The 104,447-nt window shown below is 32.7% G+C and overlaps 1 protein-coding gene across 3 annotated transcripts; it reads left to right on the forward strand.

The window, feature by feature from the left end:
• Positions 1-8,124: 8,124 nt before the first annotated feature.
• On the forward strand, positions 8,125-83,092 carry LOC108570023 (synaptogenesis protein syg-2; the record flags this gene model as incomplete). 3 transcript variants are annotated; one of them, XM_017931834.1, is given in 14 exon segments in its annotated part: positions 8,125-8,175; positions 46,118-46,250; positions 59,388-59,590; positions 66,885-66,995; positions 68,484-68,690; positions 73,294-73,457; positions 73,921-74,065; positions 74,353-74,483; positions 80,473-80,632; positions 80,695-81,291; positions 81,708-81,968; positions 82,128-82,291; positions 82,424-82,461; positions 82,598-82,677. In XM_017931834.1, coding segments are annotated over 13 exon segments (2,360 nt in total), but the record flags the coding sequence as incomplete, so codon positions are not given.
• Between the last annotated feature and the right edge of the window lie 21,355 nt (positions 83,093-104,447).

Genomic DNA, 104,447 nt, shown 5'->3' on the forward strand with positions numbered 1-104,447 from the left:
GAGGTTCAGCATATGAACCTTCTTCAGCCAAGTCGATGGTCAATGACAGTGTTAAGGATAGCAGCAGATTTAAAGTCAAGGGAAATACTGGAATCGCAGAGCATCAATATACTACTGAAGTTAACCTACAAGACAACAAATTTCCACCGGGAAAGATTATCCATTTAATGTCAACCGCGATCTTAAATTTTCTCAATGTTCACATTGATGAACAGATTGTGAATAAAATTCAAGAAAAAAGAAAATTAGTATAGATATAATATATTACTAGTATTTAATACATTATAATTAAATTTTCTGCAGAAAATTACAATTAAATACCATTTTTGAACTACTAATATGAGAACGCAAACCAAATACTAGCATGGATATATTATATATTTAATAACCGAAATTGCCGAATGCGGAGCTGAAATTGGGAAATAAATTGGACAACGTTATTCAAACCCTGGACACGCATATTTTTCGGTCTATTTTTTTAACAATTTTGTTTATATCCATTAATTTTTTTTGTTGAGAGGGTGGTTTGCTGCTTGCGTACAACTTATTATTTTTTAAATAATTGCATTTGTCGGTCATCGGGCGGTTTGTTCCATTACGTTGCAGATTATACAGAACCGGAAATGTTCGGTGTGCGCAAGAGATACAGAAGCATAAACGAAACAGCTCCACATTTGGTGGAGGCGTTTTTAAATATTTATTTTAATAATTTTCGGTCCTGTTAGGGCTGGAAGCTCACACACAAAAAAGTTAATTAAAAAAGTTACCGTTGCATCATATCAACTCCCCAGAGCGCCTGCGACGACCCGCATATACATATTTTTTTTTTGATGTATATAATAAATTTTACTTGACTACATTGTTTGATGGGAAAAGTGATTTAAGTTCGAAGTTATCGAACATAAATTTACCTTTTGCATCCATATAGGTTTTTGCATGGTTAGGCCTACCGATGTTTTACCAATATAACTTTATATTTATTGTCGGTAAATAAAAAAAACAGTGGGTTTTTGAGTGAATGTGTGTTATTTTTGGCATCCGTCGAGGAGGCAAAAAAAGTTTTTCCGGCAGTATTTTCTGATTGAATTAACTATTTGGGTTGCGGCCAAATTTTCCCGTCCCAACGCAGCTCTGCTTATTTATATTCTTTCGCGCTACAAACTTTTAACAATATTTATCAATCGTCTTCACGTATTGATTCTGTTGCGAAAAAGGTGGACTAGATGCCGGTCCTTTTAAAGGAGATGTATTACGATCAAGTGCTATGTTTAGAAACTATTGGATAAGTTTCATGGCTGAAATTTAGCTTAATGATATTTTTAATTAACGCTCTCTGACAGCTGCTGTGTATAAAAAGTATACTCCATATATCCTTTGATAAATGCATACATTAATTCTACGTCCTTTTTGTCACTGTTATTCATGTCCTAAATTATTTTTATTCGCTTATATTACTCATGTTTTCACGCATATATAATCTGCTGTATACACTTTTTTTTTTATTATTATGGAAGGAAATTAATATTGAATTAGATAATTATTTAATTCAATTATGTACTTTATTTTTAACAAATATTTCTAGCGTTAAGTATAATCAATTTCCGAACAGCAGATAAATAACGTCGATAACGCGCCAATTGTTAATTTCATTTGTACGATTTGCGTACAGATCTGAGCGTAATTTGCAAATCCTATCGACGGCCTGAAATCCATTGTATTTGCTTGAAATGGAATTACAACCAATGAACAAAAAACTAATCAATTTGCATGATTACGATATCCACTCAACTTTGGAGTGTATTGAAGAGTTAAAGAATTTAAATAATATTGGATAAATGATTGTTGTATATAACTGTTATATACTGCAAGCTCAATTACCAACCAAAATTGCTATAAAATTAAATCTAATTGTATGCAAAACATTATTTCTTTTTGTATGTTAATTCAATTATTGTAAACAATATGTTAAATCTTATGCAAATACCTTGTTATAGGTGTCGATGAAGCCGATGAAATGTTGATTAAAACAATTCAGTCGAAACGATTGCAACCTCAAAAAATTCTAATTACAAAGGCTGTCGTTAAATATAATAAAGCCATAAATCTTGAATGATTTAGAGTCTAATTAATGTTTAACGAACGTAAAAATCAAATGACCAATAAAGGGAATTACTTATTTATTGTTATAAAAAGTTCTATTAACATTCCGGCTTTTAACAAACCCGACCCGATGATCATAACACTTTACCGGTTGAGCAAGTTAACGATTGGGAGTCATTATCGTTACGTTGCGGATTGGATTATTCGGTTTAAATAAAATTCCATTAAACAAATACAAAAAAAAAGTATGCGTATATACGTGTATATAACATATAGTCCATTCTGGGCGGAGTCATGGTCGCATATAAATACAGGAAGACATTAAATAAATATCGTGCGAATTTTTCAAAGGCACAGAAGATTGCCGAGTTGCGTGTCAAAACATATTTGCGATATTTTCTAGAAAGCTGTTGAATAATACATGCCGAGTTTTTGCTCATGTCTCTCGTTCGCTTTGTTATATAAGTTTTTTTTACATTTTTGTATTCCACGAACTTTTAATTCAGTTGGAAAATTTGCTAGCAGCCAATTTAAGATATGCTTAAATATAAATTAATAAATAACGTATTGGTATAATGGGCAATGGTAAGCTCTAACTTTGCGACATGAGCTTTTATGTGAATGCATGTGATTATCTGAAAGCTGTCATCAAAGGTAACCTTAACAATTGTTAATAGTATCTTTTCATTTGTGTATATATGATCACAGTTTTCCACATTCCTTCAAGTATTCAGTATACAAATTTATTTCATTACCCTCGGAAAGTTAATGTAAAATGAATAACAAAAAAAACATATATTTAGTGGTCTATATCGTTATCTTTGATGAACCAATAAAATTCAAAATCAATCTAGAAACAGCCACCGGCCTATTGTTTTTTTTTAACTCTAACACGTTCCGACAACGGTTCGAATCCTATTCAAGCCAGGCCCTTTGTGAGCCCTCTCGGTGCTTGCAGCAATATTAACGTGTTCTGATTTGGAATTATTCTGTTCAATTCTAAAATATATTATTTTTTCGTGTTCTGTTCTCATGTATTCTTTTTTTCCATGAAACTGGCATGAATAGTACCGATAGTACCCATTGACACGGTTACGTTTGTTCGACTGAATCATTACCAACTATCCATTAGGAATGAATGCGAGTGATCTGACTGGCATGGTAGGTTGACGTTATATGCATGTATTCTTTGATGTTTGAATCTTCCTGAGTTCACTTTATATAACGTATTGTAAATTTAACCAATAGTATGCTTTGATGCTGCCGGAACATTCCATTCTGATGCATCTTCGTATATTGTCAACTTATAATCATCTTTAAGCTAAAGAAACTTTCTTGCTGTGCGTTAGTGCATATCTACATTGTGCAATATAATTAAATTCAAAGGTAAAACTTTCCTAGTTCAGTTGCATTGTTTTCACTAGAATGTATTTCGTTTTATTTACTTCAAACAACTTTCTTAATTATAACTTTGCACAGATATAATCTAATGTCGTATGTATTAAAATAGGCATTGCAGTCTCAATTTTTTTTTATGAATCACTAAGATCAAGTTTATATTATTTAATTCCATGTGGTATTCATAGAAACCACATCTCCAATTCCTGGAGTACTTAATTTCAACATTTCCCTCTCAAATTTAGTTTAATAGAACTTAATATATAAAAATCCAAGTTATATTTTATTATTTATTATTAACATATCTTGGCACATGCAAATGACTATGTAAAAGACTGGTCTACCAAATCACCGTTATATGTTCCTACTTATTCAAACAAATCTACATCACTTAAAAGTCAAATAATGTTTTCTGGTTTTATGTTTGTGTTTTTCATTTTTCTACCAGATACTAGTAGTTCAATTCAATTCACCTTAACGAAAAAATCTTCTGCACATCTGCACGATATAAAGACCCTAAACAATAATTAATTTGGGAGTGCATTAATTTGAAAAGTATGAAATCGTATTAACATTTTTTTTATATTATTATTTCCTTTTTTAACGAATGGGGTGCAAACACTTTGCCATATATAAATTGTGTTCTAAACTGCCATTTAACACTAAATTCAAAGCACGGTGCTTCTAAGATCCGCGAGTTTTTGCTGCGCCATTCATCTTGCAGGGGCAGCGACAAGCGGCAAGATGTTCTGGATCTCTACCGCCGTCTTAACCCCTGTAATACCCCAGCCCTTACAAGAAACCGCGAAATTCACGCACACACGACACATGCGGTTTATGCAATTACCTCCAACCCATAGCTGTGTTCTAACTAAATTGCTTTTGTTTTGTAGATTCCACAGCAAAAAGGCTTAGAATGTAAAAGGTTTAGCAGGGAAAACGGTCGATTAGGAAAAAAAGAGCATAATTTCAATTATGTTTGCGTAATGTTTATCAAGTAGAAGTTGAATGATAATGGGCAGTATTTTTTTTTATAATTTTTTACAAAAGAGTAAAATACTGATTATATAATATAAAAATATTGAATTTATCTGCATTGTTGTATTAGTATTGTTTCAGTATTAATTATTCTGAAATCAATAGATTCTGTAGTAGTTTGTATATAGTGTGTTGATAATCTATTTATTTGGTTATATATTATATACAGAAATATATATATATATATGTAACCGTTTTCATCAACCCTAGAACGATCTGGCACAACAATGCGGAGCACGTACTGCGAGCCAAGCTCGCGATTAATTTTTCCTTCGAGGATTTTCCAAGAGTTTCGTGTAATTGCGTTTGTTACACTCTTTGCGAACTTCGCAAGAAGTGTGCTTATTGCGTTTCACTTCGAATACATCTAATCTTCGATTTCTCCACCATCCTACCGAAACAGAAGTAGAAACACAAATATAGCTAAATAACAAAAACATACACATGAATTGTTCGAAAACTGCGATTCAGATAAATACATTTTGATTACTTCATCATCACATATATGTGGTGCTATACCTTTACCGTAAAAAACAGCAATACCTCGCATAGCCCGGCTTCGACAAGTCTGGATTCACTATAGTCCGATTGAAAATTACAAAACAAACAAAAATTTAATTGATCAAAATACACAATTAATTATTTTTTCCTGTACACATTTTTTGATATTTATTTAATTTCTAGATTTATGCGATTTCAAATCAATTATTTAGCAATATAATAATTGGTTCCACCAATAATGTTTTCAATTCTGACATAACGAATTGAGTAATAACGTTAAATTATAAAATTGTAAAAAATAACAACGTAATGCAGGAAATACTATTACACAACAATGTTTCGGTATAAATCACCCTTAAAAGATTATTTTAAATTTAATTAAGAATATACACGTATTTCAACACGCAAGTGTGTTTTATCATGAAAGCAATACGAATACTAATATATATTTCTTCTTACATTCAAAATAAAGTTGATATATTTAATGTTCATTCCAGCAAATAAAGTTACCTTTTAAAATGGCAAATTATTGTACACTCATTATTAATATGTATATACATGTCTAATAGTATTTCAACTATTTGCTATTGCTGTGTTTGTTAATGATGAGTTTATTAATAAATTCTAAATGTATTGTATTCCAGTAAAAAAATATGACAAACCACTATATCGATTTGCGCTATAAAAAAAGCTGTTCGACCCCATTACGCTGTACGCACGCAAAGTCTATTTCCCGTCGCAACACATTACGTAACATTAATTTCATCAAAATATTAATACGAATTAATAGGTATTGATTTTCACATAATAATGTAGCTATTATATTCTCATAGATGTAAAAGAAAACCTCGCTTAAGAGTTTAATCCGTTCCAAAATTTCCGGATTTTTACTCGTATAATGATGTAGCATGCGCGCAATCCGGGACTTCTCTTCTCATCGTCACTCGTTATGCGAAACCGTTGCTCGTTAAGGGAGGTTCCACTTTAGTTTATATTTGAAGAATTGATTATATAAATGTGATTCGCAAATATAACTTTATGATTCAAATGAAATGAAAGTTAATTTAAGTAAGTCGGATTGCAGAATATTATAGAATAGGGATGTCGTGTATTGAAAACAGTATTTGCTAATTGTTAAGTTTTCGTATATAAATTATTTAATTATATGCACTAAAATTTCAGTGTATTGGAATATTTATTGAATGAGAAAAAGTATGGTTGTTTGCTATCGTGATGAAATGCAAATATAAAGTTGTGCATTTTAAATCAATTATCGGAATTCCGTTGGAAAATGTTTGATAACGGATGTTGCGAGGGTTTAAAATAAAAGTAGCAAACGTCGCGCCGTTTCGCACGGCTGGAATTTATGTGAGTCTTATGCTGCTCGGGTTCGGGTATTGGAAAAGTTTTAAATACAGCATGGCGAGATTTAATAATTCTTTTGTACTTTCTCCGCCGTCGGCAAATTTAGATATTCTCTACACGTCGTAGTAATTCTGGATTAAATACTATATGCCTTCAGCCAATTATCGCAATCGATACTTTGGCCAAGTTTCAAGTTGGAAGTTCATTCCTTAATCATTTAAACTGTATAACAAATATTGATTCAATCTTAATTCTCTTCGATTTATAATTTTAATTTTACTTGATTTACTCGTTTGATATTGCGAGTGAATAGATATTAGAAAATAAATGTGATTGTATTAAGATATGTAATTATGTGAACGACCTTACTTACTACTTACTTTCCATGTGGACCGCTGAAAAACAACAAGTTTAGTTGATTTGGACGATGAAAATCTAACGAATCAAATATGTATCGATTTCGTTCGGACAAATCGTCCCGGAATATTTTTCCTGGTATGCATTTACAACGAGACCCACCCCTAGCTGTTCTGTACACGTTGTTTTACATTAAACAACAAGTGCCCTTATTTACACTCATTTATTATTTAAATCCACCCCCATAAATCATACGTATTTGTCCACCGTTCCTATATGTTTGTGTATGTGTGTATACAAAAGAGTGCTGTTTATGAGTGTGCTAGTCGTAATAGTTAGGGATATATCGCGTTCTCCACGAAAAATTTAACTTTACATATTCCACTGCAATTAAAGATACTTTGCACTTTGGCCCTACAACTATTTACATAATAATCCACTACGAATTACTTCCCTTTTGATGCTACGGCCACTGACAGAACTACAATTTAACCCTTTTAATATCACAAAGTCTTTAATTTACCAACATCGTTTGACCTCCAGCAATGCAACTATTGTACAATTTACTATCAATATTAATTTGTTTATTATTTAATAATTTGAAGTTTATAATAATGTAAATTACAAATTAATATAATTTTTAAAGAAATCATGCCAAATCAGTGTTTCTAGCAAAACTTGCATATATTTTGCATTTTAATATAAGTATTAAAGATATTATAAAATGACGAAAGTCGCAATTTTAAAATAATTTGGATACTATTATTGCATTGTATTATACTAAGAACAAAAGAGAACACAATGAATTCCTTTGCGGAAATCTTATAATCTCTGTTTTTCCTTCTTACAATTGGAGAAAAAGAATTAAGGCTCGCCATTTGAAGGTATTTAAGATCAGTGCCGTGCGGATACGGATATTCATTATACGTTTGTTCTGCGCTATTTCTTTTTAATACACATTTTCTTTTCAATTTTTCCTTCACGTGGATTCGCGGCACGCGATTTTGGAATCGCACGCGATTTCCATAAAACTTTAAGCTGTATACACTCAGCTAAGCGTATAAAGGTATTGCCATTAGTTGAAAATTAGTTGAAAATTAATATTAAGGTCTTCGGATGTGGTCTGTGTTCACTAAATGTGTGTTAAAAAAAATCGCCCAATTGATTTAGTAAAGTTTGCTTTTTCCTCGAACACAAGGTGAATTTGGACACAATCGATTACTTGATTCGAAACTCAACGTTTAATTGTGTCACTACAACGAATTTAAATTGCGAAAGTGCCAAATGTATTCATTATATTCTCTTCTATTTACCTTTTACTTTTTTCCATACTGTTTCTAAAAAAATATATTTGCTTTGTTATAGGACAATTCATCAATCACTACGACAGTCAAGTTGTGGAATATCACACAAACCGTAAGTTACCACTTTTCGATTGGATTTTTTTTTAATATAATATTTTTTTGAAAAGCAATCGAATTTGTTATTGTACGTTTATCCTCACGCGAATAACGTCGCCGTTATTAATTTATTCATTATAAAAGCCAGAAACGAATTCGATATTGTTGTACGTTTTTTTTATTTTTTTGTAAATATAATTTTCGATCTGAAATAAATTGGAATACGGCAAACGAATTCGTATCTAGCAGGTCAATCAGTATTGCATATAACAGGACCACCCTAACCCATATATTCAACAACATGATGTACGAAACGTGCGGTGTATTGATTTTGGTTACTACAATAAATCAAAGCTGTCAATGAGTTTATTATTTCGTCGACGGTTCTACGATTTTATTATCTACGGAATTACCTCAAAATAATGAAACCTACTGAAACGGATAATTGATATAAATCTTATGCAGTTTTTGTATTTTCACAATACAATTACAAACAACATACCATTCTACATATAAACAATCAAAGTTTGAATCAACTAAAATTTGAACTGTTTAAATAAAATACAAAAGTTTTAACAAAAGTACAAATGTCTTTCACGTTCAAATAAATTAATTATATGCTAAATATATAATTGATTCTAAATTAAGAATAAATATTACACATAGTGTTAATTTGATTAATTGATCATTTGCTTATAAAATGATTACAAGAACATTTTACTATTTTGTAGAATGTGCGTATACAGCATACAAATTTATCGTCGTTTCTTTTTTACTGGATTTTCCGCGATTTTATATTTGAATAGATTTAAATGAATTTCAATATAACATTCAGTTATGAAAGGAAGGATATGCCAGTCGACATAAATGCTAAGCAGTGGGTGCCCATCCTCCGAAAAAATCTAATCTAAACAGCTTGGCATCACGAAAAAATGGTCATATGAATATCTATTTTTTTTTTCATCTAAACAAATAAATAAGTATATAAAAGCATTCAATATTGTATTAGTTAACTTAAATTAAATGAGAGTCCAAAAAGGCTTATTAAGGTATTAAGATACTTACTTATTATACTAAAAATATAAATTAGATTTTTTGATTTTAATGCTAATTATTATTTATTAGTTCCCGGCGCATCCATTAATTGTATCCATTGTTTATTTTACATTTGAACGGTATAATTATAAAATAACATTCGAAAACAAATTTAGAATTAAAATTAATTGATTAACTTTGAACCGAGAATAATAAATCAATGCTGAATATTCATAAACAGTTTATATTTCATTTAAAATTACACAAGTATTAAAAAACATGGGCGACTAATAGCCGAATGATTAAGTCACCCTGCCCACGATTTTGTGGGCGCCCTTAAATATTTGGGTAGGATCACAAAACATGGATAAAGAAACAGTTGTATTTTCCACAAGATCAAAACTGATTTCCTTACCTCCCACGCAGTCCCTTTTTGAAATGGACACATTTTTGTATTATATAATTTAGTCTTAGATAGGGAGCCGAACTGAGAAGATAGTTTTAGTTAGGGGACCTGACCTTTGTTTGATAATTGAATATTTACTTACTGAAATGAAATTGCATATAAAATAATTAATTATTGACATAGACTATATTAAACCATTTAGAAAGTTATTAATTATGATTAATATAGTTTTGATAAAATTTTCTAACAAGAAGAATATAAAGAATCATTAAATGAACTTATTGTAACTAGTTAAAATTATATCTCATTATATATCATACAATATGCTATGATCATAATATCGAAATAATTATATATAAAAAACTGAATATTGAGATATAAATATTGTTTAGTTGAATGAAAAATATCAAAGATATATAATAACAAAAAGCGTATTGGTTTTGTAATTTAGGTAGGTGCAGGTTTCCGTTGATTATCGATATTTGGTTTAGGTACTCGAGGGGCACATTAATGCCGGAGTTCCGCATTCCCGTGTGGTTGGATGAATTAATTTTCATTTAAATTATGAAATTTATAATTGGTGGGCATTATTGGCAGGAAATTTCAATGGCTCGATTAAGTAATGGTGCGTGGACAATATAATTTGGTGAATGCGAGCCCGATGCTTCACTTCAATAACTAGATTAGCAAACATCTTTCTATACAAAATTATTTTCATTCTTACAAACCAATACTAAATATACTTTTTAATATTCGACATAATATACTTTTAAATTGAATGTAAATTAAACAAAATATATAATTTCGGAATTATCGTGATGAACTATTCCAAATTAATGCTTTGTGGATAATCAAACAGAGTTCTGCTTGCAATAGAATTTAAAATCACTTTCCAAATTGACCGTTAATCTAGACTTTACAGTGAAAACCATTGCGCAAATATTTGTTTTGTAACGTTGAATTGAATCTATTCACGTTCCGCATTTTATTTGGAAAATAAATATAGGGACAATTGAGAATTAGGAATCTAAATAAATGATTTTCATTTCCATAGATATATATTTTCTATAATAATTTATTTATTAGAATATGCATTGTTACTTTTATATTTAAAATATAGAACAAAAATCTGAACATGTATATATTAAAGAAATTTGCAACTTAAAAGTATTACTGCTTCTAATACAAAAGATAATACAGACAATATACAGTGGAGCCTCGCTTAACGAGCGACGTTTCGCATAACGAGTAACGATGAGAAGATAATTCCCGGATTGAGCGCCTGCTACATCATTTTTTAAATTTTAAAACTTTTGTACACATATTATGTATATTTTTGAATATGTTTCACTATACGAGTAAAAATCCGGAAATTTTGGAACGGATTAAACTCGTTAAGCGAGGTTCCACTGTATTATCTTTTGAAATATTAATAGCTCGTGAATAAATATAGTAACATAATATAATAAAATAAATAAAAGCCAATTTACAATTAATTTTGGAATACTTTGTTGGGACTTGGTCTTATTCATTAATGTTATTTGATATTCGAACATATTAAAACAATACTTTGGAGTGAGTTTTCAAAATTCTATGAATATAAACGAGTTTTCTAATTAGCGGTAACTACTGAAAAATAGCGATTTGGAAACAATAATTATATGTTGAATTGCTGAAAATAATTTTGTAAATTTCGGTGAATGCCCTTTATGTGCCGTTATACAATAAATTTAATATATTATTAATTCAATAAATACAAATTATGTGTTTATGTAGTATTTTTGTATCACAATGTATTGCAAACTATATATTACAAGTACAATTTAAACAGACAAATATAAATGGGGGTGACATGGAAACAAGCAGTTGTAGAGAAAATTGGTACAGAGTAAATGACAAAGGAAATGAAGTCACCGGATAGGATTTTTAATTACAATCACCAGGTGTTCGGTTCTAAAACTCTATGTATAGTGCTCTTGTTATCGACGTTATATAACGAATGGGTAGGTGATATAACTTCCAGCCCGACCCTCCAATTCAAATTTACTATACTTCCACTCAGATGCACACACACTCATATTGCTTCCAGAGGACTTTTATTCAGCAACACCAGACCTAAGTTATTTCTAAGTTTTTCATCTGAATTTGAAAATCCTTAATTATATATATATATATGAAAGTTTTCGAAGTGTCAATTACCAAAAATATCGGTATTTTGCACGTTTTGCAATTTTCCTATTTTAAAATCAATATTTACACCTAAAATTGTTTTGTTTCATTTTACAAGAATAAAGCTGCACGTTTATATAATCATATGTAAATCTATTAATAGTAGTAGCTTCCAACTTTTAAAATATTAAATCATAAATTTACAACTGTTGTTGCAATTATGTTTCTTTTAATACGTGTATACAAAATTACACAAAAATAAGAATGTAGTTCAGCATTAATCTCTTCAGCAATAATCATATATGATTATTTGAATTAAACTCTATCTGATGATTTATATATGTGTAATTTATGAATGTGTATGAAATTATGACTAATTTGAATTATTATAATAATCAAATTTTATTATAATAATTCAAATTAGAACGAAATGAAACGAAAATACTGGAATTATATATTATAAATAATACAAGTTTTTATTGGAAATAACAGTTTGTATTTATATTTAAATTATTAATTTTATTTATATCAATTCATTGAAATTTATATATTTGATTTAGTGGTTTTAATATTAAAATATTAGGTATGATGTGCATATGGATAATCACTTCAATGTTAAAAATGATGTTATACGAGAACAATTGCGTCGATTTACCAACTAGAGAGAATGTGTAGCAATTGAAGCCACTCGAATCCGGTTTTTGCAGGCATACCACTACATCGCTATTTTGAATATACGCTATGATAATGAACCGAATGCTATTCACATCAATATGGAATAAACAAATGGTACATATTGTTATTAAACAAGTGGTCAATTTCAGTAAGAGGACTAATGTAGCGAATGTGTAATCCGGTATGCGCAATATGTGGTCCCGTAAGCACGTTAATAATGCATTAGCAATGTATCCTAGTTAGTATGAAGCTGGCTCACATACGTTGACCCAAATTGTATGTGTTTATATACGAACATGTATATAGATTCTGATTAGATATGCGCTTTCTATTAAGCAACTCTTTATGGTGTTCTCGACACTAAGTTTGTCCAGGAAAAGTTTCTAATTGAAAACGAGAAGAAAAGCAGGGAGCCTCAATTGACTCGCCTGCAACTGACTGCATAGCACATACTGACCAATTAAAAATCATTTCGAAAGCATTGCATAAACCAGGATTTGGTCCCAGAACGTCGGTTCCTTTGGGACGAATAAAAACTTCTTTACTTAATTTCCAGCCTAGCCTGTTTTGCACTTCATTTTACTACCACGCCTTCAGCCCAGACTTTTCCCATTAACACTAAATTATTAAAATTTCAAAATAATCCTGCTTTATACTTCAGCTCCTCTCAACAATAACTAATTAATTAATCCCTTCATTCATACAACTTTTTTTCCTTATTATAAAAGTTATTTGTAGCTGCCTGAATTCCTAAATATTCGCATAGTTAACATATACATATATGTATGTGCAAAGTTTCGAATATGTAACGTATTTCCGTTTTATTTCGAATGGAAACGTGTCGCGCCGTTCGACGCTAATAAAGCGCGGCGCGCGCCATCGATTTACGACCACCGTCGGTTTCCATCATTTTATTTGTCGGTTTATAAATATATTTCGGTAATATTTTTACTTTTATTACGGCCCGAGTGCAATATTTTACATTATCCATGGCCGCAAATCATCGTCGGCGCCGTCGCACCTTTCCACACGGAAGAAGATATATACTTTCAGCAACGTAGCGAGAATAAGCAATGATGAAAGCACAATAAAAGAAACGCAAAGGTGGTGGTAGTCTATGAATTTATTCGGTTTCAGGGCATCAGATATTTTAATTTAATTTTATAAAACACCTGTAATCGTATGACATGTTGATACACACACTTTATTTGGTCTTAAAAAGACCATGTTCAGTTTGAAAAATAAATCTAACATTATTTATTATTTATTTCAGAAGACAATGGGTACTATAATACATCTAAATTTACTGAAAAGTATCAAATATAAATAAAAATAAACTAAAACTACGACAGAATGTAGTTTTCTTTTATTAAATAAAGAAGTGATATAATTAATTTATAATATTTTTGTAATAAGAGAAAATTAATGTATTTCCAAATAAATTAATGTCTGAAACATAATATAATCAATATAGTGAATTTGGGTATATAACAGTATTGTAGCTAAGAGATTAAGTAAATAAAGTTTGAGTACTATGTATCACTCTCTGTTTATTCCTGGGACTTGAACAGTGAGACTAATATTAATTACATCTTCTTATTGTGAAATACAAGCGATAATATTATGCAAATTCTGAAATAACTCGCGATTCCATGAGGTTTTTTTTGTAAGTTGAATTTTTTACTACGAAATTTACGTCGTTTTTGGTACTATTTCATCTTATTTGTTTATTAATTATTTATAATAAACAATACTTCGCATATATTTTAATATTTAATTAAAACAAATACAAAATAATGGTTAGTCGTGGGTCTCCTCTTTTCTTTTTTGGTAATTTACATTTGCGTCAATCTACGCTTTTCAGTTTATTTTAGTTGTTATTCCATTAGCATGTAAGCATGCGTGTTCTTAATAATTATGTATTCCTAGCGTATCGATTTGGTATATAACATTTAATTTGTTTGGCACACAATTCTATCTACATGGAGTTAACTTTAACTGATCTTTGAGGATGGGCACATGTTAAACATATAATCAATTGTTATTTTGTCGTAAATAACATTTATTGGTTTATGTTATTAGTAGTTTTAAATTTGATCAAAGTTTATTTTCTTGTATGAAATGTTGGTTGAAACTTATTATCAGCTTCGTATAATATAATGGATGTAATATAATCCATCGTCATTTAGACGCCTGTATTTTCGTTTTCCTTGCGGTTGGTATGGTTGGGGCCTAGTGGGATTGGTACGGTCGGGATGAGGAAATTCAATTCGGGCGGATGCGCCGGGTCCCCGGTATCATATCCGAAATTCGAGGCTCCCCGAAATTGGAAACCGGCAACAAGGAAGTGCACATCAAAATCGTCCACTACAGTAAATGGACGTAGATGCGTTTAATTAAAGCCTGTTGCTCCGTGAAATACCAATCTGAGCAAAATATTTATCACACAAAATACACGCACCGAATCATACATCGATATTTAGGCTAAATGCGTTCAAATCTATGTGATTGAGAAATAGATAAAGACAAAGTTTAACGAGAGAACTGTGGAAGTGACAGAGTGAGAGGCGCACAGGCAAAATGGCGGACCTCTTTAATCCCGAGCTTTCGAACCGGAATTGAATCCGATATTAAAATTTACGCTATCTATAATGAAATCTTGATTGGGTAAAGTATATCACGGCCGCAATAAAAATCTGACGCGGCAGAAACTCAAAAGAAGAAGAAAAAAAAAAGCAAATACGTGCCAGAGGGATAGAGGGATGAAAGAGGAGTAAGAAGGAAGTTTCGTAATAAAAGAGCAACTCGACGTGAATAAGAATTCTAAATGTTCCGCAGACTTCGCCAATATTCCATCCTAAAATCAACTGTTTCTTATTAAATTCAAATGTATGTTAATGACCGTCGCCTCTCGATCCTTATCAGTCAACTCATCTTTGCTCCTTCAATATGTATATCTATATATACATAGACGTTCACAATCCAATCAAGCGTAAAGGTTGAATGTCTTCATGGTCACTAGCTAAAACTTGTATCCAGGTACAAATTATCATATAGTAACTTCCATCAAACTTTAATGAAACACACCCTCCCAAAACCGAGGCTCCTATTAGATTGTGCAAAGTCGGCAACAGCTACATAATTAGTATTTATAAATTTATGGTTGTACAAGACAAAATCTTTTTTTTTACTTATTTTATAAAATATTATTATTATCTTCGTATATAACGTTTATAATAAAAATATCCGGAATAATATTTTATATTCCTCATTGCAATGCAAATTGTAAGAACACTTGCTAATTTTAATTATAGTTTTACATTTGTGTAAAAATACAAATAAAGATTTGTTTTTATTCACTATTTCAGTTTATTTTCAAGTGGATTATGTTTTTACACAGAATTTATCTATTCTCAATTATAAAAAATAGGATATTTCTTAGTACGTTGATTAGTTTGAATTATCCTGACACATCAATTTTTTATGTGAAAGTAAAATGTTCAGACAATGTAGTAATGTTAAAATTTTAATAGTGTTTAACGAATTTAATAATGTATGCGCACTAATCAACTTTTCAATTTGCATATTTGAAGAGATAGAAACGTTATTTTGTCCTTGGATCCTTTTTGCCTGTTCTGCCTACAATAATGATTCTTACCGTTGTATATAGAGAAAGTTAATAATGGACTAAATATCAATTATTAATAGAAATCGCCATTTCCATTCCAGATGAAGCCCCCCAGATCATCGAGCAGACGCAGTAATTGTACGAATGTTTGGGCAATCTGCGTTTAACTAGAATTAAGGTGAAATGAGCTAATAAAATTATTATTTATGGGACAGTGATGATGAAATAGAGGTCCATTAGTATCCAATTTTTACTTCCTCTCTGAACTTTGTGCAAGCACCAGCAACATTAGTACACCGACTGTAAAAGGGCTTTGCAGAAACCTTTGCGTATTTCAAAATTTTAAATTCCTGTATTCTACCGCATACAGTCTCCTACTTTCATTTCCAACATCCCTAATAAACTCATGTTCAACGCATTAAATATTTGCAGTTTTAATCAACCCAACGTACCTACCCTTTTCACTACTGCCTAAAACAGTACAACTTGGGGTCTTCCCTAAAAAGAGATATATATTTTTTGGGAGAGAGAGAGAAAACCACGTACGGACTCTAATTTAATTTTTCACAGTAAAATCATGCATTTAAGGCTTTGCGTTCTAAACGTCGAGGCATTTGCTGTTTCCATTCGCATTTCCGATTAGAGTGAACGTTTTATGTTGAAATTATGTTAAAAAAAAGTACGGAATATTACCTCTATATACTTTTGCTCAACTTAATTCATATAAATAATAAAATGCCAAGATCTATCAACACAACGCTGTAAAATTGTCCACTAATAGATTTTAATTATCACTTTTTTAATTGCATTTATAAATTGAATCTAAGTAAGTAGAATTTATATTTAATCATAAAATCAGTAAGTATTGCTTACCCTGCATGATATTAATACTTAACTAGCATCTTCAAATACTACCTGTGTTATTATGAGTATTTAATTGACTGATTCTCAAATTATTCTAAAATTGTACATGTATAAAAACAGACCCCAGAGAGAGAAAACGAGAAGCTTTAAATTACAGTATGATTTACCATTTAATACACGTTTTTGTTTATAGTGTCAAAATCCCGAGAGAAGGGTAATTAAAAATATCTACACAAAGCGATAAATGAAACGTGGAGCTTATGTCGAACCGAACTGCAACATATACAATTAAAGATCAATACATGGCTGCGTTTCTGTACACTTTTCACAGTAAAAAATGCGATTTAACTATGATCAAATACATATCTCTCGCAGTTACATAAACATTCTGGATATATATATGTGAATTAAAGTAGTTTCCATTACCTCAGTAAAATTTAGTTTTTACTTTAATTTTTTGTTTATTTATGTATTTCTGATATTCTAAATCTCTCATGAAAGCCGATTAGTCCTTTGAGCATGTGTGCGTTTGTGTGTGTGTGTGTATTTGTACGTGTGAAAGCCAACAAATGTAATTTCGTAGTAACAAATCTAAAATGTGGAGAGCCGTAAATTACGGTGTAATTAAAGCCGCCGCTCCGTCCCCAGCAATAATGAACTCCCAACTCCCAGCAAACGCGCTCTATGCCCATAATTACGTGCAAACAAGTCAGACGTACAACGACTACACGCACCACACCTTACGTGATGCAAACCATCCAACCATCATTCCCCGTTCTCCACTGCTCGGCCTCTTCAACCGCGGAGTGCAAAGTTACATGAAAAGTTCTCTTCTCTCAAAAGGAATATACACAACTTCTATTTCATCCTACATGACCTGCTAGTCATCCTCCTGCAACCTTTTTCTCTTAAACGTAATTCTACGTGGCGTGAAATCCAATGCTGACGAATTTTTCAATTAAAATCATAATTTGCAGGAAGCTCAACACAATGTAAAATTGCAAAATACAGATAATAACAAAAATATAATTTTGTAACATACGGATTGAAAGTACACATAATTGTTGTTAAAGCAGTTAAAAATTGATCAAGTATTTAATGTCAATCCTTTTGGGAATAGAACAGAACTAAGATAGATATAGGTCTCCTGATAGATTATCATTCCTAAAAAGAATAGTTTCAACTATTTTGTGGTCTTTTGCCTCATTCTTTATTTAAATTGATGTATATCATATATTTACACATAAAATCGACAATGTAAAGCAAAATGCATATATGAAATATTGATTAAAGGGAAATAAATTGCTATACAAAAATAAATGTAAGTAATTTTCTTTCCTCTGGATGATAGAAACAAAAGCTTATTTGTATCTTTGCATATGGTAAAGTAAATGTATATCAGTATATTTATTTAGCCTTTGGAAAGAGTCGACTTGAATTGCTGCACAATGTTGAAGATTCATGTGAAACGGAAATAAAACGAGCAGCTTTTTTCCTTTTGCTGTAAAAAAAAAAGATTGGGATACATGCAAAACATAGCACTCATAACCATACAGAAATTATGATGCGATATAATCTGTGTATTCTTCCAGTGAACCTTCATTTTATTATTTAGCACACACGTATTTTTAAATGTTAATGGAATAAAGATTACATGATGTTTAAAAACAAGTCTTCATTTACATATGAAATGTTCTTCTTTTAATTTCCAAATGTTTTTAAAATAAAGTTTTATGCAAATAGAAAATTATGAATTATTTGCTGATGTTACGTGATCATTTTATGTTAATCTTTGCTCATTTTCTATACGATTCCCATTAAAAAATTAAGTAACTTGTTTTTATAGTCCTATAATATCGTTTGCATGCGAACGTATTTTTTTAGCTGCACATTTTTTTTGATCCATATCTATTTGTTTAATACCTCATAGAAATTATAAAAGTAAAAATAAATGTACCGGTTTATACTTGATATAGAATTAGTCCTCGTTTATCATCTAATTTAGTTAGATGGGTACCCATTATTATTTACAAAAGAATATCACTTTATAATATTTTTATAATATTGCTTCTATATATTATGATACGATTATTTAGATAGAGAACATACTTTTAAGATAACATTGAAAATTCCTGAAGATTGTATCATACATAGGACATGTGAAATAGGTTTACAATTATAATTTGATTTGCAGTATAGTCACGTTTGACAAGCTTATGTGTTCCTCATATCTGTCTATATAATAGATGCATAATCAAATCATCCTTTGTAGATATATTTAGCTTCCTTATTATCCTCATCTTGTTCATCTTCTCTATTCACAATGCGTACAAGAGATCCGACTTGAATAAACAACATATATTATTCATTCCAATTTGCTGCACACTTTTAGTCGTTACAATTTATGCTCAGTCCCGAATCCGCCAATCGATTTTTGCTGCGATTATGAAGTCAACTGGCCCATCGCATTATCATTTTTGTGTTAAATGGATTTCTCAATTTTTGCGTCGTCCTTTTCAATTTAATTATATTGTAAATTTTTATACGTTATATAAACCGTTATGAAATCACTCAATTGTATATTATTATCCGTTTTAAAAATAAATAGAATGTATAGTATCACCAAACTTCTGGCAGGTTTGTCCGGGATTTAGTTGTTGAAACTGTGAGGCAATTTACGGGGCAGACAGCAATTTTTGCGAGCCGAGCAGTTTCTAAAATCTGTGGTTATGCCTGGAGTTGGAATAACGAGATGTAAATTGATTCCGGTGGCTTCTGGGACTTAAATTGCCGAACTTTACCTAAGATGATTCATCCAAATTGGAGCATGGTTAACCTTTCGCTCGAAGAAATATTTGAAGCCGAAGCCTAAATGTAAGTGTTCTTTATGCTTTCAACATTTGCTGTCTAAATAATATAGGTGTAAGTGAATGTACGGACATTTTGATATAACCTTGCATTTGCAATGATCAATATCATTCTCACTGAAATTCAATATAACATGCGGACTTAAACAGAAAGTTTCAGTTGAATTTCTATTTTATAAAATATTGCTCTAATTGCTTCTGTAACTATTTATTTTATGTATTATAGATTAGTTTTTACATTATAAGAACGCAACATTTATAAGTTAATGTTATTGAGGGGCGATCGATAGCCGATTAGTTAAGTTGTCACTCTCACAGCTTGTGAGTACTCGTTTGATTCCAGCCTTTTGTAAACTCCCTCGGTGCTGGCAGCAAATGGACCATCGTTCATCATGAATGGACAGTCATATGAATTAGGACGCCCAGCTAAGTCGATGAACAATGACAGTGCTAAGAATAGCAGACATATACACAGAGAAAGGGAATAGTGGTATCGCAGCGCATCAATATAATACAGACGTTAACCTACAAGATGATAGCCAACCAACAAATTTGTAAATAGAAGAAAATAATTTAATTAATGTTCACAGTAAAAATAAATACTATAGGACATAATAAATAAAATGTAATTGAATTTAGTCGTGGCTGCACACACACTTTGCGTTTGTTATAAACCGCTTTGAAACCTATGCTGATATTAAATTACTTTAATCCTATTATGGAGCACATTTAATAAATACGTTACTTGTCCAAATTACAGTTCAATTATGATTTTATATTATCTTGTGATTAGTGTTCTAAGAATGTTTAACATTCTAACTCGGACAGAACTTCTCTGAGAAGTTTGTAATGCGATTTTCAATACCCTCTAAACAGAAATTAATCCATTCTACTTGATCAATTTACTAGGATATTTGAAAATATTGTAATTTACGTAATATTTATCTTAAATTAAATACCATTAAAAATAATGTGATTAATCAACTGTTTTTGTAACTGCTAATGGAATTATCATAAAGGTTTATTAAAGACTTTCGAGCTTCTTTTAATATTTTTTTTTTAAATTTATTATCGTCAATTAATTCTTTTTGTTATGATATCATCGGGCTTACGCAGCATCAAATAAAATGAGACCGACGCATAATAGAAAATTTATGCAGGGATTGCGTTTTCAGATTTCATTATATAAGAATTAAATTAAGTAAGAAGGGGGCACAAAAAAAATATATGATCGTGTTCAAATAATGACACATTAAATGATATGCGTGCTCTTGCGTTTTTTGGTAAACTGACAAAATTTTATTTGTTGGTAATAAATCATATTTTCAAATTTATTTACAATACAATTGACATCAAGGTATAACTTACATAGATTGTACGATTATGATCTGAATAATTTAGTATGTTGTTCCGTTGAAAATGGCATTAGCAGTAGTTTGTCGGAATTTTTAGTTTACAATTAATGAGTTGGGAAAAACTATTTTATTATTTGATCTATCAACTTTCATACTTTACCTTATATTAAATATTCTATTATTATGGTTCGAAATGATTTGTTTGTAATGTCAGCAGTAATTCGTCAATAGCACTAATTATATTTGAAATATTCTAAATAAACATTGTTTCAAATGAAATCCTACATTTGTTAATTTGTTAAGACTATTGTCCGTTGCAATAATTATCGCAAGCAATTTGTTGTTGCAGAGTTAATTTGTGGCACTGAAGTTAATGATTCTGTTTTCCGGAAAAAATAGTTTGAATTTTTGTATTCTGAGTTTTCCTTTTTCTCCTTTTCAGTTTATTTTTTTTTGCGCTTTTCAGTTTGTAAGACCGCAAACGAATTCCTGGCAGTTCGCAAGTTGGGAAATGTTTGTAAATTTTCGGAACGACGAATTAGATGGACTTGTTAAAAGCACGATCGCATACGTTTCTCTGAGCTACTGTCCCACCAATTCCGTGAAACGTTGTTACACCAGCTCTACAACTGCTGTCAGCACTAATAGTTTACGTTTTATTTTATATATTACATTATATATTTTATTAACATCGATTTAGTAACAGCAATTAAATTATTTCGAAAATATTTATTTAATAAATTATATATGTATGTGGTATTAAATCTACAACTGCATTTTATTAATATTTACATTGACTTCAAAGCATTAATCATATCTAGAAAAATTTTCAAAGCTGACCCGACAAAATCATGCAGGACAAAAGCGCGTAGGCAAATACGCACAGTAACAAAAGCGCATAGCAAAATAACCACATGAAATGCACGCACCCATTCATTCTAATGCTTAAGTTCGACGAATTTAGAATTGGATGTATTTAAAATACATGCAAATATGTATTTCCACATATACTCTAGTCTGTTAAGTATTGAACAGTTGGGTGTGGTTTGTATTTTAAAAATAGATACAAATTCTCGTGCATTTGACGTAGTTGTTTTACTGTGCGCTTTTGTCTGTTTTATTACATAGTTTTATTATTAGAACTAAAATTATCAATAAAATGATTATTGACATTTTTATAAAAAATAGCACAACGAAGTTTTATTTCTTTTATCTTCTCCTACTTTAAACTTTAATCCAAATAAATTATGAACATATCTTGATTTATACGTTGCATAATTATTTCATATAATGTTGTATTTTTTGTGTAACGGTTTAGAATTGAAATAAATCAGTAATTGTATTGTATCATTTCTAATTAACTTAAATATATAATCACTTTTGGTAATTTTTTCTCAAGTCTCTATTTTCCAACTATATAGCTTCAATCGATTTCTTTGTAGAGACTATCGTTATTGTTGTATTGTAGTCATTGTTATCTCTAAGTCTAAGGTTTATACGACGTTTATCTCGAATATGATACTTTTAACAGGTTTTTATAAAAACTAACATATTAAATGCATCAGTTTATGGTTAATTGGCCTTGATTTTAATATTTATGAATGTGATCAGTTCAAATTCGAAAACGTCGCCGCCTATGATAATCCGTAAATTCCAATTAGGTTTACACGCTGTCGGGATATATTTATGAAATGCGTGAGCGGGAGATCGTAATAAATCCGGACGAGAAATGCAAACACGTTTTGTCGTTTAGGTTCGCTAAAAACAGTGGCTTAAATTCATTTGTATGTATTTTCGGTGTCGGGTGGAAGTTGCTAGATATGAATTTGATTTTATTATCGAAGAAAGGGGGCGCGCGTGACCCAGCGCCTCCACCACTCCCCGCGAACCGCACTTCTCGCGATGGCTGCTCGAAATTTCCATTAATGGTTTACTTTCGGTATATCTATATATACACACACACAGTATATACCGCCCTGCAGCCACTTATATTTAATTAAATATGTCTTATTAGTCTCTATCTTAATACTCTAAAACGACTTAGTTGTTATTTCAGCAGCGAGTTCCGTTTGCACACACACACTTCGCGGTCTCAACGCAAAGGAAGATTATTGCTTACAGTCGGAACTTTGCACACTATAATCGCTTATTGCCGTTTTCACTAACGATTATTAAACGGGAAGTGTATTCAACCAGCCTCTTCCCATTTGTTTTACCTGAATTAAAATATTTTGCAAAAAAAGTATTTGTATAAGATTCAAAAGTGTTATTTATTTTTATATATTACCATTCAGTAACATATCTCAAAATTGGCGCCGTAATAAAGGCGCGCAGCAAAACAATTTTTATGTATTTTTAAAATACAAACACTAACCAGCGCTTTTGTCGGATTTCCCTTAAGGTTACTCTATGAGCATAGATAGAAACTGGAGTTATATACACATTTAATTATTTAATCATAGAAAATACAATCTATACCAACCGTTGCTTCACATAGCAATACATCGTGTTATGTTATTTCAGCGAACCTCGCATAACGATCATTTCGCTTAACGAGCGACGTTTCGCATAACGAGTGACCTAATACCGAAAGAGCTAAGGCTTATAGGGGCATGCACGTTTAAATAATTAATTTTTTAACATGTCTCAATCTAAATAAATAATCTGAAATATATATAACGAGTGACGCTCCACCATGTCGAATTGATACAAGTAATATAAACAAATATAAACTCACTTCATCGTGTGTGAATTGGAAAACAGTTTCTAGTTTTAGTGGTCATTCCAGTTGCATCTTAATGTTGTTTGTGATCACAAAATTTCCAAACTTGTGTTCAGACATGTTATTTGTGTTTTTTTACATTGCATGTCTTCGAATAAAATGCCAAACAATAAAAATAACCATAGATATAAAAAGTTATACTTTTTGTCCGCCATGGAACGCATTATCGTAATTTAGATTAGTTTATATGGGAAAACGTATTTCACTATACGAGTAAGAATCCGGAAATTTTGGAATGGATTAAACTCGTTAAGCCAGGTTCCACTGTATTCAATAAAGCAATTAACAAAAAAAAACTTTTCTAGTAAAATTTGAAAAACACCAAATGGGAACAAAATATTGCTTCAGAGAATGCAACGTAGGTCATTCCACAATCGTTAATATTTTCGACGTGCGACATCACGGATTACAAGCGAAAATCTGCAAAGAGGATTATTCTTTTTTAATCCGCCGTGATGACTCTTTCGTTCCTTGCTTCCATTTTTTCGCATTCGCAATATCCCGGTCCATCCAAATTTAATCATCTCCTCGTCCCGTTGCAGATGAAGACGACTTCTTGCTAGTAATTCTAATCGACCGACCATAATGTATTTTAATGACGGTTGATTCTATGCTGCGCGCTACTAATTGCTGAGATTACGTAAAAATAGTCAACTGCGAGAACGGAGAAATAAATCCCAGTGTTGAAATGAAATCCGAGTTATGCATCAATCTCTTTTTAATTGCCGAAAATAGTAATTGCTCTGTTCAGTTTTTTGCAACACTTGAGAAGATTCTAATAATTTAAAATTCAAATTTAGGAGGATTTAATGTATTGTGTACTTAATTTTATAATAAAAGCTTAAAGAATATTCTGAGAAATACGAAAATTAATTATGTATTATTTAGAAAACATGAATTTCTTACAAAAATGCAGATGCATATATCAGAATTCCATATTAAAAAAAACGTCTCTGCAGATACAAAAGGTATTTCAGATTAGGTATATTTCTTTTTTTTTATAAAATGCTCTTATGAATTCAATTAAATGGAAACCCGTTTTCTTTACGTTTACCATGTTATTTCTTTCTCGAGCGAAAACACTCAATAAGCTCGCCACAAATTTCTTATATACCTCTGCAATTTTATTAGAATGCATGTGCATTCTCTGTCTTTTCAAAATTACTTCCACCAAGTAACATTGTTTTTCCAGAATACAAATAATGGCATGGAGTTCCATCCATTTATTCTTTATTAAAACGTAGATGCATGAATAAATTTCCAGCAGCCTCCTTAAAAGCATATTTTTTATTAAAAGTCTTGCGAGGACCACTTTAAAATTTTATTTTACTTTTTATCTTCCCATCTTCTTCTTTCTGCATAATCCATGTAGCTACAACTCATTCTGTTGTAAAATTTGTAAGGCATGTAAGTTTAATTCTTTTATAGATATAATTAGAAATACATTTAACAAATTATGAATACATTGCTTTTAACAAAGTCGAGTAAAGTTTTTTTTTTTTTTTCAATTTTACTAATAACATTTCAGTTGTCGTTTTTTATTTTTCATAATTAAAGCATTAAATATTAACCCCGATGGAGTCGCGCTCGCATCGCGTGTCACATACAGGTGCATAAAATATAATGGAATTCAATTAAATGGAAAGCCGGCATTAAATTATCGTGTGTGTGACCTTCTTGCATAATGAGCTTAATCTGCAGCAATAAAATAACAATCAGCGCATAATAAATCGCGTCGACGATAAATCAAGATCGGAGGTAGAAGCGCTGGGTCACCCTAGACCAGAGTACCCAATTTTACCATGTTTGTATTTGAAATGTTCGAAAAATCTTACTACCTTTCTTCATCTTTACGCTTATCGCTATTTCATTTTGTTACATTATTTCTTTGTTGCATAATTAAAATGTCTACTATTGGTGGTTACAATATTCAAAAGACAATACGTGTTTTTTTTTATCTACATACAGAAAGAGACAATTTACAATTAATATTTAATAAATAATTGAATTCAACTAATAACGTTGTGCAATATGTTTTTACTGTGAATTTGAAGAATGAAAATACAGTTAGCGTTGAGTGATTTATATGCACCCACGTATATTTGTTCAATCTCTTTGAGGAATCGAATTAATTATTGTAAGAGGTGCATTACTTACACATATACTGCAACCACACATTATTCACTACTGTCAAAGAGTTACGAATTTACAAACAATAAAATTACTTTTTTTCTTCATTCTCTATGAATAAAATATATTCCGAATCACCAGCAGGGCCACTGTAACCACAGGAGTAAATGGGTTACAGCTCCGGGGCGCTAGCGTTTTGGGGTGGCAATTTTGCTTCTCTTTCCGTATATTTTCTTATGAAGCATTATTCTTACTAGACTACGGGTGCCAAATAGAACAGCCCTGATCACAATACATTTTCAATAATAAGACTTACAATATATTGAATCTCCCAAATGAAATCTTATTATTGAAATATCAAATATGTTTACAATACGTTATCAGGAGTTGCGTTGAATTCGTCCATTCAAATTAGTTAATCCGGTTGTGGATTGATTGTCTAATTAACTTTTCAGATTTGTCAGATTTGTTAATGGAAGTATAGTGAGGAGGATGGAATTGTGGCATCAATTCCGACCTGAAATGCTGAATAATTCGATAGATGAGAATGGTAAAGACAGAGAGAGAGTATACAGGTAGAACACGATTACAAGTCAAATTAAAATAGATAAAGTGTGTTCATTAGTAGATTTCCACGATGTGAACCGCGATTCCTGTGCAAACAAATTGTCGTTTTCTCACGACTTCTATTGTTGTTTGCCTACATTTAGATATAAATGCATGCGTGTTTGTGTGTGTATATGTTGGTGTTATGTGCAGACAGATCTCGGAAACAACACCGTGTACATCCACATGAATGGCTATATGCTCTATGTGTGTGTGTGTGTATGTGAGAGAGCCTGGAGCGCGTCAGGAGACGGGGCAGGCTGGTTGTTCAGCAGCTTCCAAGCTCTGGAGTATGAATATTAATGTCGCAGGATTAGCTAGGCCAGATGAGTTAGCGCCCCTGGAGATGGCTCACCACCCGCGACACGAACTACCACCGCCCGACCAAAACATAAATACATTTTTAACAACCGTAGCAACGGCAAAACATACAAAAGTAAAATTTAATAAAAAAAAAAAACAAGAACAACGAAAGACGGAGGCAGTAAGAAGACTTGAGACCTGCGTAATTTGAAAGAATTAAAATGACAGCGAAAAAGTGTTTTCTTCTTCCTTGGGATTAACTCAATTAGTAAGAGCCTATGTACACTTCATTACAATTATAAATTTACTTTTTTTTATACTTGGCTATATCACCGGTTTAATTTCATCGAACAATTTGAATTTAATTGGTTTGTTTGTACTTGATATTGTTCTTATACGTAAGGAATTATTGTCGGACGCCTTATAAAGAATATGCGGCCCGCTGAGAGGAGACTTGATTTAACAAATTAACTCACTAGAACACTAAATCAATGAAAACCATGAGGGTTTGTGCAGCTCGGTACCATTTGATCCACGGACCGGACCGGGGGTTTGGGACCACTGGACTAAGGGACACATTAATGCAACATTGGAAATACATTGACTAAATCAATTTTAAAAAATATTTAAGTTGAACTATGCAAAAATATGAGCATATTATGAGGGAATGGTAAAAAAGATGAGATTATTTAAAACCGGCAATATGGACAAAGAAATGTATGCCGTCATTTCTCAATGGACGAGAGAAGGCGTTAAACTTATTAATATAAATGTCATCTCATAATTATTATTACATTATTTTTTAATTACGAACAAATTTAATAAATGTTCTAGTAATTTAAAAGAATAATGGAGGGTTATATTTAATAATCAATTGTTTGCGTGTGAATGTATTATATATATATATATGGTACTATAATAGTAAGCGAAGATTTAGTGAAAATCACGTGATTCCATTTACAAATTGCTGGAGCATTTGAACGGAAATGCTCCTCATAGCCTTCGCATTGTTCCCTTAAAAACGTTTCCCTTGGCTTCCCTCTTTCGAGTTGCTAATCCAAGCAAACAGAACCTTGCTTTCTCTTTCTCTAAGTGTCCGTAGAGTAGTAATTCTGTTCACACTGAATATACTTGAAAATCCTTTAACATAACTGCTCCCTAGAAAACGTAACGTTCCGCTTTCCGCCCTAAATATTTTTTCGTTTCCGGAAACGATTCCACGTTAAGCGGGGTTTGCGAAATAATAAAAAGGACGAAAAAATGGAATTTATTCATTTACGATAAAAATTCGTTTCACCCAGCATAGTATTTTTTTTTTCTGGTTTCGGGATACGATCCATATTTACGATTGCATTTTATTGGGGTATACTAATATTATTTTCCGTTTGTTTCAGGTAAGTGCCGCCCCGCCATAAATAGTACTAGACCTTTTGGGGCTTAGATTACAGTATAAGCAATTACGAAAGTATGTATAATGTATCTAAATTGGGCTCAGATTCTCTGCGCATAGAGAGGGTACGTGTATTTATATTGGCTCACATATGAAAAGGCCTTTGAAAGCTTTTAACGTCCTGGGGCTTGTGATAGGTTGACTTTTTACATATTTAAATTTAATGAAATTTCTAAATTACTAATTACTTAGCAAATAATAAATGAATCCCTTAATGATGCTTTTAATTTAAGGGTTGCAATAAATACAGCTTGGTTCTCTATCCCATTTCCTCGCCCCACATTCTTTCTCGCTCTCACGCATTTAAAACATATTTAAAGTAAACTTTCAGCGCCCCTGTGTTTTAGGATTCTTTATTTTCTCCTTTTTACTCTCCCCTTCTCTTTCCTTTCGTTCTATTCCGTGTTTGAACTCCACCCGCTCCTAAGCATTTCTTCGGATTTTTTTATTTACGTTTTTTCTAACGATCTTTCTTTTCTCAGAGTTTCATCCTTAAGAAGCTTATCTCGAACAAAGTAGTCATTATAACAAAATAAAAATGTTATATCGTCAATTCTATGCATGGATTTAAAATTCACAAGAATCAATATTATTTTTTATACAATGCTTCAAATATATTCTGTAAGATTCTGATAGAAAAAAAAACATTTTTTTTTGCAAAAACATATAATTTGGTGTATTATTTATAGTTTAATCAATTAAAAATTAGTTTGTTTTCACATTTTCAAACCGCACTACATGTTGGGTAATTTAAAGTCATAAACAAGACATTAATATTTAACATAATAATCACCCGTCTTATATCTCACGAGGAATTGAATTTCACTAATGTAAAACAGTTATTAATTTGATATAAAGACTAAATCCTTTTTTCACCATCGTGACACGATTTTTGCACATCCGACAATTTACACTATCCTAGAGTAATCATATTAGACCATGAGTTTAATTTCGTGTGTATCGTTCGTTCGTTAAATTAATTCCATCATTTTATTTTCGTATGCACGAAACTCGCCTTTTTCTAATTATTTAATGAAGAAATGTTTTTGGGACGGACGACCCACGGGAATTTGCGAGCTCTGGTAATGCCTGACGATATGTTTAAATTTTGGGAAAATTCTCGCAAAAGCAAAGTAAGATTTACGACTCTTATTTATATTAAAACAGGTTGCTTCATGTATAATATTTATACACATTTATTTCTACGTGATGTTTCATTTATATTTATTTTACTTGACTAATGTTTCCTTATTTTCGTAGTCATTTTATAAGGGAAGATCGAATGCATCTAAACCATATCATTTCTATTATTATTATAAATGTTTAAATGTATTAAACTTCTTTAAAAATACTTTAAAGGAACAAATATACTAATACTTTAAAGATACTAATAGACTCACAACATAATAATATAATGAATATTGTATACTGTTTTCATAAATCAATATATGCATAATTTTCTATATAAATCTTCATGTGATTTCATGGTTCTATATCTGTTTAATTTGAATTATAAACATTGAAAAATTGAAGAATAATGATGTTATATTAATTCAAAATTTGATCAAAGATCAAAATCAGCTTAAAATTATCGAATATGAAATATTTATGATCTACTGAGATGTCGTTTACTTATTTATTATGTATTCTTCATTACTTAAAAAGGTATACAATATTAAAGACTTGCGAACTCAAATAACCCCGTTACACGACGCTGCTCCACAATAATTCAATATATACTCGAAAGTTCCATATCATGAATTACGTTGATTTATTTGTTAGAAACGCGAATCGTATTACGTCCGTATTTGATATAAGCTTAATACTTATTATTAATAATAATATATTTTATTATTAAAAGGCCCGAAAATGAATAGTAAAGCAAGTTGGTTTATTCATTAATAAATTATTCCAATTGACATATAAATAACAACAAATTGTTATTACTAAGATTACTCCAAGTGTATTGATCTAGATATAGTAAATATATATTTATATTGGTTAACTTTTATTAGTGTTTCATATTGAAAAATGTTTGCAGAGTATTTGCGTGAAGAACATTTCACTGAAAACAAAATGGAAAAGTGTTCTTTGCCAACGTCTAAATTGCATTTCCCAGCGCTAAAAGGAAAACACATGAAATAGTGGTGGCGGAATTTGGGTAATGCAGGTCGGTTACGCGGTTTACAAAATTCCGCAATATTTTTGCCCAGAATTGCAACGTTTTCCATTACGTTCGACTAGCGGAACAGAAACAAAACGGAGGAACTTGTTGTAAATCATCCCACCGTTACGAAATATTTATGTAGACATTTTTCGCCGGCCGCTATAATCCAATTTGTACCAAATATGTTTTCCCTTTTGAATGCATTAAATCTAAGTGCATTATCCGGCCTTCTGTCCAGTAGATTAGATTTATCGGTTATGCAGCTAAGAATTTTAACTACGTCCATTACCTCACTTATTATTTAAATCGCCGTTTCCCATAAGCCATGCTCTTATGAATGTCTATTTTTTTTTATTCAAAATAGAAAATATTAGAAGTATATAATAATTTGCGGATCATTCATTTTTATCATAATTATTTATTCAATTTTAAACATTAAATTTTATTATGTCCTTGGTTCACCCCCAGGGATGAAGCCTATTCTCTTTCATCTCTCTCCTTCCAATGTTTTCGATTGAAAAAAAATGTATGTTAAATTTTCCCAATTGTTTGTTTGCCGCTTTGCGCAAAATTCCGACGAATGTATTTGTTTGCTAACGGGACAATTTGTTACCCGTACGTGAAGTAAATTTATTTTACATTTATTGCCCGGGCCGAAAATTTACAGCCGACGTTCGATGGATGCGGAGGATAAGATAAGCTTATCTCAATTTTATTGTCCAATTACTCGATACTTGGATAAGATATACACGTTCCAAGCGCAGACCCGGAACGGCCATGGTTAAATATGGATTCGCTGCCTCTGTGAGTGACGTTCCATTTGTTTTCTTCCAACAAAGAACTTACTGTAAATTTCTGCGTCTAACTACTTTATCTTAATATTATTTATAACTTACCATATGAAGTAACAATAAACATTCACATCCATATAATTCATGTTTTTGATTAGTATTATATTTTTATTATTATTTAAACTCCATTGAATTGTAATGGTTCATACACGTTTTATTTTAAATGTTTTGTTACTGATTAAAACATGAAACGGAATAGTCAATAGTGTATACACACATTATCGAAAAAGCTTTAAATTCTGTACAAAGAAAATGAATTTAGCACTCGCACATTTAATGTAACTACAAGCATGGTGGAACATTGATGTATGAATTTAAATTGATGACTACTCTTCTATAAAGAGGCATTTAGTCTGGAATCAACAATATTTATTTTATGTTTGTTGTAATTAATAATTCAACCTACTAAAATATTAAATTATTTATATTATTGTATTTAAATGTAACCTTTTTCGGGATTATAATTGAAATAAGAATTAATTATTAAAATATTTAATGCAACACATTTACATAAAAAAGACAGAAAATATGTACTGCAATAAGCAAATACATTAATAAACTATGTCACCTAAATGTATAAAAATAAATTTGAATCGATAAAAAGATTTTGATTTATGTTATCAAATTTATGGTAAAATGTAAAATAAATGTATTTTTTTTGGAGGAATAGTATTTGTGTACTAAATAAGTATTAGGAGTTGAAGAACCGAAAGAGTCTGTGCATAAAATGGAAAAAGAATGAAAGAAAAATGCGAGATTAAAAAGTCCTGAAAGACGTGTTGTGCAAGTGGCTGTAGTCGGTGGGATGGGAAAGAAGGAGGCGCGTTGAAATAAAGTTAATTTCGCATTTCGGTGTAAATTTTCCCCGAAAGTTCTCCAATATATCACTTAAAAGCATTCTTCCGTACCGGGACCTGACAAATAAAACAAATCCGGAGATTTAACGTGGCGCGCAAATTTAGGGTCCTCCCTACATCACCATATGTGTCGCATTCCGGCCGATACGTCGCGACTCCATGGGTAAGAAGGACTACGACTGCAAACACACTCTGCAGACCGAATCTGGGTCTCCGAAATTTTACGATCCGCATCCAAGGCAGACCCTGGCAGAGCGCGCATTCGGGTTTTGGGATGAGGAGAAACGTATATCCATCCCGACGACATGTCCTCTCGCCTACAGTGGAATTGGTGTCACGGATTTGCTAAGGATCGAAACACTATCTATGTGTGTATATATATATATATGTTTGCCTTTCCTAAACCTCCCTTTTTATTGTCTTCCGCCTGGACACATTTCTTGCCGACATCAAATCACATGCGGCTAAGGAATCCGCGATCGCATCACGCGGATGTGTTGGCTCAGCATCCAAGAATGAAAAAACGGATCATTTGTACCAGTTCAAACCTATGATCTCAGCCAATTGGAGTACCATAATTACAATTAAATGACTGCTCCGGAAAATTGTGAATGACACAGCTGAATTATGTAATTCATACATTTATCCATTGTCGAGAGGTGGCGATGCTAAACACGTTTGATCCATCAAATGTACCCCCACCCGTTTTGTTGTCTGCATCAAGCATCCTCCTCTCAGTTTCCGTTGCTTCTCCGGTAATGAAGTTTTAATGCGTAAAAGTTCCGCGCGTTGCTCGAGGCCGGCTCTTTGTGTCCACGTTTTATTAGAATAATTTAATGATGGTGCCTGCTTGCCATCATACCTGCACATCCTCACACATGCCCTGTCGGAAATTTTGCAATTAATAAGCTCACTTTTAGTTTAAATTATGTGGACATTTTTAATTGTTTCTTTACACCCCAAATTAGGTTTGCTTACGTCAATTAATATAAAAGTCTCGTTATCTAACATAAATAGTGGCCAATAATATGCTAACATGTTGAGGTATAACAATTGCAGAGAACATTTGTTTATATTTTTGATAATTCAAAATGGAGGAAATGATGAAAAGCATCAAATGACGCGCTAAATCTAGTGTTGCGCTACCGCCGATAGGTGCTTGCGTCTGGATTATAAGAAGAAAATGAATTAAAAATGGCTAATGACTTTTTTTATATCTTAAAGTAATATGCGATGTTGTTTGAATTAATCCAGTTCTAGATAATATAGATTAGAATTTGCTCTTAGGACTATTTAACTTCAATATATCTTCTGGTATATATATATATAGATTATAATTTCCGTTTTGTTTTACTGTGTATTACACCGATGTAAACTGTTTTTAGTATAAGAAATATTGGAGGGAACAAAATGTATCGCCTGTGTGGGTTTTCGACACATAGGACAAGAAGATAAATTCATCTCACATTTTCGACAGCAGCCGTGTCCGCACAGGAAAGCTACAGTCTTCCTATTTTCCACGCAGATATTGCATGAGTTCCTCTCCACTATATCGTCCGATAGTTTAATTTCAAGATCTTTGATGCGCTCATCGATAGGAACCTGCTTTTGATATGGAATGATAAGCATGCGACGCGTGAAGCGTTTTTCGATGTGCGCGCCACATTTCCAGCACTTCTTCATTATCGAAGAGCAAGTCTCACATACAATAACGTGTTTACATGGATAGAACTGCACATTTCCGTGTGAAATATCAGAGCATAACAGACATTCTCCTGCTCTCCTAAAGGAGGCCTTGATCGCAAGAACTTTTACTTCATTTAGTAAGTCTTGGAATAACTGGTTGTCTTCCAACTCCAGTGAGCACCTCCTGATGAAACGAATATAACTACGCTTGTAAGTTAAAACGTAATTGTAACAACTGTAGAGAATCGCGATATCACCGTCATTTGTTATATAGTGCACTTTGCCCGTTTTACCGTTAAACTGAAATGTAAGACACTGTTAGATGGTCAATATTCGAATACATTAAATTGTCTTACTTCTTCCATTCTTGTAGTACAAGGTGGTTTCGTTAATTTTTTAAATTGTTTGATAGGTGCACATAGTTGTACGATATCCCCAATGCGGAGAGGGAACAGGAGGCCTGACTTCGTCGCAATAAATTTGTATTTTTTGTGACCTGTACATGCATATAATATATAATTTAAATATTATACTTTGTATTTTTTTTACTTTACCTAATATGGGCAAATGTTCTGGGTAATAAGATTTTCCGAAGAAATCTCCATACAGTGTGAGTGATTCCGAAAAATATCTCGTCGGCAATCTATGTCTGAAATAATAGAAATGGATTAGATTTAATGAGAGAAATTATGTACAACAATAAAATTTCTTACGGATCTGATTTAGGAGTTGTATATCTAATAAAGGAGTGTTTCAAATCGTGTTTCTCGCTGTTGTAACATAAGTGACATAAGTTTACGCAATAGCATTCGTTGCATGTGAACCTCATACCAACTATTCGTTTTATTTTGCAATAATTACAATGAAAATCATGCTCGTGACCTTGAAATGAATTGTCGTAGACCCTCAGTTCGTACATATTTTGACAGCCGATTCGGTAACTTCTTGTTTTACCATTTGACCATCGCACAGCGATACAGTTCAGTGGTTCGTCTTCTCGATATATTGTCTCCCCTGTGTTTCCTTCTCCACTATCTAAAAATTTAAAAAACAATGCCATTGAAAACTAGTAATATTTGTTGTTATTTAAAGCAACTTCTATATCGCATGATACTTATCGTAAATTTGAATAAAAATCTTGTAAATAAGTAACACATTATATATCACGATTATTCCTTGATTTATTTGTAATAATAAATGTGATAAATTACCTTGTACATCCCAATTCCAGCTTGGACCTCTAACAACGATTAGCTTATCGTTTTCCATGAGTTTCGAAATATTTCACAAGCACATTTACTAGCACGTTTACTTCACGAAGGGTTCTAGGACAATGAGGAAACGAGGCAGATGGTTGCAGGTACTTTTCGGGTAGGTTTTTCTGGACTGCATAGGAACAGTTGGTACCACCGCAATTTCTAGGAAAGAAAGTTATCAACTTTTCATGAAAAACAAAAAGATTGATACATGCTATAACTTCTGCGCATAGAATTTTACGTAAAACAAAACAAAACTTAATTACACCTCGAATATTAATTGGAATTATAATATATGCAAAACAGGTAAAATTACTTAATTCCGTTGTAATCTCTGTACATTGCAGTATAGGTTACTGCCGGGTGTAATGGCTTTCGTTCGCCGATTCCCCATAACATGCAAGTTGCTTACAATATTATCATGCATTATCGTGATTGTCTCGTTGAGGTAAGATGAATTATGCTTGGGGGTTTCCGCAGCGAATATTTGGTATTCTAATTGAAGTTTAATAGTCTATTATACGCCGCCAGTAATTGGCTGCACTGCATTTGTATTGCGGTAAAACTGTTCAAAAGGGCATTTACGTGTTAAGCCATCTTGTCCAAAAAAAAAGAAATTCACTATAATATATGCAATTTATTATAAAATAAATTTAAAAAAAAACTGCAGAAATCAAATACAATATATCTTTTATTTTAACGTTGCAATCATCTTAGTATTGGTATATAAAGAGAAAATGAAAATTGACCATAGACATATTTCCGAGAATGGGATTACAGATTCATTGTTCGGCAGCTGACTTGTTACAATTCAGGTAGTTCGTACCCAGTAAATAGCCGAACCCGGCACAGCTGTTAAATAATAGAAATTGCAACGTTCATTGCAACGTTCATGTATGAAAAAGTAAAAAAATAATACATATTTATCAATGGTTACGGTTAGTACTTTTAATAACGGCAATCCGAATCCTTTCATCCGAGAAGAATTTTGTCGAATATAGAAAATCAAAAAATATAATGACATAAAAAAATATATATTTTACATTTATTTGTTAGTTTGTTTATTACTTACATATAAAAATCTTATTTTCTATTTTATTCTATAAGATTTATTATTTGATATATTTTTTTATATTTCGTGTATCTATTTGTAAACAATTTAAATTTTCAGTTAATGTTATTTATTTTGTAGCCGTAAACAAATAAGTGAATGAATAATTATAATTTACTATTTGCTATTTAATTTAAATTTTCTATCTACTTATAAAAAGTCAATGGAATTTCTTTTGCAGTCAACGGTAACTTATTTTTTTTATATTATTTGAAATCGGTAAAAGTACATTTTCTGATAATAATGAATATCGGTATAGGGCCTTTTGGTGTTATGATGCAAAAGGGCAGCTGCATCAGGCGAAAGGGGCGGCAGAAGTAATGTTCACACACAAACATTTTGGAAGTCGGTCGCCCCCGTTCACACATACAAATTTTGGAAATTGACAACGCATCACAAATAAAGGGGGATTTTATGGAATTTCTAAATAATTAAATAATGATTGTTACGCAAGTCAGACAAATTTGTGACTTATGTCGTATGGCAAAGTGTGGAAGCAGCACAAATTGCGACACATCTAAATATTCACCATTTTTGAGAAGTTGATCGGTATATAGAAAGGCCATTGTTATCGCGGTACGCAGTCCGCTCTATTTTTCTTCGATCCAAGCTCTTCCTGCGGCGTCCACCAGATTCTACGTTAATTAAAAGCGGCAGGATAATGAAACGGCTATACATATTAAACTACGTTCATATACATTTTCTCTTCGCACCGAACAATGTATTGTTGAACCCAAGGAAGTTGCTATTAAATTTGGAATGTGATTTTAGCCCGTGTCAGTTTGCTTTGCTTCCTATACAGAGAAGGTATTGTTACACCGGAGCCGCTCATTTACATACACATAGTCAACCAAACTCTACCCTGTCCTCACGCGAATAGATTCACGTTTCTCCCCCCTCCCACCACCATATTCATTCACACACACATACAGAGAAGCTTTGCGGAAAATGCAGATGGACGGTAATGATATCCAGTAATGAATTGAGATTTTGTTATTGTTGTATAACATAAACATACACACGGAGTACTTCGACGAGATTTGGGCTACATGGCGGCTTGTTAAATATTCAACACGAAAATGTTGGGACGTCCCGCATTACCACTTTATCAATTAAATTTTGCACTTTGCATATATTGCACTTCGTTTATGTAAACTAACCCATATCAAATTCATAATAAAAAACATACATTTGATTTAGAACTGCCATTAGCCTTATTTAGCCTTATAGTGCAGGTACATTTTTTTTATATTAATTAGAAGTAATATCATACATATTTTGGTCCTCTGTGGTTAGGATAAATGTTCGCGAGAGTACCATAAATATTGAATTGAATTCGTATCTTGGGGGTTTCCAGAATTTTTTATCGTCCGTAGGGACTACGAATTAAAGCCATTTTTGGCGTGAAAGATTAATCCGCAATCGATATAAAGCACCCTCCCAAAAGCACCGAAAAAAGAAGTTAAATTGACGCGAGAAGAAAGACAAAATAACACAATTCCATAAGTGTCTGGAGGGTGTATGAAAGATATATTATAAAAAGATTTCCGAAACTTAATGTATTAACTTGTTGAATAATTTATTAAATGATTGTAGGTCGTGCTTTCTCCATTGCGAGACCGTGGCTGGAAAATAAAATTTATTATTTCCATTCCATTTATTATAGCACTCTTTTTCTTCTCCTCGCAAGGAAATAGATTTTTTGTGGATTCGTGTTAATGAAATTGAGATGTAAATTAATTTACTATATCTGAATCGTTTATAATTTATACAGACTAAATTAATTCTACGTATTATGATATAATTAAGTCACACACAATCACAGTCAATTAAAGCAACGAGATCTTCAATTTAAATAAACAAAATTGCTCCTAAGACCGAAAACCCAATTATGTTAAATTCATATTCATATTCATTTTTTCAAATAAAAAAGCATTCAATCGATTCAATTTCAATTTAAAAAAATATAACTGGTTATCGATGTACATGAAAAATACTTATTAGAGATATCGAAATAACATGTTATGCAATGAAAGCCAATGTGTGGGTGAAAGGAGATCGGAAATAACAGTTACTGAAACAAATTTCAGCATACGACATTATTTGTTATTCTGCGGCGGACGTGAACTTGTATAACAATACAAGAAATTTGGCCGGATGCATTATGCGATGTACACACCAACTGAAGGATGCATTTCTATTGTGTATTGTATCATGCGGTCTCCTATTTACATATGAAGATTTTCTACGAAATATGAACATTCTGCATACGCTTTATACATATACAAATTCATACGCTTTTATTCGTATTTGAGGAACGTGAATTGAAACCAAATTCAGTTTTATTATTTTTAAATATTCCAATTACATTATGATAATGTTTTGAATGATATTATTTTAGTTATATAAATTTGATTTTATTGGCTGTCAAAATACTTTCAGTGAAATATAACGTATACTATGAATACACTATTTAATTGTAAGTCATATATAAAGTAAAACCACGCTTAATGAGTTTAATTCGTTCCAAAATTTCCAGATTTTTACTTGTATAGTGAAACATATTCAAAAATACACATAACATGTATACAAGTTTTAAGACTGATATAAAAGGCGCGCAATCCGGGACTTCTCTTCTCATCGTCAATCGTTATGCGAAACGTCGCTCGTATTTTTGTTACAATTCATTTTGCTCGTTAAGCGAAATGCTCGTTAAGCGAGTTTCTACTGTATATATTTCACTGAATGGGTGCATAGGAACAGTTCCAATATTTCAAAATGAAAAAAATCTATGAAACTATCTTTCAGTCGAGAATCCCGGATCTGCCGCCATGTTTGACAGGGCCAGGTAATAATATGAGAGGGTCGTGCCGAAAAATATTAGGTTTTAGGACGCGCCAGTGCAGATTGGTGCAGATTCCGACCGTATGTGCTTCCGTTCACAAGTAAAATGTAGGTTTATAAGGCACCACCATTTTTCTACCTCGATGCGTCTTAGTCCAACTGCGATGTAAAAATCCGTTTTATTGAAAATGAGCGAACCGTGTTCGAGTTTGCAATCCAATAATCTCATTTTCTTGTGTGAAAATTTGATGTAATAGTATATCTTCCTTTAATACAAAATACAATTCCATTTGGAATAAAGCAAAACAAATAGCAATTACAAATTGTGTAAAAGTATGAGTCAAATCTTAAAAATATATCATGTGATGACCTTAAAATTGTATAGACATCATATGATAACACATTAATTGGCATGCTGAACAATAGATCACATTGTGCAAAGTTTTCTAGCATTCCCGGATTTTCCAATAATGGCGATGGGAACAAAACGATTTGAATTTGTATCGCATTAAATCAATTACTTCGCGGCACAATCCCGGGCGAATTCAATTTTATGTTCGATAACCAATTGCATTTAAAATCAACAATTACTCCATGCTGCATAATGTACTTTTGATTCCAATTAACGTAACTTTGTTACGAAAACCGAACATCCATTTGTAAGCTTCCATTTGGAAGTTGCTTTTAGGCAACATTTTTTGGGTTCGAATCATAGAATCATAACAATTGCGCACTTTGCCACCTTCAATATTTAACGTTGGCTAATGCAACTCCTATTATTTATTTGTTAATACTGCACGGTTTACATAGTTTCGATATTACATGAAGGTTTTGTGATTAATCGATCAATCAGTAAGTGAACTAGCAGATCATGCGTGGGCGAACATCGCCGGTTCGTCTGATCAAACATCAATCAATTAACAAAATCAACATGGAGTTTCGCCTTTACAACTTTGGTCGTTCAATAATTGTCAATTATTGTGGTCTCGATAGGCTGAGTTTCTTTCTTCATTAGCGATTCATCTATTAAACACCCTCAGCGCAGTGACTTTGATCGAATCCTTCAACTACTGGTATATTCAAAATATGCACATTGCGTTTAATTGCTGCATCGACAGATCAGAGTTTAAATTTATTCTTTGTTTTAGATAAGCAGTATTTTACATTGTAATAAAAATTAATAATATTTTCGCGTCATGAATATCGCTCATTTTGTTTAAGAGCTTTATATAAGTTGACTTCTCAATATTTATTAAAAACATCGCAATTTTTAATGAAATTATATTGCTTGTAAAATTAAATTAGTTACTACAATTACAATGAATTATTGTTCTAAAATATATTTGTTATGTAATGATATATTTTGTTAGAATACTATTATTCGCATAATATATTTTTTTTATTTTAATTTCTATTACATTTATACATAACTAAATTTCTCTTAAAACAAATCATCTTACATTTAAGTTTAACATTGTCTTATGAAGAAAAATAAAAGATCGTAAAATAAATACTAAATCTGTGTTGATGAAACAGGTTTCACGATTTTTGCAAAGTTTCACACTGCAACTGTGTACAACTATAAACTGCTGAAATTCTCTATTGTTACTTCTGTAAATCTATAAAATACTTATTAGCGATCCAAGCAGGTTATAAAAGTGCTAAGGTGCATGTGGTGATAAACTGTCTCAAATTGTGAAATCGTAAGACGAGGAAATAAAAATGGAATGGAAGGAAAATGCTGTTTGTTATTTGATGTCACTGATATTGTTGAAATAGTATTAACTTACATATATATTAACAATAAATTTAATATATTAAGAAAAGCTTTATGTTGTTTTATAATTCATTCGATTCATTGCAATTTATTAATGAAATATTACTCAATTACAAATATTTATTATTCTATACCTAAAAAAAGGATCTGTAATAAAGAAGCAAGTCATTTTACTCTATTTCATTATTAATATCACTACATTAAATAAAAATTCTATAGAAATTAAATACATACATGAATATCGAAAATTGTTTTATATTGCTCAGTTTTTATTCGTAATAAATGAAGTTGAAAGTATGTTTATTATTTCTGTATATATATTGCCGATATTCTATATAATTCTTTAGTAATGTGCCAAATAATATAAAATCTACGTCGCATAGGTTTGTTGGTATTTATAAATTTAAAAAATATAACATCTTCCATTTTTATACTTAGAATGCTTACATTACAAATGTTAAATATAAAAACAATAAATATGTTTAAATACATAAAAAGAAACATAATTTATTGAGTATATACTCCTACATTCATATAAAGGAGATTGGCCAAACTTTTTCCGCTCTAAACTAATATTATTATAAATCGATAATAGTTTATTAAATGTAATTCCTTTTATGCTGGCCGTTCTATAGCATGATGTAAAAATTGCATCTCGGACTGTGAGAATTTTTGAAACTATTTGGTGCACAGCGTAATGGTCGAGCGTTATCATCATTATAAGAAGTTATCTTGAAACAGCGGTCCAAAATTGCTTTAAATTTTGTTGATGCAAGTTGCAGCACAGTAGTTTGCTGATGTTTGGTAGTTGGGTCCGACGATTTATCCATCCCGCAGCCGACCGCAATGACCCTATGTCCGCAGGATTTTGCCGCTGCGATTCATGGCAGCACACCATCCGCGTTACATATGCCTCCTCTCATCCCCTAGTGCTAATGACAATGACCTGATGTCCAACCAGCAGGACAACGACGCGAACCGCAGTCATTTCCTGATGGTCGTCGCAAAAGAGGAAGCATTTTTTCAAATTACTTTCATAGTCCATCATTTATATAGTTTGCCTTCACCGGTAATGGTGAAAATACTAACAACGCTGCTTATAAAATAAAAGAAACAACTTCGCATATACATTAAATTGTATTCAGCACCAGCACCTACGGTAATGAAAACTCAAATCTATGTGGGTCAGGTTGTCTGGCTTTTTCTCCGAATTATCAATAAACCTCACGTAATAGCATTTTTCCAAATTACATTCTCATCCAAGGTCATAAGACCATTTTCTAATTAAAAAAAAATTGTTTTTAATCTTCTCATTGTATCAAAATGTTAATAAATTCAAAATGTTGTATAAAAGACTTTTTTTATTTTTATCTATTTCCCAACCAGGCGCATGGATTATTTTTATACCTACAAAGGATGTAACGCATGGTGTGATGAACGTACCGGTAAATAAATAGTGGTTCGGTTAATTGCGGAAGGACAAACTAGATTGAGTACACATGCATGAGTATTTTTACTTTGTAATATGTTTTTTTTTTAAATTCATTTACATTTTATTTAAATGAAAGAAAATGTAAATGATAACTAAATGCTTAAGTCGCTCTTCTCACGACCAATGGAATTCGGTTCGATTCGAGTCATCGTTCAACATGAATGGACAATAAAATGAATGAGATTCAGCATATGAATCTCCGTCAGTCGATGGACAATGACAGTATTGGAATCTCAGAGCGTCAATATACTACTGAAATTAGCCTACCTACAAGACGATTGTCAACCAACAAATTAAAGAAGAAAATAATGGTAAAAACTGTTTGCTAAAACACAAATATCAACCGTCATAATATATAATATATTGCATAGTTATTAAAACAATATTTTCTATATTGAATAAAGTTTTTGATAGTGTTCTAAATATAAATATTTTTATATCATAATTAAAGTATAAAATAAAACAGCTTCATACTGAGAGAAGTGGTTGTTTATTTAATAATCTCTAAACTTCTGAAAATTCCTCTAATTGCCAAATTCAAATTGGAATTAATTTTTCATATAATAATTATTAATTGTATATTTGAAACGTTCAAAATATGATATGATTAATTTTAGTTGTCGATCGATTTATTCTGAAATATTGAAAAACTTTTAACAAAGAACAATGGAAGAATGAAAAAGTATAATATTTCATGAATGCATAAAAGGAAGAATTAGATTAGATTTGGGCGTGGAATTCTTGTTCGGAAACGAATTACTTATTTCGCAAATATTTGTGTCCCGGGTCCAAGCTCTCCGAATTAATTAAAACGTTTTATGAACTATCCCAGTCTACAGTGGCTTCCTCCGACGGTAGTTTCCGTCCCGCTTTACTTCTAATTAATGTTTTACGAAGGGACAAACGGTGATATTTTATGGCAACGTTCGGTGTCGTTTTATTTATGGCACCAGCGTTCCCGGATATTATAAAATGCAAATTTAATTATTAATTGCAGCGACGGAGCGCAGCCCACGAGAGCGTGAAATTATTGGCGGATGCGCCGGGCACCATTCATCTATCTCTTTGGGTCTTTTTGCTCCGTTCCTTATACCTTACCTTGGTTAACAAAATTTCAATCGCCTCATTTTGTCGCTTCATCGTATACAAATTCTGATGTTATTCTGCATTAAGAATCATTAAATATTGCTTTTAGTTTTCTAATATGATTCTATCAATATTTGATTGCAACTAAGATCAAAGAAATTGGTTCATCCGGACGTTATTTTTTTATTCGGTGGTTGCCCTGAGCGCAGGTCAAGTGGGTTAAAGGTTTGAGATCACGCAAGTGGCGAAGTTGAACTTTCACCTCGTACCCTACGCTATTCCCTTTTTCACTTCTCATACCTCATCCTAATCGTTTCAATAACTGATCCAAAAATGTGTAATTTCTGCAATTGATTATTTCGTTGACGTACATTTTTCTAAGTTGATCCCTGCCTAACGGCTCCTTGAGATCCAGTGAAACTTGCGGTAATCTAGATTAGGTGAAATCCGCCCAGCATCCACGATCCCTTCCATTATGTATACCCTTTATAAATTGAGCTCCTTCCCCTGCAACTAGTCTGCGTCGCATTTTAAAATAAGATATATTTCCGGGATCCTTTTTTGTGCGCCCTCGACTAACGGTGTGTACTTTTTCCTCATCCTTGAGAAAAAACCCGCAATTTTTTATCATTGCCAATTATGTATCTAACGTTGCTCCCATTTCACACCTCGCTGTCTCTGCTTCTGTCTATTTACGTTCACCGGCTTTACCGCACTTATCATTTCTGAGGAGACAAGTAACGAATTTGCTCCAAGGATATTATTGATTTAGAGAGAAACATCTCTGGTGCAGCCACCTGCAGCAGCTTGTATATCCCTCGACGAATGGCACCCTTCTCACTCTGTAATTTTATTCCCGTTACAGATAGAAATTAACAACCACCAACTCACATACTTCCCCTTCAGATATTATTTTGTGTTACTCTTCTATAAATAAAAAGAGTTTTATTAAAAATGTACATAACCCGTTTCGAGTCAATATAAATTTCCTTTTTAAAATAAATGTAATATGTAATATTTTATAACAAATAATGTATTCATTAACTAGTTTATTAAGTTTTTTATTTGCAAAGAGAGGAAATAATTCTGAAAAAGATGGAGTAGTTGTTGATTGAAAGACTTTTCGTTGAAAGAAACATCCTCCAAAGACAGCGCAGCAGATGATCGAACTCCTTAGGGAGTTTTAGTGGTGGAGAAATTTAAAAAAAGAATTAAGGGTAGATATCAAACTTTGCATCTGCCAAACTTTGCATCTGCAAACAACGAATGGCGAAGGTAGATTAAAATAAACTATCATTTATTGATTATTTTATCGTTCATACAGACATAAAGAAGAAATATTTATTTTTATAATTTTGATTATAAAAATATTTAATTGCAATTGATGAATTGATTTCAATAGCCTTTTGTGTTAAGTATAAAATAAATAAATCGTATTCTAATTATTTATAAACTGTCTTATAGAGAATATTTGCTTAAGTAATTAAATTTCTGGGCGTCCGCCCACCGCGCTTCTATGATAGAAGGGTTTAAGGGACGATCGAAGGACTTTCATTTTATGACCTAACAATAAGAACAATGGAAATAGGGCCACGCTATCCTCCCTTTATGCCCACCTGTATACAATAATCCTGCAAGATTCAGACTGCTTTTCTTCATAATTAAATGCTTTTGTCTTGTTTCGCCGCCCACATACACGCACAAATACAGACGCATGCAAGACGTTTATTCGTGGGAAGGCGAAACCCTTAGCTCGCTGCCTGTATTATCTTAATTAACTCCACTAAGCAAGGCCTAATTTATTTATGGTCTCGTATGCAGGAAACTCCGAGCAGGGAGTTGGTGTGAAAATTAAACGCTTTTCCGTATGCGCAATTTCATTTGTGTGCATATATATATATTTTTTTTCGGTACTTCTGGTTTTTGTTTGTTAAAGGGCTTTCAGTGAGTCCAACTGAATGGTCATGCTTTTTTTAATTGATTTAGCTCATGTCGTTGGGGCCGGTGCGAAAGAATAAAAAAAAAATACGTTTTCACAGCGAAATGCGAAGTGATAAAAATTTACCAACTCGGACAGACGGGCTGACGTACGAAACGGAAAACGAGAGAATATGTGCATTCATGCATACTATATATATCTTTTTTAAATTTGTTGTGATAATTGATGAAAGAAATAAGTAATATAAAAGCTCTTATTATGCTTCACATCATAGAATATCTTATTTATATTAAATAGTCTCTTTTTGTCGGAGAAGAACAGAATAGTGTTGGTATGTAGGATCCTTTAATGGAGAATATATTTCGCAAATAGAAACATCTGAGTTTTCTACAACTTTTTATGGTTACTTAGGTGCCCCTGTGTCGGCAGGTGGAATATTTATAGTGACTCAACCATTCGCTTGTCGCGTTTTCTTTACTGTTCCCTGTCTGGGGTCTTTATTAAATTATACATGCCCTTAGGCGTCCAACGTTTGGTTCCTTGTGCATCAGATGGACGCCTCAGGTGATTCGAATACACCAGTTTTCTTCGTTTCTTAAGCATCACATGTTGCATGTTTCAGATGGGATTGTTGCTCACGTCCAGGCCATCGTTAAAGGAACGGCCCTTCTGCCTTGCGACCTCACACCACCCACACCAAATGACAGCATTGTGCTCATAGTCTGGTACAAAGGAAAGCACACACCCATTTACAGGTAACTATCTTCCATTATCTACTTTATACTTAATTTAATACCATTGGAACTAAGTTAACATTTCGATTCCACAAAAATACAAAATACATGTTCTCTATTTTTAATTTACCGTAAACAATTCTACAAAACATAACTAATGAATATAACTTACATACAAATTAAGACACTAGTTTATTATTAAAAATATAATCTAACATATAATCTCGTCTAAACTGTAATATTATTATTTTGTTGTTGAAAGGGATATTAAGAAAGCAAAAGAAGAAGTTGTACCAAATGTGAGCATCAATTTGCACAAAAGATTACGTCTTTTCTATTATTTTTATATGATGTTTACAGAAACTTATAAAGAAGTAGAAGATTAAAGTCGAGAAGTGATTACAATAAGTGACGTGCGCTTTATCTATGATATCCAAATGACATATAAAGGAATAAACATTGCGAGCGCATCATAAACCTGGAAGATACAAATATAAAAGAGACAGAGATATTTGGTATTTAGATTAGTGCTCTTTGTTAGATGTCAGTAACACAAATCCTAAGCTACCTTTTCAGTATAGCCCATATTATAAACGTAATCCCCAACAAGAGACGGTCATATTTTAGCGAAGTACGCACGCAGCGTACATAAAGGAAAGGACTATTAACTATCCGCGTTATTTTTCATAGCAAATGCCTCCGTCAGCCCTTTCACCCACTGTTTTGGGGTCGGGGAAACCCTCCGTCTGGCGGCTGCATTACATTCCACGAAAATCTTTGATAAATGATTGCCCATCAATTTATGTTCATGCTAACGCCTCCAAACACCAGCTTTGTACATCATATTTTTGCAATTGACAAATGGCCAGTGCAGCTCGCCCGTTCCTTTGTGACGCATATTTTAGAAGAATGTGTATATAATATACTTATATTTACTCTAAGCAATTCATCTGAATCTAAAAATGTCATCTGCGCACAATATATCCAATTCCTCAACTCCATTAGGATAATACAATTTATAGTTTTGTTAAACTTTAGGATTTCAATTTCTGAAATTTAATTTATAATTTATATTGTTTACTAATCGTGTTTTAAATATTTTTTTTATTTATTATGTCATATTATCATATTAATTTTGTAATCTATTCCTGCGAACATTAATTAAATCTAGTGGCGGTAGACATTTGTTTTTTTTTGGTAAACTTCCCAATAAAAGTTTTTACCATTATATTCATCTGCGATTTACTGGTTGGATATAGTCTTGCAGGTTAATTTCAGTAGTATATTGATACTCTGTGATTACACTATTCCAGTATCTGCTGCTATCCTTAACAGTCAGTGGCCATTGACTTGGTTTGAGGTCCATATGCTGAATCTCATTCATTTTACTGTCAATTTTATGATGAACAATGGCCCTATTACTGCAAGCACCCAGAGGGCTCACAAAAGGCCTGGCTTGAACAGGATCCGAACCGGCGTCCACGAATCATATTTGTGTTTACTTAAGTTAATGAAAGTCGATTTTTTTTATGAAAATATATATATACGCCTTTGAATATTTCTTCAAATGCCGCAATAACGTTTCAATGTATAGTATTATGTAACAGCTTTAGCTGATTGTTAAACGGGCAGATATGTATACTTCTGCAAGTGATTTAAATGAAGGGATTCTTGGTTTCCATATTGCATAATTCGTTTTGCGGCGTTCTACGATGGATGCACGTATGCAGACCGAAAAAGACCTATCCCTATGCTCTATATACAGAAGCGTACACCCGTCGAGATTTTCCCGTAGGGAAATCTTGGTCCAGACACGTTGAAATCAGCAAGAGGTATTTGGGTGGTCGCAGGTTATAACCTGGGCTCCGCAAACCATTGGCGCAGAATGATCATCATCACGATCGTCGCAGTATTTGCTAATTTGTTCAAGTATATTTATTGGGTCATGGTCATAATGACATTTTACCCGGTGGAGTACGGCTTGGACACTTTGTACGAGAGCGTAATTGAGATTTATCGATCAAGAGTTTGCATAAATAAGAAAACTTTTGGAGGCCGTTTATGAAATATTGATGAAGGCATTCGTTCCGTTGCGAAGGGCGGCGCTACTCCCACACCCCATTTCCATCACCAATCCCCCCTTACTCCCTTTTCCACCGATGTACACAATGTTGAACAGGATGTATTGTGATTGATGGCCGCCGTCCCCCCTGACGTTCCGCGACGGATTAACCAAACAATGAGATTATAGCGTTTTAACGTACCGAGAGGAGGAAAGTTTAATTGCGCATCAAAATTCAATTTCGCTTCGGTGATATTCTGCTGAATAAAAGAGTATCCACATAATTGACATCCTGCAACTTGCCTATTATTACTAAAATTTTATTATTCATCGTCAAATTCGTTTTTCCATTTTATTTGAATACCAAAATAAGAATAAAAGGTGGGACAGGTCATTTGTCTGCACTGAAAACACGCATAACGCTTCATTAATTGCTGTGAACAATATATTTCGTTCGTGTACATTATGTAATGCTATCAACAACATGACTAGAGACATAAATGTGTCTGTCAGGCATACCAACTATTATTGATCATCAAATGACAGCAACACTTATCAAGCTTATATATATTAGTTAACATTGCTGATAGACATTTTATATATTATTAAAGTTGAGCCTCGGCTACACTAATAACCCCATCAAACGCTTAAATTTTGACTGGCATCAGGCGTCGACAGGACGCAGCTAAGTGTAGTGAGGCTCTTCATTGCGAAGGATTATTAAAGTTCATATAATGTCAGCATATTTGAATTTGGTTTTTATATATTATCTTTTATATTTTATGAAGCAAAATACAAGTATATTAAGCGTGAACACAAACATTTATTAGAAATACATATGATAGAGATTATATATTTGAATATAAAATTCAATAATAGTTTGATTTAAAACAAGTTATTAGATAAAACAAGATAGTAATTTTAACTTAAAACATGTATCTATTATCAATAGAATCAAGTTAATACTTTATATACTTAATATAGACTGAACAGAGAAATATATATGAAAATAATAATAATAAACAAAAATAGAGTAAATGAATCTAATAAAATTGATTTGCTTATGATTAATATACGATACTTTATACTAAATGATATGCTGTTATATATTGTAATCCATTTCCTCCGGTAAGCGGTGATTCTCGGTCACGTAAATATCCGTGACCTGGCTACAGCCCCAGCGTTTTCATTGAGCGACGTGAAACTTTGATTTAGAAGTACTACTTTAAGTTCAAACAACTTTTAATATACGTTTATCGTTTGAGATTAAAGTATTCAACTATTTAAGTGGTGTTGGGCATAGAGTTCAAATTTCAAGTGAATTTTCTTCATAGAATATTATTTTTTTTAATTAGACAACAAATATGATTTTCATAAATTGTATTTCGAACACGTTCACAATTTATTTAATAATTGGTAAATAAACGATAGAAACATTCTAATAGTTTGTTCATAAAAAAATATCATTTTTTTGTAATTTATATAAATACAAAAAAAAATAAACGTGACTCAGCCGAATGGTTGAGCAAGTGAAGCTCATCATCTTTAAATTACTTTTTTCAGCACAATTAATACGATCCCACTTTCTAAAGATCCCACACACTAAAATACAAACCATGCAAACATAATAGCCACGAAAGTAATCCTACGTAAACGAGACGTTTTTAATAACAATTATTGTTAAGAAGAATTAATTAATTAAATTGTGAGCGCTGGTTGAAACTTCTATTTGGGAAAGTTTACTAAAATATTTTTTTAATTAAAATTGAATCGAGATAATCTTTTTTTTTTTACAAAATATTATTAATACGGATGCAATAAACTGAAACGTTTCAAAATATATTGCAAAATGAAAAGGTAATTCAGCTGAAAGTTATTTCAATTGCAAATGTATAATTTAAAAATGGATGGATGTATTATCTGAACATAGATAAAATAAGAAATTGGGCATTTGCTTCAGTAACTTCCGTAACAAAGGAAACAAAATATGTAAACATAAAAACGAGGGTGAACCCCCTTCGGATGATGAATAGATTCCGCTTGGCGATTGCAGAAATGTATTTCTCGGATGACTTGCATCATCGGCAGACGTGAAGTATAAATTCTGCATGATTTTCAATTATTTTGGACCGGTCGGTGAGTCATAAAACATTTTGATGTTATTAAATGATACTAATGTATCGAATGGACTTTAATTAGTAGGGATGCCGTTCCCTGTTATTGATCACGGAATGAAATATGAAATTTATGCGATCGCGTCGCACTCGCACATTTTTTTCCATTTTACGATCGAGCTCTTTTGTTCCGGTCAATAATTAAAAAGCGCGGTGTAGACCGTAATTGAAATCGAGCCATCTGCAGCAGAGGGCGAAGATTTAATAAGCACGTTGTGTACATGGGGCGAACAGAAGACAATGTCTCCGCGACACCATGCATAATTCATACACCTAAATAAATATAAACCTGGATGGATGATATCATCATCTAGTTAGAGCCCGGAGATTACATCGCACAATTTACACAGAATAAGAAATAACCAGAAGGCACGAAAGAGAGGATGGTATAAAAAGGAGAGGGTTAGAGATGCAGAAAGACGCGTACAAACAGGAAAAAAAGGATAATATCCGTCCTGGACAATTAACTAAGAGATTATTTTTTTAATATTTACAAATATAAACTAAGCTACCATTGAATAATAAATAAATGTTTTCTGCAAATGTGTAGACACAACGAAAATCACGAACATTAAAACGAGATTATGCCTTGAATTTAAATGGGGTCCAATTACGAGCCGATTTATTATTCCATCTCAGATTGTATGAAATATGCTTTTGTTTTGGATCATACATTGTCGGTGCCGATCCGGTCCAGCTGCATGGCTGTATCTTTTGAATTCCGTTGAAAGGTTTTCGAACGGGATGATAAATTACGAAGGTCTTATTTAAAGACCGCTCCATCATAATGGACTGTCACTGGAGTAAATAATTAGAGGCCGCACGCATTCACGTAAAACGGACGGACATTGGAGTGATTGTGGTTGGTCATCATTAATCAATAGGTACGATTGTCGCTGCAGAATTTTGTTATGTTTCGTTTCCGATGGACAAGCACGAGAACCCATTACGAGAAGTCTCCGCTGCACTATCGAGTTTTCACCGCTGCGCATTGCGCGACGTATAGCGAAGCCACGTGAATTGGATACGGATTTTGTCCCATTATGAACGGCAATATTGGTAATTACATTCCCGCGGTAATTTCTGCAATTACTCTGCTAATAACTTCGTTCCGCTGACCGTGTTTCGGCTATGGTTCCGTTATTTGTTGCAGGTTATAACGAAACAAAATCATCGCAAAATCATATCAGTATGTATTGTTCAGAATATTGTAGATTATCGTGACATATCTTTCAATAAAAAAAAACCTGCTACAACTATTTCTTCATAACTTTTGAATATGTAAGGCAAATTAAAATTTTATTTATATATATATTTAATTAATTCAGTACATCTTACATGTAAATGTTAATCAGTACATTTTACGCTTGTTATAATTATATAACCCTGTATATAACAGAATAAAAGAACATTTTCTAAGCAGTTCATAATTATCAGTAAACTCCAACAGCGAAAAGGGAAATCAATATTAATTTCAATATTAAAATTACTTTCTCGTGTTGTATTTGTAACGTTCTATATTACAAACTAATTTACGGCAACTTCAGGACATATTACAAACTAAAAATACACATTCATCATGCAAAATGCAATCATGCAATATTTAATTATATGTGTTAATTGGTCTAATAATCACGTAATTGTTGTAGGGATTAATGAACGCAGGATGAATTCAAGGTGAAATTATTGAAGTTAATGAGAATTTGGTCTATAATAGGCCTGTGTATAAATTGCGAACGCAAAGAGTTTGGTTTTGTACTAAATGAAAAGTCTGTCGCGTAGTATGTGTGTAGTGAGACCAAACAAAATAAAAGCGTTAGAAGAGAGCCATAACCAACAGGCGGGCCTAGGTCGTTATAAGCACTCGTATTCGGAACTAAACAAACTGCCATTACTCAAGTCAGAACCATCTTGGGCAAGAAGTCGACGGCGATAATGGTCGGATTATTCAGGCAAAAACAATCGTACAGAGTGCACGGTCGTACAGCCAGTTATGCTAATTCTAATTTGCATATTTTAGGAACATTTAAGGAGCGAGAGCGAAAATCTAATATTCGCCTGATGTAAGATGGAGTGGACTGTAACTGACATGACGGATGTTATGACATCCCTGGGTCCTACACACCCGTATTCATACATCTGGCGTTCCATAAACACTCGCATCAGCATTGCGGATCCCTGCATTATCCACAAAAATCATCCGCCCTTCCGTCATCATCTCTCCTCAATATATCCCCGATTTAATTTCATATACTTATACACACACTCCACACTATCCCCATCGGAACTACCGATCGTCGTGCTTCAATAAGAACCGCACATGTTTCCAACTACTTCTAATTTCATAAAGTATTATAAAAAGAAAAGTAAACGATTCTCATAATTATAACATTTCTTGCATTGCACTATTACATTTCAATTTATCATACCGCAATCTTTCATTCCTTTGTGGCTACAACTGAGAACACATCCAGATAATCACGCTGTAGCGTCTCCACCATCGACTTAACAAAGCTTCCAAGTTCTTTGAAGAGAGTCCTTTTGTAAGAACTCTCATCCTACTTAATACATATCACAAAACAATACCCTCTCAAATAGACTACGTACTAACCAAAAATAAACAGTTTCCCGTTCCGAATCATTTACTCTTCTGTGAAAAAGTTTTTGTCATAAAAATTGTCATTTCTTTAGTGCAATCCTCGGAATAACATATAAATATCAAACAATGTCTAATGATAAAGAAACGTAAGAAAAACATATTTATACAAAAAGTAAAATATCATGTTTGTCAACATTATTCAAATTATATGAATAATACAAATAAAGAATGCAATTAAATTCGAATTGCATATGTGATAATATCAAATAATTTAATAAACTTAAAACTAATTAATTATTTGTTTATATACTTTGCAAATTCTACTTCAAAATAATCTGAAAGAAAGTTAACGAAATATACGAATGGTAAACATACTAAGTATATTGAAATTTCCCAGGTATATGTAGGTAGAGTGTTTATGAAACACATACACAATGTTTGCATTTGCAATGTTCACATTATTGGTTTTTACAACTCGACGCGAAATTGAAATATACTGAGCTGAGGCGGTATTCAATTTTCAGCATAAACAAAATGGTCGGAATTTATTCCAGTGTATGGTCATGGCCATAACACGAACATCGCGTAAAAATAATGAGTTCCGGAAACCAACGATCACCGTTCCTCTCACTTCTATTTTATATTATTCCTATTATTATTATGGGTGCTCCTACTATTTTCTTGCGATGGGCATTTGTCGTCCTGCTGCTGCTGCTACCGCGACCGCCTCTCATGAATTTATTATGCTAGAGGAAATACTTTTTTCGAGTGTCTTGGAGGAGCGACCCTCGACCGAACACGTCCTATTATTTCCGGTCCGGACATTTTTCCCGTCGGCCCTTAGGGAAACCGCATAAAATGCAAGCGCAATAAAGTCGATGCCGCAGTTAAAGGGCTGCGAATGGATGGATTTAATAAAGTCGTCGGACTGCGAAATTACTTAATTCGTTTCATATTTTGCAAAGGCAAAACTGTCGTCATACGCTTTGTAATTCGGTGCCAGCAGCCGACGCAACTTTTTGTCCTCAGTTTGATCCGCGTATATAGTCCACACTCCTCTGTTTTGTACCGGGTCGAATAAGGGGGTGAGGGTTGTTGGGTTAGAATTACCCTTTGCTAGGTTGACGCCGGGATCCGCAATAATAGTTTTAGTTTATTGTAAGTTTGTAGGTGCTTATCCTCCGGTCCGATGAGGAAAATGGAAATTGCTTTTCTGCATTAATGCCTATGCAAATTAAGCGCGCTTATTCCCGTGCGGAAGAAAATGAATTGCTGAAGTGCTTGCTGCCTAGAACTTCCGACCATTCATTAAAACAAAAATACACGTATAAAAATCCATCCTTTGATTTTTATTCACAACTGTATATTATATTCATATCGATCCACTAATAATACTCTATTATACTCCGTTGGTGAAAATTAATAAATAAATACGAAATATTTTATACAACAAATAGATAAACATGCAAAGTATATTTAGAATTACTGTAATTGTTCACGAACCCTATATTCAATTATAATAATATGTTATCAGGTTTTGTTGTATTTGTTATCTCGTTCGAATTCTATATATACTTTGAACTCGTAATTACCCACTACATACTACTTGATCAAATATCATTAATATACAGAAAAAATCAATCAATTTTAAATTGTGTGTATATACACATGCAGCTGTTTTGGCATGTAATTCGTAAACAAACTATTTAGCAATTTGAATCAAATTACTAGTCATTACCTTACTTAAGAACTCGGATTTTTATTCATTTTAGAAAAATATGCTTTAATTGGATTAACGGAAACTCATAAGTTAGACGATAAGCAGTTAGCATAGAAATTTACATTTTCTTTCGTTTGGGTCTAAACCAATTCCCGAGATTAGGAGTATATATATTTTTTCTTCTTCAGGAGAGATTATTCAATCGCGAATCCCCCAAAACCTCGACCCCGTCGGCTTCCATCCCGCTCTCTTCTCTCGCTCTCTTTATTTGCGCCCTTTGTCGCTGCATATCTATTCCCTGATAATGGGATCGGGTTGGCTTTCGAAGAGTGAATTGAATACTTCCACGAAAGAGGTAATACGGACGAGTGGATCCGGGGAAAACGATTCGATGAGTGGAACGATAACCGGCACTCGGGATGCCGCTTAAGGACGCCGGAACAGTGCTTCCAAACGCATCAACATCTACCACCTACGACTTCACTGCAAACCGTTAATTTAATTTACTGCTTCCTTTTAAGTATCACAATCATTTCTGGTATGGATAAATACTGTCCTTCCTTGTTTCTATAGCTGATTTAAAACTAGATCGCCTTACTAATTCTTTTGTTTCATAACTGAATTAGTTTTTACACTAGCGTTTTCCAAACTGTTGGTGTGATGAGTTGTGAATTGATTTTTGGTAGCTCGCGACAATATCTTAAGTGTATATATTGTAAAAAGAAAAAAAAATATAAAATTTAATGCGCTGAGATGAAGTGGATTGCAATGTTTAAAGTTTGGGAAACCCTGCTTTAAACTATTCTAAAGTATATATCGAAATATATCATTATATGCTATCAAATTGCATCTATTAATCTACAATTTATTGTAATTATTTTAATAATCTAGTTAAAAATTAGTTAAAAATTAGTTAGAATTATTTAATGATTTGTAAAGTTGTGTTTAACCATAATATAGTATGCTAAATTGGACAGATCGAATTAGAGAAATGGAAGGTTTAAAAATCATAATCTAAAGAGAAAAAAACAATACTTGATGTTGTATACAGATCAGTGTAGTGTGGTGGGTGCAAATACCTAAAATTACTTACGCTTATAATTTGAAACCAAAGTCAACAACTCTTCTCCATGTATTATAATATTATGAATATAGGATACATGAAATTATCCCTATAACAATTTTTATAAATTAATCCGCAATAACATACAGCTGATGAAACTAATTGGATATTATAGAATGATCAAATCAAAATGTGTCAATATAAATAACTACGCATTTATAACAAAAATAAAACAATTGAAGAAACGAAAGAAAAAACAATACATATTTTCGTGTGCCACTCATGTATGGATTTTAATGCAAATTCATGTATATGAATTTCAAAACTATTGTTTCGTTTCTAGCAATTTAATTAAAAACAAATATTTGTACAGATTTTGTTTCATACAATATTATTGCATATTGATTTTAATTTAAATTTATATACAATTGAAAATTAATTATGTCAGCGTATCAAACAAAAAAAAGTACATAAAACATTATTTTCCATAGGTAATACAATATTTGTTTATATAACAATCACACATTAAAACAATAGAAAAATTAATCATATTTAAAATATTACTAAGGACTATATAACATGAAGGGACATAACACTTAGGTCATATACAAATATGGCTAGTTTCTTGAGTTGAATTTCAGTTACATGAAATTATATTTAGATTTTTTTTCCAAATGTTTTGTTTTGATAGAATTATTGATATCTGTTAAGTGTTAGTATTAAGTACTAAACTGTAGCTTAGCATGATACTATGTGCTACCAAATATACCAACTTACATAAATATCACTCTAACGAATTCAGAAATCCTCGAAGACATTGTATATTCATCATAAAATAAAAGAATTTCTAATAAAACCTAGAAAATATTTCAGATGATCAACAACGTACAAAGAAAACTAATTCGAGAGTTTATTGGAATGCATGGAAATGCACGTGGGCTCTTGGAAATTAAAAGTATTTTTCCGTTTACGAATTGCGGTTCGTTGACAACAAAAAGCAATATGCAAATGGCAGCAGGCGCCACGGGAATACGGAGCTGCAGCTTATGAACTGTTAACATAGCAATAAACTCCCGACTGGCGGAATACACGTGTACATGTGTTTAACTATTTTCACAAACATATTCGCACTCCGTTCCTTTCTTTCCATGCGAAAAGTTTTATGTCTGTGCGAACTTCTCCCGAGCTCTGCGTGTGCATGTATGTGTTAGTGCAACTTTATTCTGTTATAGTGTATGTATGTGTGTGTGTGTGTGCCGAGGATCAGTTCGTGTCTTCCCACACAGATCTCACTTCAGGTTCTTGCAGAGTACACGCGTGTAACGGTAACCTAATAGCCAGGATCCAGGATCCCTTTTTACCAAATTGAATCTTAAATCAATACATCCACTGGTTATGTGTATATGTGTATCGCGTATACATATATAGATATATATATCTTGCATTGCGAGAATAAAAGAAGTATTGCTTTCTGTGGGCGCGCACACTAATAAAACAGAAATCACCATGAACGCTGTTTTCCTTATCCGCCGTTTAATATATTACTCTATATATACATATATATCATACACGCGCAGCCTTTTATGCAAAATATGTTTTTTATTCCGCCAATTTTGTTCTTCCTGTAACAAAATGTTTAAATGCACAATTTTGTTTACTTTGATAATTGAATTTCATCCAATGTCGGTCGTTCTTTGCTTTTGTTCCTATCCGCATTTATGCCTTTCGTTACCTCCAGGATTATTGCAAACCATATAAAACGTATATTTTTTTATTACCGGCTGTTCTGAACGTCGTTCATAAAAATATGCATCAGATTAAGTATGTCTACAGAAATGTTGCATGGAATAATGATATGACATATATAAACTAAAACAATGACTTTGCATCAAGCAAATTAAATCTTCAAACCATTAAATAGTTTAATGACCAAAAATATAAATTGCGATATAACATAATAAACTTACAAAACATAATAGTTCTAAATAATACCTAGATATTAATATTTCTGTTCATAAGCTATTATTCTTAAAATGTATTTAGATTTCTAGCGTACAGAAAATGTTTAATTGATAATATCAAGACTTTTCAGTTGATTACATTTATTTCCTTCAAATATAAAGATGAAATCGATTACACAAATTAAAATAATTCAAAAAGTTAATCTGATTTTCTTATATTCATTTAAATATCGAAAGATAGTTATATAAAATAAACAATGACAAAAAAGAGTTGTAGAAATATATACTTCCCGGTTTATATAATCTTTAGAGTATAGTTCAGACAATTTTATTTATATTTTAAGTCTTTGTTAATTATCTGCTAAGTTTCGGGTAAAATCCATTAAAAGCGGCAGTTGTGAGGGGGCGTGTGCAGCGGCTATGACGATGATGATATTTCGGAAGGAAAGCTCCGGAGCGCAATTGGTAATTTTATTGCGAAAACAATTTTCACATGTGCTGTTTTATTAGTTTCCAGCAGATGTCGTTTATTGCTCTGATGTTTTTAAGTTCTCAGTCACATCCCTTTTACTGCCAATTACATTCAATTGCTTTATATTACATCCATATGAAGGTTTCCTTCGGATGTACGAAATTATATATAAAAAAAAAGATCTTCTTCCTTCACTTTGGATTAATTACAAATATTTTATCTTGTTTTCTATGTTTAAATCATTTATAGTATTTATTAATTTACTATCGTTATAATAAATATGTAAGTGAAAATATGTAGGAATTTAATTAAATTTGTAGCTTAAATATTATGGCTATAATATGGGAAAAAAATAACGAAAAATAAAAACTGACAGCTATTAATAATTAAATTTAAAATGGAATTTCCCTCATTAGCCTCAATATTTGTAAATATTTTTAGTCAGAATGTTAACTATTCTATTAGATTTAATAGCCGGGTAATCGGATTATTTGAAACCGGACTAATCAAGGAATTAAATACGTACAAAATAAACCGCACAAAAAGAGTTTTTACTGTATAAATCGAGTATTTATTTATAATTTTGTGTAGTAATTTTTTTAAATTTTATTTTATTTTGCTCAATTAAAATTTAGTCTCTTTTGAAATTTCCAAACCAGACTATAATGAAAAGTGACTGATCAAAACGGAACTATACTAGGGTAGTGCTATGATACGATATTGGTACAATTATCACGCAATTGATACTTCTTTCTTTCCAAACAGTGCATGTGTTTTGGGAGTTTCAGTTTTGCATAACCGAAAATGCTTCGAGTTTAAAATATGCAAATAGTTTGGGCTTCGTTGTTGTTTTGATACGAAACATTTATGTGGACCTAATCAACGTACAACACGTTTTCCATGAAACTGGGGACAAATATGTATGCGTATGTACTGCGTCCTTCCTGAAACTACGATCAAAACATACCCCTGCACATTCTGTTTACCCAATCCAAATCCCAAGCTTCCTTTTAATTTCATTTGATGCATATTTATAATATTCCGATGGCTCATCCTGAGGATTTCAGAAGACATGTTCTATTTCTATTGTTTTGTTTTCGTTTCCAGCTATGATACCAGGACGAGCAACAACAATGCGCACCGCTGGCAGGATGTCAGCCTGGAAAATCGTGCATTTTTCAGGACGATGACGGAACCATCAACACTCAGCATTGAAAACATCGCAGAGAATGAGGAGGGTGAATACAGATGTCGGATCGATTTCATGAAGTCACCTACTAAAAATCTCAAGGTTATCCTCGCAGTTATAGGTATGCATATCAGATATACTTTTTAATGATATAAGTCAGTTAGAGAATGATTACGTGTAAGGCATGCGGATAGGAGGAAAGTAGGTATAAGCAAAATGTTTCATGAATTAAATTTATATAACAATTGATGTATTTAAAACATTCCCTTTTGCCCCTTTTGCCCCTTGGAATCTGGACTGGTTTCACTTTCTGTTGAATGTGGCAGGAATGTAATGCCAGCTTTTGAAAGGGCTAAGTGAAATTCCACGCTCAGAGTTTTGTTTGGAAGTTGAAAGACTAATCTGGATAGAAATGATCCGCAAAAGGAGAACGAAAATATTGCGAAAACAGTATTCAGTCACATGTATGGCACGTCGGGAATGAATAATATTCGCGAAGTTAATATATAATTCTCTTGCGAAGTATTGCGGCGAAAACAGGGGCGACAGCAACGACGGCGGTGGCGGCGGGGAAAGACGGAGAAACTTTGCGATTCGCAAACTCGTTAACAAGTTGTTGTATGTTTAAGTTGTAGGATTAATGTCATTACATGTACGTACTCTTGGAAAGTCTGTCGAGGAACGTCTACATCAGTAGGCTCTAAATTAAATTCGGTCGCAAAATTCCTATAAACGCCAAAATCATCCTCCATACTTGATTTGACTTCAAACGTGTATCCGCATATATTGTCAATAGAATCGTAATTTATTAATTGATAGAAACATGATAATATATAATCAAAATCAATCAAATATTAATAGATAAATTATTAATGATTCTAAAAAATCTGCGTTAAATCCACACTGCGCATGGTAATGTGAATATTTTTATTATAAGATCATGTAATGACAACAAAGCTGTATCCAAATAGTTAGCTCTAAACTCTCAATAGAAATTTGAACGAATAATAGGTGAAATGTTATTAGGAAATCTACTGTTCAGTCATTGCAGATTTGTTTAAAGTCGATGATGTTTTTTATAATGTTCTAGGAATTTCGAGAGTCGTTTCAAAAGGTTGACACTAGTTGGTGTTTTCGAGTAAATAAATCCAAAAACCCTCCTGTAGCCACTAGTTCGCTTAGCAGTGCAGAGTAATTTTTGCTCTCTTATAAATGTCAGACGTTGACACGCTTTGAATACGACTGCTCCCCAGAGCAACCGCCCAACACACCTCCCAAGCTCGGCCGCCATCCCCGCACGTCTCTTATGATATTTTTCAAGTGAACTTCCCCAAGTCCTATTTAAGGGATAAAAAGAAGTTTGTTATTTGAATACGGAAAAAGGGAATAATGAAAGTTTCCTAATGGAACTGATCTGTATGGGTAAAGGGTTTCTCCACATATTTTCCACCTGCTACCCGCATCCCCGCATAAACCCGATATCGATCCGACGCTAAAGCTGGAAGGACCTACCGCCGCATACGAAACTTGAACAAATTAAAACTTGGAGGTTCCACGGAAAAATATGGTTTAGCATTAAATACAGGTTCGGGAAAAATACCAACTTGTTGATAAACCATTAACTTTTCTTCCCTGCGCGGCCATTACTCAATGTACTCTATTTGTCATTTTGGCCCCACGCCCACGACTGAAGGTCAGCGCTAAATGTCATCATGTAATACCTTCACGTAAACACTTTTCCATCAGAGAAAACCGCGCGTTTCTCACGAAGCTTCCTTTATCCATATTTCATTGGACTCCCATTCAGCAGATTTTTCAGATTTACTTACCTCCTCTTCGTTTTTATTTATGTATATGCGCTGCGAGTAATTCCCACTGAAACAACCTGAAACAAAGGTCCCCAGAGTCTCACGTTCTCTCGTTGAACCCCATCATTCATTTCGATATTTCCGTGCAGCTTCGATCCCAACCTAAATTTGTTAGAATATATTCAGAGCACATTAATCGCATAATATTATTTCATGCATTAAATAATTCCGCGTTCATATAATGCAGATTATGCTCGAAATACAGATAATATCGACATTTACAATGTTTGATTGAATGTTGCAAATAAATGATATATTGCATAAGACTAACGAATGTATTGCATACTAACAAATAGTAATATCTACATTCATTATATAGATTATAATATATTACGCATTTTTTTAACGCTTTATAAAATTACTATTATTACTTTATATATATATTTAATTATATTCATTTAATGCACAACTAATGCTAGTAAACTTTCAACTTCATTAAAATCGAAATAAAAAAAAACAGGGAATTGCAACGCATCGAATATCCATTATACCAATATTAAATTTGCAACGACAGTATCGTCAATGTCGATTATCTCGGATTTTAGTCAAAAAATAGTGTTACTGTTCCTATTTTTACTGTGGAAATTCCAATAAAACTGCACTCGCCAGATTGTATAAAAATAAAGAACCGTTTTTCAGATGTGATTGAACCGGAACGATTTCGGTTCACTTATTGATTGCCGAATTATTAACTTTTACAATGAATCCCAATATTTAAAAATTCGGTATCTTTCAATTAGTTTTATTTATCGCTTTATGTAATTGCGGTACCATTCATTTTGGATTATTTTATAATCATAGCTATTTCTATTTTCCAAACGTAAATACAATCGATAGCATCCAAAATGAAAAAAAAAACTTCCATCCAAACATGTTCTGCTCCTTTTTCAAATACATGCGAAATAATTAAATGGTTGGCATTTATAAGATATTTATTTTACGTTTGCAGTGAGTAACAGACAGACAGTTTCGTTTAGAGTCGAGTCTTCTATTTTACGGAGTTACATAACGCTATTGCGATTAATTCTCATCTACTGGACAGCAGCGAGCTAACAAACTGGAACATTTCATTAAAAATCCTTATTCCATTAACTGTGGAAATGATGACTTTCCTTTTTTTATTAAATATTAAAGATGACATGGTTATCTATGATTGTTATCCTTTTAATACAATTCTGTCACGTCTGAAAACAATTTCAAAATTAAAATTGTTTTTTATAATGCAGAATGAATTAACCATTCGAATAGGCAATATTTATGTAACGCAATAATTTATCATTTTGTTTTAATCAACGGCTACAGTCATTCAAACGAAATTGGTTTCCGCAGAATGACAGCAGAATATTTTACGTTTATCAAATTAAATAATTAAAAAGCCACCGAAACAAATCATTGAGATGGACGTCGCTTTTAAATTATTTTCTATTTTTACCCTTTATGTGGTTGTTGCGATAGATATTTTGGATTACATATTTTATTTTGTATTTTAAATCATATTTTTGTATTAATTCAAAAAATAATTATAACAGTAATAGCAACAAAACAAAAGCATAGTTATAAATTAAATAATAAAAAATAATGTTAATTATTTAATTTTATAAAGTATACTTCTATAGGTGTGTAATTATTTGGAATNNNNCATATCAGGCCAGTAGCCAATCGAACAGTAGAAACAAATACAGCTGTAAGCAGGTTTGGAACTACATTTCACCTGAGCCAGGCGCTGTCTGGTCATGGATGCTTTGGCAAGTACCTGTACTTTATCGCAAAGGAGGACGAAATATGCTGGTACTGTGAGGAGAACGATAGTCCTGAGCACACGCTTTTTACGTGCAGCAGATGGCTTAGAAGGAAACACGACGCAGAGGTACAATTGAGAGTTCTGCTAGAGCCGGTAAATTTTGTCATCGAAATGCTGAAGAGTGTAGAGGGCTGGGAGATTATATCATCATACATAATAGAGGTGCTACTAAGTAAAGAAGACGAGCGGTGGCTGCAGAGGGCCTACGAGGACAGTGGCAGTCGAGGCCAGTACTAACATGATCCAAGAGAAGTGCCAGACATGCAAGGACAATCAGCATCGCAGAGTAGTACTGTGATAAAGATCCTGTATGCTGACGAAGAAGAGGAATGGTTTTAGTGCGGTAAGAATTCCACAGTACCACGACTGCACCCGTGGTCCCTATGTAAGGTTTCCTCTCCTCTACAGTAAAAAGAAAGTCGTTTTAAGCAGTAGATAATAATATATACATACGTAAGTAAATATATAATTATAGAAGTAATTGATGATATTAATGGGTTTTTCTCAATATGCTAATTGTTTACACGAGCTTTGTGTTGCCTAGAAGTTCGTCCATTAAACAACTGCAAAATATAATTAGGAATGAAAGTATGCTGAAATAAAATTAACATTATGCTTCCACTTATTATTTATATTTAGTTATAATTCAATTTTATGCAGCAGATTAATATTTGTAAACTATCTCTGTATCTAAATATTATTGAGGCAATATTATTATATGCAGAAATGTGTGTATATTTTATTTTTCTACTGCGTATGTACGGTACGGTTCTTTATACGTCGTAAATGGAAAATCGAAAGATGGGCGTCGCAATCCAAGTGAAATATTAAAACGTTCGGAGAGCGATGTATAAAGCGGAATTAGTTGACGTATAAATTATGAGCGGATGTCCCATATCTAGAAGTTGGCATCCAATTATATGAGTGAGCTTTTATATTATACATGAGGCTTTTCAGCGAAAGAGAAAATTAGAGCTTAATTTACGAAATGTGTAAATTTTCGTTGCGTACGTCGCGACGAGTGGAAACCAAAAAAAAAAGGATAGCCAAGTTTGAACCTACCGATGCTCGGAATCCATTTAAGTGGGCGGGAAAGACAGAGATAGAGAGATGGCGACTGAGTAAAAAAAATAGAGGGTGAGAGTGAGAGAAGTGGAGTGAATTGCGTGCAACGACTACGACTACCAATTAAAAACTTTAAATGTTCTCAACTTCTGGAGTTTCGCATTAATAAATATTGAACGAGGGGTGGAAAGAAAAAGCATCAGAGGATAGGAGACGAAGTGGTTGGTGATAGAAGGAGCAAGAAAAATACGCGGGAAGAGGAGGAAAATACGAATGTGTTTCGCATATCGTGCAACCCCACGCACCCTCTCGACGGTATCCTCCATCGGCTGTGCTCGAAACGAGAACAAAACGAATTTGTAATTAAAATTGCAACGTTATTAAGAATAATGGTCTGTCGGATTTAATAAAGGAAAGGACTTGTGCAATTAATTAGGAATTATTAAATTTATTTTCTTCACAAAGCGGCGCCGCCATATGAATATTTATTTTGTACTACGTTTAACCGGAAGTCACATAAAATAAAATAAATATGTATATGACAGCATTTAACAGTTTAAACATGCCTTTACTCATGTTTGTACTATTTTTTAATCTATTAAGTATAAATACAGTGAAACCTCGCTTAACGAGTTTAATCCCTTCCAAATTTTTACTCGTATTACACGTTTTCCCATATAAACTAATATAAATTACGATAATGCGTTCCTTGCCGGAAAGAAAAAGTATAACTTGGTAACGATTTTCAATGATTTTGAATTTCATACCTATTCTTTTTATTCTTTGGCTTTTTATTCGGAGACTTGCAAGTATTATTAAATCTTACATAAAAAAAACACAAATAAGATGTCTGAACACGAGTTTGGAAATATTGTGATCACAAACAACACTAAAATGCAACCAGAATGACCACTAACACTAGGAACTGTTTTCCAATTCACACACGGTGAAGTGAGTTTACATTTTGTTTGGGTCTATATCGCAAGCCCGACAACCGAAAGACCGTCTATTGGAAGCCCGACGTTCGAAATCCCGACGTTCGAAATCCCGAGTGTATTGAAATCCCGACGTTCGAAATCCCGAGTGTATCGAAATCCCGACTGTATCAAAATCCCGAATATATCGAAATCCCGACTACCATAATCCCGACAATCGAAATCCCGACAGTGTCTGTTATTATTATAATTTCTGCAATAACATTTTATATTATTCTACTATATTTTAATAGGTCCGACGGATACTGAAAAAAATATTTTTAGGACTTAGGTCGATGGCTCTTTTGCCCGATTATTAATTGTTGTTATTTATTCTTAATAACAATAAATAATATTAATTATTATTATATTTTTTTTTCTTAGTCTTATTCATTATAAAACTTGAGAATAAAAAATATTCTATAATAAAATTAGTTTATGTTATTAACAATAAATAACAACAATTAATATTCTTATGGAGTTTTAGATTGTCGGGATTTCGATTGTCGGGATTTCAATATAGTCGGGATTATGGTAGTCGGGATTTCGATACACTCGGGATTTCGAACATAGGGATTTCAGTTGTCGGGCTTGCGATTGCCACCGATTTTGTTTATATTACTTGTATCAATTCGGGGACTTTGTGGAGGTCTCTTTGTATTTATAATATTTGTTTATGCAAAAAAGCGTACATAGTGTGTTTATATATTATAATAATAACATAAATTATATTTGCAAATTAAAGTCCGCTTTAAACAAAGATGAAAAAGAAAATCAAAGATGATCAATATATTAAATAATACACATAATATGTGTATACAAGTTTTAAAAATGATGTAGAAGGCGGGGACTTTTCTTCTCGTCGTCACTCGTTATGCGAAACGACGCTCGTTAATCGAGTTATTTCTCTTACAATTCATTTTGCTCGTTAAACAAAATAATCGTTATGCGAGGTGCTCGTTAAGCGAGGTTTCACTGTATATTGTTTGTCTACAATTGGATGTTGTTGTATTACAGAAGTTACCATAGTACTGTATTTAATAAGTTATTTAGCAACAGCTGTGTATGTTTAAGATCTAAAGTAATTTTTACTTTTATATTTTACCCCAAATCGTTTTAAAATTACTTTTTATAATTATCTAAACATTATTTCAAATATTCAAATTGACCGTTTTCCGTAAAAAGTTCACTTACTAATTAAAATATAAATATATGGAGGTAGTACTCAATTTAATATATAATTAATATTACCTTTTATGTTTAAAACAATATAACTTTCCTCATTTAGAAATTATTTAAAAGTTTATTAATTAATTGAAATTTAAACATGTTCTCTGTGAATTAAGTACAGAAAATGCACAATATCAATTACCAGTTCAGATTTCATATAGTGTAATTAATTCACCGGACGATGCATTTTAATAGGTAAGATCGTGCCTACATTTCAACCGTTCCGCAGGTTACTTGTAAATAAACTTTGTGGATGGCAACGGTCGCTTCCTTTTGATTGAAGGTGGCTTCTTTTTAATTTGTGCATACCTTTTCCAGGGTAATAAATTAATTTAATTAATACTAATAAACACAAAAACCGAAGTTTTAATCAATTTAAGTATTTTATTTAATTACGAAATATATTTGTTCTGCACCCTTTATGAACATGTGCCTAAGAAATGTAATAAATATATTTTTTTTTGTTTCAACTTTCAGTACCTCCTCAGAAGCCAAAAATAATCGATGAAAAGGGCAAGGAAATTGAAACTGTGGCCGGACCTTACGAGGAAGGAGGTGATATGAAGCTAACATGCATTGTTACAGGTGGTAAGTACTTTAGAAGCGTTTGTTTGTAAATTAATCAATGGACAGATTTCATTACTACTTCTCGTTTAGTCGTTACTTCCTGTTGGAAATATTGATTTTCCACCAAGTTGTGTGTGTTTTTGTTTAGCTTCCTTTCATCTTCTTCCTTTTTTTCATGACAAGGGAGAAGGAGAAGAGGGTGAAACTTTTGTTTGTGAACGGTGGCAAAAATTTCAATTTACTTTTTATCTTCAAGTGCGTTAAAACAAATAGAACCGTCTAAAGAGTCTCCAGATATAAATAAACCTTTGGGTTTAAAACCAACCCTCGAAACTGCGTGCGAAAAGAAACAACACCGAGAGTAAAAGTACTTGGAAACTCTTTTACATTTTCCCAGCATGTGTATCATCAAGTATCCCTTCTCATGTTCCTCGCTGCCTTGCCAATCACGGGAAACGATTCAATCCTTTCTCTTGCAGATGTTATATAAAATGTGGTTAAAAATGAATGCCGCCGCAAGATCATAAAGAAGCTGATGTCCCGCGGGAGACTTTCTTACTTATCCCTCCCACTGAATTACGCAGTCATAAATTTTCGCAGTAAAACATTCAATAAAGCATTTAAATTACTTTTACATCGCATCCATCAAATATTAAATGCAGACCTTTCTCTGTGTGCATCCTGTTTATACTGTTCTTAGTAATCGATCTGACGGGCACTCGCCAATCCTCGTGTTTTTCTTTTTCCTCCCCATTTCTTATCATTTTAATGGGTGGCGATTTAATGAATTGCGCAATTAACTATAAATCAGCTCACAGTAGATTCACATCTCTTACAACAGATTAACTTCCAGATATTTCAATGGGGACGGACAAAAATAGCAAATCATTTAGTTATAATACATTACTTTTAAGAAACATATTAGAACGGTATAAGTAACTAAATATCTAAATTATAATGAAAAGAGCAGAAAACTTAAAGCGTCTGATGAATGAGTTTTCAAGTTTCATTTGCTAATGGAAAGCAATGTCGAGACCGATGAAAAAAAGAAGCATTTCTTTTTCGGCGGGAAATAATTATCGTTTTGTAAGAGATAAGATTGTGGGATGAGAGGGGTTGCTTTCAGTTTGCAACAATATAACCTGGTTCTTTGATAAGCGCTGCCACCTCTCGCCCTCCGAAGGATTAAAAGGGAAAACAGAGCGGCGAAAGGCGTAATGGGGCGTAGGTAATATTTCACCCGTATAGTCTTTCCTTCTTCCCAAAAGGCTTCCACTTAAGTACCGCACTCTCTGAACCATTATACAGGGTTTACCGGATCCAAACTACCACCATGTCACTTCCATATTAAAAACATAAATTTCTTACAATTCGTCTATTTTACAAATTTGTACAAATTCAAATTCCTCTCCTCGAAACAGGAATCATATAGTCAAATTCCAAACAATATTATCAAAATATTCACATATTGTCAACATATATAATGAAAGGAACTTTTCGTTTTTCCAGGAAAACCGGAGCCAACAATCAAATGGTGGCGTGGCGAAAAATTGATCGATTCTACCGAAACGCACAGCGGATTCCAGAACGTTAGGTCCAATCAGTTGGTCATCAAAGGGCTTCAGAGGTCGGACCAGCACGCGGCATTCACATGTCAAGCGTCCAACAATAACATCAGTCAGCCCGTCTCCGCTACCGTTTCCATTGAAATTTACTGTAAGTAATCGTCGCATTTACAGCTAGGTATATTACGTAAGCCGAGCTGCGCGCCCTGTTTTTAATGGATTTCCTACGAAGCAGAATTTCAGATATGGCTCCCGAACCGTAATTTATTCATAGCGAATTTTCAAGTTTTATGGTACAACTTTTATTAAAGAAAAAAAAAAGTATTGGTTGATATAGCTTGAAAATCAATATATTCTTTGTGTAAATACTACATAATACAATGCTGAATAAATGATGTAAAACACATTAATTTATGAATCAATAATATTTGTTATTATAATTTATATAATTAACTTTTAAATTATTGCAAATTATTGATATTACAGGATCATATATCTAAATAAGAGAAGTTCCTAACGTAATTTAAAATGATAAAAACTGTTATCTTACATACAAGTTGCAATTTGTAAAAGTAAAAATTTAATATATAGTAGGAGTAATGATAATATAGAAATAATTTCGATTATGTTGACTTTTGAAACGAATAAGAAATTTTATTTATATTTATATCTGCATCAAGTTGCAAGTGAATCATCAGATGAGAGTATAATTAATAATGGATTGTTAATTAGTGTTTAATTAAAATGTGTGTATATTATAAGAAAATATTAAAGTGCTGTTATACAAGTTCATTTTCTTATAGATGTTAGTTACTTTGGAAGTTTGTAATGAGTTACAGTTAATGTGCTTTTGCAACTTCGGCTGCGTCACTACGCCCCTTCTCACTCTGTGTAAATGTCTTCAGTCTTAATCTGATTAAGTTATTTTCCTTTCGCGTTTCAAATACATATATAAACATGGTAGACGCACACAAAAGCTTACCAGCAGCGCTTAAAATCTCTTTCGGGAATTTGCGTTTTTATCCTTGTACATTTAATCCTCCGAAGGAAGCAAGCGCATATAAAAGAAATATGTATATCTGATCTAAATAAAGCTTGGACTGAATATGCTTGTATAATCCAAATGGAAATCGATTTGCGCAGAGATTGGATGGGTGGGATTCTTTATTTATTAAGTTGTTGATGGCAACCGATGGGTGTGTTTTAATGTGGATAAACGGTTCTATATTCCACCGTTCAACTTGCCGACACGATAAATCCGGTTGGTAATCTGCATAATGGCTTGTGAATATTGCCAGCGGTGGCGGCGGTGAAGGATCCGAACTCGGTTGCCGCCTTCGTACGGGACGCCCTATCCTAACCGTAAGGACATAAATTATATTAGTTTCGATTTCATAATATTCCCATCTTTTATTACAACTTTAGCTCACTCTATCAATATATTGTTACTGGAGACACGTAACACTTTTACCAAATAAAACTTCAACTTCAACCTTTCAAATCAGAAAATATTTTAAGTTTCTTGATGTTTCGTGAGACGTGCTTTTTAAGAATTAAACTCAACTTCTATTTATTAATATTTTACCATGGATCATTTTACCTCTTAAGTCTTAATATATTTTAATATAATATAGGTTTTTGTATACATATTAATTATTTTAATCTAATTTCATAATAATAATTGAACCTATGAAACTCGACCCATATAACAAAAAGGTTAAAAATAAAATAACTAAACTAAAGTAATATTTCATTGGCACTACTATGTAAAATAGCATAATATTTATTATAGTCATTATAAATCAGTTAATTGTATTAATGCTTTGGATGTGGAAAGATTTTTTAATTTAGCATTCCAGTTGCCGATTTGTCTTTGACGAACCGGGAGCGATGTGTCGCATCAGGAATATCAATGAGACTGCGGCTACTCGAGCTTCCAAAGATTGTCGAAGTCTTTGGAAGCGTTTCCTCAGCCGACCGTTTTCCGAATGGAATTATTTGCCGGTCCCAGGAGAGGAGATATCGATGGCGAGAGGAACGGAGAGGGCGAAATAGAAACTTTGTTTAGAGGGGCAAGGCGAGGATGTAAATGTAGTATTCCACCTTTGATTCCATTGTTAAATGGCATGGAGCGGGCTGGAAATGATAAAGAGTTTCCTTATGTTATCCGACGCGAGGCGGAGATCCTGGAATTTAATCAAGGTTCCATATATGCCTCTGCGATGTAAGCAATTAAAGAATTTCAATTGCATCAAAGGAATCCGATGATGTAACAAAATGAAAACGTAGGAACAGAACTGAAAAAGAAATAACGGAAACAATGCTGGATGTTTAACGAAATTAGCTTGGCTCAGCAAATTATTATATGGTAATACATGTGTAGTTCATCGCTGAATGGAGTGCATGAGATATGCAAGTTTTGCCATTCTCCGGCCTTCATGAATATTAATATTGTAATGCAGTAGCTACTCTGTAAAGCTCCACTCGGAAAGCTTAAATAGTTATTTCGTTTCGTTAGTAAACTGTATTAACGTTGCCAAGCACTAAATCATGTCCAGCGTGCGACATTTCGCTTTCACCATCCGCCTCATACTCTTCCATTACCTTTCATACTGCGTCCTCTTATGGACAATATTTTATTTTTCGAATATAATATCATGCAAATTGCTAACGTAAGCAATTTTCCAGATATTACACACTATTCTTTTTACACTTTTACTCTAATATTATTTTTGTCAGATTTTTTTTTTGTATTACAATCCCGATTAGATCTCAGTGCTTCCAACTTTTTAGTTAAAATTGATTTTAATGCAGTGGCGCATTATCAGATTATCACAAAGAAAGCAATTTATCGAAAATTTAAATTTCAGGGAATTCATCACAAAAATGTCTAAATTCAACATTTTACATAAACCTGAACTGATATGATATTCATGTGTTATATTACATATAGTGTGGACGTAGCATTATAATAAAGTGGAATAGTTGTTGAATTGTGTATATCCCAAAATTAGTAGTTCGAAGTAATTAGTAACTTGAGCACGCTCATTCTGCGAATCAATCGAACGATACAATACCAATTTATAAATACGTACAATGTGGGAGTATGTTTGTAATTTAAAAAATGCATCGCCGAATTAAATCAATATGCTAGAGTTTTGTTCTCTCTCACCGTTACAATTGATTGCTCTATACAAGCGCATTCTATTAATTACCCATTATATGTTTAATCTGAACATTAAATGTCGCTCAAATTTTTGTCGTTCTGTTCATGGTTTTCATGTTATTTTTTTTTATTTTTGTTAAAATTAATTGTATTGCATTCGGATGTACGCGCGAGTGCGTGCAAATAGCAGTTTTGCTTTTATTACCTTTTTTTTTGGGTCCGGTATTTCTATAAATCACGTCCCAAAAATGGCTTTTCAATTTACGTCGAAAAAGAATTCGGAAAATATTTTTGTTAACTTTTTCCAGTATAATTCGATTGGTTGGAACATTGATTTTTCGATGGATATTTACTATCACAGTAAATATACTTGTTTTATATTATAATCGATTAGGTAAATATTTAACCTAAAATGACGTTCAATTTCAAATGTATTTGACTTATATTTGACCTTTCAATTTTCTTATATTTTAATATTATTTAAATTACAAAATTTTTCGAAATTATTTTACTTTTCAAATATAATATTAAAGAAATCGATGACATCTGTAAATTTTATTGAATGATTTTAGAATTCAGACTACAATAGATTATAGAATATGTTCCTATTATTTATTTAGAATTTTTATTGGTCCAAAGGACTATTGTTCTTATTTCAAATATTTAATCCTATTTGATCCTGAGAAAGTTATTTGTCAAAGTATTCATATTTACATTATATTTGTTTATAAAATGCCGTTTTAAGAAAAATGCTTAATTAGTTTCTTTTAATTATACTTATATTTTCAATTTTAAAATAAAAAGGTGATCTAATTTCATTCAATTATATATCTTGAGATTTACGACTGGCGATTACCCGAAATGCTGTGCTAGTTAGGAACGTTATATGGGTCGAGTTTGATTAGGTTAATTTATATTAAAATGAGATTAATTTGGGACTCGTTATGGGACTAATTGAATACGTAAAGATCTGTGCTTTATTCATGGGGAAAAGCTCGAAGCAGAATGAAAAGAGACAGAGAGAGAGAGAGAGAGAGCGAGAAAAAACTGTAAAAGAGAAAACGAAATAAAGTAAAACGAAGAAAATAACATTTTGAAGGAAAATAAGACTGTAAGAGAAAGGAAAAAAAAGAGAGGTACGGATAATAATACAAGAAAATAGAAACTCCTGTGCCGGAGGATAATGTACTGTATTTAAATAGCTGTTTAACTTATAAAACATGGACCTGCCGTATATCCAGGGCGATGCATGCGACCTAACCTAACATGGCTACGTTCTTAATAAATAATAGAGGGTGCTGGCGATCGATTGCCTCTTTTTTTTTGCATGGCAGGCAGTAATTTTTGAAAAAGTAATTACTCGCGTGGAAACTTCTCAGATATTTCTCGTCTTTCATGCGTTGACGAAAATATTATCAATCATTTATAAAAAAAAATATATATATAGAACTAAAAATGGATAAAGAGGAATACGGACGAGACCTGCAGCGAAACTGTTTCACTGGATTAAAGATGAAAAGCGCTCTTTGAGATGCATCAGTTCTAAAGGAATACTTTTTACATGTATATTTATATAATCTTGTTTCAGTTCGGCCGTTGAAGGTGGAGATTCTGAGCAGTAATCAGCCCTTCTCAGCTGACAGGATGTACGAGATTCCCTGTCAGACTTTTGGATCAAGACCGACCGCTAAAATATCTTGGTGGATGGATGGGGTTGAGCTTAAATCCGACAAGTTCAACTATACTCAAACGGTTAGTGTGCGGGATTTGTAATTTACAAACTATCATTTTCATTGCAGTTAGTTTTTAGTAGTATTATTATTATTAAACAATTTAAGTATGTTGTCTGTCTATCTGTTCGAGAGTTTCTGGCTCACACACATGTGCAGTGATTGAAATGCGAAAATGGTAGTGGGTTTGTGGCCTTTGTGTCGATGGATTCCATTGTTGGCACGTTCAAATCTGTGACGTCGAAAAATGATTTGCTGAATTTCACTATTGTTATGATGATTAGGATTGCAGGGAGCGTATTTTACGATGGAAATTGGTCGAATTTCAAACTAACTTTTTTTGTCCATCTGTTTTGACGAAACGACTGTAATGAATTTATATGCAATTTTACTTTAATAATAGTAACTTTGAGGTGTATAACACATCAACGTCTACAGCGAACGGCTACATTCCTATGCTAAAGTGTCTTATATCGTATCCTCAGGATTCGGCCGACGGAAATACGAGCACCTCAACGTTAATGTTTATACCGACTCGTCTAGACAACGACCGGATGCTCACTTGCCGTGCAGTAAACCCACTTGTTCAAGGTGGCTTAGAAGAGAATTCCATCAAGCTTAACGTATTCTGTAAGTACTTTGCACTTACGCTTATTAAATATCTAATCAAAATGATTTATTTCTATACATAATCTATCAATTACGTTACATATAATTGAGATTAGAAATGTTGATTAGTATAAGTAAGTTTCAAACTCTCAGAAAATATTCCAAAATTAAAACTGAGTCAGTTGGAAGTACAGCCTCAGACGAAGCTGCTATTTTTCAAGTGTTATGTTTCATTAGAACTTTAAATTTAATTAGTATTTATTAGTGTTATATTAATGTTTAGAGTTTATGTAATATATTTCTTGTAGATATTCCAATATTACATTTATCGTTGGGCTCGAATTTAAATCCGGATGACATCGAAGAAGGGGACGACGTGTATTTTGAATGCAAAGTGAACGCCAATCCGTGGGCCTACAAAGTGCTCTGGAAGCATAATGTGAGTAGTTAAATTTATTATTATTACTTTCGCGGCGACCCTTTTAGATACGTGATTTCACTGTTGAACGTCTTCCAAGAGATGCTAAAATAGTCGTTAAAGACTCCTTTTAGGGAAGAAAAAATACGCCGGCTGGATGGTTTACGAATTTGTCTCCAAATCATATCTCACACATTCGCAAATTTACAAAGAATTATTTCATTTGCACTGTCATAACAATTAAAACCAATTACATATATATGAGTATATATTATTTGTATTTGAATTTGTCAAACTAATTATTTATGATGTTTGGATGTATGCCTACAGTGTACAGTATACAAATTATTTAGTAGATATCGTGCAGTGGGTGAAATTATTTATTTTATAATTATATATAAAACGGAGAAAATTGATTTGCATAAAATATATATTTAATTTGTAGAAAGAAGAAAATATTCTGTTTGTCTGTCACGGACTACTCGTGTTTGTGTCGTCACGTAATATCTGCAATTAACTTTAACGATTTACTATATAAAAAAGAACCATTAAGTAATGATATATAAACCGAGTACATGCAGTAATTTTTATGATATTTTTTCAACCTTTCTTGTCTCAGAGCACGCTATACTTCTCACTTATTGTACTTTCGACTTAATTGGAAAATAATTGGTATGCCGCAACGATAATGAACGTCGCAGCATACCTAGATTCTCTTAAGTCTCACAATTTTGGCGATTATTTTTATTATCCATATCCTTCTTCTTTATTTTTCTAAACTATCGTGTATGACTAAATTTTAAACATTCAGATTTAGAATGCGTTCTATAATGTAATGTAATTTATAAATCTCAAAATAAAAATAAATGATATAAAATACAAATGTCATTTTTGAAGAACAATTACCATAAATATAATTTTTGTACTCTTAATATTGAAAAGCGTTGAAATTGTAAAACAATTTTTTATTGCCTTTTTTACCCGGCGCATCCACTAGATTGTATATAAATAAATTACTTTAAGTAAAATTACAAACAAGATACAAAAATTGATGTATTTTTTTTATAGATTTCATTACACATTGCATATGGATTATATAAATATTAGTGTTATCATTAAAAATGTTCACAATTTTTAATCTTATTCACAATATGTTCATCAATAAGATTGCGGTTGACATTAAATGGATAATCTTTCCCGGTGAATAGTTTCCATTATGATGATTTTATTTTAATTTGTTGGTTAGCTGTCGTCTTGTAGGTTATCTTCAGTAGTATATTGATGCTCTGCGATTCTACTTTTCATACGACTGTGAATATGCTGCTATCCATAACACAGTCATTGTCCATCGACTTGTCTGAAGGTCCATATGCTGAACCTCATTCTTTTGACTGTACATCTGTGATGAACGATGGCCCTATTGCTGCAAGCACCACAAAGGGTCTGGCTTGACCAGGATTCGAACCGTCGCCGCTTCGATCGTGAGTAGGGCGACTTAACCATTCGGCTATTAGTCGCCCTTGTGTTGACAAATAACTACAGTTTAAATTGTTGATACAAATGCATTTCATTCAAATAAATTAATTTAATGAATGTAACATATAGTACGCGTAGAATAATACTAAAGATTAGTCTATATCAGAGGCGCCATATTTTAAGAAATTTTTCAAAATACTTGGCGGGCCGGATAAAATCGCCTGCCGGGCCGGGTTTGGCCCGCGGGCCGTAGTTTGGACACCTCTGGTCTATTTGAAAGGATAACTAAGGATAGTTTTGTTATCATAATACTTCTTATTTACATCGACTAAGATACATCAGCATAAAATATTTCTGTATGTTTGTAATGCTTGATTCGGAAATATTTCTTTTGCAACAAAATCCTCAGATCTGAATATTCCATAAATAATTTTTGTGGTGCGATATAACAAAAACCTTTGTAGTCTGAATAACATTCTAAATAGATATGTATTCACCTTTGTGTATTCGAGCTGTAATGCTATCGAGTGAAATGGATACATTTTTATCCTAAGATAACACGTTGTTTGTGCGCTGAAATCGGGAATAGCCGGACCACTGGCATCCATGCTAAATTGTGCTCACTGATCGCTGATATTTATAACTCTCTTTTGATAAAATGATACGTCTGTAAACGATTTTTGACGTTCCATCATCCCGTTGGAATTTACCTCAGCAACCACTACAAAGCACTTGCAAAGCAATATACCAAGGAATTTCTATTGTAGATGTAATTGTACGATGTAATGCACAGTATGTGTTTCAGCGGGAACGATGTCACTAAATTGTATACAAACAAAGATATTGGTATATTTTAAACTAATTTAAATCAATTTAATTACAGATAATACAGATAAAAGTTAATACTGATAGTAATACTATTTTCACTGTTAATTTCCAATATTTTTTTTATGAAGAAATACAAATTTAAATGCTGAACAATTTAATTTGCAAATTAAATGTAGATAATCAATAATTTATAAAAAAAAATGTTATATTTTACATCATTCAATTCGAATTTTCATATCAATATCAAATATTTTAATATATTAGGAAACGTAATTAGATAGGAACAATGTTAAACTTTATAAATGTGATTATTGCTAGTCATTATTTTTTCTAAAAATCTATTCATATTTTTAATATACAAAAATGAGTTACTGCGTTTGTAAGCATAGGGGTATAGGGTATTTTGTGAATGGTATAAGTTAATTTATGTGTTTAGGTATAATTAAAAAAGTTTTCAGGAATTTCATTTTGTTTCGGAATTTTAATAATGCACATATACATATTCTAAAATAGAAGTTAATTAAATTTGAATATCTTCTTCGGAACTCATTCGCCTAGTGGGGACATCCGGTGAGCCTGTGGAATTGTTAGCAGGACGAAATGAGTTGACAAACAGAGGGGTTTGATTGGAACGAAAAGATGAGAGCAAAAAAAAAAAGCAGGAAGCGGTAGCAGCAGCGTTGTATATATAGATATATGTATTAAGTGACTTGTAGAAAACGGCAAATGAATCCGGCAACTTTTATTTCACGGAAACCACTTCCACTGCGTCTTTCCTTATCTGCGCGCCCCCTTCTTGGGAAAAGTTCCGATGACCGGAAATTAAAGTACAACTCTTACAGTACTTTGCGGTGAATTTATTAAGATTGCTGAGTTTTGGTGGCATCTTAAATTTTCAACTTTCTACCGCGCGATGTAATAATCAAATTGCAGCAAATCAATACACAAAGCATTTGCATTCCACGTCAGATCACCCGTCCAACTGCTAGGATGATCAGGTTATATAATCTCTGCATAGGTACACTTCTTGAGCATCATAAATAATTTCCATTCTTCTTTACATTTTCTCTCTCAAACAGTCTATCTCTTTTTCAGTGTGTCTTTAGAATTCGTTCGAATGTATATTTCACACATTATAAATTTTCCACTGTTGGAAAAATAATACTTGCTTCAAGATTTATGGGATATATTAAGGTATTGTATATAACGTGGTGGAGCATTTTCAAGATATACGAGGAAAATGAAAATAAATAAATATACAATAATATATATATCATCGTATGAATATATCTCATTTAACTAAACCATCAACAGTTATAATTCCGGAGAAGCAATTAAACTGCGATAAATTGTTATAAAAGGTTACAATTTTAGAAGCAGTAGCAAAAAATAATGAATATACCAATTATAGCATCTGCGCTCAATGGACACATTTAATTTGAGTTCACACCGAGGGAAATTGATGGAAAAATAATAGGGCGAGATGAAAAGAAAAAATATCAATAGAATTAAATACGTTCATATTGTTAAAAAGGGCTATAAAAACAAAACTTAAGTTTGTATTTTTTATTGATGTACTGAATATATTTTGTTGGTGGGCATATTTTTAATATTAGATGTAGAAACTGCCTGCATGGACGATTAAAGTTAAAAATGTATACAGTTTCGTGACGGTGTCACCAGCACAATTCCAAAGGAACAATTTCTTTAGCTCAAGATTCAGTATAATATCACCCCACTGGGATAGATACATTTTTCACGTCGTCGAGGTACAGTTTAAGGAGACATTAGAAAGGGAGCACACGATTTTGCTAGTGCTAAAGGAGATGAGAGGAAGAAACGAGATGGACCAACAAAAAAAAAAGAACAAAAACAATATTATTAAAGTCCAGCGTTTCCTGGAATGTTATGCTGCTGTGCGGATACTTCGTAGACACGTCCAGACTTTCAGCTGTAATTACTATTGTTGCGTTTCCACCCGCTATATAATAAACAGGAGTAGCGTGTGTGAGGACATGATATAACCGAGGTCACGGGCCTTTTCCCAGACTGGAACTCCGCAGGACGTGTGCTACGGATCGTCACGATATTTCAGATGCTATGTGTGTGTGAAGCTGCTACGAAATTACCCGCAACTTCGCAACGACCAAACTTCGTTTATTAATTGTAGTTCTGTTCGCTGCCAGATAAGTATGCGGTCGTTACTTCGGAGATAAAGACAAATAAGTACCAGATATTTCACTCAGGTCCACACACACACACACTCACACACATACGCAAGCACAGAAAGAGATAGATATGCAAGGATGAGGCGAACTCAAAATGTGGGTTTTGTTTGGAAGCATTGCCTAAACAATTCATTATATTAAACATGTGACAATTACATATCAAAGGGGGCCCCGTTGTGCCTTTATATGCCGGAATATATATTGCTCACATTTACTCGCCGCCCCCTGCCGCACAGGTTCAATCAGCCTCTGAATACAGAACGTGTTAAGGAAATGTCAACACTATATCACGCAAATATTGTGAATTGCATCATCAATTTTCCAAAACTTTACACATTGCAATTTATTACATCGACTTACCAATCAATTAGGACAATGCTTTACTCGCAAATTTACTGCATCTCTTAAAAATATAATGCCATTCTCTATAATATATTCCTTTTAATTTGTTAACAACATTAAGTATGAAAATACAGTTGCTCCCATATAACGATAAGTTGTTGAATATTCACAGAACATTTATTCTGTATACAAATCTTATATATTTTTTTAAGAGTTTTGAATTCTATGACATAAGTACCTTCGAGTTAAATATATGACAATTGTATACTAAGCAAATGTTATAATTTACACATGATATCAACTACTAACGAATATTTGCTGATATTTGTTAAAGTTTATTCTATTAAAGTAGTTGATATAATAATTATTTCTGTACATAGAACCGAACGCACGCTCTGCCGAATAAGCTGTTCATTTGTGATTTAAGGACTAATTCAACGTAAATGTTTATTTACTAACAACAACAACCTCAAACATTGACTTTAATGCATTGTATTGTTCAATTAGCAAAGTCTTCACAGAATGCCAAATAGCAGAATACATGTAGTTATGATCTTTTATATTTGCGAATAAATAATTTGTTTGATAAATTGATGAAATATGAATATTGTATGGAATTCGAAGAATCGTATTCTAGTGTAAGTGGGATGAATATATTTTTTGTAAAGTAGTATGATTACAAGAGAAGGAACATAACTGTTTTGTTATACATAATTTGGTGAAGTGGAAGTAAACAAATTACGTTACGCCAAGGAAGGAATTCCATGAAATAGTGGCGGCGTTACCGAAGGTTGAATGAAATGTGATTGGCTGTAATGTAATTCGACGGAAAACGTAATAATTTTCCAATTTCCTTTTGCACTGCACACAAACAAAACGGATGTGATGGAAAACACAGAAAAAGCTGAGCTGAAAATCAGTTCAGCAAACAGTGCTAATTTCATGAATGCCATTTGCAATTCAATACCGAGCGAAACATGTCACATCCTACGGAGCGAAGGCCTTCGTTTCCTTTTCCGCCTTGAACATTTTTCTGTTCATGTTTGGCACTTAGCAAATATCATCGAAGCTTGTGGGGGGGATTAATACAGATTTTTTGATGCGAAATAATTCGTTATGCCGTTTCCACATTACAGGGCCAAGTGATGCAGCAGAACCAGAAAGCCGGTATAATTATGAGCAACAGTGATCTGGCCCTGCAGGGTGTTTCCCGTAATCAAGCAGGTAATTACACCTGCGTCGCTTCGAACGTCGAAGGGGACGGTGACAGCAACGTGGTCGAATTAAAAATCATGTGTAAGTGGCCGCCGAGATAATGATCTTAATAGTGTTAATGGTTATTTCTATCTATTTTGCAGATAAACCGATATGTAGATCGGATCATAAGAGAGTTTACGGGGTTGCAAGGCATGAGAATGCCAAGATTCTTTGTGAAGTGGAATCCTATCCGCTTCCAGACAGTTTCAAGTGGTCTTTCAATAATACCGCTGAAACCATCGAAGTACCGCAAACCCGTTACAATTCAGACGTTCACCATTCATCATCGACCCTATCCTACACGCCGGTATCAGAGCTGGATTATGGTACTGTAATGTGCTGGGCTAGTAATTTAGCTGGCCGTCAATTGGAGCCGTGCGTCTTTCATATAATCGCTGCGGGCAAACCGGATCCACCTTACAACTGCAGCATCCTCAACCAGACTTCCGACTCTTTGGAAGTTGAATGCGTGGAAGGCTTTGATGGCGGCCTCACCCAATACTTCCAGCTAGAAGTGTATGACGAGCAGAATGATATATTGCAGATTAATGTCTCCGCAAAGTTCCCTCTATTCACAGTTAGTGGCTTAGAACCTGGGAAAATGCTTAAAATGATGGTTTACGCAGCCAACGCAAAGGGCCACAGTGAAGGGATCACGCTAGAGGGATTTACATTGAAAGTAGCTGAAAAACAAACAGGTTAGAGACGGACCATTTTGAATTCGCGAAATCCATCTTCATGGCATTATTAATGGCTCTAATAATGTTCAAGAATAGCTTGAGGGCTATGTTTTACACAGTGTCAATATGAAATTTGCTTCGTCCGATGTACACACAGCGTGAAACTGTTCCTAAACTATTTGCGAACAATTCCTATGAAGTTTTATACTCTCTGTTTGTGCTCCACATCGGTCATTGTGTAAATTGTTTGAGCTCAAACAATGCCGAAACAGCACTTCGTACTGATTGCTCGATGCTAAACTATTCGCTTCATGTACTTGTTTTGTTTATTTGCTATTGTTTTTTTCACACATTACTTTCTTTTGTTTTTTGCTCGAGGAATAATAGAAGTAATAAAACGTGGCACAAGAAATTAATTAGAATCCATGTTGCAGTATTATCTCTTGGGACCCGAGACCAAATGGAAATTGCACCAATTTTGGGTATCTTAATTGGCATCGTCAGTGCTCTTCTCTGCGTCACTGTTATTATATTGGCCGCCTTGAAGCTGAGGGCGACTCGACGAGATGGATCACATGCTATCCGCCCTGGATTCCTCCCTGTTAAGGAAAAGGCCACTTTGCCCTTGCGCACAGAGACCGAAGATTTATACGAAATGGATGACAAAAATCCGGACGTAGTCCCCGCAAATAAAGGTACCTGTCGCAGAACACACATTCACATACAAATATTTTAAATGAAATAAATCGAAACCTGATTTAATGTGAGTCCCAAATTACTCAAATTACTCAATTAAACAAACAAACTCGTTTAAATGAATACACTACTATCAAAGTTCTCGGGGCACTTTTTAGTGTCTTTCCTTTTTGCAGATTCCGATTATCAACTTGGCTCCGAAGTACAAACCCCGGGCCCTAATAATAGCGTTGCCGTGAACAACGAATTCGAAGGACAAAGGATCATTACTCCACTTAGCGAAGCTTATGTTACCCGAGATCGCCAGTACCAACCACAGCATGTAAGTTAAAACTGGCCAAACCGAACTGCAAACATTCTATTGAGCTTAAAGTAGACACATTGCCTATGTTCTACCTATATAGTTTTATTTTGTTTTAATTTAAAACCCGTTCTGTTATTTTATATTTTGTAGGGTCGCTATACTGCTTACCCCAATGTTTATTAATTAGAGTAAGTGCCTTAGAAAGCTCTCATAATGGCATTGCACCAACTCCTAAACGCACGCTTCCAAATTGTTTACTCTTTGTCTGCTTCTTTGTTTTTACTTTTTTTTATACAGCAATCGATTAATTTATTTTCTTTGTAGGTCACTAACGAAGTTACTTACGCAGAATTGTCATTGGCTCGACCGAACACCCTGGACACAACAAAAAATGTAGGCAATCAGTTCCCGACTCAGAAGCTTCGAGATGAGTCAATTATTTACGCACAGATTGATCACACCAAGAACCATCAGCCAGTCTCGACACTTTCCGCTAAGCCATCGCCCATATTATCTCCGGTTTCTTCTCTGTTTCCCGTCAAACCGTCAATGTACCACCGAGAAGTAGTTACCATTCGAACGCCGCTCATGGGATGTCAGCAGGAAAGCTGCGTTTAAACGAATACAACTTTTACAGTATGTTGTAAATAAAGTGTGAATAAGTATTTTAAGATTGACGCGCGTCGAATGGAATCTGAAAGAGATAAACTACATCTAAATGTTTAACTTTCTATAGCCGTAATTAAAATCCTGTAACATATCCAGTACGCATTTCCTGACAGCACAAATCATATCCTTTTACATAATATTTATAATATACATTTAGAAGGTGTATCTTGAATTTATAAATGTTACGTATTATATTTTTTTTTATCGAATATAAAACGAAATGGATCATAAATAAATTAAACGAAGTTATTAGCATAAGTAAATTAATGTTAAGTAATGAATAATGATAAATTTTATCTAGTCGAGAATTTAGGAAAGATTTTTATCGAGATCGTTTTTATTTACTAAACATATTTTACAATGTTTACTAATTTTGTTTTGTATATGTATATAGACTGATTGGAACTAAGGAATGGAAATTGTTGATATGACGTTTGTTTTGTTCGTTCCCGGGGAGTGCCATAGCACAAATATCTGTACAAACTGTACATACACCTTAAGGACTATTCTACATATAAATGTGAAAACACGGCTGCTAATAAAACCGGACATAATATTAAGACTAATAATGAATGAATAATAATATTTGTAAAATGTTTACATACGAAGCTGTGTGTATTCGGACTCGTGGGGTCAAAACAATATAATAAATTTAAAAAAAAAAGTATTACTTCTACATATTAGCGTATGAGCCCTTAACAGCTGTACTTTTAAGCTAAACATAATGCTATTGAAATAAAAATAAGAATATTGATCTTTATTTACTTGTTGTAAGATTATATAAATATATATTGTGTATTTATTATTTCCAAATAAATAAATTGATTAAAATACAATATTTAACATTTTCTTATTACCACTTTCTATCAATAAATAAAATATTCTGTATCTTCTTTTGGCAATCTTTTAGTACACACAGAGCATAATTTCGAGTATAGAAGAGAATGAATAAAATTATATCAGATACGGTGATTACGGTAATTAGAATTTAATTATAAATTTTATAAAATCACATTTCTAAATATAATTTTTAATTCTTAAAAAAAAAGATTTTCTAGATATTATTTTAACAGCGAATGACAATTTTTTTTACTATTCAACCAATACTTTCATGTTCTTCAATATGCGAGTTTTATTTTAATATTATAATGTAAAGCAGTATTTTTAAACAGTACATTTTATGAAAAATCAGTACATAACTCCCTCAAGCTGTACGATTGGTCGATTATCAATGTGGATACATTTACATTTCTGCCCTCCATTAGCCAATAGCCTTACTTTAGAAACTGATATGCAACCAACTATACACTGCTACAAACATTTTTTTATGATTACAGCCCTCTACCGCACACATACCTGACGTAGGGCATCTAAATGTAGAAGCGCTCTTTCAGGTGAGAGCTTATTACAAAGAAGATTGAAGCACTATTTCTAGTAACATTTTCTTTTTAATTTGTCAATAAAGTTTAAGACTGAATTTATTTTGTGGTTTTGTGTTCTTTTTTTATAACATATTTGAATTCTCAACTTTAATTTTGTAATACAATTAATGTAAGACAATTAATTACAAATCTTTAACACTATACCAATTTCACTTGTATATTATTTTTAGAAGAGATTCCTTTATTCCTTGATTTACAATTTCTCAAATAAGTTTGTAGAGGGCGCAAGAATAGACCTATTGCTTTTAAAAATAAGATGGCGCAATGTTTTGAAATATGTTGTATATGCTTAAATCTTGTACGATGATTTTCAAAATAATGATTGATGTGTTAAATATTGAATGAAACAATAAGGTATAATCAAATGGAGCAATTATGTAATTTGCTTGGTAACTGACAGGTCAGTATTGCAATTTTTCAGTGTTAAGTATAATTTTATGTTGTTTAGACAGTAAATGGTTAGCAACATAAAACAGTTATGGGAGAAACATGCAAAACACGACACTCCTTAACTCGAAGGTGTGTAATAACATCTTGGTATGAACACTGAAAGTTATCGTAAAAAGTTTAATTTAATTGGAAACAATTAAGAAATATTTATATGCGGAACTGGCGCTGTAAATCTGGCGATAAAGATAAACAAAATTACGAACCCTTGGGACGCGAAAGGAAACATATAGAAATTTTCTTTACGAGCTTACATATGTCCTCGAGAGCTTAGAAGTTGTTAAATTTCCCCTCAATCCTCCGCCGCTCGTAAATGCCGGCCCTTCAGTTATAATACACTTTAAGTGCTTCGTTCTCTTTTTTTCAGTATATTTTTTTTACGTTCTGGCAGGGTCGAACTTACATTTGCGTGTACCGACACAGAACAAATGAGTTTTAGCATTGGCAATTAGGTATCGATTGATCGTTTAGACTGGTGTCCATTCCAGTAGAGGACGTCGTATCAATCTCTCTTCGATACGTTGGACAGACAGTATTATCGTCCGATCTGCATCAAAAGCAAACCAATGACATTTACAGTTGTACAATTGAATTACAAATTGTTGTAGCGCCAGCAGCTAATATTTTGATGATCGGATTAATTTACGATAGAAGAGTCTAACTAACGAATAACACCGTTACGCAATGAAATAATTATGCTTCTATTTATTAGCAAAGTTGTTAAAATATATAGTGTTAGGAGTGTGGAAATTCATTAAACTTATTAATGGGGCACTGTTAACGTCCTTATGTGGCTGGAATTTATTAGATACAATTAAAACTGACATTTACCCTCCGAAGATGTATCTCGCTACTCAACAATAGCACTTTATTTTATAAACTTATTACGCTGCATACACGATATAGTACTAACTCAGCGGAAACGAGAAAGGTGAAGTTTTCTCACTTAATTGTTTCAGTTACACGTGCAAACCATAAAACGCATTCCGCGCCGTCTCTGACGGCAACGACGACTTCCCATTTTCCGGCAGCACCAGTAGGAAAAATCAAACCCGAGCGACAATTAGAGTACGCCATATTGGCATACTGCCTAAGTTACGTAATGGACGTAATAAAGTCGCGACAGGGTTAAGCCGACGCTGATACAAATCTCTGCACACAGTCGTCGGGCCATGCAAAATGCCTGCGATTATCCAGGGAATCGACCATTTCGTATTCAGGCTGGCCCACGCACTAGGTGGATAGATATCCCTGCATAAAGTTGATTATATAACATTATACCCACTTGTACGATGATATTGAAAGAGCTAGTACGCAAGTGGCTTTTCCTGTTCTCAGAAAATCCAGAAAATAAGAGAACACGTTTTATTAGACATTCGAATAAATGTTATATCACAACCATGCACTTTCTGTTCATTCACATTTGACATTAAATTCGTTTTGTTCAGATTTGATTTAAGTAAAGAAATACTTTATTTAGATTACTAAATACCATAAATTATTATTTAGAATAATTATTTCTATAGTCATTACAATTTCTTGTGTCTTTCCACAATATTACCGAAATATTACCTTACGACTTGTAGGGTTATTACTTATATTTAGTATTAGCTATAAATATGTCATAACTAATATGTCTTATGTGGTTACACCGGACCTGTTCACAGATAGTACATTTTAGGTTATAAGATTGTACAAAGCAATATTCATGAAAGATGTAATTTATTTCTTTATTTATGTAATAGAGGGATTAATCTGGTCAAGCCAGAGAGGCAAGTTAAAATGTACTGTAGGTTTAAGAATAGTGTTAAATTTGTTATAAAACAACAATAAATAACAATTTAATACATTAAAACTATATTAGAATTCATTCATTCATTGATAATATTTAAGAAGACTAATTGCAATATATTTATATGAAGAGTCTGAAATAGCCCATTTGTAGTAAGAAATGTCTGTAAAATATTATATATTTTTTTTGAAATGTGTTTATTATGTTTATATCTAACTACGTGCGTAGATAATAATATGTATTTGAGCATGGTATATATGTTCTGTTTACATATTTTGTCAATATATTACAAGCAAAAAATATATATATATATATGATTGTTCACAGTGGTGATTCTGGCTTACATCCAAAGTTCTAAATAATTCATTCGACGCGGCACACTTGAATACAAGTGATATTATTTGTTTTCATATAAATAATTCGTGAGTGGAATGGAGAGCAACGGCGGCCGTTGTATATTTGTGTTTGTCAATTTGTTAAAAATTGTTTGCGAGCGGAGGATGTTATTGTGTATACGTTATCCGTGCCCGTGGCGATTTTTCAATATTTTATTTATACATTTGACACATCGTTTATGTTCACGAGAGCACGGAACATTTTTCATTAGTTCTTTGTCGAGAGACGATATTTTGTTTTCCGGATCGGCCTTCGGTTAGGGCCTCGCAGCGGCTGTGAACCGAACCGGATATAACTGATGGCGGCAAAACGTCCTAATACAAAGAAATACAACGGCGAAACTTAGTTTATTTTATAAGCTTTTAGTGTTGTATCTGCGAGGAATATCCATTTGTTAGCCACCCCGATAAATTATGACGCTGTAGATTCCACTTAAATATGAAGTTGCTTCTTTCTATCTTATTTTTTTCCCTTCATATCCTACCCATCTCCTCCTATCATTTTCTTTTCATCCCGGCCTGCCAGACCTGCATGTGTACTACCTAAAGGTCAATATTTCATAAGAGCGTAGGAGGGACAATAAAGGGCCGTCCAAACCTCCCTGATAGTTTCAATGAGTGTGTGTGTGTGCGAGAAAGCAAGGGTGGTCGTACAGCCACGCATTCCAACCCTCCCAATATTCTCCAGTAGCCAGGTAATTTACTGACGGCGAGGTAACTTTACTCGTTAAGATAAAAGGTATCGCTGTAACAGTTAAGATTTAACTTATCTGGCAATGTATGGGAAACTTGTGATAGTTGTGTTTTATGGGTGCGAAAATGTGCTTATTGTTGAAGAGGCTCAAAATCAAACTCCTTATTATTTTCAAACTATAAACTTTGATAGTTTATACTCCATATAGAAAAAACTCCATATTCAAATCATAAATTAGTACTTACAAAGGTAAAAATTTCAAAATAGTGATTTGTTATTATTACTATAGAATTAAACCAATGTTTGATTACGTTTAAGTTAGTATCAATTTAAATTTAAATACACTTGAGCTAACGTTGATGAAAAATATGTAAATAAGGGCTAAAACTAATTATCATTTTCAGTGTTATGAAGATGGTCACGTAATAAATAATGGTAAATCTAATAAACGAACTGTTATGTTAGCGACATTTTCGTTATCCAATTACATAAATTAACGTTGGTAATTTTAACGGTTGCGTTGGATTTATCGCTCGAGATAATATCGTCGTCGGATTTTATTGCATTTAAATTAAAAAGAATAAAAAAAATTAGGAAGGCCGCAATAAAACCGAGAAAACGACCTTGTTCCTTTTTTTTATGGCGCCTCCAGTAATGTCCTTTTATCAGATTTGTACATGTTTGTTTTTTGTTGTTGTTGTTTTTATGAATTTTCGTTTCCTTCCTAGGTCCTCGCGGTGGAAGATAGAGTGGTAAGTAGATATAATGGTTGGATATCCGTTTGGTCGGGAGCGTGCACACCGTTTGGCCGGCCAAAACAACCCCCCGGAAGACGCCTGTATAAGCACACGTCGGGCGGATCCCAACCCTCGCGTGATATACGACGGCCGTGTTTCATCCGCGGGACAGCGCATTCTGTTCTGCAGGTGATGCAGGAAAGGAGAGGTCGCAAGCCAGACATGTACTTCTAGCACCTCCTCAAAGGCATGTCTCTATGGAAAGTTCGCAAACTCGTGTAAATTTCGAAACAAAAAAGATTTATCAGTAGTTAAAAGATGTCACCATATGTTTAAATGATATGTTTCACTATTTATGAAAATATTTATGGTTTAATAAATAATATGTATGTAATAATAACATACATGTGTGACATTGTTATTAAATTATTTAATACAAAATACCTAGAATAGTGTGGGTAATCGGTTTCGCCAATATCCCGCACTGTTTGAAATCGGACAAATCGATAAACATCATACAAAGAGTCTTTACTGGATACAAATAATTTTGTGTACTATTGTAATTTGTTACTGGTAAGCCGATTAATAAAATAATACAGTTTCTATTTGTAAACTGGGCGACTAATAGCCGAATGGTTAAATCACCGTACCCACGATTTAGTGGGCGCCGGTTCACATCCTGGTCAAGCCAGATCCTTTGTAAGTCCTCTCGGTGCTTGCACCAATAGGGTCATCGTTCATCACAGATGGACAGTCAAATGAATGAGGTTCAGCATATGGACATTCAGCGATGGACAATGACAGTGTTAAGGATAGCAGCAGATTCACAGTCAAAGGAAATAGTGGAATTGCAGAGCATCAATATACTACTGAAGTTAACCTATAAGACGCCAACCAACAAATTAAAAAAGCAAATCATCATAATGGTAAGATTATCCATTTAATATCTTACGCGATCTTAAATTTACTCAATGTTCACATTGATGAACTGATTGTGAATAAAATTATACAACATAAAAAAAATAAACTACTAAAAGTTTGCAGTTTGTGAGCGTTAGTGGAAAAGCAATAAATAGGACCAACTTCGAAGACGACAGGAGACCGAAGTGGTGAAGATTCCAACATTTTTCTTATTTATATTAATGGAACTACACTTTAATAAATCAAATCATTTAACAACAAACTTTGCTCATTAATATTTATCAATTTTGAATTTGATTTAGCTAACCTGTATATTACAAGGATATGTATATGTAATGTCCAAAATATTATGTACTGTTATAAATTCAAATAACATTATGTATAGTTTAAAATATTTTGGTAAGTATGTACAATATATTGTGAGTTAATCGAAAGCGGGAAATTTGAAATTTACAATCACTGCCATCAAATTTAATTGAATAGCAAAACTTTGTAATAACTAATTTTGGGCAATCCACTTGCGCAGTTTCCTGCAGATTTGGCCTTTGTGAACTTTTCGCGCTAAACTTCCGAGCAATATAGAGAGCTTAACTCAACTAATTATAGGAATAGATTACTTTATTTTAAGGTGCATCGCATCAGAATTTAATATCCTTTAGTGCAGGATACAGGATTACTCGAATTGTTTAAGAACAAACATGGAATAGTTCAAGTATTATGTTAACTGCATGATCCGGGTGATTAAGAAATATCGGTATCGTGTCTTGCGTGGGAGTTCCTGTTTACATATATCAATTAATATCATATTTCGGGTCTATAAATTACCTCGGAGTAATCTCGTTAAACGATATGTAAAATGGGGTTGGGCAGTATGGTTTCCCCTAAGTTTATATTCTTTTCGTTGCCCTCCGGTGGTCATATTGTATGCGGTTTTATGTGGCTTGCTTTCTTCGTTATTAAGGCCCCAGGATTACGTTATCCACTTTAATGAAGAGATTCCAGCTCGGCTTGAGGTGTTTTATATGTACCGTTCTTTCGGTCACGGTTACCAATTAAACCGCGTTATGCTAAGACCATTTCTGGGTTATAATAATTGTGGGATCGGCCTAAAAGGGCTATGAATATTTTAGCCGTCTATGGTTAGTGTGTACTAGCAATTCGAAGTGGAATTAATGACTCGCACACAAGCACAAACATGCACTGTTTCTTTCCATTTATTTGACTGACGGAGCGCTGTCGCGTTTGCCTGTGATTGTGTGATTAGGTTAAACGTGTATTCGATACAAATGGTAACTAATTGGACAGTGGTTTTAATGATTTTTCTATTGAGTCAACCATCCCCAAGCGCCGCGGATTTATTGATTGCTCGGTATTTTCGTTTCGAGTAGACGGATTGAATATTTATGATTTATGTGAGTGCGGTCTTAAGTACAGATTGGTCTGTTGGTGAGTTGCCAGAGGGATATTCAAGTGGATCCTCATAATTCAAAGTACTCGCATAGATGGGGTTCGAAAATACGGTATACCATTCCGGATAATTAACGAATTAATTGTGACACGCCAGTTAGTAAATGTTGCGGCCATTATGTATTCATGTATTCGTCGGAGAGATATCCAGCTGCATGCTATTCGCCTGAAAAACGAGTGAAAGAAAGAAATGTATAAATGTGTACTGAATGTATTCGTTAGGGATGTAAACTTACCTCCATGATAAATGCAATAGAAACCACCTTTTTTTTGTAGGTGAACGCCGACACAGGTGAGCGGTCCGGTCCGTTCACGAGATAAATTTAAATACTCCCGTCGTTTATAAATATTTTTATTGTTGCTTCCATTGTCCAGGAAACTACCTTTTTAACAACTCAATTGTCAATTTCAATAGGTCGGAATGACATCATTATTAGAAGATAAATATTTTTAAATTTGTAAAGAAAATTACGCCTATTACTCATTGATGTCGACTTGAAATATATTGACCTTTCCACTATCAATCACAAAAATTCATATCTTGTTATATTTACATAAAATAATATCAAGATTCAACATATTTCCTTGCAATCTACATTTAACAAATCCATTTATTATAAGGTAATATTTTATTTCAAACTATTTTTCCAATCAATTTAATAGTAAAGTCTAATTTGATAATCTGATCCACCGTCATGATCAAATATATATTGATCATCTATATCATACATATCACCTTGCTCATCAGGTCCTTGATCATTATAATCATATTGTTGTTCCATGTCTCTATATCCATATGGCATATCTAGATCCATTGAGGTATCATTATTATTATCGTCATCATCATAATTTAATTCAGTATCATTTCCCCCTATTTCATACTGATCAAATGATCGATTATCAAAATTATCATATTCATCGAGTTCATCCTCACTACTTTCTTGTAGCTTTGTTTCTCCAATTTTAATGAAATGATCATATTCAACACTTCGTTCTAAATCATTTTCATCAACTTCTTGTTCAGAATATTCATTTTGTTTATTCTGCAATGTTTTTAGTTTATGTGTCATGTGACGGCCGTACTGATTATATAGTGCATTCTCTTCAAAAGTGTTGTCTAAATTTAGATAGTAATGATCATCTCCATATTGTTCATCTCGGTAAAATGGTTCATCTTGTTCAACTCCATCATATGGCCCATATTGTTCAATTTGGTCATATTGTTCATCACAATCATTTGATCCATACTGTTCATCTTGATCATATAAAAAGTAAACATGTTCTGGTTCGTTTTGATCATCTTGATTATAACGATGACCTGAATCATCTTGATAAAGTTGGTAATTTTCTTCATCTCCATTGGGTATATAATCTATATCAACCTGATAATATTGTCCATCTGGTTCGTCTTGATCATCTTGCTCATCCTGTAAATCCAACTGTTTCCTTGACATGACTATTTTGGGTTAGGTCAGTTTCTGAAATCAATTGTCATTATGAAGTTATTATTATTTATTAAATTCTAAAAGCCTACTATGTTATAATCATTTGTATACTATAATAAAACAATTATGCAAATACAAAGCTTTTTTAATAAAAAATACTAATTTTGTTTCGCTTCATTAAGCGAAATCCGAAATATTATGAAAATGAGAGTGTAAATTTAAGATATCAAGATTACAAATATTTCCCAAAAAAAAAATTATGTAATTTACATGATGGTAAACATTATAGGTGTACAACAGTTTTTTTTTATATTTAGGGGTGGCACTTTTTCTACTCAATGAATATTAAGATATACTTTAAAGTTAAGAAGTTATTTCTCGGTGCTTTAGTCGGTTAAACGACACGATAATAATTTGAAAAGATTATATCTTAAATTACTGAAATATGAAAAATAGATTGGGGTGTGGGTTAAATTAATTGGATAAATTTAATAAGTTCGCGGGTCATTTCCTTTATATTTCCATTACCTTTGTAATTTCTGTAACTTTGAAACGATTAAGAAATCAGGTTTTATTTACTATGACTGGTTTAATGTGAATGCGTGGGACGGGATTAATTTGTAATTGGTAGCTAGTAAGGTTCGTGTTTAAAATTGTGTAATAAATTTAATCGAAGCAATGAATTGTGACAATGCAGGCCTTGTATGCAAATGGGCATGAAGAAGATGCTAGAGGCGTAAAAGTTGACGCTGTCTTCATCTCTGCAAGCATTGACATCCTCCTACAAACATAAACTTGAAATTCATTACCATAAGTCATTGTTTGTTTAATTACGAAACAGCGAAAGCGCAGATCCCTAATTAACTGGATACACCTCGGAGTTGGCACTGCTTAATTACGGGCAATCAGGATTATATGCAGAGGCAGACATCCGTACTTGTGCGGTCAAAACCCAGGGTAGGTCCTTTCCCCAAATCATTTGAACCTGCCAGGATGCGAGGGCGAATGGACAAAAACGACCTGTTCTTATTGAAATTTATTTCAGTACGAAAAGGGTAGAGAGAAACAAATCCAAGTCAACCAGAAACTATCAACATGCCGCCTCCACCTTGCCCCTCCGACCGGAACTTTAACGACTCTTTGCAAAATCCTAAACCAATTTTCAGACTTGTTCGTGTTCTCGCCTACTTCTTTAATGGAATATCTGCACCAAATCCTGATTTCCAATCAACACCACTAAACTCTTTCTTCGCCTACGTGTCTTATTTCTTTTTTTCTCAACCTAATGTTTTTCCGTTTTTCAGTTCTCTTTTGTGCAAATCAGTTGCACATAAATGATATTTCCGCTCGTCCAATTTATGATGCTCGTTCGGTTATTTATCACATCATAAATTCCGAACAGTTGGTATATGCAAAAACTTTAATGACCCTCATTTATTCAATAGTTTAAATACCGCAATTCCCTAGTATATTTTACTAGTTTCCTGTAATGAATTTCGGCTATTAACAATTTGTTTAATTTAATTTACATGATATTGGGGGAAATTTATGTAGCGAATAAAAAATAATTCTAGTGCCACCAGATGCAATGATTACGTCGTTTTTTAACCGTTATAAATATTCGATTTTAATAAACAGCCTGGATCGACTTTTCTACAGAAAAAGTGATCGCGATCAATTTTTTTTTACTTAAAAAGTAATCACAATTGACCTGATCTGTAGTTTTTTTTTGTTTTATCAGCGTCACATTCGAAATAATCAGTTTTCACAACTTTTCACGAATGTCCGGCATTTCTTGATTGACGTGATAAGATTTTATTTTATCACCAAATTTAGACACTGATAATTTACACTATTAACTCATTTAAAAAACATAAAATAAATGTAATTAAAGGGTTGTTAAGTTAGTATAATCCAGTTTCATTATATATCATGAATATTTTCAATTTTCTTTGAAATGTTCGATTTAGAAACATAAGTTAAATTTCGGTGAAAGATATTAAACACTGATTATCCGACATATTCTAGTCAATATGCGAACGCTTTAAGTTTATGGAGTATTCGGCAACTTGTAATGTGAGACACTTTCAAAGTACCCGATTGTTGTATAATACTTTGCGCAATGGACGTATTCTCTAGTGCAGCGATTCAACCATCCACCGGTGAATTGATTTTTGGTGTAAATGATGTAATATTGCCATAAATAGGGATATTTGAATTACATTTTTAATAATATTGTATAAATAGTATCTTAGAAATGATACGAATAAAAAATTCGAATAAGAACTAATATTTATTACAGCATAAAATATTATTTAAATGAATTATTGAAACTAGTTTTAAATGTCAATTATAATTTATAAAACTTTGAGCAGGATAAATGATAATTAATCGCATTAATATGTATCTACGCTCCATCGATTTGGCTTATCATGTTCAATTACAATTGGTAATAATAAAAGTAATTTCGTATTATATTAAACTCGCTGCTCTAATTGCCTTTTTTTGTGTTCATATTTAATTATATATTGAATTCAGCGAACAATAATTTAATAATTACAATGAATTCAATTATGATTTGAATTACATAATGCAATGCAAATTATATGAAAATAAATACAGTTTTAACGAGGCATGTTTACAAGTAATTATATAATTAGTGCACGGTTGATTGATGCATCAATCAGGAAAGATGTATTATAAGTTAATTCGAGGAAATTAATAAAACAAATAGAACGAGCCGCAGCCGTTGCGTAATCTGTTACTGGTCGGATCAGTCGTGTTTCATTTTGTTCTTGCTGGGATCGAGACCTCATCACGTAATAGGCCTAATTTTAGGCCGGCGAGCATGATGCATAACAAAGAATAAACAGAAGAGCGTTCTTTGATTTCATTAAGCTGTCGTTGGCGGAAGGATCCTTTTCTAAAGTGGTTATGTATATTTTATAGGTCCCGTCGGATGAATTTATGCGCGCTGGAGTTCAGGATGAGCAGAAGGTCCGCGAGTGAAAAAGTAATCAAAGTTTTGTTGCTGTTGAATCGGTATTTAATAATAGTGTTTGCGTTTGAGGTTGCTGCCTCGGGGGGTGGCCGAAGATATAAATGCGGCTGCAGCATCGCTAACTACTTTATTGTTAGGACCGACGAAAGGTGATAATTACGGCGGCATCCGTACCTTCGGGCAGGACACAAACCAGTGATTACGGCACCCTTACGTTACACGTAATGCCGCTTTAAGTAGATGCGCCCGAACCTTCCCAAAATTATAATTCTTCAACACGTCAAGGACCATGAAAAGTGGCGAACACATCGATTCAACTGGAGAGAGAGGAAGTTTCATTGAAGAGAGGCAGATAACAGCGATCCTTAATAGTTTCTCAACGTTATTGCATTTTGTAGCTTTTAATCAGTTTACATAATTTGAGAAACGAGTTCTTTGAACTGATGTAAACAATAACTGTAAAATACTATTACACCGCGAAATAACAGGTTTTTCTATAGACATAATGGATTGTTGGCATACATCGAAATTGTATTATTTTGTTGTGACAACAATTCAGTTTCAAAATCAAAATCGGTATAATCTCTTGGAAAATTATAAAAATACGCAATATCATATAGTTCATATCTAATCTAAGTTGAATGCTTACTGCGTCCCTGACCATAGTGTTCATCGTTTTACGCTATTAAGCGAATCAAGTTGAACCATTCTGTTTCCAAGATTAAACACGGGAACGCCATATAAAATTTAAATATTCTTCCCAACATCGTGGAAATTGGGTACGAGCGGATCTATTTTATTTTTACGCTTTTCTTTATTCCTTCAGACTCTGCACATTGAAATGAGCATCACTTTTGCAAGTGAAATAAAGGAAGGCCGCTTCGAGGAGGAGACTCAGCCAGTTGGCTGCGATGGATGGCCTTTCGCTGTTATCTGCACATTATGTGCTCTATTTGTCTGGCCCCAAAGAAACGGGGAAATGATGCATACGCTTTCCTCGCAATGACCGAGGAGATGGAGGACAAAATGAGAGAGGGAGTGAGAGAAAGTTGTGAAATAAAGGAATAGAAAGTGAGAGTAGAACAGACAAACACGAAGAGGAGTCATCCCAAAAGATCCTTCGCTAATGGCCCGAGGAGTACGCTACTGAATTATGTACCTGTTGAGTAAAGCGCAGTGATCGCGTATTCCCAAACTAAAATCATTATTCACCTGCATTAACATACTAATGCAAATCTGGCGAATCTAATAAAATTTAATTATTTTAATGAAATTACGGATAAAAGTATTATTTTGATTACAAATATTGCGATTACCGTTATTACCAGTCACTAACCAAACGCAACCAACAATTTCCTAATCAAATCATCCGTCCTTTGTCCCCCAATGGTTAGATGCTTAAACCCGAAAAGATATAAAAACTATAACAAGACCCTTAATTACAAACCAAATTCTACTTGTGTTGTAATTACAAGACAAAAAGTACGGGTTATTCCGAACCCAATAATTAGCTTAACCAGATTCGGTAACTAGCCGTAAATTATGCTGCTGGATGAAAATCATTATTTACATTTGCATATAAAAACATTGTTTCATTTCTTACCAAAAAATAACTATAACCAATGATTTCATAGATAATACTACTAAGTATTATATATTATCAATTTTATTTATTGTTTGTAAATCAAGATGAATTATATATTAAAGTATTTGTTGCGAAAATATTTACTTCTTTATTCTGTTAAGTTGTAGATATATATACATTTAATAACGAATTATCATCTAAATATCTCACATTCAGACATACAAGTTTGTATATATTACAATAGTTTCAGTGTCATAAAATTCCGTGATTAACACTACAAAGTACACCTAACAAATTTTTTCTTCAAGTGAATATAGTTTTACAACTAAACTCACCATATTAACTTTATATTATTAGAGAAAAAGTTATACATAAACTAATTATTATTCTTCTTCATCAACAGTGGATTTTATAAAACGTTGCATTTCAAAAAGTGATAATAACTAAAGTAAATCTACGACATATTACATCTTATATGAGTATAATATAATTTTAGTTTTATGTTTATTCCAATTAACTTTCTACTATAAATAAATTAAGGAAATTCTAAATTATATTATGAACAATTGATTTTCTACAAATGTGATGTAAATTTCTCATTTATTCAATGTTTTCAAAATAACCCGTCTTTATAGCCGACAATTCATTTGCAGCCATTTCCCTTTTGAAAAATAATCAAAGAAAAGTGTTATTCGTGCGGACAACAAACAGGGAAATAGTGTTACGCAACAACGAATGATAGCACCCAGACCCATATTATGGTAATGGTAATGCATGCGTTATATCATGCGCACTTCTACAAATGTAATTGAATTGCCGTGTGGCTAAAAGACGTTCGTAAGTGGTTGGGATGGTCCGTGAATAACGACCCAGGCCATTGCGCCATTGTACTAAAATATTTATTATGATGCCACTTAGAGGACTCCCTAATAACACAGCATTAAAACACATTGCACTAAGTACTTCCTTATATTTATCCCATAACACTTATTTGGCTGTTATGAAAATCAGAATGGTAATTTACATTAATAGAAAAATCACAAGAATTATAATTTTATTATGTATTATAACTTGCGGGCTCTGCTCGACGAACGAACAATATAATAGCCAATTAGCATACATTAATAAATAATCCTAATTGATTTTCCTGTTAGAAAATTATACCCCGTGGAGATGAAAGTGTCTTCAAATTATCTATTCTCTTTCGTGCGTTAAATAATATTAATTTGTTACTTTTACGATGTAAATTGACCTATAATTTATAAACTAATAAAAGTCTTCAAAATTTTAATTGATTTTGTTAAAGCACTTATAATAAAAGCATTCTAATATTGTTATTTACTTCTATAAAACTATAGAGATGATATATATCTATATAAACTTACTAACATTGTCTTTGATTAACAGCATTACGTATATATTAAACAAGGGAACGCTAAAAGCGACTTGAACTGAAAAGGCATTGGCTCTATATTGTATTTCGTAGTTACTTAATTTAGTTAAACTCTAAGAGCATCTATTAGCATCCATAAGCTACTTGTGTAATGTACGGTGTCGGGTAAGTTTGAACAAAAATGTCGTACATAGGACACACTAAGCTGTTGAACCTAAATGTAACACAATTACGGAGTTAAGAATATTTCTTTATGTATTAGAATATAGAATATGCTTACATATTATAAAATATATTATTTGCAAACATAATTAATGTACACAAACAATTGTACGTGGGTGTAATATTATATTTATATATTGATTATTTGCTACACTACTATCACGGGTACGCGACAAGTGGGCGACGGCCAACCGGTGATTCTAAACTAATATGAATATACAGAGTGTCCCAAAAAATGTATACATAGTTTGAATGATTATAACTTCAGTTTTAATTCACTTACAATTACTATTTAAATTTCAAAATAATCTACATAAAATTTATAACTTTTACTCCTACCACAGATCTTCAAAATTACTATCATTCTGGCCAGTACACTGATTCAAGTGTGGGCTATTAATTCACTAACTTCAACAAACATCTTATTGGTGCTTTGGCGCATTCTTGCTCAATTAAAGCTGTAAAATAGTTCTACATATGTCATCGGTTTTCTAGACTTTAGCATGATTTGCTAACATGATGATAATCTCACAACTTGTTTGTCTTACAGATTTTTTTGCGTTGTTTCGCAATAAATTTCCAGTTCGCTTGATGAAGTTTGTTGATGTTGTTTGTCTTCCGGAACGTTGTCAATGGATATAGTCGATGATTGTTAATTATTGAACATTTTCACGATTATTTCTAGTATATCAATTAAGTTAATCCGACAATTCTAATTTGAAGATTAATTGGTTATCATAATGAGTGTTTTTTTAATTATAACAATTTATTAACATTTAATAGCTAATTTAATTTTTAAACATTATAAATAGTATTTGTATTGATTTCTACCCAATCTTTTTATCTTTGGAATTATTAATTTACATTATTGATAAATTCTATTTAAATGAATGATTGTAATCATTCACAATAATTCTTCCATAAACTTTCTACATAATAATCATGAATTTTATTTATAATTTAAAAGATGTGAATTTTATAAAAAGTTTCCTTTTCTCTTTAAAGGGTGTGTATGCGTGTGTATGAATATATTCGATTCTGGAGGAGTACGAGGGGTGTTGTATATATGTGTGTATGGAAAGTTTGTGCGTGCCGCCTGAATTCTGTGCCTGTCCAAATATTATAAATGTAAGGATTAGGGCCATGACTTACGGCCGTTGGTGTACATGTTATTTGCGCGAGCTCGGGCTTCCAGCTAATATTTCTCCGTCTCTGTAGAACCGGCGACGTCTCTGAAGTGGCGATTTTTTTCCACCAGCTTTTTCTTTAGCTGCTTATTCTTCCTCTTCACTTCTCTTCTCCTCCGACGGATCTCACACAAACAGACATCTCTCAACATCGTCCATCTTTCCTCATAATATCGCCGACACAGAAGATATATTGTAAGTTATCATTCTTATCTTTCGCACTGTAAAAACCCTTAATGCAGAAAATCTAAAACGAATCCGTACGTAGCCAGTTTATTTTTACGATGGAAGTTTTCTGTTACGCCGTTTTATTTAATTCGCAGAAGAGCAGTTTCGGTAACTAATATTGCAATTACGTTGGCCCGTTTCCTCGTTCCCTTCACTCTTTATATATATTTTTTCTCCTTCCTTTAGGTTCTCTCTTTCTCTCTCAAACACACACTCTTCCTGGCAGTGTTGTTATATATAGCCGTAGTAAAGCTCTTTTGTATATAAATGGGAGTTTTCGGATGGGAAAGGCGACGAGTTTTGTGTTTTTCTCCTTCCTTTACGACTGTAAAAACTAACGGCTCCAAGAGATATGCGATAATAATCTGAAAGATGCGTGACAATAAAAGAGGACACACAACGCGGAATGGAAAGTGTTTCGTTCCAATAAAATGTTTGATCGCATAATCTTCCGACATTATGCAAACTTTATTTTATCGGCGCTGTCTGGTTATTTCGACGAGCTATGGGTTCTTGTTGTTGCTCGGCTCGGATTTATGTTTTCTGGGCTTCATTAGCTTTATTGAACGATCCCATAAATTTCCCAACTGCTACACAATAACGGTTACGTGGTCAATGAGGTTAAATAAAGTGCATTAGAGGAAACTGGAAATGGAAAAGTTTAATTCTTGCAATTTGTCTTGCCTGCGCCACACGACGATGGATCTAGGATAAAGCCCACCCACCCACGCGCTTCAATTAAATTAATTACCACCATTTTGAATAACTCCGACAATCTTGAAACCGATCCAATAAAATTTATCTTTATCCCGTTGCATTTCCGTTTCTCAAGCCAGTTCTTCCCAAGATCTAAATTAATTCATCGATATATGGAGCAATACGACATTTTCAAATTATAATATTTATATTTTCGATAATTCTAATTATTACAAATTTAAATAAATTGGGTATAATCTCCCTTTGGGAGATTCACTTTAATAGAGATTCATGAGTCCTCCATTAGAAGACTTTTATTTATGATTTCTATATTTAAAACAATCAAAGATTTCTATATTACTGTAGATAAAATTACGAATGATATATATTTGGTGCAAAAAGTGGTAGCTTATATAGAGTAGACCATCGGAAGAACATGGACCCTTTTAATAATAAACACTTTAATGCATTGGAAAGAATGCTGGGGGAAACCCGCTGGATCTGGTATCTGCGTTCATTATCTCGGTAGTCATGTTCATTATTGATTAGAATCTTCCATCTAGCGTTGAAAGATTTATTGATGATACATTGCCGGAGGTGGTATTAACACCATTAGATTGAGATTATACGGAGAAGGGAGAACCGTATTGGTTTTTTTTTCTTCCGACTTCGCACTAACTGTAATTGAAAAATTACCAACGGCCGATAACATCCATAATTTGTATTCCTCTTCGCTAAAATATTCCATTTACCTCGAGACGCCTCCGCTTCAGAACACATAAAGATCGTCGAATTATTCCCTTGCGTGTTGTATACACCCGTGGCCAACTTCCAACCTCGATCGAGTTCTTAATCCTTTAGGACCTTTTTGCCAAACGTTTAAACTAATTGACTCGATACAATCATAAACAATATAAGAATATTACAGATTATAAATGTTAAACTTACTTCAGTTCACAAACGTAACGTTTTTGTAATTTTATATTTTATTTCAATTTTGCTAATCAATTTATTTTAAATCTTAACAAATTAACAAAAAAAAATAGAATTAATAAATCAACAAATTTTTTTGTAAACATTCTCTTAATTATAATTATATACATATAACCTTAGAAAAATTAAAATCGAGTATGAAAGATATGTAAAGTTAAGGTAGAATGAAAAAAAAAAATTAATTTACTTTTAAACAAATAAAAGTTGTGCCAGATGTTTTTATTTTATCTTTTTTTTGGGGTTAAAAGTAGGGTGTAACATTTTCGTGTCGCGTTAAACTGCAATTACAGTTTAGGGATTCGACAGCAAGTCACCTTAATAATGTGTGCGTGGTGAATTTTTTGTCCTTCCGGCGGGAAAATTTGAATTTAAATTTGGGCAGTTCCTGGGGATATAGTCGCATTCACAGCGTACACCCTCGCATACACATACTCACAGCAGTCTAATTTCTCCCGGGACAAGGTCTATCCTATTTCATTTAGCTCTTCTCCTTTTGTAGGACTTGTACCCAGATGTAATTGGCTTCACTGCTGCATCCTATCAATTCTTTTTAATTACATAACCGGAACAACGTCTGTATCGCTTCCAACTTTTTATTCCGATCGACGTAACTTTACCCTTGTGTATTGTCATTCCCATTGCAGTTGGGCATAAGAAGTAGATAGGGAAATTATGCTATTTGATACCGTGTATAGAATCAATGAATTGTTCTAGACTAGGCATGGCCAACCGTCAACCTGCAATGCAAAAACAAGTGTCGCTTTAACTATAAGCGTAGTAATATATTTTTGACATTTTCTATAGAAACATTTTGCCCTTTTTTTTGCAATAATTCTTAAAAATAGACTTGTTTTATTCGAATTGTTCGATTTAGTTAAAAATTTCTGTTAATATCACGATCATTTATAAATGTATAATAAAATATTCATGAATAAAGAATTATGACGTAAACAATAATACGTTAATGTTTGGCACTTCGAACTTAATCGACATCGATATTATATAACCTAAATAGATAGAATTCAAATATACAGTGGAACCTCGCTTAACGTTCCAAAATTTCCGGATTTTTACTTATAGTGAAATAGTCGTGTAGTGAAACAGAGAACTTTGTCTCAATTTTTCATGATTTTGCTTTTCATATCTATGGATATTTTTATTCTTTCACTATGATAATAGGAACTGTTTTCCAATTGTTTACATATTACACGGTGAATTGAGTTTATATTTGTTTATATTACTTGTATCAATTCGGGGACTTGGTGGAAGTCTCCTTATACTTTTAATATTTGTTTATGTCAGGTTCCACTGTATGCATACATAATGCATTTGATATTAATAAATACTTTATTTTGTGATTTAATAACTTAATAATCGATCAGTGCCGGAGGAGGAAACCGGTCAATTATAATACGCGCAAGTAGATAATAGGCAGAACCCTGCGATATATAAATCAACAAAACCCACCCCTAATAACAGCCATTATGAACATACGAAATTGTTTTATTTATGGCCGTCAGTATGGTAATAGACCTTATTTAAAATTCACTTTGACGTGTGATTATCGGCGCGTATTTTGTTGCGAATTTGAGAGCAAAGCGGTGATTTATGCCCTGAGCAATTACTAAAACTAAATGTTTGCGCAAATTGCGAAAAGATGACCACTAAATATTTATAAACGCGACGGGAGTGCGTTTAACGAGGTGGAAAATGAGAACGCCATTGCCATTCTTTAAGCCTCAGACACTTTGTACAGCCAAATGCCAATGCATCATCATCATCATCATTGCTCTCCAAATAAATTGCTTTCCGTGCGAAGACATGTTCATGTCTTACATAGGTTAATCTGTATTAATATCAAATCATATTTTATCGATATCGTATTTTATATCGAATTTTAACTTATAAATTATCATTTAATAAATGATTATAACTTTAATAATTTAGATATAAAGACTCAAATATCTCTGTAACATAGATCGACTATTTACATATACTAGAATGAACGTTACTTCAATGACGCAATTCCTTTTGAATTGTTGCGTATTTGAAGCGTAGATATTTACCCAAGACTTCAACTAATATTATTTGGTTTATATTCCCACATGCGATTAAACTGCACACTATTATTTTCTATTGAAATTAGAATTGCATGTAGAAGACGAACACGCTAAATCCACTGAAAGGAAACAGATGCAGATTACGTGCCGTATTTTCGCAAAATTGTCAACAAATTCAGAATTAATGCACTTTACATTAGGACGGCCATAAGTCCTACTAAGCTAGTTATGAATAATACGTGGAAATACGGATTTACATGTTTTTAGAATTAATTTAGAAGTTGAAAATCAATACATAACCATTCCTTTGATGTGCGAAATGTTATGTTTTTGTTGGCAAAATCGCTTGTTTCTAGCATCACAAATTTGCACATATTTTTTTTATCGTCATTTTTATTCACTACTATTCTATAATAAAAACATTCAGTAAATGATCTGTCGGTTGACAAGATTTTAATTGGACATCGCCCATTGGCGATTATCCTTTACTTATTGGTTATTACTTATTGAATCTCAAGGGTAGATCCAGTGGCTTGTGTCGTTTCAGTCGCTGTGTTATTGTCTAGAACAGAGGTTCCCAAACTTTTTTGTGTCGTAGATGTTTTTCGGTTTTGGGTAGACCCCCTACTTACCAGATATTGAATTTTTGTAAATTTATTATTTATATTGGGATATCTTTATAATTATTCACTTTGTTTGTGGTCGTAATACATTTTGAACTTGTAAAAACCTGCACATAATGTATATACCAGTATCATCTTGTTACAAGCATATGCGCAGTCTCAGAGTAAAGATCTTAA

This window comes from Nicrophorus vespilloides, unplaced genomic scaffold (genome assembly GCF_001412225.1).
Source record: "Nicrophorus vespilloides isolate i.1.1-1 unplaced genomic scaffold, Nicve_v1.0, whole genome shotgun sequence".
In the NCBI taxonomy this organism is placed as follows: domain Eukaryota; kingdom Metazoa; phylum Arthropoda; class Insecta; order Coleoptera; family Silphidae; genus Nicrophorus; species Nicrophorus vespilloides.